We start from the raw sequence: 144,179 nt of genomic DNA, 5'->3' as shown, positions 1-144,179 counted from the left end.
CCAGGCAAGTCCCTTGTAGAGGATTCGTAGGACAGGAGCTCCTAGGTTGCTGGTGAGTGTGTCATGTGGTAGAAGTGTTCTGGAAACCCATTATTTGTATCCTCTAATTGAAAGTGTATATTCCGTTAACACTGTCATCTCAATCTCCGGAACATATATCATAGAAAACTGATTTATTTCCAAAAGTAGACATGTTAAAAAAAAGTTTTTATGAATAGATGTTTCACATTAGATTCTAAGATGAGCAATGAAGACAGAATATAAACACGTGTGCTGCATTTTTGCAAGGGAAGCTATATGAAAAAGGTGTATGAAACTGAGGTATGATTTTAAGTTTACAGATAAAATTTTGATAAAAATGCCAAAGTGTAGAATATATAAAAATATAAATATGTGTATAATAATATAATATTTTAAGTATCCTTTATGGTATTCTGGTCAATAAAAGATGTATTACTATTGTAAGTATAGGACCTGAATTTTTATAACATTTTATATTATAAATGTGTATAAGTATTATGTAGATGGCAGAATTATAAAGAAGCTTAAGGAAAAGAAACAACATTTGAAGCTGCTGAGGTAATAATATCATTGATTTTATGAAGTGTGAGAAAAAAACCTCTTAATCCAGAAAAGAGTAAAAATGACATATTTGTCTCAGTCTGTTTGGATAAATCTTGATAAATATCTATATCTGGAAACGCAATAATTGGAATGTTATGAACTGCCATTTTGACTTATTTGAACTCCTAAATAAGTGAACGCTAAGTAAGGTACAGTTGTTATAGTCAGATGGTCAATAAGGTCTTGACCCTGAAATGGTAGTTGTAGTCAGCTTGCCTTAAGGCCCATAGGCAGATGAAAAGAGACAAGCATTATGAATAAAGTTGAACTATTTCAGGAAGGGCCCAGTGATGCAATAGCCAAGACTGTAGCAGTCATAGCGGTGTGAAGAGAGTATAAGAGCCTGGGGGTGTAGCTGAATGGGACAGCACTTGCTTTGCATTTAAAGGGCTCTGGGTTTGATCCTGATGCCCAGCATTGAAAAAGAAACCAAGGATAAGCAAACAAAAGTGATAGAATATGGGTGTGAGAGGTGAAAAGACAGAGATAGGAAGTGTTAGCCTAGGTCCTTATGGAGCTGGCTTATGTGCTTTGATACACAGAGTGCTATGAGAAATTAGAATATGAAATACAGGAAGAACAGAGGTGTGAGTAGTTAAGTTCAATTTTGTACATGTTAAGTTTGCTGTATCAGTAAGACATCCATTTCAAAATGCAAACCTGAAACTGAAGAGAAACTTCAATTGGAGTCAGAGTTGGGCAGTCATTAATATAGAAATGAGCGCTTTTTCCTTGGAAGAAAAAAATATTTGACCAATAAGAGAAAATAGACTATTGTTAATTAGTGGATTTGGGAAACATGTAAAACTGAAAGAGAAAAATTAGGAAGAGAAGAAAGTAAGGACTAGAAATAATATAATATAATAAACTAAGGTAAAATGACATACAATTTTTATGGGAATAGACATAAAATTGTCATATCACTGAGATGTAAGGGGAAGTAAGTAATCTAAGAACAGGATGGACTTACTTAGTTTTCTGATGAAATAATTAATTTCAGAACTGAGCAGAAGACAAAGGTACTAGATAACCACGCATTTCAGATATCAAAGCTAAGTGTCTATAACTGTGGCTGTGCATAGAAACAGACAAAAGATAAAGGTTGACCATAGAACTGAAATCTGGGGAGAGAGGGTGAAAGACGTGGTAACTGATGGCATTATTGCTGTGAGTGTGGGCATGGTGAAGGACTAGTAAGAGTCCCCTAGGAGAAAGTGCCCCATTAATACAACCACATTGCACAGGAAGCAGAGGAAATCCAAAAACATACCTCTTCTATGTGACAGAAAGAATGGGTTCATCCTGTCTCCATCACATAGCGTGAAATCTCTCACTGCTTCCTGGGCCTTTTCTCTTTCCAACTCACCATTGTACCCCTTGTGAAAGAAAACTCCATGAAACATACAAGGGGACATGGTACTCTTTTGAAGAAGATGCAGTAGGGGAACTGCTGTGGATATCACTCTATATAAATAAAACACTGATGGCCAGTGACCAGACAGGAAGTATAGGCAGGACAAGGAGAGAGGAAAATTGGGGAAACAGGAAGAAGGGAGAGAGACACTGCAGCCACCACCAGGACAAGCAGCATGTAAAGACGCCGGTAAGCCACAAGCGACGTGGCAAGGTATAGATTTATAGAAATGAGTTAATTTAAGATATAAGAACAGTTAGCAAGAAGCCTGCCATGGCCATACAGTTTATAAGTAATATAAGCGTCTGAGTGATTATTTTATACGTGGATTGTGGGACTGCGGGGCTTGGTGGAACCTGGAGAGAAGCCCTCCAACAACAGGGAACCTAAGGAAAGCTAGAGTAGTAGATAAGTGAGTGGTAGACATTGTTGCAGAATATTAGTTGAAGATGTGTTACATTTGTTTATACTGTGGAACATTTGTTTAATGATGCAAAGATGTGTTGCCTTTTTTTATGTTGCATTTGTTTAACTCTGTGAAGCTGTTACTTTGCCTGTCTAAAACACCTGATTGGTCTCACAAAAGCTGAATAGCCAATAGATAGGCAGGAGAGAGAAATAGGTGGGGCTGGTGGGCAGAGAATAAATAGAAGAAGAAAAAGAAGGGGGATGAGAAATGGAGGAGAGAGGACACCAGGGGCCAGCCACCCAGCCACACAGCAAGCCATGAAGTAAGAAGTAAAAAAAAAAGTATATAGCAGCCGGACTTGGGAAGGAAGAGGCAGGTGGATCTCCATGAGTTCCAGGTGAGCCTGGTTTACAAATTGAGTTCCAGGACAGCCAGGGCTGTTATACAGAGAAACCCTATCTCAAAAAACCAAAAAAGGGGGGTATATAGCATAAAGAAGGAAAAAAGCCCAGAGGTAAAAGGTAAATGGGATAATTTTTAAAAAGCTGGGTAGAAACAAGCCAAGCTAAGTCTGGGCATTCATAAGTAATAATCAGACTCTGTATTTATTTGAGAGCTGGGTAACAGCCCCCAGAGAAAAGAACAACAACAACAACAACAACAAGATATAATCTGATTAGAACACACAGTAGGTTATAACTGCCTGGCTCTTTTCTAGATTATAAACTTTTGATGGAAGTCATGCATTCTTTACCACTTTTCTCATACTGTTTTTGATGTAATGCTCAAATGAATGAGTGAATATCTAGTGACTTTGTCTTAAATGCCACTGAAACCAAATATTGTGCTTTCAATTGAGTCTCGAATGTTAGCTTGTTGGAAATATATACAAAACATTCTGTTTTAGAGGACTTTCAATGAAGTTTTTTTTCTTTTGTGTGGACAAGCTTTCACTATGCAGCTCATGTTAGCTTCAAATTTATAACTGCTTTTGCCTCAGCTTCCTGAAGGCTAGGATTACAAGTGCGAGCCAACAAACCAGGACACAATTGAGACCATAATAGATTATTTGTGAAAACACTTCCCAACTTGTTTCTGCTTTGCTAACTGGAATGCATGTTATTGTAAAGAGTTCTGCAATGTTTGCCCAACTGTAGGGTACAGAACATCTCCTTAAAAGCTATGTTTATTTCCTAACTACTAGTAGCTGTGGAGGTCACCTTATTTAGAATCCTTGAAGATGCAATCAAGTGATATTGCATTAGGAGGAATCCTAAGTCAGTGACTTGGCATATGCTTTCAAGCAAAGAGAACTAACATTGGAGCTGGATAGACAGTGTTTCACCTAAAGGGAATCTAGACACCTAACCTTCAGAATCATCAAGGGGAGATGGAGGCAGAGGCTGGTGAGATGTTTCGAACCAAGCAATAAACACCCAGACTTACAGACAACCACCAGAAGCTAGGGAGAACAAAGGAAGGATTCTCTCTGGAAGATGCCAGTAGAGCCTTGCATTTTACTTTCAGTCACCAAAACTCTCGACAGAGTAAACTTACGTTAGTTGATGGTCTTTTGTTCCTGGAACTCAAGAAAACTGAAGCACAGTGTGAGTTTGTTTGCTTAGACAGATTTCAAGAATTGTATGAAACTTACAAGTAGATAGACATCAATTCTTTACAGCTTTTCAATTTTACTTATTCAGGAATGTCTGTTCTTATACAACCCTGCCCTGACTATACTTGTAATCCTTAGAACAAAAGCTCACTTATTCCGTGCATTCGATGTTTACTTTCAATTTCCTATATTTTTTTTTTAAATTTTTCTTCCTTGTCTCAATGTTGTCGTTTAATGAAGTAGAAAGATTCGAAATGACATTAATCTGATTAAATATGAACAACACTAGGAGACAATACCTACAGCGGTCTTAGGAAAGGGTTTGTGTCAGTTCAGGATTTCACATGAGAAACTTCACAAGGTGAAATCTCCTGGATAAAGCACTCCACGAGGATCGCAGGAAGCCTGGGTGCTGTAAAGTTCCCATTCAAAACCTGCTTTGGTGTTTTCAGCTGTACTTGGGCATTTATTTCTAAAACACAGAGAACCAGCTCATTTACTATTTGATGAATGTAGAGTTTATAAAGAGGAAATTAACTGCCTATAAAACATTTCATGACAACCTTAAAGTTGATCAAAATCCAGTCATTTTCCCAGTATTTAACATGTACAGTAAATAAAAAATAGACTTTACTATTTTGCAAATTGAGTGTTTTTTACTCAATTTATGCAGAATTATTTTTCAACAATGTTTATAAGTAGAAACTTTATGCCATGAACTGTAAAATTATGTTAGTATTTAATCAGTCATTAAATATAAACTGAGGCACTTGGGGGTGATACATTTGAAATCAGACATAGAATCTGTCATTAGCTTAATGTTAAACATTACAAGTCTCGAGACCTTTTCAAATGTGATAGAGTAACTATATCATGGGAAATTCCTCAACCTGTTTATTGTTGTTGCATTACTATTTTAATTCTTCTTTGTCTAAATAAGCCAAGGTCCAAGGATTTATCATGTTTGTTAAGGAAAAGAGAGTTTGTTGCCTTTATCTCAGAGATGAAGGAGATACAATAATCCCAAAGGCAAATTCCTGTGTCACATCAGGAGATTTTTCAGCCCCTCCCTCCTGTTCATTGTCCCTCACATAACACATGAGCCATTTCATTTATTGAGAAGCTTTGGGGAGGGCAGAAGAGGAAAGGGGTGGGTTATGACCTTACACTGGTACAGGTGAGACTGTTGGCCATTAGCCATCAGGAAAGGAAGTAGTTAGGAATGTTCTACCCATCACAAAGGCATTGTTCTTTGCTTGCAGGTGTACGTCTACAATGTGTTTGCTAGGCCCAGATACATATTGGCTTGTTGAATATGGTTCTTTTGTGACCATTGTCATTTTTAATTCACTGACACGACTTAAAGTATACACAGAAAGCCAAATAAAACTAAGGTTATACAAATTTTAAGGATATATATATATATATGTTTTTGGAGACAGGATTTCTCAGTATAGCTTTGGAGCCTGTCCTGGAACTCAGTCTGTAGCCCAGACTGGCCTTGAACTCACAGAGATCCAGCTGCCTCTGCCTCCCAGCGCTGGGATTGCACGCATGTGCCACCACCTCCCGGGAGCATATATATTTTTAGGAAGAATTTAATAAAATTTATATAAAATGTTGTATTCTTAGAATAAATGCATAGTTTTTCACATTGTAATGAAAATCCATTTTAGGAATGATCAGTATAGCCTTTAATGTATATGCTGGTAGACTGTGATTATATTTTCTTATATGCTCAAAGTTTAGGTTTTTTTTTGTTTTGTTTTGTTTTGTTTTTCAAGACAGGGTTTCTCTGTGTAGCTTTGCACCTTTCCTGGATCTCGCTCTGTACACCAGGCTGGCCTCGAACTCACAGAGATTCACCTGGCTCTGCCTCCCAAATGCTGGGATTAAAGGTGTGCACCACTACTGCATGGCCATGCTAAAAGTTTTTAATGCCCTCTTCAAATACTAACATTGTGTACTAATATTGATTATGATTCTTCCAATCTCACTAACAAGTCCATTTAAAATTTTTCTTTTCCTCTCATTTTGATAGATTTTTTTTATCCTAACATAGCCTGCATTTAGTAAAGAAAATATTATGTTGCTATGTTGGAAATAAATATGGTGTGTTATCACTCTACAGATAACTTTGATAGTCCCACTGGTACTACTGAAGATCCTACATGGAGACCTACTGCCATAAAGCAATACTTTTATCTCCACTGTATAAACATATTGTCTCATATACACAAAAGCTATCTGTTCTAGCTATTAATTTATAGGTATTATTTTTTTCTCAGAAACAATGTTTACTTAGTGATTAGATGTGATTTAAATCCTATTATACCACACCTGAAAATATTAGGGGTTTGATTGCAGACCACTAGGATAAAGAGAATATTATAATAACATTACATAATTTTTTTGATATTCTGGTTCACATAAAATTATACTTACATCAGGATGTAGCCTGTGAAGTGTGAAATAACACTGTGCTGTCATATAATTATTCTCCCAGATGAGACTCTGCATTAGTCAGTTTGAAACGGATATATTTTCCTAATACTTAGATTTTCCATTGCTTATTAACTCTTGATGTCAGAAATCATTGTTCATCCATTCAGATTAGTGGGTACTTTCTACGACTCACAAACACATACACTCACGTGTTTGTGTTCTTGGTATCATGATTCAAAATATGTTAGGTATAGGTATTTCATAAAAGATATTGTGCCTTGGGGAATATAATTTGGAACTAATCACCATTGTTTTGATGCTGTCAACATGTCCTATCCATTGACAGGAGTGATGTTTGAATTTTTACTTACTCACACATCAGACTGTTTCCTTATAAATCTAGACACAAGGGCTGGAGAGATGGCTCAGTGGTCAAGAGCATTGGCTGATCTTCCAGAGGTCCTGAGTTCAATTCCCAGCAACCACACGGTGGCTCACAACCATCTATAATGAGATCTGATGATCTCTTCTGACATGCAGGCATACATACAAGCAGAACACAGTATACATAATAAATAAATATCTTAAAAAAAAACAGCAGGGAGCTGGAGAGATGGCTCAGAGATTAAGAGCGCTGGCTGTTCTTTCAGAGGTCATGAGTTCAATTCCCAGCAACCACATGGTGGCTCACAACCATCTATAATGAGATCTAGTGCCCTCTTCTGGTGTTCAGGCATAACACTGTATATATAATAAATAAGTAAATACATCTTAAAAAAAACAAATTAAAAAAATTCTAGACACAAATTAGGTAATTTACAAACATTTTCTTACTTAATTGAGAAAGATGTCCATAAATAGGAAGAAAGTATTTGAGGCCAGTAAGATGGCTCAGTGAGTAAAGGCATTTGCCACCAAGCCTGATGACCTAAATTTGGTTCTCAGAACCCACCTGGTGGAAGGTGCTAACAAACTTGGGCCAGTGGTCCTCTAGTCTCCACCTGAATTCCACGATGAGCACACATCCACACACTCTCATGCTCACACATTAAAAAATAGGTGTAAAAAGCGATTTTAAAAGAAAAATGAAATGCCATTTGATATATTTACACTTTAAAATGTAAGTATACTTTTGTATTTTGTATTTGTAGTTTGATTCATTATAAACAATAGAATTTTCTCATTTAGAATTATCTTAACTGCTGAAATAATTCAATATGTAGACATAAAGTGAGTTCTCAGATATATTTGGATGTCCATAGAAACCAGATAGACTAGACCAACAGCAGGATATAGATTAAGTAAATTTGTCATAAAATTAGAGTTTTAGAAGTCTCATGATATGCCATCTTTGTTTCTGAAGAACCAGGGAGTCTAGGTCTCCATAACAAAACAAAAAACAAAACAAGTAACACAGTCACTAAAAGGGAAATTAGATAGTATGAATTTCACGTAGTATAACATGAAAATATTTCCAGGATAGTTAAAATGAAGATCACTGACAATGCTCACTTCCAAATTAGACAATAATAGGACTAAGACATCTCAGAGTGATATATTTAAAAGCCCTAGGTTACACAAGCAGAACACAATAAGCTTATAGGCAAATGATAAGAAGCAGATATTTATAGAACTGAAAAATAGAATATGATTTCATTTGAGTTTGAAATAAAAGAACAGAAGAAATCTTAATAATTTTGGACATTTGAGTATACAAAAAAAGAGCTTGCTCAGCCCTTAATATGCTTTCATTCACCTACCCAGATGTTCATGAGTGACTAATAAGCTTGTCTTTTAGGTAAGGCATTGTTCTAGGCATTGGGGAAACAGTCATAATGAAAACAGACAAACTTTCCAACTTCCAAGTAATTTATATATGTTCACATTGTCTTTTGCTTCTTTATAATTCTGTCACCCACAACATATGTCTACAGACACATGAGTAAATGTTGACATGTCAAATAATTATTGGTACCTCGAAATAAAATAACAGAAGGTAAAACCAAGGTTGATGCTGTTACAGTAGGTAAAGGAGCTCTCAATTCCTAAGGAAGAGTGGTGTAGTGTTCAGTAAGAGGAGAAAGTGCAAACATCCAATGTCAAGAGAGCCCTGAAGAACAGTCAGGGACTTTGAGCATCAGCACCCCAGCTTCCCTGACCTTTGGACTCCTCAGTGTTATGAGAAGAACCAAAGACATGGTGAGAAACAAAATCACTTAAGCATGTTAAGTGCTTCTCAAGGTTTTGATCTTTTACCCTAATGAATCGCAAAACCTGGAAGGTCACGGTTACACTTGTGTCTATGTTTTTTCTGCTGCTGTTTGATTGTTTTTGATTTTGAGACAGGGGCTCACTGGGTAGGTAACCTTGGCTTGCACCGAGTTTATTCTTTAGACCAGGCTGGCCTCAAACTCAAGTAGATCTGCCTGCCTATACCTTTCAAGTGCTGGGATTTAAAGGTATGCACCATGATGCTGAATGATTTGTTGTTGTTATTTCTAAAATCATCAATTCATTAATCTTGAGATTGGGCCTGATTATGGAGTTTAGGCTGGCCCAGAATTAACTAAGTAATCAAGATGGGCCTGGAATTCACTATACAATCCAGGTTGGTTTCAAAGTAATTGGTCAAAGTGCCAAGGAAAAGTGATAGTGGAGTGCATACCCCGAACTGGAGAGACCGTTAACAGCCCCTCCAAGACTCAAGGAACATCGTGGAGGAGGATGTGAGGAGAGAGAGATGTTGAAAAACAAAGTCTTGTAGACATGACATCACTGCACTGGCAAACTCATGGCAGCCATGGTTATTTGCACAAGACTCGCATAAAAGTGGGCCTATCGACATTTAATCATACACAAAGGAAGGACCCACAAGGCCCTGGTCTTCCCACAGGGTACATTGACAGTTAATGCTCTTCGGGGAGGAAGGGCACTTTCTTCACTGGCACAGCCGCTGGGAATTTGCCCCCATTTGAGTAATTTCCCACCCACGCTCAGGGAAGTTTTTCTAGTTAAACTCAGTGGGCCACACACAAAAGGACATGAAAGTAAGAGAGTGTCTTACTGGGAAGAAAGGCTCAAGTGGGAAAGGGCTGGGCAGGAACAGGAGCTGAGAACTGCTAAAATGATTATATAAATAAATGTAGGAAACTTTCAAATATCTAAAACATGGGAGGAAGTCAGGGTTATCCTGCCCCAGCCTGCTTAGTATTGGTGTGTGCCACCACAGCTGCTCAGTTACATCTTTTAGATCCTTTACTGTGGTAGAGCAAAGTAAAACAAGGGTGGTGAGTTCCATTTGGAGGTTTTAGAAATCAGGCTATATTTCAAAATGATTAATTTGAATGATAGCTGTGGAGTGAAAGCAATGGTCAGATCCTGAGCTAATTGACTCTAGTGGCAGAGATGACAGAATTAAGGATGGCTGAAAGGGAGTGACAGAAAGAAACAATACATAAAACTCTGGAAGCTTAGCTTTGAGCCGGGTGTGGTGGTACACACCTGCCTTTAATGACAGCACTTGGAGGCTGAGGCAGGCAGTTATCTGAGGTCAAGGCCACAGTCTACTACTTCCAAGACAGTCAGGGTTCCACAGAGAAACCTTGTCTGTATAAACCATACACAAATAAATAAAGAATAGTAAATGAATTTAGCCTTGGAAATTGAATAACGGAAATGTATCTGGGATGAGTAGAGGTTGAGAAAAGTTCAAAATGTTGCTCTGCTGGAGCATTGACATATGTCTATAATTCCTACTTGGTGGGGGTGAGGGGTAGAGTCTAGACTATTGCTACAAGTTCAAGGCTAGCCTACTTTATACATCAAGTACCAGGATATAGCCTGTCTGCAACATGGGACTATTTATTAAAAAAAAAATGTAGTTTAGGTTATGTTGTCTTTGAAAAACTGGCTGAACATCAAATGAATGTTTGTAAATAGCCAATTGTTATGAGTTTTTACGTCAAGGAAGCCTTCCAAGAAATTCATGAGTTTCTGAATAATAACTTAAAGACACAAGAATAAACATGAGAACAATGAATAGGGACAGAGGGGGAAAATTTTGAAGACCAAATGCTGGAATATTGAGAAGTTCAGAAGTTTAGAAAATAAAAAGAAACTGGAAAAGCCAATTCATGCATGTGGATTTCCCTATTGTACATGTGCACTGGAGTAGTACCTGGCCAACTCCACTGCTCAGGTTCACCTACTATAGCTCAAAGTGGTGCACATGCTGCTACAATGCTTGTCTCAGCTATAAATACACACGGTGGCAACAGGGGACCAATGTGTTGTACAAGGCTAGACCTAGGACATTCCCCTCTCCCACTGTAAATAAATCCTAAGTAAGCTTGTTATGCTCCAGCCTAGGATGTGTGTTGTCTATGCTTACAAACCTGGACCCTGCACTGGTGTTTCCCAGTGAAACAGAGACTAATAAGGAGCAAATAATAAGGTTGGAGTTAAACTCTAGATGGATTTTACAGTGGCACTGAGGAGAAGGATGAATCAGCAATGACATAATTACAAAGTAATTAGATATCTGATTCAGGTTCTGAATGAACTGAATTCCTGAAGGGAACAGGTCCATTTCAGAGATCAACTATTTAAGTAAAGTATTCCATTTAAGAGAAATCAACTAGTCTTAAGCACATCCTTGAGTGAGGCAACATCTTGACACATCCACAACTGGCCTTCCGCACTCAGATACGGTGGCCTCGCTGAGATTTACAGCCAAGTCTTCCTTCCATGTAAGGAGGCCATAAAATGCTTTCATAATTTTAATTTAAATATCCCTTATTTCATTGGATATACAACGAAGTTTGATTTTTTTTGATGCTGACTTTATATTTTTGACTTACACACTAGTTTCAGAAGTTTGTGGTTATTATTATAAATTGGTGCTTAATACATACATATATGACAATCATGTCATCTGTAAATATGCAAGAGTTTTTTTTACATATTTTTGACTTAATGCTTTAAAATGATTTTAGTTTTATAATTAGCATCAGCTTGAACTACAATATTAGACAAGAATTGTGAGAAAGCATTTTTTGCTCTATTCTCAGTTTAAGGAACCCTTTTTGTTTGTTTGTTTTAAGACAGGATTTCTCTGTGTAACTTTGGAGTCTGTCTTAGAATTCGCTTAGTAGACCAGGCTGGCCTTGAACTCATAGAGATCCATTTGCCTCTGCTTCCTAAGGGCTGGGATTAAAGGCGTGTGCTACTACTGCCCAGGTATAAAGTAGACATTTTTAAGATGCCATTTGTCTGACTAACACATAGATAGTTATATAATCATATTCATGGATTAGATAACTCAAAGTAGGTTGCACGCTATTTTAAGATTTCCTTTTCTTCTTCTTCTTCTTTTTTTTTTTTTTTTGAGCTGAGGACCGAACCCAGGGCCTTGCACTTGCTAGGCAAGTGTTCTACCACTGAGCTAAATCCCCAACCCTATTTTAAGATTTTCAAATCAATTTTGAAACTCATCAATGAACCATTTTTTTAAATGCTCATCATTAACAAGAAACACTAGGTCAAGATTATGCTCCGGGAAATATGATAACTAAAAATCATTCCAGAAAATAGACAGTAAACCTTCTCAGTCTATGGTAGCAACCACAGAACTGCAGGAGACAAGCTTTCTACACAAGGCAGAGAAGGGGAGATCACTGGGACAGGGCTGGCCCAGTGCAAAGCAAGCCTTGGAGACATGTTCAGTTTTTGAGATAAGGATGGATCATAAATTCCTGGTGATATAGTTTGATGGAGGAAATAACTTCTATACACAGGTGGCTTGCTAATTACATGTTCACTAGCTGCTTTGGGAGGCTATTCCCCAGAATAAAAGATGCTAGGTTTTCACAAGCTAAAGAAGCACAGAGTATAGAGAGCTACTGTGTTTGGAGAATGACATCCTTCAGCTCTGAGTTCATTGACAGAAAACATTAGGAAAAGGACTTTCAGAGCTCTTTTGGGTTGCACAAGACACATTCAGGAGATACTTGTGATGCTTGTGTGTGGTTTATGAAGACCAATGTTGTCCAGAGTGTTAGAAACAACATCAAGAGCAAACTGGAATAAGCCGCAGATGCAAGGGCAGGACCCACTTGAAAGATGATGCTGAAACTATGGGCAGTTTTAATTTAACATTTAATATCTCAATTCTGATGCTCAGTGTACCACCTCAAGTGTCTCCCCAGATTAGTATCTGTTTTACAGAAACCTGTCAGATGATGGCTGAGAAACAGGGATGGTATCCAGCCCTAGAAGGCTATAGGCTTTCCGTTCTAGAAATTACATAGTGGAAAAGATGGGGGGGGGTGTTGGGATTGACTATCAGGCTGTCTGGGAAGTTTTCATATATGTGCATCTATTCAAACCTGACTAGAGAAAGAAAAAAGAAGCCACAAGGGAGCCTCTTCCTTTGAATGAAGACTGGGGGCATGCAGAAGGGAGTAAATAGGCACTGAAATTTGAAAAATAACACAAACAAACTCAACTGCCTATTTTTAACTTGGATGCCTGATATATTACCAAATGCATTTTTCTAGAATAATTTTGAATGGGTTCCTTTCCCCCCATCCCAGACCTACAAACTCAGAAGCCAGTGTTTAGCTTACTGTAAAAATAAAATGTGCATAATATTTAAACTCATAGACAAGCTGAGTGATGCTTTAAAGTGTTCTTCAAGTAGCTTTAAATCTACTGATGAATGAAATTTGGGAGTTATCAGGAGACATGTGGTTCGTGTCTTTCTGTATTGAAAGAAGTAGTGGGCACTTTCTTAACATGATGGCTTGCCTTTCCTCATAACGGCAATTTGTCATAACTCAGTAGCATGACCTGCCCTAAAGGTGGTTAATAACTTTGAAATATTAATACCTTGTCAATAGTTGGTGATTCAAACCTGTACTATTGATTATTAAGCAGTATAGTTGTGCTTTCTGGTGCAAATATCTTGAAGATGGAAGTAATTTCTAAACACGCAGTCAGCTTGACAATAGCTATACATTTAGTATCCTAGCTGACCTCCTCTTGTCCTAATATTTGATAAAGGTCTTTAACATGTGTGTACGGACATTTTCACACAGAATTAAGACAGCTTCTGTTCCTCCCTCTTCAGGAGAAGTCTGGAGGGTCACCATCATTTTTCCTGAGCTTTTAGAAACCTGGCAATTAGAGAGCCACCTGTGTACAGATATTATTTCCTCCATCAGACTAGATCACTAGGAATTTATGATCCATTCTTATCTCAAAAACTGAATTTTTATTTCAGGGTGTGGTGGTGCACACCTTTATTTCCAGCATTTAGGCAGCTGAGGCAAGCAGCTCTCTGTGAGCCCAAGGCCAGCCTCTTTTTTTTGTTTGTTTGCTTTGTTTTGTTTTTTTGAGACAGGGTTTCTCTGTGTAGTTTTGGTGCCTGTCCTGGATCTCCCTCTGTAGCCCAGGCTGGCCTTGAACTCACAGAGATCGGCCTGGCTTTGCCTCCTGGGTGCTGGGATTAAAGGCGTGTGTCACCACCACCCCGGTTAAAATTATTTATAGATAATTTGTTTGTTTGTTTGTTTGTTTTGAGACAGGGTTCCTCTGTGTAGCCCTGGCTTTCTTGGAACTCACTCTAGACCAGGCTGGAGGCCAGCCTCTTCTAAGTATTGAGTTCCAGGATAGCCTCTTCTACATAGTGAACTGCAGGGTAGCACCAGGACCATGTCTCAGAAAAGAAAAGAAAAGTCAACAAGACAAGAAAAGTACAAACAAACAAACAAACAAAAATTATATTCTTAAAGTTTGACACCATCATTATAAGGGAGCTACTCTTTCTGAGTTGCCTACAATTGTGTATTTCCTAATTTAAATATTTCCTTCTTTCTTTTCGTTCTTTTGCAAAAAAAAAATTTAATGTAGTATAAGCCATCACACACATACAGACTATCCAGTGAGTCATGATAGCACTTAAGTGTAGTGTAGGAGCCTGGTCATTACCATCCTCCTGGTCAATCCCATTTTGAAATGGGATTTTGGGGTATATTCTGACTTAGTACTGGTGTTAAGATATACTATTACATGTATATTAGTTACTTCTCTGCTGCTATGATAAAAAAAAAATTGTGACTATAAGAAGTTTAACAAAGATTTAATTTGGCTTAAAGTTCCAGGGACCTAGAGTCCATATGGTAAGAATAATTGCATGGCACACTAGCGGGAGCAGAAAGCTGACTGATCACATTTCCTCAACACACAGGAAGCAGAGAGATAAAAGAAAATGATGTAAAGCTATAAATCCTTAACTCTCACTCCCAGTGACATACTTTCTCAAGTAAGGCCCCACTTTCTAAAGGTTCTATAACTTCTCCAAATAGTGCCAACAATGTCTAAAATACATGAGCCTATGTGCCATATTTCTCATTGGAGATACCACACTGTGGATCATCTCTTCCATATTTGTTTATTACCACACCCAACAACATTCTTCTTCCCCTTCCTCATAGCTTCCTTTACCATAGATGTACTATATAGGTAGGTCCACTTCATATTATATTAGAAATCTATAGAACTTTTTTGTACCTTTTATACTGTTTGAGACCTTATAACTCAAAATTTTCAGAAAGGCACTGAGTGAATTTAGTGTTATCAGAAAATTAATCTTAAAAGTCATGCCAGTCTACTTGAAGGTATTAAAACGCTCAAGTTAATAACGTAAAAAATCTCAATATAGTTACTGAAAGTCCCTTAATTATGGTCTGAAGACTCCAAATCAACTCCAAATAGTTGACCAAATAAATATGACTAGAAGATATGCAATCATCTATTGATGATTTTTAATACCCGAAGATAACCATGGTAACTTTAATCATAGATGTATGATTGCTGTTCATAAGTCATATTTATTTGACATAGACTGCCACTACAAACCCTGTCATAATTTGCTTCTGAAAACTATTCTGAAGATGAGCTTCTGTATGTATGACGACAGTACTCCTCCCCTCCTTGCTCCAGATTCTCTGGTTTGTCGCTTTGCTGGGAAATCCTTCATTAGTGACCTTTAGTGCGTCTTTGTTTCTCGGTGGTTGGTTCCAGAACAATCTCCTTGAGAAATGAATTGATCTATGCTCTAGTGCTGCTTTCAAACTTAGTAAGCATTTTAATTCTATACACATATCATTCTCTTACATAGTAAACCTTTAGTGTTTGCTTGCTAATCGTTATTTGTGTATATGTTGTATGTGTATGGGAGATGAAGTAGTGTGTCTCTCTGTGTGTGTGGGCGCAGAGGCCAGATATTAATCTCAAGTGTCTTCCTCAGTTGCTTTCCACATTCTTTTTTGGTTCCCACTGACTTGGCAACACAAGCTGGACAACAAGTTTGGTGCTCCTCCTGCCTCAGTCCCTCCGAGCCACCTTCCCACCCACTGCTAGTTCTAGTTTTGTAGGGTGTGTAGTTGTGTCTGGCTTCTTATGTGGAAGCCGAGGACCCATACTCAGGTCCTCATGCTTGTTCATCACACACTTTACACACTGACCCATCTCCCTAGCGCCAGATTTGTTATTTACTTAGTGCTTAAAATTAGATTTCATTGTTCGGAGCCCCCAATTGAATCAGTCCCTCTGGATAAATGAGACAGTCGACTGTTTGGGAGGCCCCCAGGCAATGGGACCAGGACCTGCCTTAGTGCATGAGCTGGCTTTTTGTAGCCTGGGGCCTATGCATGGACACTTTGCTCAGCCTGAGTAAAGGGAGGAGGGGACTGGATCTGCCTCAACTGAATCTACCAAGCTGAGCTGAATCCCTAGGGGAGTCCTTGTCCTGTAAGAGATGGAAATGGGGTGTGAATTGGGGGGACACAGGGTTGGAGTGGGAGAAGGGAGGACGGGGAATCCATGGCTGATGTGTAAAATTAAATTCAATCATAAAATTAAAATAACAATAAAAATATACAATTGTGTATCAAAAAAAAATTAGATTTCATATAGCCAGGTACAAATCATTGCAGAAAGCTTACTTCAATCAAGATGCAGTGTTATTTGTTAAGGAAAATTTTAAAGTAAACTGATTTCAAACTCAGAAAACAACAGCAACAGATCCACTGCTGTTGGTTGAATGTGAAAGGCTCTCTATAGGCTCCTGAGCTTGAGAAACTTGACTCCCAGATGGTCTTGCTGCTTTGGAAGGGTGTGGAATCTCAAGTGAGTGCAGCATCCTTGCTGTAGAAAATGGTCCAGAGGTAGGGGATGCTGGAGGTTTTGTATAGTCTGTCCCTACATTTTGTTTGTTCTGCCTTCTGGCTATGGGTACAATGTGACTGGCTCCTGTCACTGTGCCACTCTGCTCTCCTTGCTGCTAGGAACAGTATCACGTGAACTACAAGTCCAAAGAAAAATTTCCTCCATCAAGTTGTTTCTTTCTTTTATTTTTTTAATGTATTCTTTAATCTTTTTTTTTTTTAATTTTTATGTGGAAGGGTGTTCTGCCTGCATGTGTGTCTGTGTACCACAGTGCTCTTGGGGGCCAGAAATGGCTGTCGGATCTCCCATGACTGCAGTTATAGATGGCTGTGAGCTGCCATGTGGGTGCTGGGATTTGAACTCAGATCCTCTGGATGAGCAGTCAGTGCTCTTAACCAGTGAGCCATCTCTCCAGCCCTGAGTTGTTTCTTGTTAGATATTTGGTAATGTCAATGAGATATGTAGCTAATACATCAGTCAAATGTTGATGAGAGGAGGAAAAGGTGAACACTGCAAGATTACTCAAAAGGGCTGAGAGTTGCAAACGCCAAGAATGGCTTTGCATAGTAAATGGAATAGAACAGCTCTGAACTATAGCTGACTTTTCCTGGTTTGGTCTGACAGAATGATTGAATGCTTTTGTACAAAAATCAGAGCCTTAAAAACAAGGATTTGGTGAGATTGTAAAATGGTGTGCCACTTTGGCAAAACAGTTTGGTGGTTGGTCAAAATGCAAAACATTGTTACTCTGTTACTCAACAATTCTACCCTTAGGAATATATCCTCAAACTACTGAAAATGTGCACCTATGAAACATGTACATGAAGGTTTACAGCAGTGTGTTGCTAATAGTAAAAAAGTTAAAACTACTCAAATAGCTATCAAATACTGGAGAGAAATAAAATGTGGCTTATTCATACAATAGAATATTATTAAGACATAAAAATGAATGAGAAACTGACAGATTAAATGACTTTGGTGAACCTTCATAATTTCATTTGTAGATCTTTCCATTTCTAATTTATAAATACATTTGGGGTTATAAATTATAAATGTACTGCCTCCTGTCAACATTGTATACTTCTATTTGATGATTTCTGTGTCAAACATTATATGAAATGTTTCCAAGTATTTTCTGTATTAACTGTGAATGAATAGAACAAAATAAATTGAAAAAAATGTTGATGAGATGAATGTTAGTTCCTTTCATTTTTTTTCCAATTCTTCTAATTGTCATGCTGCAGGAGTAGTAATTTTTTAATATTATTCTGGAGCATACTAATTTTCTAGTAATTTGTTTGTTGTTTGTATTTATCTGTAAATCTTAAAATAATATCCTCTGTTGAGTTTTCTTTTATTAAAATTAAACTAATTCATTTCTGATTGTTCCTTCAAAATGATAATATAAAAGTAAGTTCATCCCAAAGACCTAACTAGATTAATGACAGCAGTATCTATTTTTTCAAACTTCAATACTAAGAGTTTTCACACATTGTGATATGACTTATTGACTTAAAAATAATAGCAACTATCAACATAATATCCAGAGTTTGATACATATATAAAAATCAGCATTGTATCCTATATACACAATATTTATCAAGTAAAATCAAGAGTAAGAATCAGAAAATGGCAATTGGTATGTATAAAACAAATTTAAACTATTTTATAAGCAATAAAAACAATTTCCAAATAAATGCATAATTTTATGTTTTGTATAAATTATTTTCTATTTCATCCCCCAAAATAGTTTATGATAGCTTATGACATACAAATACATTTTCATATAATACATACATTTGTAAGAGTATATTAATGTGAAAATACATTGAGGATAATAAGTAGTAATATTAAATCAGAAGTCCTACTAATTATGGGCTATAAATTTAGGATTATGATATAAATAAAAAACAAAATTGGAAGAGTTATGAAATGGGTAACTGACAGCACTAAAACCAGATAGAACTGTTGATAATGGCCATTTGTGATTAGAAACTGATCAAAGGCAGAGAAAAACTGAATCTTAACAAAGATGATGGAAGCCCATGGAAATCTATCCAAAGTTTGGTCCCATGCTCCTTCCCAGATCACTGTGTAGCACTCTGGATAGGCAGACTGAGAATGCTTTTATACATGAGAGCTATTATCTCTTCTGCAGTATGGGTAAAAACTGGTTGAAAAAGAGCATAGACCTATCTTTGCTCAGAGGCACTGACCACAGCAGTGGTGTGCATTATAGCAAAATAATAAGTTGAAGTAGTAGTTGGGACAGCAGCAAAAGCATGTACTTCAGAAAGTGAAAGGAGAAATATAGATAATTGTTGAAGCCTGGACTGTTCAACTGAGGCTTTCCATGAGGCCCTGATATATGGAGAAGGAATATAGCCTGTTCTCAAAACCAGAAACATGTTTGGCAGAACCAGCAATAGCCTGGGGCCAGGTACTCAGGAGTTTTCCCCTGAGAATCCGATGCATAGGGAAGGAACACAGCTCCTTCTCTAAAACCAGGAACATGCTTGGTATAAAACATAACTTGTGCAAGACCTCCAGTCTCAAACATTTTTACCTTCCATCTTTTATCCTTTTTATCTTTTGATTTCCTGGTCTCTGTCAGGGTCCTGCCACTGAAGAATGACCTGATGGTTCAGGTCAAAATAATTATGTAGCCCATAAGACAAGTGAAAATCAACATTAGTACTAAGAGGTGGAAATGGGATCTTCCTAATATCCCGCTTTTCCCTGGCTATCTGGAAAATTGTACTAATGTATAGGGCTCATTAGAGTTCTGGTAAGCAACTATTCTAGTCTTAACATAAGGCCTATTGAATACAAAAAATGAAATATAGCATATATATGAATTCCCTGAGCTTCAAACATACTCTGAAGTCATGCACAAATCTGTCCATGAAGCGCTCCTTCTGAGATCAGTACCTTCAAAGACCTACTTACTTCAAAGTCAGGACCTGCCCTTTAAAGATTCCATGTCACTTTTCTACCCAACAAAGGGAGGACAGTAGCTCTCAACACAATTTTCCCAAATCATACCAGAAATATACTGGAAATGTGATTAATACAAAAGCAGCCCTAGAAAGCTTATGAGGAACTTTGGTATGTTATTTAGCCAGTCAAAATATGAAATTAATTATAAATAAGAGACTGAATAATGGCAAAATAATCAAAGTTAGCTATCAGTGAAGGGTAGAAATGATCTATTGAAAAAGAACCAAGTGAGTTTCTGAAGTTGCAAAGCAGTATATCTGATTGGGAAAATTAACTTTAAGGTTGAACAAGTATTTGGGTTAACAGAAGACTGTGCTGATGGAGATGAGAGATGTTCACACATCATTAAATCTCAAGAACACACGGATGAAAGAGCAAATAGAAACCAACACAAGCACTAAGTAAGTGAAGGCAGGAGGGATGGTCAGCAGTTCCACACCATCCCCACCACATAGTGAGATAGTGAGATTCTGGTCAGCCTGAGCCAAATGAGGCTGTTGCCAAAAACAAACAAACAAACAAACAAACAAACAAACAAACAAAACAACAAAACAAAACAAAACAAAAAAAACTTGAAATAAGGGAATAAACAAATTTACACCTCTCTCTTTCTGTTTCTGTCTTTCTCTCTCTGTCTCTCTCTCTCTGTCTCCCCCCCTCTGTGCATGTGTGTGTGTGTGTGTGTTTGTGTGTGTTGTTGTTGTTGTTGTTTTGTTTTTTGAGTCAGGGTTTCTCTGTGTAGCCCTAGCTGTCCTGGAACATGCTCTGTAGACCAGGCTGGCCTCCAGCATACTCAGAGACCCACCTGCTTCTGCCTTCCAAGTGCTGGGATTAAAGGTGTGCACTACCACCTCCAGCCCCTTTGCCCTTTCTTTTAAACAGCACATTTTGCTTTATTTAATTCACTCTGGAATTCTTTGCTGTAGCACACATCAGGAATCCTGTCCGCACCTGAGTGGGAGCTGCAGCTCTGAGGAGGACTACTCGGACTACATAGCTGGCAGTGTTGAACTGTGCTCCCCTCTTTGAAAGACAATATGAGCATGCTGCCACAGGTTCTTGTTTAAAAGGCCTGGCCCCTTGCATGGTGATATGGGAAGAAACTTTGGAATCTTTAGGAGTGGTGTTTTTCTGGGGGGTCTTTAAGTAATTTAAGGCATTGCCCTCAGAAGGTATTGTTCTCCAAGAGTGAGTCCCTCAAGAGGTGACTGTCCTCAAAGCTCAGGTCCTGAATCTCATTCTTGCTCTGTTTCAAGATGTGATCTCTTCCTTTCACAGTCCTCATCTACATAAAGTTCTCTGACAGCTGAGCTTTTGGTGACATAATATCCCCGAACCCCCAGAGCTGTGACCATAAAAGCCTTCTTTTATAGGCTAAGGCCCTCTACTGCTTAGTCAGTAACTAAGAACATATTGAAACAACAGTATAAATATTGAAACAAGTTCTACCTCTCAGTGATCTAATTGGACCCTTAAAAGATGAAAGGGTCTTCTCTTTCCTATTTAACTTACATAATGATAATAACCGACTGAAACCCTGGATTTTACTTTAATTTGTGGGCAGATTTTTCTAGACTGCTCTAGTACCTGTGAGCTTTGCTCTCCTCCCTTCAACTCAGCATTTTCCAGGAATTGTTTTCTCCTAATACCACACAATGTTATACTCTACTTAGATTCTTACTCTTGGATTAGGAATTACATAGTCTCAAATACAGTTTTCTGAAGCGTGATCCTAATTAGTATTATTCAATAAAAACTTGGAGTCAGATATTAGGGTGAAAGCTGAAAGATCAGAAAAGCAGAGTAGCAGCCACTAGAAACTTCTTGCCACTGCGAATCCTGCACCACCACCATCACCACCTGGCTCTGTTTCATGTTGGATGCAGTCTCAGGAGTCATATGTAGGAGAACAAGATTGAATGCTGAGGTAATAGAAAAAAATATATTAGACATTCTGGTGCTGAAGACAGAGGGAGCTACAGTCAATGTACCAGCAGACCAACAACAGTCTTGAGATTCCCATCTTGGATTTTAGACCTCCAGTACTATATGAGCACTCATGTATGATTTGAAGCCATAATTCTGTGGGCATGTATCAAATGACCAATAAGAAACAAATACAAATATGTTAATTCTCAAAAACTTGCTGGTCACAGTGTTGCATATCTTTCATTCTAGCACTTCAGAGGGTGAAGCAGGCAGATGTCTGTAAATTGAATGCCAGCCTTATTTACATAGTGAGCATTAGGTCAACAAAGACTAGTGAGACCTGTCTTTAAAACAAAACCAACCAAACTAAACACATACACATACAACCCTAAAAATAACTTGGGCCAGAAAGATGGCTAGACAGGTAAAGATGCTTTCTGTCAAGGCTTAGAACCTGAGTTCCATCTGTGAGACCCACATGGTAGAAGAGAACCAAGCCCCCAAAATTGTTCTCTGACTTCCATGAGCATGTGCACACATGCACGAATACACACACACACACACACACACACACACACACACCACAGTAAATAACATAGAATTTTAACCATCCCCCCCAAAATGGAGCTGTAGAATTCCTGTAGACATAGTACTCATCCACTATTCTATATTCTACTCTTCTCTACTCACATTTTGTGGTCCTTATAAAGTTACTAATTCTGATTAATGAAGAGGTATGCCATCTTTCAGATTTACTTTCCTTGATCCCATGTCTATAATAGTTCAGGTGGCACAGTGCAGGATGATGGCCCTTCTGCTCATCCAGGCTTCTGAACGACTGTGCATTGTAGTAAACATTCTTTGTGCCATCAATGGATATGTAGCACAGCTGGGATTTTTTTTTTCTAAATTATACTAAGATGTCAGAGTTTAAAAAAAGAAAGTTGTTACTCTTTGACATCCAAAGATGCCACAGCATAGCTTAGCATAGGTATTTATAGCAACTCAAAAGTTCTTCTAACCCCTTTACAAGCCTTCCTTGTTGACATTCTCCTTTGAACACTTTGGAATACAAATTTGCATTTCTAACTTGTGTTTCTTCATTGATACCTGAAGTAAAACTGTGTATTTTATTCAGGAGTCATATTTTTCAGTAGACCAGCCATTTTCAGCCAGCACTAGATTAAAATGCAAATATACAAATAAAAAGGTTGGGTTATTTTTACCAAGAGGTAACCTCACTTCCTCCTGGCAGTCTCAGGGTAGCAAACACTCCAATCCCTGGAAGTTGGCCAATCTTCTCAATGAGTTTTGATATTCTCATCAGCTTAAACAAATACTTCTTTGACATTTTGTATTTACTTGCCAAAGAACATACAGTTGTGATTTTATCTGGGCCTAGAGGTTCTAAGAGGTAAATTGTTGTTCTTTGACCAGTGAATTTGTTTTTTGAAATTTTCACTTATCATTAGTGTGCAGAGTCTAGGGAGGCATATGTGAAATCAAATCAGAGAACAAGTTTGAGGAGTGAGTTCTCCCCTTCTACCTTTGTGTGGATTCCAGACATTGACGCAATGTGGTCGGTCAGTCTTGGCCAACAATGACTTCCTTGTTGAGATATCCTGCCAGCCCCTGGCCTGTGAACTGTATTGCTGTCATGTGAATTGTTATACAAATGAACAAAAGATGACCCCCCCACCCCAAATTCTTTCTTTCTTTTTCTCCTATATTTTCTTTTCCTTTGTTTCTCTTTCTGTCATTTTTTTATTATTTTTTTTTATTTTATTTTATTTTATTTTATTTTTTTTTGGTTTTTTCGAGACAGGGTTTCTCTGTGTAGCTTTGCGCCTTTCCTGGAGCTCACTTGGTAGCCCAGGCTGGCCTTGAACTCACAGAGATCCGCCTGGCTCTGCCTCCCGAGTGCTGGGATTAAAGGCGTGCGCCACCAACACCCGGCTTCTGTCATTTTTTTTTAAATTGTATTTGTTGCCGGATGGTGGTGATGATGATGCATGCCTTTAATCCCAGCACCTGGGAGACAGAACCAAGTGGATCTCTGAGAGTTCGAGGCCAAATTGTTCTACAGAGCAAGATCCAGGACAGGCACCAAAACTACATGGAGAAACCCTGTCTCTAAAACCTAATAAAATAATAATAATAATAATAATAATAATAATAATAATAATTTTATTTGTTTTTTTTTTCTTGAGACAAGATGTCATATAGCCCTAGCTGTCCTTGTCATACAACAGTGGTTCTCAAATTTTTACAGGGGTCACATGTCAGATTTCCTGAATATCAGATATTTACAGTTTATAACAGTAGCAAAATTACCTTTTATGAGGTAGCAACAAAAATAATTATATTATGGTTAGGGGTCACCACAACCTGAGGAACTGTACTAAAAGGCTGCAGCATTAGGAAAGTTAAGAACCGCTGTCCTACACTGTGCTGTGATTCCAGGAGGAAGTCGCCATGCCAGGTTTCATGTGGTATTGGGATCTTGGGCTTTTTGTGGGCTAGACAAGTAGTTTTTATCATTTTGTCTACATCTCCAGCCCTCAGTTGTTTCTCTCCAGGAGTCTGCAACTTGGGAGCTCAAGAGCCTACTGGTAATGGTAGAAAAAGTTTACATACCCAATTGTTTGCAACATTGCTTCAATAATCATATTTTGGCCTTTTACAGTCTTCATATTTTGCCTACCAGGGAAAATTGTATCCAGTAGAAGCTAGCCATAGATGAAGTGAATGCTACAGCTATAAGGATCCCCAAACTGCTTCTTCCTTTTGCAGCTATCTGATTCAGACATCTGGCTGTGCTGCTGAAGAACATCAAATAATACGTAGCATTCTTCTAGGACCCTTTCCACTTTGTACGCAGTGCCTCCCTCCCTTCTTGGGTGGCTCTTCTGTACCCCACTCATCCATCCCATTAAGAATTGTAGCTCTTGATAATGTTATGTGTGAAGGATTTCTATTACAACAAGCCTGTTAAGATGTTGTCCAAGCCGGATGGTAGTGGCACACACCTTTAATCCCAGCACTCGGGAGGCAGAGCCAGGCAGATCTCTGTGAATTCAAGGCCAGCCTGGGCTACCAAGTGAGTTCCAGGAAAGGCGCAAAGCTACAAAGAGAAACCCTGTCTCAGAAAAAAAAAAAAAGATGTTGTCCAAACAAAACCTGCTCTGTATCTTTTTCATTTATCAGTTCTTAAATCTCTCAAAATCACTCCAGAATCCAATAAACATTTTTTTATATCACTAGTTAAGCTGAATATCCATTCATAAAAGGACCCCCAGGTAACAGAAAAATTCCCAGTTAAATGAAATGACTTCATATTATCCACTGGGATTCGAGTATAAGTATTCCCCTCAACAACATCATTTTAGGAGCTAGAGAGATGGCTCAGTGTTAAGAGAGTTTGTTGGTCTTGCGGAGGACCAGAGTTCAGTTCTGATCACCCAAATTGGTCTATTTACAGCCACCTGTGACTGCAGCTTCAGAAGATCCAATCCACTCTTTTGCTCTTTGCAGGTATTCAAATGCCTGTGAACATATGCATATGCAGTCATACCCCAAAAGAAAAATAAAACAAATCTTTAAAAAAATACTTATTTTTATAGGGTTAGATGTAAGGAGTATGTTTTTCTTAAATTTATTTGTCAGTTAGTTTCAATGCTTTGTAAAAATTTATCTTAGTTTAAAACAGTTCTATTAGTAGACATATGACTACCACTGAGAACACATTATCATGCACTGACCAAGGCTTTGTCTCTATCACCAGAATTTAAATCTCAGCTTTATCATTTAAACATATAACATTGGGCAAATTATTTAACATGTTAAAATAACTTTTAAAAAAACAGCAGAAGTAATTATTTAGAACACTGTAGCATTACTTTGAAGGCTTTGGAATCATTAGGGGACAGAGGAGCCTGTGTAGGGGAAGAAAGCCTAAGGCCTGACCTTCAGAAGTTACATCCAGCCTGGTTCCAGACTATGTATTCTGCATCAGATCAGTGTCATAGCAGGACATGTACCTGTTGGCACTGAAGAACTGCCCTACCCTGTCTTTCTAGCTCCGATGCGCTGAAATCCTGGGGCAAAGTGTATCTTAACTCCCTCAAGTTGTTTCTGTCACATACTCTCATTAAAATATCTAAAAAAACACCTGACACATCATAAAGGTGGTTAATAATTTCTTATGATGAGTTAGACTACGTAGGTAAGACAAGATTCCCATATACCTTACACTGAATACCTTACATATACCCTCCTCAGAGTATCAGATCATCAGTGTCACTTAAATGATTTCCACAATGTTTCCCCACTACTGTTATTACTTTTTATTTTGTAATGAATGCATAGTTTGCCAATGAATAGTCTGAAAGTATGCAACATCCTTTTCCTCATCAACATTTTAGTTATTAATTTCAGGACCTTAATTATTTTTGTATTATTGATTGTCATTTTACCATAAGACCTTTGCCTTTCCTTTCTTCTATTGCTTGATTAGGTGAGTATAAATCAAAGGTGCTATTATTTTATTAAATAAGTTAGAAGTCATAATGTTTATATTGTTGCTCAAACGTTTTCATGTTTCAAAAGAATAACTCTGGTACAGCAAGATGGCTTTAGTGGGTCAAAGCACTTGCCAAACAAGCCTAATGACCTCAACTCAGTACTGGCATCCATGGTGGAAGGAGAGAGTTGACTCCTCAATACTGTCCTTGACTTCTATATGTACACTGTGGCATATTGCATACACACATACATGAATACACACACACACACAAACACACACACACACACACATTACAAATGCAATAAAATAAAATTTTAAAGAGTAATTTTGATTTCTATATCAAAAATAAATTGTAGATGTTTAGTGGAAGAAAGGAACATCATGGACAGCTGTGTTAGTCATTTCTCTGTCACTATGACAAAATAATAGAGATAATTCCATTACTGTAGGAAATCTTTGTTTTCAGTTTCAGAGATTCCAGTCCGCAGTTGGATGACCTCATTGCCTGTGAGCTTGTGCTGAGACAGAGGCTCACAGGGGAGAATGTAAAATAAGAAATCTTTACCTTGCAGTCAGGATGTGAGAATGAGAAACAGACATGGCGTCCTAATTAATTATGATCTCTATTAGTCCCTAAGTCTTAAAGCTTTTATTGTATCCCACTAGCAACAATTAGAGGACTGAGGTCTTTTGTTGTCGTTGTTGTCTAGTCATAATTTTGTTTGTTTGTTTTCAATACATCCCAGTTGCCATTTCCCCTCCCTATCTTCCCTCCCATTATCTGCCATTTCATCTCCCTTCTCCTCCAGATCCACTCCTCCTCAATTTCCCTTCAAAAAAGAACAAGCATCCCAGGAATAGCCACCAAACACACATGACAAGATACTATAAGACCAGGCACCACCCCTCATACCAAGGCTAGGTAAGGCCACTCAATTGGAGGAAATGGAGAGGACTGAGTTTTTAACACTTATACCTTTGTCAAACTCAGCTGTACCATAAACTTTAAAAATCACTTAGAGAGAGATTTGTGACTTTTTGTTCTGCCTTGGAAACAGAACAAAATATATGGATGTTGGATATATTTTGGAACCAGAACAAAGCATATTGGTTGATGAATTAATATGATGTATTAGTCTGCCGAAAGAGAGAACCAGACTGGTGTTGGGAGGGGAAGTGTGTATGTCAAATATGATCTAACAAATGACTGCCCTCACTAGAGAGGCTGGCAAGTCCCAAACTGTCATTGTGTGGCTGGCACAGAGCCAGGAAAGCTGGTATTCCATTTATATCTGAAGGCAGTCTCTAAGAGAACCCTCTTGCTCAGAGGAGGCCATGTTTTAATTCCATTCAAGCCTCCAGCTGACTGATTAATGTGCACCTACATTGGAAAGAACAATCTGCTTCACTCAGTCCACTGATTTAGATGTTACCATTGTGCAGAAACCCGGACACAGCAGAATCTTACTCATCCAGAGCTATCAGGGCACCCTACGGTGCAGTCAAATTGACTCATCAAATCAACTATCACCTATGAGATTGAAGAGATGGAGGTGAGTGCCACTCAAGGGGGCAGAAGCCTTCATCTTTTGAATAGTTGGTGAGAAAGAGATAACATTTTAGAAAACATGAAACCCTAGCGAATACTAACAATAGCTTCTTGGTTCTTTTGACCTTTGTTTACACACCCTGACTGTTCCACTATAATAGTTTAGTGCATGAGCCAATGTCATTTGCATATTCTCGCTCTCTCCCTCCGTCCTTCCCTCTCTCTCCTACCCCTCTTTGTGAGTGTGTGTGTGTGTGTGTGTGTGTGTGTGTGTGTGTGTGTGTTTTCCTTTCTGTCTCTAATTTTTTTTGTGGCAAGATCTTGTGCAACCCAACCTACGTCAAACTTGTCATGTATTGGAGGATGACTTGGAGTTCTTGCAGCCATCTGTCTGTCTCCGCCTTTCAAGTGCTGTGATGCATGCACCACCACCACAGCTGGCTGTAGATGTAACCGTCTTATTACATAAGAAATACAGAGCCAAATACAGAGTTAAAAGCCCAAGAGGTCAGAGCAGTAGCTGAGAGCTGAGACTTAACACTGCCTTTCTTACCCTTCCCTGCAGCTGTCCTCTCTTGCTATTAGCTCTGACCCCCAGGCAACTTTATTTATTAGCATACAAATAAAATCACATTTCAGTACAAATAAAATATCACCATAGTTGGCTTGTTTGGGTTTTCTCTACTTCAGACTCCTCTGCCAGGAGCATGCTGTTGACATTTAGGGAACAAGTAAGACAGCACAGTACCCCAAAGAAGCTCTTCCCCCTTGAGAAGCTCTGTGTTCTCTTATTCCCTCTGTAGTAATGATATTTTCAATGATACAAAGTTTCAGAGTGTATCTTAACTTTGAGGAAAATTATATAATACTGAGGAATGTCTTGATAGGTACAGATCTGTTCATCTCAAAAATTTCAAGTAAGTGCAAAGTTTTGTTTTGTTCTGCACTTATTGGTGGTTTGTTGCTATTTTTTTTTTTTCATTTGGTAGAAAGAGTCTAAATATCAAGTCTTGAGAGGCCTGAAATACTCTATACAGATCAGGTTGGTTTCATACTCACAGACAGCCACCTGTCTCTGAAAACCCAGTGCTGGATTAAAGCTGTGCATCTCTGTGTCTGCCAGGTGCAAGGTTTTATGTTACTATGTGACTATGGGTGTTTCCCAGAAGAAAAGCCAAAGCATCCTGAAGTAGCATCATCAGGGTGCCTCAACAATAAGAAACTGCGGACAAAAATTTCAACAGTGACAGGAACCCAGTACAGCTGTGGCTGCTGGAGTGAGCACAAACATGAAGCACATCCCTAAGTGTAGAGAAGTGCCACTCCTTGATATGGCAGAGAGATATCTCTCTCCTCACTAAAATAACTTGGACAAATGATATAATTTTCAAAAGCTGTGTTACTTAAAAGTCAATCTACCTTATCCTCTGAACACTAAGACACTATATCTCAGAGTAGAAATACGCATGCTGTAGCAGAGTTCTGACAGAGAGAAGCTGCATAGACAGAAAGGCTATCTTGGTCACATCACTGAGACAGTTTCTCTTCCCTTCTGAGCTGTCATCATTAATCGCTGACCTCCGGTACAACTTAGTCCTTTTTCCCTTAGTAATTATAGTCTACAATTAATGAACCTCCTGAATGAATAGGATTGAGACAATCATTTCTGATTTTTCTTAAGCCAGATGTAAATGGTATCTGGCTTTGGGATACAAGCAAATGGGATGTGTAATGTCCAGGAAGTGTCCTTCTCCATTTCTCTCTTGTTTGATTGAAGTTAGAGATAGCAAGAACTTCCGATGTTATTTTGGAAGAATTAATCTGGCATACAGGAATTGGAGGTAGCAGAACAATAGGATTGACAGAGCATGGATTGCTGCTACATTGGTCTCCACACCACCATGGATTACAAATACCTGTGTGGTAGTTTGATGTAATTGCCCCCCCCCCCCGTAGGCTTATAGGGAGTGAAATTATTAAGAGGTATAGCTTTGTTGGAGTAGGTGTGGTCTTGTTGGATGAAGTGTGTCACTGTGGAGGTGGGCTCTGAGGGCTCATATATGTTTAAGCCATGCCCACTGTCTCAGATCGCTTCCTGTTGCCTGCTGATCAAGGTGTAGTTCCTTCTCCACTCTCAGCTCCTTCTGCAGCACCATGTCTTCCTGCACGCCTCCATGTCTCACCATGATGATAATGGACTAAATCTGAAACTGTAAGCCAGCCCAATTAAATGTTTTCCTTGATAAGAGTTGCAGTACTCATGGTATCTCTTCACAGCAATAGAAACCTTAACTAAGTCAACTTGTTTCTGTTATTATTACCTTTTGTTTTTGTCTTGGTAACTAAATTCAGGGCAAATGCTTAAGAGGCCCTACCTTTGGTTTCCTGGGCCCAATGCTACATAGCAGACTTGTTTTGTTTAAAGCCAGAAATAAAGTTTTTTCTCCGTATAAAGGCCTCCAGTCTGGCTTAGTTTACAAACTCTTTCAAGATTGTGCATATGTGATTCCTTTGAGTTTTTCCCCATTACATTTCTATTTAAATATTTGTCTACCAGGAGGCTGTCTTTTATCATTTCCACTCAAGCAACCACCAACCTTATCTAGCTTGATCATCTTTCAAATTATCTCCTCCACACATTAGCTGCATATCTTATCATCTATACATATTATCTTCCATTATTTTTGCTTTTACTGTTGTTATATGTTTGTCCACTAACTGAAGTGCCAGCTACTCAAGGTCAATGACTTATCTGTTTTCTGTTGTATAAGCTGTTAGTAAAATATCTTCATATAGAGGATGCTTAATCTGTTTGTTATGAATGTTTGAATAGCAATAACTTCTTACTGTCTAACACTCTGCTGAGTCTATTACAGAATTAACTGAAATAACTGTCACGTCATAGTTTTATGGCATATGTGGCAGAGCTGTTATTGGTTCCACTGTACAAAATGTATCCCTTCCCTTTCTTCTTCGTGTTTGTACCCATTTCCACAATATAAGCAGGAAACATTTTAAACCTGTTGTTAAAGTATATGGCATCAACATTGTATCTTTTATTTCTATCTATCTATCTATCTATCTATCTATCTATCTATCTATCTATCATCTATCTGTCTATCTGTCTATCTATCTATCTATCTATCTATCTATCTATCTATCTATCTATCATCTATACATCTTTATCATCATTAAGATACACTATCATCTATGCAAATGTATATATGTATGTATGTATCTGCTTACCTACCTACATGCTATCACTTATCTATTATTTATCTTATCTTTGTGTCTTGTTTCTCTTTTTCTGTGTGTCTATTTGTCTCAGTTCCTCAGACACTAAGCAGACTCCAAATTACTTTCCTTCCAAACTGTTAGTCACAGAACCACTGCCTCTCTCAACTCTGTCTTTGAACATGTCCACTCATCTAAAGCACTGACTATATGTGTTTGAGATATAGAGATATTTAAATCTCTATATATCTTACATATATAGAAATTTAATAATTTTAAAATATATAGAAAATTTAATAAAAATATATAAAATACACAGAGAAATATATATATATATACACTAAAATTTGATGTATAGAGATACAGAAAAATGGGGACTGAGACATCTACATTGAATAAGAATATTTTCCTATATTTATTTAAAAAACAACAAAAAACCCATTCTGATCACTTAATGATACCACTTACTGTTGCCACAATATTTCCTTTAGTGTAAAATATAATAGTTTGTTCAACCAGATTCATGTGATGAGCTGCAGCAATTCTTTTTGTTTTAGTTTAGATACACTGTCCCTCTCTCTTTAGTCAATGGAGTCATTTTTAATATTTTTAGTTGCTCTGAATGGTGTAAAGTAGAGAAGAACCTTAATCTAACCCTGGTCAGAAGCCCAAGGCTGGGAGTTCATAGACCCTGGGGTAGAACCTGCTGTTGTTAAAGTCTGTTGCACTGCTAAACAAACGTGCTGTTGAATTGCCTCTTAAATATTTGTATTCATGCCCACGGATCTCATCTGTTCTCAACCTTGGTCAGAGCTTCCACAGTGGGCAGCAGTCAATAGAGGGGTTCATAACTGGACAAAGCGCTGAGAACAAGACACTGAATGCTTAGCCCTAAACGGGACACCAACATTAATTCCTCCCCACAGCCCTGCCTCTGCTGCATGGATCAGGAAATACCACAGACCAAGAGGCAGAAAGAATGGGAAGGAGTGCTGTGAAATATTCTTATGGGTGTAAGGTGGCTATCACCCTCATGAACTCACACCAGCTGACCTGCAAGACTTCCATCAGATCAGGCCAGGCAAGAGCTCAGTGTAATTTCTGAGTAGCAATTGGCAGTTGATGACTGCTGGGAGTGAGGAATCATTCATTTTTGAGGATGTGGTCATAGGTAGGTATCCCATGATGGGTAGCATTAATAGACTTAGTGGATTGGAGAAAAATAAATAAAAGACAGACTTGGAACAGGGATATTATGGAGGGAGAAGAGGGACTAGATATGATCATATTTCATTCTCTATGTATATGAAATTTTCAAAGCTAAAGAAAAATTTTAATTATTTATTTTTGAGATCATAATATAATTAACATCATTTTCCCTTCCCCTTTCCTCTCTTCAAACTCTCCCTTGCATCCCAGTTGGCTGTCCTTCAAATTCATGGCCTCTTTTTCTTCAGTTGTTTACATATATGCATATATACATATTTCAACAAGAAAACAATTTAAAAATTGCAGTTATATTCTTTGTAATAAACATATCTCTGTGTGATTGCAGTATTAAATCTACAAAGCAACTTCTGTACCTAAGGCCCAGGGAACATTATAGAAAGGGAGTTGGAGAGATTGAACAAACCAGAGGATCATGGAGTTCGCAGTGAGACTGTGTCTGCTAGTAATGTCAGAAGCTAGGCTTCTAATGTTTTGCCAACAATACTGTCTAAACATGAGCTGAACAAGGACAACAACAGACATGCCAAAGTGGATGGAGGAACACCCACAAGGTCTAATCCTACACAAAGAACTACAGGCGACTAAGGAATGCTGAGAGCAAGAGAAAGAGTCTTCCACAGCGAAGAATACACCAAATGTTTAGCCCTGAAAACAAGGAAACATTTTTAAAATGATCATTGTAATTCTTTTTTTCTATTACTGGAGGGAGATAAGACCCCTCTTCTCCCTCTCCCCCCTCTTATTTCTTTATTCCACATGCATTTATTACATAGTGTTTGACTCCCAGACACTACAAGAAGGGCTGGAAAATAAAGATTATTTGGGTATTTAGCTGTCTGGAGGAAGAAAGTTCACTGAGGATACAGACTCTAATATAGATAACAAGAGGTTAGCACAATACATGTCTTGGGAGAGAAGAGAACAGTGTATTATGAGAGGAGAGGGAGGAAATGAATTGTCTAGAGGTGGCAGGAGGTGAGCCTAGCTGTGAGTGACCAGAAGGAACTTGTCCTGTAGAGTAGGAAGGAAGTGGAGGTGCAAAGCACAGTTTTTTTTAAAGATTTATTTATTTATTATGTACACAGAAGAGGGTGCTAGATCTCATTACAGATGGTTATGAGCCACTATGTGGGTGCTGGGAATTGAACTCAGAACCACTGGAAGAGCAGTCGGTACTCTTAACGTCTGAGCCATCTCTCCAGCCCTGTAATTCTTTTTAATATAAACATATCTCTGTGCAATTACAGTATTAAAATACTGTAAATAAGCACTAATCTTTTTTCACTGTTTTCAATTATACATTGTATGAGATACTTGAATGGAAGAGATAAAAAGAAGGATACTGTGAGCACTTGGGCTGTTTCTTTGCTTTTATTTAGTTAGTATAAAATTCCATGGGGCTAGGAAAGTAGCACACGACTCGTTAATTCCAGAAACTCTGGAGGCCAAGGCAGGATGATCCCAAATTCAAAGCCAGCCTGGAAAATGTGGGGAGATGCTGTATGATACAAAAATCTTAAGATGCTAAACACATAGACACGGACGGACGGACATGCACGCACACACACACACACACACACACACACACACACACACACACAAACACAGGACTCTGTTGTAATAATTTGGGTGGAACAGCTGCAGAGAGGGCTCAGATGTTAAGATTGCTTGCTACTCTTGCAGAGGACCTGGGTTTGGTTCCCACTGTCCCTATATTAGCTCACGACTGTCCTTAACTCCGGGACCAGGAACTCTCACACCCTCTGGGGGTATCAGGAACAGGTGCAGTACACATGCATACAAACAGGCAAAACACTCACATATTGTCTTAGTTACTGTTCTTTCACTGTGAGGACAGGCCACGACCAAGACACCTTACAGGAGAAGGCACTTTTCATCTTTGTAGCACCCTTCAGTCCCCTTCCTTCCACTGTTGCAACACAAAGAATGTAACGAAACAGGGTTGGCCATGCTTTCAGAACCATCAGTGTGTGTTCAAGATGAAGAAGCAACACTTTTGCTAATCATTGTGCAAACGTCCACTGCTAGCACTGTGAGAGTGAAGATGCCTTAGTTGAAATCTAAATGTGTAACTGTGGCTGCTGCTCTGCTTGGAGTAGGGTACTTTGAATTTGTTCATCCAAACTTACAACAGAGCCACTGCTGTAGGTAACCAAATGTCATCAAATCCAGCTTTTCTGGGTAGGAAGATTACTTCATATTCCGTAGAAAGTATGATGATCTCTATTTATACTGATATCCACTTTAAATACAATTTATTTGGGCTGGGAGGATTACATAGTGTAGGTAATTATCCCAGAATCTGAGCACTCATAGCTTATTTTCAGAATCTCATATCAGAGAGGCAGGCACCAGGTTTTTGTTTGTTTTTGAGACAAGCTCTCTCTGTGCAGACCATGTTGTCCTTGAACTCACAAGACATCTGCCTGCCTCTGGATCCCAAGTACTAGGATTAAGGGTGTGTGCCACCACACCAGGCTAAGTGTTAGTTTTGATCTTTGAGAATGGCTATGTTATAATCTAACCATCACAAGTAGGCGGAGGTAACTAAAAGACAGATAATGTAAATAAAGTCCAAAGTGGGAGAACTGAGTCCAGCTTCCCTATGAGTATTGGGCCTGCTGTCAGCATGCTGCCTTGGGAGGGCTTTTGATTCTCCTGGGGGCACAGATTCTTCAGTGTGTGACACTTAACCCACCAGTAATTATACTCATTTAAGGACCCATAACAAAGAACACATCAGTCCTTATTTCTGCTCTGCCAGACCTAATGACAATCTGGACTTTTTTTTTTTTTTTTTTTTTTGAATGTTCGAGTGATATATCTCACATCTCAATACCTCAGCCCACTAAGTACAGCATGTACAATCAAAACTAAGATTTCACAAGAGCACATTTATCGTAGTATTATGTAGGGCTCTGTGTACATATTATTAGGGATTGCTTCCTACTGGAATGTGAGCCCCACAATGTTTGTGGTATTTGCCAGTTTGTCTTGGTGGATGAACTCCTACAGACTACAACAATCTTTAGCACACAGGAAATACATATTTCTGATGATCAACGAAATAATAAATAAACAGATTGGAATTACTGTCAATCATGCAACACTATTAATGTCTCCAATCAGTTTTCCTTTTGTTTCACATATTCAAATTATTTGCATGATGGTCATTTTCCACTTTAGGCTTGGGATATGCTGCCCAGAGCAAGCCATGTATATGAGTATTTAAAGTTTTATTATACTTTCACTTTGGAGAAACTAAAACCAAAAAGACGGTCATGACCTTGTGAACGTTGGTGGTAATAGGGAAGGATTTGTTTCTAGGAAGGCCGACAGACGAAAGTCTTATTAGTGTTCACGGAATTCAAACTATTATACCTGAGGGCGGCCTGATTCTTGGAGCACAGGATTCTTGCCTCAGTAAGTAACAAAGGCATAAGCAGCAGCGACAGGTTCTCCTGAAAGGTCTTCCTGACGCAACTGTGTTTGCAGCTTTCATATACATACCCAGGGGGAGCTCTGGCCCACAGACTCCCACAGTCTCTATTTGTTACCAGTCCCTGGGCTTGGGAAAAGAGCTCTGCACCGAGATTCACGTCGTGCCGCCCTCGCATCCACGACACTGCGATACTGCCGCCCCCTTCCCTCACCCGGTGGAGGTCGGGTCTCACGCCCACGCAGACCATTGAGGTTGTCACTTGCGGCGACAGGTGTGGCGGAGAACAGCGCTGGCACCTCGAGATGCGGAGGACCCAGCTCTCCAGGAGTGTCCTGGAAGCTGCGGTGGCCACGATGTGCCAGCAGGGGAGGGCCCGGAGGCGGAGACTGGTCCGGCACTAGGGCGCTGTCACCTGCCCAGAGGCGGAGCCAGGAAAGAAACCAGCCTTTGGCTGATCTCAGACACTGGAGTCCAGAGAACCCTTCTTGACCATGCAGAGCGCCAAAGGAATTGAGAACCCGGCTTTCGTCCCTTCCAGCCCGGACACCCCACGCCGTGCGTCTGCTTCTCCCTCCCAGGTGGAGGTCTCTGCTGTGACCTCCAGGAATCAGAATGGGGATTCTCAGCCTCGGGAATCTGAGGAGCCCCAGAAGTCGTCTGAGCCATCTCTGCCTTCTTCAACTCCTCCAGCTTCGGAGGAGCCGCCGGGGTCACAGCTATGCGAACTAGAGGAGGGACCTTGCGGGTGGAGGGACTTCCACCCCAGGTGTCTCCAGCTCTGCAACACTCCCCAAGGCTTTCTGCTTCACTACTGCCTCTTGGCCCTCACGCAAGGTAAAGTCCAGCGCCAGCTTCTGGGGACTTTGGCTGAGCTGGTGGTTGGGTGGGGTCGAGCCGGGGAAGAAGAGGAGGCTGGTATAGGGGAACCCCACAGATTGACCTGGTAGTTAATGCTGCACTAGGTAACCCCCACCCCCACACCTTGGGCTTGGAACTTGAAGAAGCTCTTGCCCGCGGGTGTCCACCCCTTTCAGCGGTCCTCTTCTAGCTTCCTCCTTAGATAGCATCATTTAAAACCTGGCATGCAAGTTTTTGCTATTTTGTGTTCTGCCTCAGTTTCGCGGAGTGGATTCCTCTGGGGAAGGTTATGAATGCGTTCCTTTGGGAAAACGATAAGCCTTAGGGTAGTCTGGTGTGCATTTTAAAACCTCACTGTCTACTGGGATCTAGGGGAGTCAGCTGTTTAATCTGTTTTGCACCTAGGAAGAATTAAAAGCTTTGCAAATAGGAGTGGACTGATTTTCTGAAAGGAGGGGAGCAGGTAGAAGTACTTAAATTATGTAGCATAGATTAAATGTGGGTAATTCTATTTTCTGTGTATTTGAGAATATGGGCACTGGTGCAACCCAGTGAGCAAAGGAGAAAAAGCTTCCAGCCCTGAAGAGGTGAACCTTTATTAGCTCTTTATCAAGTGTCTGTTTGTTCTAGGATCTCTTTTCAGTTCTCTTGGGACTAACAGATTAAGCCTAGATTTATCCCCCCAGGAGTTTGTGATCTAAACCGAGTTTCGCTGCTGAGTGCGAGGTGTGGCGGCTGCGGAGGGAGGTAGGCTTTTTGGAAAGAAAGGAAGCAGAAAGCAAGAAGTTGAAGGAAGCCGGTTTGCCCCCAAGGCAAGGAATAGAATAAACGGGAAGTTATTCGAACGAGATAAACCGGGGAGGGATGGGCAGAAGGTGGGACAGTTTGAAGGACAGATATGCTGAAAGTCAAGTTCGTTTTGGTATTATTTGGGCCATAACCTCAAACAATTTTGTAATAGTCAAGCATTGGTTGAAAGAAAGCAACCCAGGAGAGAGTGAAGGGTTGGTTACTGGAAATTGTTCTTTGCTAAATTAATTTAAAAAAACAAACAAACAAACAAACAAAACTAAATTGAAGTCTCTGTCTTCTGCTCTTGTTTTGTTTCTGTTTGAAGGAACTTGCCTCTTTCTTTGCACCTTTTGGGTGCTAAGTAAATATTTGTTAACCCTAAGTAGCTTTCAGCTCATTTCCTGAGGATTTGTGCTATAGCCATTTTCCTTTCCACCGTTTTTTGTTTGTTTCGAGAGACAGGGTTTCTCTGTGTAGCTTTGTGCCTGTCCTGAAACTCGCTTTGGAGACCAGGCTGGCCTTGAACTCACAGAGATCCGCCTGCCTCTGCCTCCCGAGTGCTAGGATTAAAGGCGTGCACCACCACTACCCGGCTCCACCTTTCTTATCCCTCCACTTTCCTTTCCAATTACCTGGTGGTTGTAGTTACCTGAAGCTAGTGACAGTGGAGTATCATTGCTATAGCTGTGTAGAATTAAAAAGTAAAATAGATCTTGTTTTACCTTACATTTCACTCTATGTCTATGTTACTCTAAGACACTTTATATTCATCATAAAGTATTGTTTTAAGTTATTATTGGATAGAATTGGTTCTCTGGAGGGGGTGTCTGGTTTAGTTTAAAGCATCATTTACTAGGCTTTAAGAAAAGTAGTCTGAGAAGAAAGTAACCCAGTATATTAATTTATGCTGAAGTTTAGGTTTCAGTGGCTGACAGTGTATTCCTGTGCGTCTCCCTACCCTGGGGAAGTCCATATCCCATTATATATTAATAGACATTTGATTAGGCAAGAAACAAATTGAGGAAGGAGTTGAAGAGGCATTTCTCAAAGGCCATGGGTATCTCAGCATTCAACCTCCCAGGGAGCCTCCTATCCTCACACATCAAATAGTCTGCATTCTTTCTGAACTGATTCAAATGCAGTGCTCTTGGAATGTGTACAGCATAGAATTGGGGAGTCACAGGGCTAAATGCTTATCTCCTTCTAGATATTTGCAAAATGAAGGTTTACTGTAAAAGCAATGATTTCTAGTACCTAATTTTTATTTTATTTTTTTGAAGACAGGGGTTTTCTGTGTAACCCTGGCTGTCCTGGAACTCTCTTTGTAGACCAGGCTGTCCTGGAACTCACAGAGATCCTCCTGCCTCTGCCTCCTGAGTGCTGCAATTAAAAGTCTGCACCATCACACCAAACAGAACTAATTTTAAATCATTGTCATAGGTATATTGGAAGGTTGATGTTTAGTTGGGAAATTTTTTGTGTTATCAGGTAACTGCTTTCTTATAAAAGTTGTTTCTAGGTGCTTTACACATGTCATTTGACAATCTCCAAATTACTAACTAGTTTACAGTTTAAAAAGAAGAAACACACACACACACACACACACACACACACACACACACACACACCCCACAATTTTAGGACATTGAAAGCTGTTATACCAATTTTGTTAATACATTTTCAGTTGCAGTCTTGATAAAACAAGACAAACTGTAGTTACTATGAAATGTTTATATTCAACCCAATTAATAATGAAAAATTTTCTTAGTAGCTCATAAATACCCTTAACTAAAACTTTCATCACTTTTAGTTTTTAGCTTATTGTCACATTTCTGTTCCTGCAGATTTAACCTGTATCTGGACAAGACCTCTTAAAATTGGTCAATATTGGACACTCAGTCTTCTTTACCTCCTAGTCCTTTACTAATTATTCTTATAACAGGCAGGTAGATTCTATGTAGCATTTTCTTCTATATTTTCTTTTGAATGTGATTTAGAATGTTAGTGGTCAAATGATGTTTATTTTTTTAATTTATTTTTTAATAGTGTACATTTTAAGTGATGTCTCTAAGATGGACTTGGTGTACATACCTATAATCCTAGTACTTGAGTAACCAAGGCAGATTCTAGATCAGCCAAGGGACTTTGAAGTACCATATCTCAAAGTGGGAAACAAAAGCTTCACTTAGTGTTTGTGAAGTGTTAGAAAAAAGAAATAGACTTGAGAGCTCAACTTCCTCTTCTTGAAACTAGCTCAGGCTGAACTGTAGTTACAGATAAGTGTGTCTGAGACTAAGCAGGTAATTGAACCTTGCTGTAACATCCGTCCTCTGCGGTCTCTTGTACTTGCTGTCCTCTTTCCAAAGAGTTTGTGGAGTGTGCTGAATTTAAGAACTCTCTAGAAAACTGGTTTTTCGGGACTTTACTAGTCTAACTTTTGTTCGTCAGTGAAAGAAAAGTGAATTCAGACAAATAACGATAATTTAACATGTAGTAAACACTGCTTTTGTAGAACACCTGAAAACATAAAATTTTACAATGTGAAAAGTGAAATGATTTTGGAGGAAATATGTTTGGACTGCCTAACTTTGAGACTTTCAGAATTGTTACACTTGAAAATAGCAAAACCTAGTGGTTTTCATTGCTAATTGTGCACACACTGAAACTAAAACAACGCATTTGCTCTTTTTTAGGTGTTGTTGTAAATGGCCTAGTAAACATTAGCATTTCCACCATCGAGAAGCGCTATGAAATGAAGAGCTCACTGACCGGTTTGATATCATCCAGTTACGATATCTCCTTCTGCGTTTTGTCTTTATTTGTATCGTTCTTCGGTGAGAGAGGACACAAACCTCGCTGGCTTGCGTTTGCATCTTTCATGATAGGGCTGGGAGCTCTGGTCTTTTCCTTGCCACACTTTTTCAGTGGAAAATATGAATTGGGATCCGTCTTTGAAGGTCAGTCTCTGTTATGTTTTTGTTTGCATGGAAACAGGTTCATTGACATGTGGACAGTAGAGTAAGGGCTGAAGTCTCCTCTGCTGCTTTGTGTGGATTGCATAACGTAGGAGATTGCAGAGACAGACTGTACATTATTTGTCACATCAGTGGTCCTCCAGGTTTGTGCTTCTCTGATGCTCACTCCCCATATGATGCACGGTCCCTTTCAAACAGAAACGAACTCTTTCAGGTGTTCAGCTTACTGGATTTCGAGACTCGTAGATTTTCTTTTGTACTGCTGTTACTTGCAGTGATTTCACCTCTGTGTGCTGGACGTGCACATTCCTGGTTTAAGACAGTGCAGGTGAATTGGCCTAGCAGGACATTTTCTCAGAACTGAAGCCTAGTTTTTCCTTTGGCTCTAGTTTGGACATGTAGCCTCAGAGTGACCTGCAGACCATGTTACCCTGAGTAAACAAAGTCATTATTCAAAGGCTTGGAAGGAAATTTGATGGACCTTTTTTTTCCCCCAATCATTTTTTAATGGTAAAACAATTACACTAGAGCTAGAGGAATGTGCTTGGGACTTGTGGAGTTCACCTTAGCAGCTTTATGTCCTTTCTGGGACTGGCAATAACAAATATTGAGAAGCCTTTAGAAATTAGGTTAAGTGTGGGAAAGGCCTGGAAAGATAAAAGAGAAATCGAGATGTTGCACTATAGGCATTCTTTTTTTGTTGTTGTTGTGTTTCAAAATTTTAAAAATGAATTGATTTTATTTTATGTGCATTGGTGTTTGCCTGGATGTGTTTTTGTTGGATCTCCCTAGAACTAGAGCTATAAACAGTTGTGAGCTGCCATGTTGTTGCTGGGAATTAAATCTGGGCCCTCTGGAAGACTGACTAGCCATTGCTTTTAACCCATGAGCCATTTCTGTATCCCCTAGGCATTCTTTGTTGAAAGTGAAGATTTTAATATTTTTTGTGCTAACATTAGAAATAATATCAAAGCAGGCTGGAGAGGTGTCTGTCATTAAGAGCAATTGCTGCTTTTGCAGAGGACTTGGATTTGCTTTCTAGCACCCATGTGGTGTCTGTCTCATAACCATCTGTAACTCCAATTTCAATGGATTTGGTGACCAGTTCTAGCCTCATACATTTATTTATTTATTACAAATATAATAAAAATAAACATCTTGAAAAATAATATTAGAATTGTAATGTTTCCCAAGACTGATTTCCCAATTGCAAGATAACAAGGAATAAAATGGCATTCTCGGTATTTTGCTTTGTATTATGCGCTCAGTTTTAGGAGTACATTTATTATATAAGAATACTTCATTTAGACATAAAAATAGGAAATGCAAGCATATGGATGAAGAGAGGATGCACTTAAAATATGAAAAATTTAGAATAAATAAGATAGGAGAAGATACTGTCCGCGGAAGGAGCACTTACTGTTAATTGTAGTGTATTATCTGGCATTGGGCAACATTGCATAAGGCCAACTGCATGATTTCACTGGGGGTAGTTTTAGGAACAAGGCACACATTGCAGCATAGGCTGTGCTGTTACACCTTGAAATCTAAACAGCACAGAACATTCAATCTAATCTGCCTCAGAAGAACAGACTCCCGATTCTGGGATGGGATGAGTGTGTTTGTGTTTGCAGTGGTTAGACCCTTACTGCTGCAGTCAACCAGTTGAGTTTCTTGGGTTTTTTTTGGGGGGGGGGGTTAACATATGTATATTTAAACTTTTTATTTTTGAGATTATAGTAGAATTATAGCATTTCTCCCTTCCTTTTCCTCCATCTAAAACCTCCCATAGACCCTTCTTGCTCTTTTCTAAATTCATGGCCTGTTTTTTGTCACATGTACATATGTCTATGAATATATATATGAACATATATATAATGTTACATTTAGGAATAAATATATATACACATAAATATTTTTTTCTTAAACATAACTGTCTCAGTCTGTATAATGCTACTTGTATGCACGTTTTCAAAGTAGACCATTTACTATTGCATAACCAATTGGTGTGCTCTTCCTGGAGAAGTCGATTTTCCTGCTCTTTACTTTCTTTAGTTTCTTGTGGTTCTCTGTGTAAGATTTTTCTTGTTCTTATTTATTTTTTTCTTTTTTAAAAGGACACCTGTCTTTTTTTTAAAAGATTTATTTATTTATTTATTTATTATGTATACAGCATATATGACTGCAGGCCAGAAGAGGGCATCATATCTCATTACAGATGGTTGTGAGCCACCATGTGGTTGCTGGGAATTGAACTCAGGACTTCTGGAAGAGCAGTCAGTGCTCTTAACCTCTGAGCCATCTCTCTAGCCTATATTCTTATTTACTTATTTGTTGGTTGGTAAGGTTTCTTTCTTTCCTTCCTTCCTTCCTTTTTTCTTCCTTCCTTCCTTCCTTCCTTCCTTCCTTCCTTCCTTCCTTCCTTCCTTCCTTCCTTCCTTCCTTCTTTCCTTCTTTCTTTCTTAAGATAGGGTTTCTCTGTGTAGCCCTGTCTGTCGTAGAGCTCGCTCTATAGACCAGGCTGGCCTTGAATTTAAGAGTGCCACCTGCCTCTGCCTCCAGAAGGTTGAGACAAAGAGTGTGTGCCTGCTAACCATGTCCTCCTAACTTCCTTGTTCTTAAAGGAGTTTTGTTGACAAGCCTCCAATGTTATAAAGCAAAACATAAGTACCTCATCTACAAAACCTTGACCTCTGTGTCAGTGATCTTCACAGTCTATCTCCCATGGCTGTGGCACACACCTGAAGTTATAGCCATTCTCAACTCTCCATATCCCAATGGGGAATACCTACAAATAAGAAAGGCATTTGCAGTGTGTGGGAAGAACTGGCTCAGAGCTGAACCTGAAGCAAGAGCAGAAACTTTTAGTAATTATTGTGTATTATGCAAGCTTCTTACTGCTCTTCTGGACAATTTTCAGTATTTTAGTAGATCACACTGAGTAGACCACTGACATGGGAAAATTCAACTTGCCTTTATGGTTCTGTGCCATGTCTGTAATAAATATTGTTTACGTGGAGTACACATAGTACTAAGATAACAGCAGTGAAGAAGCTGGACATGGGGACATATGTCTGTCATCCCAGGACTTGGAAAAACAATAGTAAACGTTTTATGTCATTTGCTGTTTGAGGAAGGATACATAATTAGCAAGCAAACAAGACAGTTGAAGGTTAAAAGTCTCTTAAGTGGGTTCCAAGAAAGACTACAGTGATGGTAGCTACATAATGAAGGAACAATCTTTAGAGATGTTCTTCAGGCTAGAGAAAAAACTCATGGGTTTCAGAAATGGTCAGTTGTGGTCAGCACAATCATAAGGGCAAAATGTGCTGTGAAGTGAACATGCAGAGTGGAAGCTAGCCAGACTGACCCTCTGTGTTCGCCTTGACCACCTGGGACTGTGTCCTAGAATGTGTAGGACTAGTGAGAACAGAGTCAGGAGTGGAAATCAAGAATTTTTAACTTCAGGATGAAATGCTTATTATATCCAGTGTTCAGTACATATACTTAAACATGCTAGCCTAAATGCACAAGCCCACAAGCTGGTCCTTGAAGTGCAAACACTTTACCAGAAAGGCTTCTTTACTCTAATGTTTGGTAAAGCCACTTTGACTTTTCGGGAGGGTTGTTAGTTACTCTTCACACTGTCAATATATGCAAACATGCTTAGCTACTGTTTTGAATTTTGTAAATTTTTTTTTCCTCAGCAAACATGCCATTATGGCTTGTGCACATAGAGGCAGAGAGCTAGAGAGAGAAAAGCTTTTCCTTAACATAGACTACAGGAGTAAAATTGCATTACATGTCTGAAAGAACGCATGCATTTGAACACAGAATTAATGTTGAACTCATAAATACCTTTTCTGTTATTGTCTAGAATTTTACAGCAAATGATCCAATAACTTCATACTGATTTCATTAATGGTAAACAACTACTAAAATTAATCCTGCCTTTAGTGCCCTGTTTGTTTTTAAGATTTTTATGTTTATTATTCATGATTTATTAGATATTGGGATGATTTAAATATTTTTTTTCTGAGCCTAAACAGTTTCTTCCTTCAAGACAGAGTATCATGTAACTCAGGCTGGCCTTGAACTGTGTGTAGGCAAGGATGACCTTGACATTCTGATTCACTTGCTCTCACCTGGAGTTATCGGACTACAGGCATATGCTACCGCTTGCGACTCTGTGGAGTGGAGAATAAGGGCCTCTTGCATGATTAGCTAGCTACCAATTGAGCTGTGTCCCCAGTCCTTCTTCCTTAGTACAAGAAGTCAAGTATCATATAAAACAACAACAACAACAGCAACAACAACACAATCTCTTTGTTCAAATAAGTTAATTCACTTTCACAACTGTGGAAACCTGGAAAAACGGAGGAATTATTTATCTAATTCTGAGAAATACAGAAAAAGAAAAAGGTTGGCATTACAAAAGGAAAACAAGTATGTTGAAAGTTAGAAGCCCCAAGACACACTTTGTTCATGAGTGATGTAATAATACCTAAGGCAGGGAGCTGGGATGGAGCTTTTCTAGCAATATAGCAGCCAGAATTTAGGTCCGAGCAGAGCACAGACTACAGTTTGAGCTCTGGGAGGCAGAGGTCAGAGGATTAGAAGTTCAAGTTCACCTTCAGGCTCCACAGCAATTCAGTTAGCAGCCTGGAATGCATGAGGCCCTGTTTCAAAGCAAAAATAAACACTACAAATCCTTAATGTAGCTGGGTGGTGGTGGCACAAGCCTTGAATCCCAGCACTCAGAGAAAAGCTGTCTTGAACACACTTAAAAAAAAAAAGAAAAGAAAAAAATAATAAAGGAAAAGAAAAAGAAGCAACAATGAAGCAAAAAGCCACAAACACAACAACAAAAATAAATAACATGAAAACTCATGTTATTAACCAAAATCACCCCTGCCCTATAGTTTCATTGGAAACGAACATTGAGGAAATAGTTGTGATAGTGTTAACTTGAGGGAAATCACTTTGGATGAGTTAATCTCTCTGAGGAGATTAAAGTAATGTAATATAGTCAGTGGGTAGATGAAAACAAAATATGAAATATGAGTAGCATGTAAAATGTCTACAGGTGTGAGAATGACACAGAGGACTGTGAGAGTCAGCGAAGGTAGAAAGGAGGAACTTGGACCAGCACGGTTTCCCACTGTTTTGTACAAAAACAAAGTAGATCCCAGAGAAAGATGGCTTTCCTCACCTGGAGATTTTATAGGGACATAAAAGTTGGAGGTGATTAACTTTGAATGGAGATGATGGAATATATCACAGGGGAGTTCTGGCTGTTGTTATTGGATACAAAAGAGAGAAAGTTTTAAAGAAATAAATACTCCTAGGGGTTAAGTTGAACTTACTGATTTGAAAACGGAAAAGTGTCATAAAAATTTCAAATAACTAATATATGACACTGCTTAAAACTTATCTTTTCACTTCTGGTATTGACATCCACTTTTTATGCTAGATTTTTTGACAAAGTCAAACCCAGGCTGGCTTTGAGCTCTATGTAGCTGAGGATGACCTTGAACTCTGGTCTTACCACCTTTCTAACTATAGGTGTGAATCACCACACACAGCTAGACACTCATTGTTGATGTAGCCTTGATTGTTGTGGAACTCTTTTGTAGATCAGGCTGGCCAGAGACTCTGCCCCTTGAACGCTGGGATTAAAGATGTGCACAACCATGCCTGGCCTTTTGTTCATTTGGTCTTTTTGTTTGAGACATAGTTTCTCTGTGTAGCCCTGGCTATCCTGGAACTCATTCTGTAGACCAGGCTGGCCTCAAATTCATAGAGATCTGCCTGCCTCTGCCTCCCAAGTGCTGGGATTAAAGGGTGGCTCTATCAATGCCCAGCCACAACTGGTCTTTTGATGTGTCTTACGGAAACTGTAATCTTAGCTAATGAATGATAAAGCTATTATTTAAAATGTAGCAAATCTTTATCATATAACACTTTGGTTTTATTCAATGTCATCTTTATTCCTTCTGGATAAGCAAATAATGTTGCTGAGTAAAATAATTTCTGCATCTCTCCAAGAGACTCTGGGAAGTCACTTTCAAACATGGAAAGTCATTACTGAACGCAACAAAGCTTTTTTTTTTAATCAATTGTCGTTCCTGTTACTATTTTCTGTCCCCTTTATCCCAAAGAAGGTAACCTTCAATGAGAAACAAATTCTATTTGCAGAGCATTAGATTTCTAACATTTTAGGATCTGTAGGTTAGGAAGGATTGGTGGCCCTGAGTAGCTCACTTGAAACAAATTGCTCTAAGAAAATGTGTATAATGAGAGTTAATTTCTAGTTTCTATCTTCTCCTTTATCTTATACTCTGGCAGAATTTTCTTGCTTGTGCACTTAAAATTTGGAATCTTTGTTCCTGTATATTAAAGAAGACGTGTCAAAGAATCCCAAGGTATTTTAAATGTTAACTCTATACAAGTGATTTTTGTTTTATCACGAGGATTCCTTCTTGGGTGATACTTTTAAAAATTGGACTCACTCTTATTTTTTTATATTTCAAGTGCACTGCTCTGCAACAAATAAGAGGAACAGGAGCGAGACTACACCATGATGTAATGAAATAAATGCTTTAGTGTAAATGTAGGTCATACAATAAAAGGAGTAGAGCTAACCTTCAGGGCTAGTAAATGCTTCACATGAAAATAAAATTCGGGGTATCTAGTAGTAATTACTCTGGGTGATTGTTTTTATTTAATGTTTCCTTTATTATTGCCTAGTACTTATCCATCATGGAGGGACACACCTTCTTTTTTGGGGGGGGGGGTTAAAGACAGGGTTTTTCTGTGTAGCTTTGGTGCCTTGAACTCACAGAGATCTGCCTGCCTCTGCCTCCCAAGTGCTGGGATTAAAGGCATGTGCTACCACATGCCTTCTTATAAGTCTCTATAGGAAGCATCTATTCACTGTGTATTTAATACTGCAGTGGTCATTTGTTCAGCAAATATTCTACTTCGCATGCTATTGATGCCATAAACATATACTCAGACCTATGACAGAATCACACCAATTTTCTCTACACTTGCTCGCTAAAATAGTAACCTGGAAGAGGAGCTGCAAAGAAGTGAAGTCAACAAAAAAGGGATGGGTATGAAGATGACGTCCCGTGGCCAATACTGATGTTGGGATTCTCAGATCATACTTGCCAAAGCCGGTGTGCATGTGTATGTGTGTGTGTTGAATTAAAATTTTCTTCATTCATATGAGCAAAACTTCTTATCCATCAATGGATGCCTTTATTAGTAACATTTTAGATCGGAAAGTTTGCAGTGTAAAAAAGGAAGCTAAAAAGAGAAGCAAATTCAGAATACTATGGAAATGCTTTGAAACCATTGTTGACTTTTGCCATAACTACTTAATAAAATACTGACTTCACTGAGGGGTGCTGGCATTTTTAAAGTGATGTCTGATGTGATATTCAAGTGAGGTGTAGCATAGTTGTATCTGAGTAGATAGAATTCGTGGGAGGTGAAAATTAAGTAATGGGTTTTTTTTGTAGCTTCCTCAGAAAGATTGGCAAAAATGTGGTTTGTGGCAAGATAAAAAAAAAATGAGGAAATTCTATTTTCATAGTCTTGTTCCTTAAAAGGGAACAAATTGGTCAATATCAGCCTTAATGTGTTCTTTTGTTTTATTTTTAATCCTATTGTACACTAGATGAAGTTGCTCAGATAAGAGTCGAGCAGAAGTTCTGTTTGTGCACTGTGTGACAGCTATGTGGCACCCCTTAGATTCCTTCAACCAGAAGTTTGGGTGACCATAATCTCACAGTTAAGACTGTGCCTGATGGGAGGTTCAGTGTTCTTTAAATAGGGGCAAAGGATTATGAGGCATGATAATTAAAACAGCTGTCAGGTTTTTGTTTGTTACTGGCAATGGTAGTTACAATACAATATAAATAAAAACTTTTCCGTAGATTGTACTTCCATTTCAGAGAAGCAACTTGGTCTTGATGCCTTGCCAATGTGACCAAACATTTTGAAACTACCACATTAGCAAGCTGCCCAAGGTTTCATGTTAGGACACAAGAGAAGAATTACCTAGTGTAGCTCAGATAATTGGATCCACCTATAAACACAGTTGAATATTGCCTTTTTAGTAGACAATCTTCATTCTCTGATTTTTAAACATAGTAATGGGATTTTCTAAGACTTTCAGAAAAAAGACAAACTAGTAAAAACAGAATTAAAAAGGAAGTATATCTTAAGATAGCATTACCTAGGTTACTCACTATTAATTTAACATTGTTCAGTCTTTTAAAATGTACATGTGTTCAGAAATAATCACAGAGTAGTGTATAGTCTTACTGCTACCCTTGCAATCTCATACACTCTTCCCTAACACCCAGGCATCATTATAAGACATCCATATACATATCTATGCATGTGTACTTAAAAGCCACTTTAATAAAACAAGTGGTAGAACCATGATTATAAACATGTTTTACTTTTAATATGTGTTGGGTATCTTTGCTATTAATAGAGGTGGGTCTATAGAATATTATTTTTATATCACTTAATTTTATAGGTAATTTATTGAATCAACTCTCCTTTATTATGTTCTTATTACATTTTATAGTTCTGGTTAAAATGATTCTAGCTAATGCTTATTTATTGCTGAATAAAACTCCCCTATGGGCTGGTGAGATGGTTCAGCAGGTAAAGGTGCTTGACCCCAAGAGTGATGATCTAGGCTCCACCCCTAAAAACTGCATGATCAATACAAAGAATTGACTTCACAGACTTCACAAGTTGTTCTTTGATTTGTGCTTATGCATCATACCATGCCTGTAGCCACCCACATATATGCAAACACAAGTAAGTGTAACAAAAATTAGACTATAAGTCTCCACTGTGCATGTATATCACATTTCTTTATCTATATGACAACCACTTGGGCTGATTCTATGACTTGGTTCTTAAAAACAGTACTGAAATATCCATGGATGGGTACATATCACTATGGTGTATTGCTCCAGAATACTTGGAGCGTATGTCCAGGAGTGTCATAGCTGGATTGCACTGTAGTACTACCTTTAGTTTGGTGAGGAACTCCATACTGACTTTAGTACTACTTTGCCCCAGCAGTATAGAAGAGTTCCCTCTCTCTTCACCCTTACCAGCGTTTGTTATATTTCTTATCTTGATGGTTAGACATTATGTTCAGGGAAAGACAGATTTTCAATGTGGCTTTAATTGGCATTTCTTGGCGAATAAGGTTGTTGAACAGGTTTTAAAGTGTGGTTTGTCTTGTGAGCAACAGCCATTTCATTAGTTCATTTATAGACTGGGTTGTTTGGAGTTTTGAATTTATTTTTCGAGTTCATTATATAGTCTAGAAGGTCATCATCTGACAGATGTGAAACTGACAAGGATTTTTCTCGCGCTCTGTAGGCTGTTTCCTGACTCTGTTAATTGGGTGTAGGTTTTTAATTTCCTGCATTCCCATGTGTCAATTCTTGGAGGTTTCTTCAGAAAGCCTATGTCTATACCTATACCTTAAAGTGCTTTCCCTGTTTTCTTCTGGCAGTTTCAAAGTTACAGTCTCCTTCCACCCATTTTGAATGCATCCCTTGTGCATGCCGAGAGATTCCTTGCACTTGGTTATCCAATTTTCCCAGCACATTTTGTTGAAAGGTATTGTCCATTGTATGTTTTTGGCAGTTTGGTTAAAAAATCAAGTGGCTGTGTAAGGATTTATTTTGGGGACCTTTGCTCCATTCATGTGTCCATTTTTTGTGCCAGTATATTACTGTTTTCGTTTTCATGATTCTATCTTGAAATCAATAACTATGATATCTCTGACTTTGTTATTTTGCTCAGTTTGATTTTGACTATCCAGAGTCTTTTGTGTTTCTATATGAATTTTGGAATTGATTTTTCTGTTTTGGTGGAAATGGTTATAGGAATTTTGAATAGATTTGACTGAATTTGTAGACTGGTTTTGGCAATACAGCCATTTTCACAATATTGATTCTGCTGATCTGTGAGCATGGGAGGATTTTCTATCTTCTAGTCTATTCCTTAGTTTCTTTATTGGTATTTAAAGTTTTCATTGTTGAAGTCTTATTATACCTCCTTAGTTAAGTTCATAGTAATTATTGTACATATATTTTACTCTGTTGTGAATCAGGGAGAGAGCATGTCAAGTGAAAATATGCCTGTTAGATAGACTTGTCTGTCAGCAAGTGGTCCTGGGAAGTATAAGGTGGCAGGCAGAACAAGCCAGGCAAAGCAAAGGTGGTCAACAGTATTCCTTTATGGCCTCTGCTTTAGCTCCAACCTCCAGGGTCTCGCCTTGAGTTCCTTCCCAGATTTCTGTTCACGGTAAACTGTAAAGAAGTGAAAGAATCCCCTTTTCTCCCTGAAGTTGTTTTTGGTTGTGGCTTCTTTTTCACTGTAATAGAGAGTAAACTAATTTTTAAAATTGTTTTCCATCAATGTCTTAACTTCAGCATGAACGAGATGCACTTGTTTTGATAGACTCATGCAGAAATATTTCTTTTGTCTTTGGAAGGGATTACTTAGGCAGCAGTCTACTTTACATTTATTGTCTGTGTTGGTTTCTAGTAAGCAGAAGCATAATAAATTTTATATTTTATCTTGTACCTTGTGAATTTATTGACCTTATTTTTTACTTATTGAACTTATTTTTTGGACTCTTTTGTGTTTCCTATGCAGATGACTGTGCCTTCTGCAAATATTGATTGACAGTTTTGTGTCTTTTTTAAAATAGTTCTTTGAAATTAACTCCCTTTTCCTGCTTGACTAAACTGGTTAGAATGTCCTGATTAATTTGAATAAGAGGAGAGAAAGTTGTAGCTGGGATAGTGGTTCATTTCCGTATTGTCAACCAAAACCAGGAGGCAGGAGGATTGCCTCAAGTTTGATGCATTGAGTATTAAGCTACCTAAGTCTATGTAGCAAGATCCTATATAAAATAAGTGGTGAGAATTAATATTCTCATTTTATTTATTTTATTTTTGAGTATTAAGCCAACCTTGCATCCCAGGGTAAATTCTGGTTGGTAATTATATGGAATTTGTACAGTGTACTTCTGAGTTCTAGTTAGTAATTTTGTTTTGTTTTGTTTTTGAGACAGGCTTTTCTCTGTGTAGTTTTGGTTGTCCTGGAACTTGCTTTGTAGATAAGGCTGGCTTTTAACTCAGAGATCTGCCTACCTCTGCCTCCTGAATGCTAGTATTAAAGCTGTGTGCCACTACTGCCTGGATCTATTTAGAAATATTTTGTCAAGAACTTTTCTATTTCTATTCATAAGAGATGCTATTTTCCTTTATTTTCTGTCTGTTTGGTTTTAATTTCAGAGGAGCATTGGGTTCATTTGAAAATGTCCTTCTATTTTTGGAAAAAAAATTATCTAGAATTGTTTTTTGTTTCAGGGGAATAGAAACAGGATCTCTATGTGTAGGCTGGGATGGCCCCAAATTCATGGTGATCCACCTGGCTCTGCCTCCTGATATTTAGAATTGATTTGAATTTTTAATATGTGTATTAGAATTCACTAAGTGATACCATCATACCATTCAGATTTTTGAGAATTTTTCAATTTTTTTTTAGTCCTCTCCTCCCAAATGTTCATTTCCCTAGCGGCTACAGGGATATTCAAATGTCCCCTCTGTCTTGTCCCTTTTGTGGGACCGATCCATTTCACCTACAATTTCAGATTTATGTATAATAACAAACACTTCTTTAATTCCCTATTCTTTGTTGTCTTTAGATTCTGTTATGAAATCCTTTGATTTTTGATATTGAAAGCCTCTCTCTCTCTCTCTCTCTCTCTCTCTCTCTCTCTCTCTCTCTCTCTCTCTCTCTCTCTCTCTCTGTGTGTGTGTGTGTGTGTGTGTGTGTGTGTGTGTGTGTGTGTGTGTTATGTGTGTGTGTTGGGGGTGAAGGTCTCTCTCTAGCCTTGGCTAGCCTACTCCTCCCTGGGTATATCTGGGTGTTCTCAGACTTGTGGAGATCATCTTGCACACCCATCTCTCAACTCTTGCTTGTTTACACTTCTTTCTGATTTATCTTCTGGCTTTTGCAAGACTCTGATGGGCTCAAGGTGGTGTAAGTGGTGCTCTATTATTATTAGCAGATGAAGAAGTCCAGGATCCCTATTGGCCTTTCTTAACACCTATGATGGAAAGAGGCTCCTTGTTGAGTGGATGCTCTGGATCTACTCTAGAACACTACTGATAACATGCTTTCTGAGAGATAGGAGTGATTTTACTGACACAGAGAGCATGTGCTGGCCTTGTTCTCACTGACTATGCAGAATGTCCTGAATTTGCTATGTAGGACTTCCTCTTTTGCTTCCATAGAAGCAAAGGAGATGGATGCAGCATTACTAGATAATGGACATCTCAACCACCTGTGGGGCATCAATCAGCCCTAGGGTTGGGACTCTTGACCTTGCTGGGAGCCAGTGCCCTTACTTTTCCTTTGTCCTCTGGGTTTTGTTCCAAAGTTGTGATAAAAGAAGCAAAAACAATATTCAGGAAACCACTGTCATGCAATTTCTTGGACAATCAATATCATTAGCCAGTTGGTCTTCAGCCTCAGAGTATTCTTATATTGGTCTTCAGCCTCAGAGTATTCTTATAATTGTTTTTTATTATTATTATTATTATTATTATTATTATTATTATTATTATTTATAGTAGTAGTAGTAGTAGTAGTAATGAGTCTTTCTCTGTCCCACAAGCCAGCTCCAAGTAATGACATGGAGACTTCTTATTAATTATGAAAGCATGGCCTTAGCTTAGGCTTGTCTCAACTAGATCTTATAATTTATATTAATCTACATTCTGTCACATGGCATTACCTCTCTTCCATCTTGTAGCTACTGTTTACTCTCTGTGTCTCACTGGTGATTCTGCCTTTCTTCTTCCCAGCATTCTTTCTCTGCCTGGAAGTCCCAGCTATACTCCCTGCCTAGCTATTGGCCATTCAAATTTTTATTACACCAGTCCCAGCAATACATCTTCACACAGTGTACAAATATTCCACAACACTCTCCCCTTTTCTCTAAATAAAAAGGAAAGGTTGTAGCTCTAGTACAGTAAAACTATATACAATAAGAACAATTATCAAGTAAGAATTACATTTACAATGTCCAGTACATATGTATTTTGCAAATTCAAAGAAAATACTCCATTATCTATCCTATCTTGGTAAGCCAATGTTTTGTGCCTGATTATTTTCTATCAAAACTAGAGAAAACCATAACTAAAGCTATCTAATCTTCAACCCCATCAGAGACCTGAAAAGGATATAATGTTACCTGATTAAACAGGAAGTACAGAGCAAATAACTTCCCAAACTAAGAAATGACAGAGACCTCTGGCTGCCTGGACAGTCACCTCAAGGTTCCTCTGCAACATTTAGGGCATCCATCTTTGGCCTACAGGCCTAGAATATATGACAAACTTTTCTGTGAAGCAGGAATTTTGAAGGACTCTCCTACCTTGTCTAGGTAAATTTCGGCTGTCACTTTCTTTTGTGTTCTGCATGTCCAATTTGATCAGCACACTGTCAGCAGTCAAGGCAAGGGCAGTTTCTTGTCCAATGGCTAACTTTGCCACAATGAAAGCAGCTCCACATGGAAGTTCTTTGATGCCCATCATCCTTTTTTGAAGTAAATTGATACTTCCAGGAAGAGACATGTCTCATTGCCATGAAAAGCCTTAGGTTATTAAAACATGTTAAATGCCATATTTTGTAGGTCTCTCAAGTATTTGAAGACCAGCTACCTATCTAAAATATATTTGTTTAACCTTGAAAACATACCTAACATGGTGACTACAAGTTTGACTTGTAGATTTTTTTAATCTATATTTAATCTATATTTCTTAATTATACATTACATTTTTAAATGAGCTGCATAGGTACAATACCTTAAACAAGGGTAGAAACATATATACAGTATAAAAAAATAAACTTAAATTTGTATCAATATACAAAAATATCTTAAACAAGAATAGAAACATACGTAGAGCATGTTCTGACAAAAATAATTTAAAAATTGTATCAATATACAAAAATCCATACTAATATAAAACATTTGAGATTAATAGTTGCTTTTTAGTTTAAAGTAGATTCAACAATCTACCATTTTATCCTATCATTTCTATATCTTCTTCCTTTTTTAGAAGGAAATATTTGAGTCTAACCTCCCTGGTTTAGTTTTTTTTTTTTTTATCATGACCATTAAGTTTCAAATAACCCCACTAAATGATGATTAACATCCACCAAATGACCAGAAACCACCAACCCCACATCTTGGGGATGTAGATGTCATGTTTCCTAGACTGCTTCTTGTTGTCTGTGGGTGGCAGCATCTTTAGGGGACCCCGAGAAAATTGGGATAATGCTCAAATCCTGGGAGAAAGCTGTATCATTTGTTGTCCAGTCTTTGTGTAATGAGAAAGTGTAGGGCTCATCTGAATTCCTTGTCAGAGTAGTCTGTGAGGCTGGGCCCTCTCAGCTGGCAACTTTGAAGTAGTTCTGGATGCAGAATTTTGAGGAAACTGAATCAGAGACATTCTGAGAAGCTGGATCACCTGAGCCACTTGTCTTCATTGGTATCTGGTCCTTTTGTTCTGATAACACACAAACTTTTAAAGTTAACATACTGCATTAGCACAAGTATGGAATGTGCGGTGTGTATAAGTTAGATAAAGATGATTTTCTCTCTTATGTTTGAGCAGGTAAAAGGCATCTGTAAACTTTATAAGTCCATTTGGACTGTATAACCAAACCTCGACCCATGCCATATGAAAGGATGGCATGTAATAATAAGTCATTTTGATTCTCTAGCCAATAAGATTTATCCTGTCTCATCCAGTCTCAGAGCTGTTCCCATGCAGAGGGATCAGCTTATGTATCACCTGTCCTGTAGTCCTTTCTCATAGCTGTAGCCAAGATCCTCAGGAGGTCTCCCCTGGTCAAATCTGATCTCTATTAACTTTGAAGGAATCCATAGCTTTTTGTTTCCTGAGGAAACAAAGGCATAACCTCTGCCCCAGTGCAGCATATTTCCTAGCTTCCATACTGAAGCCTAGACATCTCTAAAGTATATAGGCTGGATTAATTCAACAGTCCCTTCCACAGTTGAGTTTCTCTCAGCAGAAACTCTTTGCTCATCAGCATTAAAAGACTTTAAAGTCAACAAAGCACCGCACAAGATTTAGATGCCCTGTGTATTTCCCATACTTATGTGGTAATTATATATACACATATATATGTATATATACACACATATATGTATATTTATGTATATATGATTCTATTATATGTATATATCTATATATGATATATATATATATATATATATGATTCTATTCTCTTTTCAAGACTTTATTATTTTTAAACTATTTTTACTATGGCTGTCTATATCCATTTTTTACTGTATCTGTTTAAAGATTTTCTTGGTCTTGACCACTTTACTGTGAACCTGCAACCTTCTCTGACCACACGAGCCAAACCTTAACCCTGCCATGGAGCTCTGCACATAGTGCTGGCTGGCTCAAGCCTGCAGGCAGTGGCTGGGAGCCATGTCTCTGTACACTGCAGCTTGCCTGAGAGATGTTGGGACTAGGAAGCAGCATCTGGCCCTGTGTTGGTGTCCTTGGAACATTTTTTAAAGCTTTCTCGGGTCCTATGTGGAAATATGTTCCCCACGTTGAACACTCTGTAATGAGTCTTTCTCTGTCCCACCAGCCATCTACCAAATAATGACCTGGAGATTTCTTAGTAATTATGAAAGCTTGGCCTTTTCTTAGACTTGTATCAACTAGCTCTTATAACTTAAATTAAGCCATTTATATTAATCTACATTCTGTCATATGGCATTACCTCTCTTCCATCTTGTAGCTTCATGTCTCACTGGAAAATCTGCCTTTCTTCACAGCATTTTCTCTCTGCCCTGAAGTCCCACCTATATCTACTGCCTAGCTATGAAACCAATCACAACAGTACATCTTCACACAGTGTACAATTATCCCACAACAATTATTACTTTGGTTTTTTGAGACAGGGTTTCTTTATGTAGCCTTGGCTGTCCTAATTGTTTTTATTATATACATACAATGACTTTTATTGTATTTGAGGGGAAATAGGTGAAAGCATGTATATATTATCTTCACAGGAGAAATCCTCTGTCTGCTTTATCAGTGCATCCCTAGCATTTTGTAACATATTTGTAAAATGTAACTCTTTGAATGTATTTATGGTGTGACTGAATGAAGGACCTGTAACCTACAGACTGGATACATTGGCTTATGTATTAGCAACAACCCCAAGATGTCTCTAGTCATGCCTATTTCAAATTTACTCTGTGTGTTTTTCATTAGTGAGCAACAGCTAAAGTCTAGTCATCTTTATCTGAAGGTTGAGGTTGGTGAGGAACTTTATATACATTCTGTAAATTATAGAAAAAAGAAATGACCAGTCAGCCTTAGGCTCTCAATCCAATTGTCCTGAAGTGACATATCTCACCTCCACATTTTACTGTGTAAAGCAACTGAAATGCTAAATGCATTTGTGCCCCCCAAAAGTTACTCCATTCACCTAGAACCTCTCAAGCCTGGGCTGTTCCTTGTCAGTAAACAGGTGTCACCTCCAAAAAAAAAAGCCGGGCGGTGGTGGCGCATGCCTTTAATCCCAGCACTCGGGAGGCAGAGGCAGGCGGATCTCTGTGAGTTCGAGGCCAGCCTGGACTACCAAGCGAGTTCCAGGAAAGGCGCAAAGCTACACAGAGAAACCCTGTCTCGAAAAACCAAAAAAAAAAAAAAAAAAAAAAAAAGATAGCTGGGCGGTGGTGGCTCACGTCTTTAATCCCAGCACTCGGGAGGCAGAGCCAGGCGGATCTCTGTGAGTTCGAGGCCAGCCTGGGCTACCAAGTGAGTCCCAGGAAAGGCGCAAAGCTACACAGAGAAACCCTGTCTCGAAAAAAACCAAAAAAAAAAAAAATGCTAGTCCTAATGTCAATGGGGGAATGAAATTTGTTTTCCTAGGGAAGAGCAAATAATTTTTGGATAGTAAACAATACAGCCAACCACGTAATGGAATACTAACTTTGAGTAATGTGATGCTTTAGATTCTTTTTCAAAGTCAACACACAACAAGATTGGACTTGGACTGGTAATTGCTGAAGTTGATTTTTGCTCCACAAAGATTAATCTTTACTGCTGTCCATTGTGTTTTAATCTTTCTATAATCAAGAGCAAAACAGTTATTTTCATAATACACGCATTGCAGAAGTAGACAAAAAGACACAGTTCTTGAACAACCACATTGTAGTGTAAGAGGTCAGCAAATGTTTTCTATAAGCCTTAGGTCTATTCATTCTGTTACAATTGCTTAACATTGTTGTTGTCTCAAGAAAGTGGACCTAGCAACGCATTAAAAAAGTGGGCGTATTGTGTTTCAATCAACTCCTACTTATAAAAACAGTCCAGGGGCTGGAATGGGGTTATAGTTTGCATTCTCTGGCCTTTGTGATTGCTGGTGTTTGGACTTCAGCAGTGCTGAATTCCTTCTGGAGAAAAGCTCTGTAGTATTTCATCTGCTAAAGGCTAACCTGGCATTTGCTAGAAGATGAGTTCACTGGACCCAAGAACAGACTTTTTTTTTATTGGAATATTTGCCATGTATTGAAATAGTTTATAATTGCATTTTCATCTCTCTAAACATATTCTGACTTTCTTTGCGTTTATATCGATTTTTTAAATGTTGTTCTAATGTTTAGTTCATACAAATTTGTCAATTATTATGTTTGACGCTTATATCATTTCTGCTATTTCTGGATCAGTCTTTTAGCAGTGCAGGAGTCATAATGGCTTATGTTTCTCAGGGGTTAAAGTTTATATGGCTTTATAAATGTCTAAAAACAGAATGAACTCATAAGGCCTTTGCTATAAAGTCTCATTTTAAAATGTATTCTTAGAATAAGCATTGCTTTTCAAAAATAAATTCACAAAAGTTCTACTGAATGCTCATTGTGCTAAATGCTCATGGTCTGCCTACTCTGACCATAGATACAAAATGATGTCAACCTTCAGAAGCAAAGTTCCCACATAGGTTGCAAGGAGTGGAATAAATATCTAAGTAGAAAAATTGTAACTCTGATGACAAAAACAAATCTGAATCCTTTAGAGAGTAGATCCTTAATGTTTTATAACATTGGAAGCCTAAGCTCTTTCTTGGACCCAGAGTCCTTAACTATGGGGAAGGCAGATCTCTTTGAAGGACTAGAATCATAGGATGTGTTGAGTCTCCCAGATCTATCTCAAAACTTCTGAAACCTTTTCATTTTGAAGCTGCTAAGAAGGAATAGAAACATTCAGACTGTTTACATCCAGACTATATATCCTTGGGGGAATAAATAACTCAGTCACACCATCTAAGATCTGAAAGATGTAGGAATGATTCTGAAAATGTTATCTCTCTTTACCACATATTTGTGCAGTGCAAACTCAGAACAAAGTAATGGAGAACAACTGTCAATCACCGAGAGCGCAGGCAGGTGGTGGTACTTGTTGCAGATCCAGCTCCAGCAGCAGAGTTGGTATCTTTTCTGGAACTCTTAAGGCACCTGACAGTTATTGGTTTTACATGTTTTCTTTAACTTGTTATTTACAAAGACAGGGTGGTTTGCTTTTCTGTAGAGCAATACTGTAGCTGGAGTTTTCTCCAGTCCAGCCTGGCCCACAGTCAGGACAAATCTCTCTCACCCCCCAGTCCTGTAGCAGCTTAGACCCAACCGAGTAAACACACAGAGACTTATATTGCTTACAAACTGTATGGCCATGGCAGGCTTCTTGTTATCTAGTTCTTATATCTTAAATTAACCCATATCTATTAGTTTATAAGTTGCCATGTGGCTCGTGGCTTACCGGTACCTTACATCTCACTTTTCATGGTGGCGACTGGCAGCGTCTCTCTGACTCAGCCTTCCACTTTCCAGAATTCTCCTCACTTCTTATCCCGCCTATACTTCCTGCTTGGCTACTGGCCAATCAGTGTTTTATTTATTAACCAGTCAGAGCAACACACTTAACATACAGAACATCCCACAGCACAATACAATCACACTGTCATCACCCTTTAAAAAAAAGTCTTTTTGTTCTTTAAGTTTTTTTGTTATGTTTTATTTATTTATTTTGAATGTACAGGGCATTGCTTGCATGTGGAGGCCAGAGAACAGCTTGCTGCAGTCAGTCCTACTACATTGTTTCATGGGATTGAACTCAGGTCATCAGGCACTAGCTCACAAACATCATCTTACTCCAGTATTATTTAAATCATCCTGATTTTTTTTTGCCATAACATTCTGCTGCAGACAATTAGCCATGTCTGCAGATGTTTTTGATTGTAGCTATTAGAGCAGAAGATGCTTCTGCTGTCTCTAGAGGAGGAACAGTGACAGTTCTCAACATCATGCAATGTATGGGAGATCCCTCCACAGCTAACAATTATTTGGCCTCTAGTAACAATAGTTCCAACAATGTGATCATTTCATTAGCCCATAGAATGGCATACTGGCCTTCAGTATTGATGACGTTATGCTAATTGGATTTGATGTACTGAAAACAACTAGTAATGTGTATGCATGCCAGAAGATAAAGGACAAACCAGAAGTCATTTAAGTTCTATTACAGCAGTTAAATTTCTAGGACTTAGCATCCGGACCCCATGATAGTATCCACTATTTGCATTACACACTATGTTAGAAGCATACCACTTAGTATTGCTTGGCGTCTGAAAACACCCTCTAAATCTTTAGGCATTGATCAGACTTTGGTTATGCCTACCAGGTCTTAGTGGGATGGGAAATATCTCAAAGTTCTCTACTAGAAGATGGCTGAATTTTTTGTAGCACAGGTGGAAGTAGGCAGCTTCTGGAAGGTTTTCATGAGGAAATGAGTGAACGTAGTTTCGTCTATCAGTGCAATACCAACCTTTCATTTCCTTTTGCATTCAGGCTACACTGGCCTGTACTTTGGGGTCTTGTAATTAAAACAGAAAGGATGTACGTGTGCAGATCACTTCAATAATTTGAGATGGAGGTTCAAGACATTTCTACGAGATAAAATAACAAACTTTTTTTTTTTCCAATGCTGAAAGTTGAACCAAGGGCTTTGAGGGTGCTAGGCAAACATTCCACTATACTGTAGTCCCAGTTCTGATGATGAGTTTTGTATAATAACATCGCCTTGGACTAGCCATTGAAGAAAATTGATTAGAAAAGATTAAGCAAGGGATCTGGGCAGTGGGCTCAGCAAGGAAGAACACTTTCCACACAAGCATGAGGATCCGAGTCCAAATCCCATCACTTGTAAAAAGCAAGATGTGGTCATTCATTTGCCTTTTTACCCTAGTGCCATGGGAGTTGGAGACAGAATAATTGCTGGGACTTCCTGACTGTCAAATCTAATTCCAAGTTCAGTGAGAAATCCTGTTTCAAGGGAATAAGGTGTGAAGTGGTGGGCAGGTCACTTGATGTCCTCTCTGGCTTTCATATGCACTCCCACTTTCCATGCTTCCAAAGTGTGTAGATAATACACACACACACACACACACACACACACACACACACACACACACACACGCGCGCGCGCGCATAATAATAATAATAAAGATAAAAACAGCCTGGTGTCTTGAATTCAATGGGTTTTAAAACAATATATGCAGAAAATAATTTAAAGTATTAGATAATTCTGTATATACTCATGCCAAGAACTAAATACATCTATAGACAAGTGCTATTGAAATAAATTATCTTGGATTGTTTCTTTTACTTATAGTGTCATACTTCTCACTAATATTTCTTCCAAAGTTTGTCCCATAAGATGTTGAATATTAGTGGAGACTAAAAAATAATTGAGTACATGAAGATAATATATCATGAAACTTTATCAGATTATATTCTTAACTGACTGGTTACTTTATAAGAATGGAGGCACAAAATACCCAACAACCTTTTTCCACTGTTGTCTTCAGAAATTGCTTAGTTCTTATGACTCATGACATGCAGTGTGCAGGTATCCTGTGCAAAATTGCAGCAGTCCAAACGTGTGCATATTGAAATTAATCAGTGCTGGAGTTCAGCGATACATGTACCCTGAACACCAACTTAAAAAAGAAATGAAATCTATATATTTAAATTCCCATTTGTTAATTCAAATGTCATTTTCTTAAATTGTGTCTTTGGGTGTTTTGTCTTATTGTTTCAGGGCACCATCTACTTTGCTTACATACATTTCCTGTGTCTTTTTTTTCCTGCTTTTGTGATCTAGTTCCATTGGGATTCTCTTTTCAGCCACACGTCCCTTCCTGTTTGTGATGCTCCCTTTTGTGCCTCTTTCCAATGTGTCTTCATTTCTTTGGGATTTTAAATTTCTCTTTCCTGATCCTGCCAGCACAGGTAGCTTCCCGCTTCGCATTGCTTCTGATGTCTTTTTTCTGCTTTTCTGTCCTCCACATTCAATAATTGCTCCAACTGCTTCATTTCATGATGAAATGCTTTCATATGTTTCATCTTCTCCATGAATTGTGATGGCAACCCAGTGTTAATCTTAATAAAACTATTCTTTAGTTTTTTTTTTTCTGTTTTTTTTTTTTTTTTTTTTTTTTCTTTTTTTTTTTTAATAACATCTTTCTGTAGATGCAGTGGCATCTCTTTTTTAAATCCCTTCATGGTCCAGGTTAGGGTCATGTTAGGGTTAAGTTCTTTGGGGGAAATGCTGACAAGGCTGCCGTCCCAGGCAGGTGAGCTGTGCAGGCAAAGCCTCTTAGATTTCAATTCCCACAAAGGCAGACTGCTGAGGCATCTGTGGGATTTTTTGTGGACACTCTTCCCACTCTATCTTCCATATTTTAAGTGATGTAGTATAGGGATCCTCTGAGGGCACACTGCACCTCTTCTGTTACAGACAGTATAGGGATGCTCTGTGGGCAACCTGCATCTCTTCTGTTTCAGACAGAGCCTGTCCACTTGGACGTGGGAGGGTGGCTCCTCAGCTTCAGGAAGGGAGCATTGTTCCTGCATCTTTTCTAAAGCTTACTTCACGTTAGTGAAAAAGATCTTGGTCTCGAGCCAGGTACTTAGAGGGAACCACATGCCAAAGACCAGGGATTATTTTGTTTATCACATTTTATAAAAGTCTGAATTAGTAGTAACAGGATAAGTGCAAAGGTATTTCAAGAGAGGAACTAAAGAATGAACTAAGTTCCCCAGGCCAGAAGATCCTATGGTGACTTGGGGATGGTCAGATGTAAGCAAATATAGTAGTGTTTCTCCTTCCTTAGAGCTCTGGTTAGGAGGTAGAAAGCTGAGACATGGAAGAAAACACACACACACACACACACACACACACACACACACACACACACACACACACATATGTTCAAGCAAGCAGACAAAGTCAAAGAATGAGGAAGTAGGACTGCTTTGGTTTAAGTTAGTTATCTTGATACACCTGCTGCAGTAATTAAGGAGTCTGGTTTCTTTCTATATGGTCCTCTTCATGTTTCTCCAGAGCTTTCCTCCCCCAAATCCTCATAGGAAACTAGGACAGGGAGAGTAGAATCCCAGCTCATGCCCACTGGCCATCCTTTCCAGTCCTGCCTGTAGGGTGAGCCTCTGGGAACGCAGTGCCTAGCCTCCAGGTTGTTAGGACAAATACCTGGAATTATGGACCTGAGAAGGGGTGGGAGGGGGAACTTATGGGGTTTTCAGTAGTAAGGGTTGGCCTGAGCACACATATGTGAATTCTCTTGTGTCTTTATGCTGAGGACTTCACCAATATTAATAGGTAGAACTGGTCACTGGTTTTCTGAATTCATAAATGGTATAGAGGCTCCCTCTTGTGGTTATTGTTAAAGTGCATGTTGTTTTCTGTTGTAAATTTTTTTTTCCTGTAATGTAATGTCACACATTAATGGAATGTAGTTAAAATATGTGTGTACAATATGTGATAACCACAATCAGCATTTTCACCTTTTTAAGCATCTATCACTTATCTTTGCGTTACTTGGGGATCATGGGTCCTGTTTGCTGGTTCTTAGTCTTGTTGATACAAACCATTTGAAAATGGACTCAGGTGAAAACTCAAGGACCATCTATGAGACTATGAGAGAAAAGCAACCTGGGAGGCAAGCTGCCAGGAGGAAGAAGACAAAAGAGGCAAAGACCAAACCTTGGCTCTGGTAGAGGCCAGGAGAGCAGGCAGGTCCAGCTATGGAAGTTACTGCAGCTGAGTGGCAGGGTGGTCTTCAGGGAGAGTAAGAACTTGTAGGTGTCAAGTCTAGTGGGCTTCAGATTTGGGCCAGTGTCTGAAGAGAAGAATATCAAACATTATGCTTCCCCTGAGAGAACTCAGAGAAAAAAGTGGCGGGCTTAGCAGTGAGGTCTCTAAGTAACTGCACAGACCGAGGGCTTTGGGGTCTAAACACCCGAATAACACTAAAATAAGAAAATGTGTGAATTACATCATCTTTCATTGATTAAATTTTGTTATTTCTTTACTGCATTTATGCAATTGGGTAAAACAGCTACTCATCTTCACTCTTTTCTGCATAAGTGACGTTCTGTCTATTCACTTGTAAACCCATTAACTTTTTACAAGGGTCTTTCATGGTGGAAAGTCCTGCATTATATTCCCTGTGATGCTTGCCCTATGTCCTTGAAATTATAAACCTCTCTTCATTCAGTTTGGAATATGTATATATTTTCTTATTCTAATTGATGATGCATTTATTTGATTGCTTTTGTATGACTTTCCTATCTGTAACTTGCTGTCTCACCTTTTATGTCTTTTGGAAATTTCAAAAATTATTGTGTTATTTTTCTGTGCCTGAGTGTTTTGCCTGCCTGTATGTCTGTGCACCGCATGCATGTCTAGTACCTATGGAGGTTAAAAGGGACCCTTGTGAGCTGACATGTGGCAGTTGCACATTGAACCTGGGTCCTCTGCCCGAGTAACAAGTGCTGATTTATTACAGAGCCAACCCTCCAGCCCTCACCAAAGTCTTAGGGTTTCAAATTTTTCTTATTTATCCATATGTGTCAAGTGTATATTTCTTCCTTGAAAGTCCTCCAGCCTTTATTTCCCTTTGCCTGTTTTATTTTTAGTAGTTTTTTTTTTTTTTTAATATTTCTGTTTTGTGCTTTCTTTCACAATGTCTCCATGAGCCTATATCATGAGCTCTGGACTGAAGAGGTAACTGCATTTTTTTTTTTAACTTTTATTTTTATTTTCTGGCCCCATAACATCACTGACATACTTAAATTGGTCACCTGCAAACTTCTTAGCTTCAAATCCCAAGTAGTATTTCTTGATATTCTAAATTTTGGCATGAGAGTAATCCCTAAATTTTCTCAATTAACTTATCTCCCTTTTGGCTTGTTTGTCTTTATATGTACCTTTCTTCGTTTTAAATGCAATGAAATGCAGTGACTGAAAGAAATATCTTAGGCACATGTAATGTGTAAGTAGATAATTGAAGATTTTGGCTGAACTGAAAATTCACAATTTTTTTTCCCCTCTGCTGAAGATACTTGCTTAACAGCAAGGAATGACACCGGATGTGAGTCCTCCACCTCTTTGCTGTCTAACTACTTGTATGTCTTTGTCCTGGGACAACTGTTGCTTGGAACTGGAGGAACTCCACTCTACACCCTGGGAACAGCCTTTATTGATGACTCTGTGCCCACACACAAATCTTCTCTGTATATAGGTGAGTGAACTCTTCGTATCATTGTGATTTATCGTTTGTTCACTGTGTAGGGAGAGTTGGAAAAGAGGTGACAACATATGGTTTCCGTCCCTATCACTAAGGGAGAAAAAAAACCAAACAAACAAAACCAAGTTAATTGTAATGTCACGGGCATTTCATTTAGGTAAGTGTGATTGTATTTTGTTTAATTGTTTACTGTTCTACCAAGTCGGTTACTAGGATGCACGGTGGTTTTATTGCGGTCTGTCCAGAACAAGCTGACATTCATGAATAGGTGGAACCAGGTCAGCAGCTTCTGTCTCAGTTGGGGACTGTGCAAACCCTGAGGGATTTTACTCAGGGCATTGTGTGTGTGTGTGTGTGTGTGTGTGTGTGTGTGTGTGTGTGTGTGTGTGTGAATGCGTGTGACCATACAGTACATTTAGAAGGTGCCCATACAGTACATTTCATTCTGCAAATACTTTGTTATATATGGCAACAATATAAACATCTACTAGCCAGAAGTAAACTGTTTACCTCTACTGCTAGTAAAAGTGAGAGAACTCACTAGGAATCATGACTAAGGACGAATGGCTTGCCTTTAAAAAACAGACTTATCACCAGTCCCCAGCACTTGGGAGGCAGAAGCAGGTGGATCTCTGTGGGTTTGAGGCCAGCCTGGTCCACAGAGGGAGTTCCAAGACAGCCAAGGTTTACATGGGTAAACCTTATCTTGGAAAACAAAACAAAACAAAAAATAGATTTATCAGCATATCTAGGTGTTAAATTCTGCTGCGACACAGTAAAATAAAGAAGGGTTTCTAAGTGGATGCGGAACGGAGAGACTCCTTACTTCACCTTGTTTTCTTCCACAAGATTGTAAACAATAATCACTGCTAAAAGGAACACAGTACATGTATGATCCCCACCACCAGTTACACACATAAACAGATTCATAATTACTGGGTTTAACTGTTATTATTATAATCAAGTGGTTTTTATAGTGAGTCATTATTTTTAGATTCCTCAATATAACTGTTAACTAAATTATACCTTTCACGTGATGTATTTTTTTAAAATCTCTGTAATTTTGATGTTGGTCTAGTCATTAAGAATTTTCTTTAGTAACATATATTTCTTCACTGTTGTTAGAATGCTGAGCAAAGCTGTTTATATGACTATTCTTAATGTCCTTAATCTTTTCCTAGGAATTGGATACTCTATGTCAATCTTAGGTCCTGCCATTGGCTATGTGTTGGGTGGACAGCTGTTGACAATGTACATTGATGTTGAAATGGGACAAAGGTAAGGCAATATCTGTTTTTCTTTTAATTTTTTTCCTTCTATTTCAGTAAAGTGGATCTCATTTCTCATTCAGAATGTCATGGAGGGTTTCAAGAAATAAAACAAAGCACACTCTTTTTATATGAATACCTAATGTATCGGCATTGCTTTCTGGATCTCTTAGCATAATAATGCATTTATTACTAAATAAGGATGTCTAATAGAATCACTGGTGATTTTTAAAAATATGCTTTATATACCATTTGTGTCATTCAAGAATAATAATTCAACTAGGCGATAGTGCCACACGCCTTTTATCCCAGCACTTAGGAGGCAGAGCCAGGCGGATCTCTGTAAGTTTGAGACCAACCTGGTCTTCAGAGCAAGATCCAGGACAGGCACCAAAATTACACAGAGAAACCCTGTCTTGAAAAAAAAAAGAATTATAATTCAATTAAAATTATTTTATCTGTAGATTTAGTTGCAGATAGATAATATTAATTGCCTTATAAGTATCTGAATGAGAATAGGTTCTCTGATACCTCTGATAATGTTATAAAAAACAAAACAAAAAACACTCCATTGGTCTCATAACCAATGTCAAAATATTTAACATTATTTATTCAATACTTACATTCTACACAGCACATTTTGTGTTAGCTTATATTGCATGTTATCCTATTCAATTCCCCCAAATAATTCTATTCAGCAGTAGATACACATACAGGTTAGTAAGGGGGGAACACATGAATTGCAGTACATCTTTTGTGTTTGAACTCCCTGTTTACCTTGGATTGGCTTTTCTTCCTGAATAGTTTCTGCGCCAGGGTGAGGCTCTCTTTTCCCACTTCCCCATCAGAAGTTAACTGCACAGTGCTTCACATGACAGCAAGGAGTGAATGAACGACCTGGTGTGTCTGATTGGTTCTCTATGATGCTACTTCTGGGTTTCTCTTACAGACAGTATAAAATCTGTTCAGGACAGTCCCTGGGATAGGACTGTTAACTTTGAAAATCAGGTATTTGGACATCAGAGAAAGACTGACAGAGTAATGTGTCTGGGGGAAGGTCTTATTGATATTAATAAAGGAGAACTATTATAAATATTTTGATAAATAATTTCAGAACAACAATTTAAAGAATGTGTTCATTGGAAGCATACTATATGAAACTTTTAACATTGATCAGTGATTTACTGTGAGATGTAGTTTACTACAATAAATGAAAAAAAAACCTAAATAATGTATAGAAATTCTGTGTATGTTTTTAAATATTTGTCATGTTTATATTTGCTATTGAATACTTTAAACTTTTATTCCATATTTGCTGCTTTAAAAAAAGATTTATTTACTTTTATTTTATGTGCATGAATGTTCTGCCTGCGTAGTTGCCTGTCCACCATCTGTGTGTCCAGTATCAGCAGAGGCCAGAAGAGGGCATCAGATCCTAGGAACTTGAGTTAACAGGTGGCTGTGGGCCATCATATTGCTGCTGAGAATCGAGCCCAGGTTCTTTGTAAGAGCAATAAATGCTCTTGATCACTAAGGCATCTCTTTAGCCCTCATTTTATGATGCTTTCCAAAGCATTACTCTTTTCTTTTTTTAAATTAAGAAATGTTTTATTCATTTTACGTACCAACCACAGACCCCCTCTCATCTCTCCTCCCACTCACCCCAGCCTTGCCCCCCAACCCACCCCTCATCCTCTACTCTGAAAAGGTAAGGCCTCCTCCCATGGGGAGTCAGCAAAGCCCAGCACATTCCACTGAGGCAGGTCCAAGCCCCTCACCCTGCATCAAGGCTGTACAAGGTGTCCCACCATAGGCCCTCTGCATAAGTGAGACTGTTGTGTAGCTTTGTCTGTTTAAGGGACCTCTGGTGCATGAGCTGGCTTTTGGGAGCCCAAAGCATTATTCTTAAACCTCATGTATACCGGTGTGTCTCTTATCTATTATCCGACACATTGTGATGGCTTTATTACAATTTTAAAAATATCCTACCCTTTGCACCTGAATTAAAAGACATCGGATTGTTATGACTGATTTCTAATTAAGACTGAATGAATTTTGACTTTTTCTTTTGCTTATAGTTCTGATGTCACTGAGGATGATCCACGGTGGTTGGGTGCTTGGTGGATTGGATTTCTTTTAGCTTGGATCTTTGCTTGGTCTTTGATAATACCTTTCTCCTGCTTTCCAAAACATTTACCAGGTAAATGCATCTCTCTTAAGTTCAAAAAGTTTTATTGTAATTTAGGTTGTTTTCAAGATGATTAACAAGAACTATAGAATATCCTGTTTGTTTTATAGCCCTTCTTTGTCTGCCAATGCATACTTTTAAAATCTAACTTCTTAGTAAATATTCATAGTGACATTAATATTTATGGTTTATTTTACCCCATTTATATTTAGTGAGCACTAAGTCCTTTTTAATAAAATTGTCCTTGTGTTTTATCTTAATTCTTGCCTATGTACATGCAAGATACAATTGAGATATTATCTCATATTGAGTTAATCATTCATTTCAAGGATCAATCTGTGTTAAATCATTCAAACTAATTATTGATAGTTGTACAAGTACTTTTTTCAATTCTCCTCAAACTCATTCTGTCATATATTAATTAATAAACCATATTTTAATACTAGATAATCTTTGAAAGACATCTTAGTAGAAATGAGTGTCCATTCTTTTATGGGTTCTTGCCTCTGAAGCATTTTTCTCAACTTGAAGGCATTTATTTATTTCCATTTTCATTTGCAACAAAACTTTTGGAGGTGTATGGAAGTGTGTAGAGATGTATGGAGGTCTGTGGAGGTGTGTGGAAGTGTGGGGAAGTGGATGAAAGTGTGTGGAGGTGTGTGGAAGTGTATCAAAGTGCGTGGAGGTGTGTGGAAGTGGGTGGAGGTCTGTGGAAGTGGGTGGAGGTGTGTGGAGGTGTGTGGAAGTGTGTGGACATGTGTGGAAGTGTGGAGGTGTGTGGAAGTGCGTGGAGGTGAGTGGAAGTGTGTGGAGTTGTGTGGAAGTGTATGGAGTTGTGCAGAAGTGTGCAGGTGGGGGAAAGTGTGGAGATCTGTGGACGTGTGTGGAAGTGTGGAGGTGAGAGGAAGTGTGTGGAGGTGTATCAAACTGTGTGGAGGTGGGTGGAAGTGAAGGGATGTGTGGAGGTGAATGGAGGTGGATGAGGTGAGTGGAAGTGTGTGGAGGTGGGGGGAAGTGTGTCTAGGTGGATGGAGACGTGGAGGTGTGTGGAAGTGTGTGGAGCTGTGTATAAGGGTGTGGAGGTGGGTGGAAGTGTGTAGAGGTCTGTGGAAGTGTATGGAGGTGTATCAAAGTGTGTGGGGGTGAGTGGAGGTGGATGGAAGTTGCAGGGAGGTGAGTGTGGAGGTGTAGAAGTGTGTTTGTGGAGGTGTGGGGGGTGGGTAGAGGTGATTATGAAGGTTGGTGGAGGTGGGCATGGAGGTTTGGGAAGGTGGGTAGATGGGGTGGAGGTTTGGGGAGGTGGGCAAAAGAACACTTGATACACAGGAAGCAGGTGAACTCATTGGTGTCTTTACCATCCTGGGCCATTCCATTATAATATCACATGATGATGCTTTCTCAGATTTATTGACAGAACTGTGGTTGAAACAAAAGGCCACAATGAAAGACAACAAATATAACTTCACCTTACAAACATGTGTCTATGTTTTCCTTTAGTGAACGAAGAAAAACAGCCACACATGTATTTTAATCTATAAAGACTGCCTTCCCCCCAAAAAAACCATTTCAAATGAACAAAGATTGTTATCAGATTTCAAATGAAGAATAATATATGTTGGGAACAAAACTGTGTCATTAAATTAAAATTCTTTGACTAAACATTAATGTTTACACAGATTGGAACTCCATTTGTTAGTTGGTATTTTTGTTTTTTGTTGTTATTGTTGTTGTTTGGTTTTTTAAACTTTTAGACAAGGTCTCACATTACAGCCCAGGCTGACAGTCTGGCCACAGACTCATGCCAGTCCTTTTGGCATAACCTCTTGTATGCTGAGAATATAGATCTCAGCCATTACACCTGGCTGCTCTTCATGAACGTAAATTCATTTTACCCTTTAGCACAGCCCAATGACAGACATAGATATTCACACAACTTCCGATAACAGAAGAAAACTGAACTCTAATGGAATTTGCATACTCATAGAGTCCATCAATTAAAGAGTAAGCATATTTAAAAATGATTAGTGAAATGATAAATGGTAAAACAAGCATGTTTGTTCCACCCCTACCCCCAACCCCCACCCCCCAGGAACAGCAAAAATTCAAGCTGGCAAAATTTCCCAGACTCATCAGCATAGTAGTACTTCCTTCCAACATACAGATGAAAATTTTGGAAAAAGTATTAAAGATTTTCCAACTGCTGTGAAGGTAAAATAGAACCTCTCTCTCTCTCTCTCTCTCTCTCTCTCTCTCTCTCTCTCTCTCTCTCTCTCTCTCTCTCTGTGTGTGTGTGTGTGTGTGTGAGTTTCCCCCACAGTCTCATAGTAACACAGTACTTACACATGTATGCATATTACATACACATATAAGTAAACACACTTGTACCCTCACATTTTATAATTTAATTTCTTATCTACTACTATTGAAGCTTTTATATGTAACTTTTCAGATTGAATGCCATTCCCCTTTGTGCTCCACAATAGAATAATTGAAAAAGCATGGTTTATTTCACTGAGAATATATTCAGCGGTTCCTTGTCTGTAGTTGGTCACTCCATGCCATTTCCTTTATGCCATGCATTGATCAATTGTCACTGAACTCAGCTGTCTTTAAGCCTCTTTCCTTTTGGATCATGCACCCTTATTTTCAATTGTCTCTGATTATTATTTCCTCCTTTCTATCGAAAGTTGAAAAGTCCTGTTAGTACTCCTCCCTTGCGTAGGGATGTGAATGTTTTCATCTATTCTTACCAGACAGCTATGCTCACAGCTACACCACCAATGTTCTCATCTGTCCTTCATACCTGGAAACTTGGTATGTTAGGCCAATAACTCATATTATGAGAGAATTGGCAGTATAGATAGATCCCTATGGACTTACTTAACTTTATACCTATCTAAGGTTCTTAGTTACTGAGTGCTATAATTAAGAAACAATATTCATCCATGCTCAGTTTTAAGTTCCCCATTTAGTGGATGCAGGAATTTAAAACTATTTTAAGTAACTTAATAAGAGGTGAATTTATAGTTATAGATATTTACTCTAATCCTAGGAAAGGGAACCTTCCCAAATGGGTTTTTGCCTCCTCTGCAGGCCTCTTGAGGTCAATAAAGGCATAATGACCCAAGTAGTGAGTTATCTGCCAATTTCTTAGGTGCTCCACATACAAATGTCCTCATCTCTCTCTCTCTCTCTGTCTCTCTCTGTCTCTCTCTGTCTCTCTGTCTCTCTCTCTCTCTCTGTGTGTGTGTGTGTGTGTGTGTGTGTACATACATCTATCAATTAACTGAAATTATATCTTCTTCCAGAAGGAACCCTGAGTTTAAATGTTTGCATTTTCTTATGCTTCGGTGTTAATGCCACACTTTGTGCTGTAATCAATTATTTACTTGAACTGTATTTGTTTTTCCTTAGAATTTGTTGAGGAATACTGTGTTTATATGTTTAGTTCTATCCACTACTTCTGAAGCACTAATTACTACAGGATTTGCAACGTTTTTACCCAAATTTATAGAAAATCAGTTTGGAATGACATCCAGCTTTGCAGCTATCCTTGGAGGTAAAAGCCTTTCTTTGTGATCATGTGGTGTATACTGATTCTAATTAAGCACGTTGTTTTTATTAGGCAAGTGCATCCTTTTTGATAGTTCACACCTTGAAGTTTTGGGTAGAAGTTTCTGATTCTCTGAAATCAGTGTTCTGTGTCAACGCAAGACAGACAAAACTGGGCTAAGAATACGTTACTTCTGTTAATACTTAATTTTATTGACCTTCCACTGCCTGTACCTATGATATTTTTTTGTACATGTGTTCTTATGTTAGGTAATTGCTTTTGTCTGTGGAATCGATGGTGGTGTTGGTTTTGATATTTCCTGGTTGTCTGTATGAGTAACTGAGCATAATTGTGTGTTTTTCGTTATCTTACTTCTCATTAGGAGCTGTTTTAATCCCTGGAGCTGCTCTTGGTCAAATCTTAGGTGGTGTTCTTGTTTCAAAGTTCAAAATGAAGTGTAAAAATACGATGAAGTTTGCGTTGTTTACATCTGGAGTAGCACTTGTGCTGAGTTTTGTATTTATTTATGCAAAATGTGAAAATGAGCCATTTGCTGGTGTTTCTGAATCATATAATGGGTAAATATATTTCAATACTTTTTACATTAATGTCAGATATTACCTGTGCATTTGCAAGTGTTTCCTTTCTCAAAGCAGATGGTTAGGGCTTACCTTTTTAAAAAATGTAGACCACTTTTGTTTGTTCGTTTCAGTGTAAGATTTTGTAGGATTTTGTTTTTTTTGTTGCTTTGTTTTCATTTGAATATCTAGTGCCCTCTTGAAAGTTGTAGGTGTTAATTAAGTTAGCAGTTTAAGAGCAAGGTGTTTGGCTCAGGGATTCAAAGAAGAAAGAATACACAGAGGGCTTGTCTTGTAGGGATTCATATATGATAGGGAGGAAGCACAGAAGCTTGCTGGTCTTCTCCATCCTGTCCTGTGACATCCTATCATCAGAGGTCCAATCAGATCCTGCTTCCTTTTGCTGATCCTCCCATCCTCTAGCACTCTTCCCTATCCTCAAGCAAACCTATTGTCTTTGTAAGTTGTTTTGCTTTGGATATTTTGTTATAGCTACAAAAAGCAGACTATGGCAACATCCTAGAGAGAATTTAACATCCTAATTCCCTATTAACTTAAATATTTTAAAATAGAAGCTATCCTTTTGTTTTTCAAGACAGGGTTTCTCTGTGTAGCCCTGCCTGGCCTAGAACTTGCTCTGTAGACCAGGCAGGCTTCAAACTCAGGGATCCACCTGCCTTTGCCTCCTGAGTGCTAGGATTATAGGTGTGTACCACCACTGCCCAGCAGAAGTTATTTTTTTATGATAAAATTCCCTTATTTGGGTTGAAGATATACTAATATATATATATTAAAATAAGACTAAATGGGCATAATACTTACCATTCTATTTACTATGAAATTTGTATTTATTTTAGAAAAAAAAAATGACTTCTTGTTCTGTCTTGCAGACAAGTTTCTCCCACTAGCGAGTTTTCTTGGCTAGGTTTGTTTTGCTATGAAATCCTAGGCCACCAGCACTAGATCAGATGAAAGGTCATAGCTGGGAGCCACATTGTACTGTTTTAATTACTTCATTACATGTGTATGTGGCTTTTGAGGGAGGTGTCACTCTAGGTATGGGATTTCAAAATTTTGTGTACAACTGCATTCATATGACATTAAATTCATTTAGGAAAGTTTGCCAATGACAATCATCTTGATTTCTAGTTATGTTCACATGTCTGTCATTCCTTCAAGTTAATGTGATGCCGAGTGCTCTAAATTCATGTTTGGTTAAGCTCCATTACACTTAGTCAACATTTCTTTGTGCTTCCTCTTACAGAGGCAGTAAATTCTTACTCTAAAATGGAGATTGGAAAACAAAATTCTGGGAGCTCTAGAAAGTTCTGTAGCATTCTCAAAAAGAGATCTTTTCAAATTTATTTGACTATCCTTAGTAAAGGCTTCATGACTTAAAAGCAAAATGAGGTTTAAAGGTTTTAAGAAGTTGAGAAAAAGGAAAGAAAGAAAGAATGTGCATTTGCCAAGGTTGTAAATGTTATTGAAAATAAAGGCTACTTTCAGCCATCAATTTGTGTGGAATTTGGGTTACAAATGTGGAAATAGCTATATATGTGTGTATATATATATATATATATATATATATATATATATATATATATATATATAAAATACACTTCACAAGCCAAGTGTAGTGGCATACACATTTAATCTCAGCACTTGGAAGGCAGAGGCAGGTGGATCTCTGTGAGTCTGTGGTCAGCCTGATCTGTACATCAAGTCCCAGGACAGTCAGGACTACAGAAAGAGTCCTTTTCTCAGAAAAAAAAGGAATGTAAAAAAGAGGAAAAAAATATACTCCAAAACTAGCATTTACTAGTTTTCTATTAATAATTTCCTTTTCATCACTTGTCATAAAATTGACTGAAGCTTGATAATAAGCAGTACATTTTCTTTCATTATTTCTGCTATGCTTTTCATAATGCCATCTTACACTTTGTGTATTTTTGGTATGTGTTTATAAATAATATGACAAGTATTAGAAATTCTGGGAAATGGAAATGAATTAACAAATGCAAAAAGGTTGTAAGCCATCTTTCCTTCTGACTGGAGTACCTTCTTATGCAACTATACCCTACCAAATGCTGCCACATGTGTCTTTATCAATCTAACACTTGATTTCCATTTCCCAGAAACTCATTTTCTCCCTTCCACATTGATCCTCCTCCTTCACAAACTTCTCTGCCTACTACTTACATACCAACATTTTCCAGTTCGATAGATTGTTTTGTTTTTGTTTTTTGGTATTTTTTTCCCCTGAGATAGGTTTTCTCCATGTAGCTTTGTGCTTTTCCTGGAACTCACTCTGCAGACCAGGCTGGCTTGGAACTCACAGAGATCTGTCTGGCTCTGCCTCCCGAGTGCTAGGATCAAAGGCATGCAACACCACCACCTAGCTCGGTAGATTGTTTTTAAACACTTTGATGTTTTATTGGTTTTTGTCTTTTGCTTACAGTGCAAGAATGATGCTTTCTCTCTTATCTGTGGCTCTTGTTCCCTCTTTCAGTTGTTTCTACTATTCCGCATAAGATAGCACATCTTGGATTCACTGTGTGAACGTGAAGTAAGCAGACCTCCCCCAACCTCTGCTTATCTCCTTAGATTTTGTGAATTTTTGAGAATGAACACTGTAGATTATAACACGTGCCACAGTGCAGAAAATTAGATATGTCTACCACTCTGTATGGCAGATCTTATCACTAGCATAATTTTTGTTAAATATGCATGCAAATGGGTATTAAGATTTCTAATCTTGTGTCAGTTGTCTGACAAATTGAAACTCTTAGTCTTGATATATGTAAAATCATAGTGGTGATCCCTTCCTCAGAACTGGGTTCTCCTTCTCTGCTAAATAGTAGGAGTGCTTTTGAATTCCTTGAAATGGTGCTTTGTCATCTACCAATTGCTAAATCCTACTGATTATATGTTTAAAAGTTTTCTCCAATCTTTCTTATAATCGAGTTATGTTTTGGTTTCTCTTTATATTTTGATCACTTGTTTAGGATGTTATAACTTGTCTCCTTCCCTCAAATTTCTACTCTGTGCAATTTTAGAGGACAAATGCTTGCTGGGCAAGTGTGAGAACTGAGTATGGATACCCAGAATCCATGTAAATGTTGGATGGACTTGGCAGCCTATTTCTAATCCCATCACTTGAAAGACAGACTGTGGATCCTCAGAGCAAGCTGGCTAGCTAGACCTGCCTGTATCAGAGATCTTTGGGGTTAGTGAGAGATTCTGTGTCAATTAAGAAAGTAAGCAAGGGAGCTGCTCAACATTAACCTCAGGCACATGTACATGTGTTCCCCTACACAGATACAAACCTGTATACATACATATATCCATATATACTGTACACATATCAAAACATTTTTGGTGAACTTTTGACAATATCACTGTTGAGTATAAGCATATATACTTAAAATAATTAACAATCATTGATTTTTAACAAGGCCTTTGAGGCAACCATTAATTTAGACCCTGACATCTTACAGGAACATTCCTTTTCATCTTCTGTTTCAGATACCATTTCCATTTCTTCTCAGTTCCATCACTTCTCTTTCAGTTGCCCACTGTGTGGCTAAATTTGCTCATCTATAAGACTCACTGAGGATGGAGAGGTTCTCAGGCCTCCTTTCTCCAAACTTTTTCTCATGTTAGGTGTCCTGCCTTGGAGCTTCAAAAATGCGTCTTTAGGTGGCAGTAAACCACAGTCAGCAGATTAGCATACAATTAACCTACACTGAAATCTTTGAGGAATGATGCGATCTGATTCACCTTTGTACTCTCATTACTCAGCACAAGGCCTACTTATCACCTGCTTCAGACACATTGCTGAATGAATGAATGAATAGGTGAGGTCCTGGGGAAGTATCTTTGATTAGAGTAAGCCTTTATATTGGGATTTCTGTGATGCTGTATATTAGGACTTCTGTGTGTATTCGGAGGTTTTTCTGTGTCACGCCGGTCTGTAGCCGCTCAGATCCAAATAAACACACACAGGCTTATATTGATTACGGACTGTATGGCTATTAGCTCAGGCTTATTATTGACTAGCTCTTACACTTAATTTAACCCATAATTCTTATCTGTGTTGAGCTATGTGGCTTGGTACCTTTTCTCAGTTCTGTCTTCACATCTTGCTTCCTCTGTGTCTGGGTGGTGACTGCTGACCCAGCCTTCCTCTTCCCAGAATTCTTCTTGTCTGTTTATCCCACCTATACTTCCTGCCTGGCTACTGACTGGTAAATCAGCATTTTATTTATCAACCAATCATAGCAACACATTTTCACAGCATACAGAACATCCCACGGCATCTGTGCCCCTGCATATCAGGACTTCTGTGCTCCTGTGTATTGGGACTTTTGTCCCCTGTATATCTGAACTTCTGTGACTTCTTACAGACAGGAAAAGAGTGTATAAACACATCACAGAGTCTGAGATCAGGAAATTTAGTTTTTGTAAAGACAGATTCAGTGGTGATATAAAAGTATTAAACGACATGATTTTTTTCTTTTTGTTTGTTGTTTGTTTGTTTAAAAATGTTGCTCACTTTCTGGAGATGTTTGTAAATGTCTAACAACTCTTTCCATGCCATAATTAAGGAGAAAGCCCTTTGCAATTGGTGGGTAGCAGTGGGGAATACTTACTAACCATTTTACAGATGATCCACAGAACCAATAACTGTCACCTGGGAACCTGGCATTTACTGAGACATTCACTCCATTTTATTTTACATTGTGTGTGTGTGTGTGTGTGTGTGTGTGTGTGTGTGTGTGTGTGTGACATAGTGACTTTTACCTGATAGCTTTCCCCCCTTAAGGTTTACTCTAATCAAAGATGCTTCCCCAGGGCCTCACCTATTCATTCATTCAGCAACGCGTCTTAAGGAGGTGATAAGTAGGCTTTGTGTTGGGTAACGAGAGCACAGAAGTTGAATAAGATAGCATCATTGCTCAAAGATTTCAGCCTAGATGTAGAGGTAGGTTAATTGTGTGCTACATCTCATGGAAAAGCAGAAATTCCATTTTATTCATTTGGTACTTATGTGGTGAGTGACTGACTAAATGACACTGTGGCAAGATACCACTGCTTCTGAATTGTCCCTTAGGAGTTGCATCACACACACACACAGAAAAAAATCTACCTTCTCTGTCTTTTCTTATTTACAGAACAGGAGAACTGGGGAATTTGATTGCTCCCTGTAATGCCAATTGCAGCTGCTTGCGGTCCTACTATTACCCCCTCTGCGGAAGTGATGGGATCCAGTACTTTTCTCCCTGCTTTGCAGGCTGTTTAACCTCGGTTCCAAACAGGAAACCAAAGGTAGCCATGTTTCCTACCTTGCCTTAGGGAAGCCATGTGTCTTGTGATCGTCATCTTGCCCCTCTTAGTGTGCTGTTCAATTTTTGTTCTGCTTACTCCACCTTCCCAGTTAAGCAACCCTGGCCTCTTCCTCTGCTTTCTTCATGTCTCAGGCAATTGCTGCTGAACTCAGCCTAGCAGTTATATATTACAATTTTATATTGTTTTGTTTTTTTTTCCTCAATTATAAGATCCTCGAGCATGATTACTAATCAGTAATATAATGAAACTCATTAATTATTTTTAAATTTCACACATGACAGATGCATTGTAAATCATCCAAATCATTAGTTCAGCCTCAAATATATTTAATTAATATTTTAGCGATTTACCCAGACATTGTTTCTTCTTGATATAATTGAATAATCTCAGACAATCCAAGCAGCTATCTTAGTGGGCTGTGTGCTTGTCTTTCATGTGTAAGACTCTAGACTCTGTCTCTGTACTGCATGTGTTGGCATCAGTTTGTTTATTTCCCAGCACTTGGGAGGCAGAGGCAGGTAGACCTCTGTGAGTTTGAAGCCAGCCTATTTGACACAGTAAGGCCCTGTCTAAAAAGGAAAAGGAAAAAAAAAAAAAAACCAATGCAGGAGAGCTTAAGCTTTTAGCCTGCAAATGGAGGGCTGCTCATGTTAAACTGAAAGGCAGCATTGCTTTAGTGTCAAGCACTTTGGCAAAATATAGTTTTTTTTTTTTTAATCAATTGTCAGGAATCAAAAATCCCACAAGGGAGCTTCGCAGCAATATAGAGCCAGAACTACCTGCAAGGTGGATGAATAACTACTATTTTCCTGTAGTTAGTCTACCATATGTATGCCTACTACCTAAGGAAGTCAGAAAAGGATGTTAGATGCCCTGAAACTGGACTTAGAGAAGGTTGTAAGCCACCATGTAGGTCTAAAAAAAAATCAAACTCAGCTCCTCTGCAAAAGCAATCAGGTGCTTTTAGCTACCAAGCCATCTCTCCAGCCCAAAACACGCTTTTCTTATGAACTATTTCATACTGACAAAAGTTAGACATCTAATAAAACAATACACATGTGGGCATTTTTTTGAGCACTATTAATATTTTTCTGTCAGTGACCCAAATACAAACGTGACTTTGGCTGAGAGTTCCGTCACATCCTTTACTGAGTTATACAATCAGAGTGGGACAGAAAATCCTGTGGTGTTTCACTCTTTAAGATGTTTGGGTTGGGCCCCCCAACATGGCTCAGTGAGTACAGGTGCTTGCTGTTAAGCAGGGAAAGCTGAGTTTGAATCCCAGAGCCCACATGGTGGGGGTACAGGCTCCCACCACTTGTCACCTTAACCTTCATGCGTGTTCTGTGACACACACTCACCCACCCACAATGAATAAATAAATGTCCTAGAAATTTTAAAATGTTAAGGCTGAACAAGCTCATTTTTATATGTACATCTGATTGATGCCTATATAATAACACATATTGGATGGTTGTTTGTATAATTTCTCTTCCCAAATCAACATCACTGGCCCTAGAATTGCTTGATCACAGAGAAAACATCTATCTTTTGGAACCATGAAAAGACTACTTTCTTTGGCTTCCCCATTTCACTATAATTTTGTTCTTTTAAATGTGCAGAAAGTTTACATTAAAGATAATATTGAGATATACAATGCCCTCAGGATTCAATAAAGTTTCTAAATAACTGATCTTTTCTCTACAAAGACAAAACATGGGTTTTTTGTTGTTACCTTTCATAATGTCATGTTATTACAGGCATATATCTATGCCTATATGTAATTATATGAGAAATAACTAATAAGTTATTTATATGTAAAGTTGCTTTCACAGTAAAGATGTAGTAACTTCTATTTTTGTTATCATGAATGTTATAAAAATGATATAAAGTTGTAGTGTATACAGGATAATTTTACTGTGACACTTATAAAAATCATAGTGTTTGTTCTTTCAAACTAGAACACATAATGAGATTGTCAGCATGGATGCCTTTGTGCCCTCTATAATGGGAAAGAAGAGTTAGTAGGAAAACATTATCTGGGCAGTTATGTTCTACTGAAAGAAAGTGTGTGACTGTTATGTTCTTGTCAAGTTGTGTTATGTCATGAGCCAATAATAGGCTACAAGTTGGAGTAACAGCCACAAATCCAAACACAGGTGATTGGATTTCATTCACATGGCTTGTTACTATTTGCTTAACCTCTTAGGGTTACTTGCTCTCAACACTATTGGCTGTCTATAGATTAGGACAGTGACAAAATGATATAAATATATTTTCAAAGTAAACAAAGGCTTTGACCTCTTTTGTGTTTAAATTTCAGGTATATTACAATTGTTCCTGTATTGAAAGGAAAGTAGAGATCACATCTACTGCAGAAAGCACCGATTTTGAAGCTAAAGCTGGAAAATGCGAAACTCGGTGCACAAACTTGCCCGTATTTCTTAGTATTTTCTTCATTATTGTTGTCTTTACCTTTATGGCAGGTACTCCGATAACTGTGTCTATATTAAGGTAAGCATTGCACTCTGAAACTTGCATATCCTAAAGAAGCATGTTGTGGACTCAGAGGTTCAATGGGGCTTTTATTGATTCAAGCAGTACCGCCCTGATGCATCAAGAATTCTGGGACTCGGTAGAAGCCCACATGTCTGAGGTTTAAAGAAGCTAATGTGTGAAAGTGTCTTACTGTTGCCTGTGTGACATCTGTTTAGCATTCGTCTCTTTGAAGGTTCACATATGACCAGTGTGTGAGATGGAGATTTGCTCAGGTGTGTGCAAGTATTCTGGCATAATCAGAACAATCTTCATTCTAAATTAAATACCGGGTGCTGGTAATCAAGTCCCTATAAACTGCTAAGAAGGTAGCTGAATCTGGGCATTGTAGGTGTTTTTCGTTTTTGTTTTATTTTTCCTTCTTTAATGCTGTTTTCTGAGAGTCTCTGCCTCCTAACAGCAGGTTTTCTGCTTCTTGCCTAACAGACACCAGGCTTTTTCTTTCTTAGCACTTTGATTTTTACTATTCACCCACTATCGTTCATATTTTCTAATGAGTTAGGAGTGTATGGATCCTAAATTACATTAAACAGTTAACATTACCTGAGAATGAGGTATTTTAGTAAAAAGAAAAATAATTTAGAAATATAATTGAAATGTTATAAAACACATTTTGACTGCTTGCTTGTTTGTGCATGTAGTTTGGGTTTGTATTTTTAGACCGCATTTCACTATTGAGCCCAGGCTGGGCTCCAACCTGCACTAATTCTTCTGTCTTAGGCCCCTAAATGCTGGAGTGACAGGACTCTGTGACTCTGCCTGGCTTATTTACTTGTCTAGAAAAAGTCATGTTTTTGTCTCTCACATGACTCCCTTACGTGCTGATATCTCACATTAATGCCATTGAATAATCATTAAAGAAAGAACTACTAATATTATTCAGTCCAGAAACTATTTTTTATTGCTTCAGTTTATATAGTTATCTTATATGTGTGATTTTAGTAGCAACTTTAAAAGAAGTCAGAGTATTTGAAGCTTAGGTAATAGTGAAACTCAAAAATAATAACAATAATAATAACAATGTTTTTAATGTGAATGTAGTGGTACCTACTTGTAATCTCTGCCAAGAAAGGCTTTTTTTTTTTTTTTTTTTTTTTTTGGTACAGATGCTAGCTCATTTTAATTGCTTTCCAGACTCATTGCAATGACTAGTCAATTAAATCTATATGTACTACTGTTAAGTACACTGAAATATACATATGGTATGAAATTATAACCACCTGCTAATATCCATAGCCATTATTTTACACAGTAACCATTTTGTGCATATGCGCACATATTGTAGAAAGAATAATTAGCACTTACTCTTATTAAATTTCAAATATATAATACAAGTTTCTGAGGGAAGGACCAGGGCCTAATGCAGGGTCTCATACAGCACAGGCTGGCCTTGAACTTGTATATAGTTAAGCTTGTTCTGCCTTTAATGTACAATACAGCCAAAGAACTATGCGTTTCCATCTTCAGAATTTAACCTGCATAATCAACACTTTGCAGCTTTTGATAGAGCTGGACTATTTCCTTGACCTTGGCCCTCTGGTAATCACCACTTAACTCTCTACTTCTTAAATAGTATTTTAAATTTTTTTATTTATTTGTATGCACCCATATGTGCACACATATACCACGGCATTTGCGTGGTCACATGACAGCTTTAGCTTTCAAGAATCACTTTTCTCCTTCTATGGTGTTGTTCCTGGGGACTGGGCTCAGGTCACCACTCATGGCAACAAGCAGCTTGACCACTTGAGCCATCTTAACAGCCTGCCCATACTTCTAATGCAGCCGATGCTTCAGTGTACAAATAGGAATGAGAGCACGCAATCACACTGTATTTTGAATTTCGTCTGGGCCTTCTTCTCAGCACAGTGTACTCTAAGGTCATCCATGCTGGACAGATGGAAAGACATCCCTTTCCTAGTGTGGTTTCATTATTTTATACACCACACTTTCTTTATCCATTCATTTGATGATTGAGTTATTAGGTAGCTTAACTATTGCCAGTAAGTCTGCCGTGAATGCAGAAGTGCAGCGATCTCCTTGACATTCTGCTGAGCTACTCACTACTTATGATTTTAACTTTTTTTTTTAGAAACTGCTGTCTGTCTGTTGTACCAACTCACTTTCCTTCTGGTAGTTTACACTGGCTTCCTTTTCCATTTCCTCTAGCTCATTTTGTTTCACTTTATCACAATTAAACTAGGAAGAGCAAGACATCTTCTCCTTGTTGTAGCTAGAGTTTTCCTGCCTTGCCCACAGTCAGAACAAATCTCCGTCACCCGCCAGTCCCACAGCTGCTCAGACCCAACCAAGTCAACACAGAGACTCATATTGCTTACAAACTGTATGGTCGTGGCAGGCTTCTTGCTGACTGTTCTTACATCTTAAATTAATCCATTTCCACAACTCTATACCTTGCCACCTGGCTCGTGGCTTACCGGCGTCTTCACATGCGGCTTGTCATGGCAGTGGCTGGCAGTGTCTCCTTCCGCCTTCCTGTTCTTTCCTTTCTTCTCTCTGTTAGTCCCGCCTATATTTTCTGCCTAGCCACTGGCCAATCAGTGTTTTATTTATTGACCAATCAGAGCAACACATTTGCCATACAGAACATCCCACAGCACCTCATGGTCTCGATGCACATTTGTTCATGACCACTGGTTTTCAGCACTGTTTCCCACATTGTTCCTGCCCTTTGCTGTGTCTTACTCAGAGAAGTGCCCAGTCAGATCTTTTGCCTATTTTTAGAACTTTTTCTTGTTATTGTTTTGCTTGAGTTTATGATTTATTTTATGTATAAAGTGCTTCCCAGGTGCCTCATTGGATGATTCTTTCCTGTACTCTGGCTCTCGACTTTGCTTCATTTGATGTGCAGAAGCATTGTGAGACACAGCCCCATTTGCCTCTGTTTGCTTTGGTTCTTATATTATGGTCTGATAGCCAAAAGTGTCATTGCCCAAATGAATGTGAAAAACTTTCTGTTTTTGCCTTTGGAAGGATAGGACTCAAGTTTTATATTTAGTCCTTAGTCAATTTGAATGTGTTTTGTCTATAGTTTAAGAGAAGGGTCAAATTTCATTGTTTTGCATGTAAATATAGAATATACAATTTTCTGAACATCATTTATTAAATAAAATCTTCTTCCCCCATATATGTTTTAATGTCTTTGTCAAATATCCATTGCATGTACATATGTGTTTGTGTAGGTGTGTATCTATGTGTGTGTTGTTCCACTATCTCTGTGTACATTTTTATGACAGACCCAGATTTTTTATTATTATAGCTTTGTTATTGTCATTTGAAATCTGGTAATATTATGCCTCCAATTTTGTTCTTATTGACCAAAATTGGTATAGCTATTCTGGGTCTTTTCCATATGAATCTTAGGATTGTGTTATCTATTTTTTGTGAACAATTTCATTAGCATTTTGATGGGGATTTTATGCTAATTGCCTTGGAGAGTATGGGCATGTAGACAACATTATTTTGATTTGTGAATATTAAGATGTCTCTTTTTACGTGTGTCGTTTCCTAGCATCTTTTTAGATTGTTTTGATGTCTAAGACTTTTTCCCCATTTTTTAAATCCCAGGTATTAATTACTTTTGGATTCTTTTGTAAGTGAGATTTTTTCTTAGTTTCTTTTATGAATATTTCAGTGTGTAGAAGTGTAACTGATTGGTAATGTTGATTTGGTGTTCTCAAATTTATTAACTCCATTTGTTCATGTGAATATTTCTTTTTGTGGCGGTTTTACTCCAACTTAAAACAGAGGCAGTTTCTTCCTTTCCAATTTGTAGGTCTTTCCTTTGGGTTTTTTCTTTTCTTTTCTTTTCTTTTTGTTACCTCCTTCATCTGGACAGAATTGGAACACTATGAGAGTGGGCATCCTTTCCTACTTCTAATCTCAGAGTGTTGGGTGTGTTACCTGTGCTGTTCATTTGTGATTTTTATTTTGCTGAAGTACATCCCCCCATGCCTAATTTGTTTAGTGGTTTCATGAAAGATAAATATTGAAATTGAATGCTTTTTTTTCTTTGATTTTTGAGACAGGGTTTCTCTGTGTAGCTCTGGGTGTCCTGAAACTCACTCTGTAGACCAGGCTGGCCTTGAACTCAGATGTCTGCCTACCTCTGTCTCCCAAGTGTGGGGATTAAAGGCATGCAGCATTACTTCCTGGCAAATTGGATTCTTTTTCCCTTTGACCTTGTTGAAACTCTCAGAGGCTAATAACTTTTTGGTGTTATTTGTAATGTTTTATTACTGATAGTATTTTTATTTTGTAATCTCAGAATAATTCCCATGTAAGATTTTATAAATATTTTCATCTGAACAACATTTACTTGAGTAGAGATGCTAAACTGATGTCCATGTGAAAGAGTGACTATAATTAATATGTGCCGTGATGTTTTTTCTCATTTGTTTTGAATATGTTTGCAGGTGTGTCAATCACAGACAGCGGTCTCTAGCATTAGGGGTACAGTTCATGGTACTGCGATTGTTAGGTATGTTATTTAAAAACATTAGTATATGCTGTTTTGGTTTATTAGTGTCATTGACCTATTCAGATAAGTTATACACTAAGAAAATGTCTAAAGGTAAAGAATGCATAGTTGTCATTGATGAAATCTGTGTTCCAACATTTATGACGTAGCACTGCTTACATGAAATGGAAATACAGTGGCTTTACATCTCACTTGTGTTACTTGTTATCTGTTGTTTCCAATCCCACCATGGATATAACCTCAAGGGAATATCCAAGCCATTTGAAATATCAAATATGGATCTCAGCATACAAGTTTCTTTTCTTGCCATAATAATTCATATATAACATAAATTCATACATATTCGGTATGAATTATTATGCTAATACTTTCAGTCTTCATTTGTTTGTATTCACTCACATGTAATATGTAGAGGTAGAGAGGATTACTTATGTGGAAGTTCATTGCTTCTTGGTATGTGTAAGTGTATATGTTTATATGTGGACATGTTCACTCATACATACATTCATGTTACATTATACATACATGCCTACATTGGTGTGTATATAAATAGGCACAAATTGTACAGGCAATACATATAGTACTTTATCAGCTTCTTGTGTACCAAAAGTTTTTATTCTTATTTTCTAAATCTATCATAGCCAAATTGAGAGATGGATTCAATTGTTACCTAATGAAAGTGGTAAACTAAAATATTTACTAAATTAACATTTTAAAAAGCTAGGGAAATGGGTTTTTGAAAGCTTTTGCTGCAAATAATAAGTAGTTTGTGGATGTAACTGTATTTGCCTGAATTTAAAGATTCTCAAACATTACATGATACCTTATTACTACTTATAGTTTTTGTATCAGATAAAATCAATATCAAAATTTTTTTCTAAGTGCTAACCCAGTATAAGAGTAAAATTGTCTTTAGTTTTTTTTTGTTTTGTTTTGTTTTTTAACATTTATTTAGTGCATGTTTGTGAGATTGCCAGACCGGGAAGCAAGTGCTCTTCCCCACTGAGCCTCTCACGGGCCATAGTGCTAATGTTTTCTATTAAAGTACTTTTGTGAATTGGTTAGAAATATATAATTCTTTAAAATATGTTGACAAATTTTTTATCACTTTGACTTATGAATGAATTGGCTAATGTGCAGGTGGATAGAGTAAAGCCTATTTGCATTATGTAAATATATGTATAGCTATACATATTAAAACCTATGATTATAAGCTATAATCTTCACTTATTTTCATTTTGTTGTTAATTCTTCTAGGCACAATACCTGGACCAATTATATTTGGTGTCACAATAGACAGCACATGTGTTCTGTGGGATGTCAATGAATGTGGAATAAAAGGAGCTTGTTGGATTTATGATAACATCAGGATGGCCCATATGCTGGTAGCCATAAGTAAGTTGACATCTTGGTAACTTTAGAGTAGACTAATGTGAATCATGTGGTTAGCGATTTACGGTCTAGTTTTGGTATGATGTTCAGGATATTCTGTGGGGCAATCCTGCAATGCTGAGGCTGAAAGCAGTTAAGCAGCATAATATCAGAAGTTGTGAATGGCCTCTGCAATTTTCATTCAGTCTTCTTAGGTATAAAATAAAATTTTCACTTTCTGTATATTACATATCATGTGCTTTTTTTTTTTAGAACAATTTCTCTTAAATGTTTGGGAAAATAAACACAAAAGATAAAAAAGTATTTGGAAAACCCTGAGGAATGATTTTACTCTTAAGTGTCTGGGTTCTGAAAACTATCTAAAGCCTTAGTAGGGGAGTGTCCTGCAGCTGCAAGAAGTGTTTTACCATGATCCTTAATTCATTTTGTTGATGGTAGTCTATATCTTCTTGGTTAAATGATAAATTAGAGATAAGATTAAGAAAATATAGTATACATCGTGTATGTTACATTTTGACAGTTAAACATTTCATAGCAATGTAAGAAATTGCAATATTTAAATATAGAGAACTCTTAGATGGACATGATTGTACACAGCTGTGATCCAAGTACACGGGGACCTGAGCCCGGATGATAGGTATGAATTGAGCTTAACCTAGGCTGCACAGTGAGTTTCAGGTCAACTTGGGCTGAAAATGAGACACTGCTCTCTCTTTCTCTCAAGCACACATATGTATGTATATGTGTGTGTGTATATATATATATATATATGTCACATATGTGTCACTTGATTTTCATTGCTATCATTTTAACACATGTCAAAACACATTTTTTACTCTATATGTAGACCAGAGTGTACCATCTGAATTCATAATTACAGAAACACAATATCTACTAAATAAATAAATAATAAATATGTAAACTCACAATGAGAGCAAACATTAGCTGGTCTGGATAAAATTAATCTCATCAGTTTTGCCTATTACTCCAAATTATTTTTATTCTTCTTATTCATAACGTTTCCTTGATGAGGGGTGAACACTACACTTAACTGTGGGCATAAGGATAAATGTTTAGCTTATGGCTAGGTCTCAAGCCTACATGAAGAACTACAGGCAACTGAGCAGTATTAAGAGCAGGGTAATCTTTCCCAGGGAAGAGCCCCCAACTGGTTATCCAATACCAAATGGTCAGCCTTGAAAACATGCATACAGGTAACGTTATACAGGCCAGGAAGGTTGTAATTAGGAATATTTATGCATATGTTCATACACATTTAATAACAATTAATAAAAAAAGCCATGAATTTAAAAGATGCTAAGAAGGGTTGTATGGGAGGGTTTAGAGGGAATAAAGGGGAGGGAGAAATATTGCAATTGTATTAAAATATTTAGAGATTAATTTAGAGAAAAAAAAAGATTTATAACTTTACATTTCAAGCATAAATCAACAACCAAGCATTGTGGTAGTTGAATATGTCAGTGATCTTTTGATAAATTATAAGGCTTAGATAGATCAAGGAGAATTCCTAATTTTCAGATGTTTTCTTGTAGATAGGCATGATTAACAATGGGAATTCCACTATTAGAATAACTATACTGTGAGATCATTTTCCATACTGACACTTAGTAATGCTGATACTATGGTGAAAACTAATTTATCTTTATGTAGTTGTGACAAATGAAGAATTATTTGAAATCACATCAGAATTTATGTGATAAATCTGAATAGATCACATTTTAGGTGATACGATAGAACAAATTTGAGTATTAAATATGGATGCATTCATATCCAGGCCATCTCCTAGGAACTCTACAGCCTTCTTATTTTTAATATTATTTTCCATTTTTGACATGAAAGTTCTTCACTTTATTCAAATCCAAGGAAGGTGAGATATTTTATTTCATTTATTCTTGATTCTTGATTACTTTTTCCCCCTTAAATATAGTATATGTTCACAAACTCAGAAATGGAGCACAGAGCCTGGGTGTGGTGGTGGTGCACGTATATATTTCCAGGTCCCATGAAGCTGAGATCACATGATCATGGGTTTGATGCTAGTCTGGGCCACATAGCAAAATAGCTTCTCAAAAAGAAAAACAAATATGGGCAAAGAAATGTAAGTTAAGGATTTACTGTCTCTTACATAATACACAGCATTAATTTTATAATTATACTCAAGAAAATAATAATTGTTATATCGTATATTTTATTTATATACATTTACATATTTTAATAAAATAATTCTAAATTATTGTTATTATTAATTTGAGATGGAGTCTTGCTCTGTTTTAAGGTGCCCAGAAATTCCTTGTGAAACCCTGGTTGGCCTCAAATGTGAAACTCTTGCTTCTGCTATCCACATGTTGTGATTACAGGTGTATGCTACCATACTCAGTCTCTCTTGTGGATTAAAATTTGAAAATATAGAATTTTTATTCCTTATAATTATTCACTATTGGAAGTTTCTATCTGTGAAGAATCACTCAGTGGAAACAGTCTTTCCTAACGGTCCAATTGCATGACTGTCTTTTTATTTTGTATCTAGGTGTTACTTGTAAAATCATCACCATGTTCTTCAATGGACTTGCAGTTGTCCTCTATAAACCACCACCGCCAGGCACAGAGGTGTCGTTTCAGAGTCAGAATGTAGTTGTGTCTACTATTTCGATAGAAGAGGACTTCAACAAAGCAGAAAATGAAGAATGAAAAAGGAAAAGAGGTTGTAAGAACACACCATGCCAAGGCACCATTGTCTAGTCTGTGTAGACCACCACTTAAAAACCCATGTTCTACAATTGCGGGTGTTTGTTTCCTAGGTACAGATTCCTATTTTTGTTATAATGCAGACAAACAAAACAAAACAAACAAAAAACCCAGGCCTGTGCCTTTCAAGCTCACCAAAAGCCACAATCCACACCGAAAAAATTCTTATTTGCTCCCATTTTCTAGCTGTGAAGTCATCAAGGAGTAACAAGAATATTGACCAGCAACCAGTAATTGAAAGTTTACACTAAAAAAATATATGTGCACAAACTCAAAACATCAGTTTTTGTTTGTTTTGGTTTTTGTAAGACAGGGCCTCACATATCCCCAGATGCCCAGGAACTCAGGTAGCCAAAGATGACCTTTGATCCCTGATCCTCTTGGCAATACATCTCAAGTATTGGGGTCATAAGTGTATGTCACCACTACTGGCTCACACTGATATGTTTTTAAATTCTTTCTATAAGTAGTTACATTTTAATGTTCACTATCAGTAGTTTGAATTTGAGAATTTTACAACAACAACAACAAAAAAATTAAGCTAATCAAATTTATTTGATTTTTGGAGCTGGTTATTTAAAACTCATGAAATTCAAGGCAGCTTTACAATGTAATTTGTTTTTACATCTCCTTTTCTGCCATCTATTTCCATAGTAAGTTACCGAACTGGTAGAATGTAGGATAGTTATCTTGTTTGTGTTCCAGCACCCTGCCACCTCAGAAATATCAGCATTGACTACATATATTTTCAATTCAGAATAAGATTTCTAGGAGGTGAGTCATTAATATTGTTGAATTTTAACACTAAAACTTATGATTCTGTGATAGTATTATTTAATTACATATTTTCAGAGGAACAAAACAGGTCCAGTAATAAAAAACTACCACCTAGACATGGCAAAGTCATGTCACAATGCCTTATGTATCATAAAATGCTTATGTATTGCATGCTTCAAATTTTAGTTTTCAAATTAATCACTTAGCACATTACTTATAGTAACCAAAATAGAGTTTCATTTAACAGGCATTAGATGTTGTTATTTAAGTAAAAGTTTAAATTCAATAATGCATTTACTGGAAGCACAAGTATTTTATATGCTTGACGTCATAGGAACAAAATCCCATCTGTGTGGGTTCCTGACAAATTTACATAAAGTACTGAGGTGATCAGTCATTTAGCATCAGGAAAAATAACTTATTCTTGTGAATACTATTTCTAATTAAGAAAAGTATTGAAGGGCTAAGGATGTAGCTGAGTGCAAGGTCTGAATTTGATACTTGGTGCTAAAAAGATCCACTCAAAACTAAGGGTGATAATATTTGAATTGTTTTTGCAAATTCAAGCTGCTGTTTAATAAGGTTTGTTATCAGGTTCCCAATCAGCCAGCCACTCCCTACCCCCCTTTAGTTCTTCATAAACTCCGTGTATCAGGTTCCCCATCAGGACAACGCAAGTCCAAAGAAAAGACCAGGAAGAAAGTCAGAGTCAGAAGCACTAGAAATCGCAGAATTTATGTTGCTGTGTCTAGTGTAATCTGTGTGGTCAAGGACTTCAGAACCTAATATCGCTTACAAGCTTAAATTCAAGAAGGAGGGATGAGGTAGGAGTTAAACTTGGAAGCACCTTGAATATGAAATAAAAGGTGCAGTCTCAGGAAACAGAGGTCTAGACCTACTTAACTCAGGAACATTTACGAACCAAAAATCCACTTAAAAAATACAGCCCAAATTCAGGAATTTGGGAAGCAGACAATTTCTGTCCACTCAAGGGACAACACAAGAAAGACAGGGAAATACACATGATACCTCAGGTGAGCATATTCATCCCCATCTACCAGGCACATTTTAAATACCGCCTCCACTGTGGCCAAGGGCAATAGACTTTCTTCAGCCCGTGTGTGGAAGCATGGAATCCAGTGGGAAGCCATAACATAATGGCATACTTGAGAAGTGCAGTGGTAGAAACATGAAACAAGAACAAGGAAGAAAGCAAACTATCCATACATACAGATGAGTGTCCTGCCACTTAGAGAGAAGGAAAAAAAAAATCCTAAACATAGAAATAGTCTGACAAACAGGTCAATAGACAGTTGGCAACCATAATGAAGTGTTCATCAAACTGATGTTGTCTTCAGCATACTCAGTTTTGAAGTATTCCTTTTATATTTTTTTTAATAAACTTGCAAATGAAAATGTTTAAAGGGAACCAATAATTTTGGTACTTGCACATACAATTTAGAAAGGATACCTCCATTCGTAAGAGGGTAAATACACTACTGTAATCTTCATTGTTTCTACTTGTAAATTCATGCAGATTATATGTGTCAGAATGCTGCTTTTAGAATACATTTCCATAATATATATTTGCCACAGCTTATAATTATTTTAAAATAACTTGCAGGTGGATCTGCTGTAATTTTGTACATATCTGAACATGTCTTAAAATTTGTAACATTTTAATTTTCTTAACTGCATAAAATAGAAATATAAAATTCATACACATGAGAAAATTGTATATATTTGACTTTGCTATGTAAATTGAAGGAAGATATAAATAAAATATAGACCTATTTTCTTCGTCACAAACAACTCTGTGAATAATTACTACATGTAACTTTTATTAAATCACACTATTTGTATTACATTGTTTTAAGTGTTTGATTATCTTGGGTTTTTCATTGCTGAGACAAAAAGTCAGACAACTAAAGCAAGTAAAGGGAGAAAAGATGTACTTTGGCTCCCAGTGTGCGATTATAGTCTATCATGGCACAGAAGACCCAGCAGCAGGGCCATGAAGCTGCTGGTCACGTGACATCATGTCAGGAAGCAAAGAGGTGCTTGTGCTCAGTATGCTTTCTCTTTTTTATTCAGTCTAGGACCCCAGCCCCTGAAATGGTACTGCCCAGATTTAAGGTAGAGCCTCCCACCTCCATTAACCTGATCTGGATTATTCCTTACAGACATGACTGGATATTTGTTCCCATGGTGATTCTAAATGCCATCAGAATGACAATCAAGGATGACGATCATGCACAATATCTTAGAAAAAATAACTTCAAAGAAAAGACATATTTGACTTACAGTCTTAAAGGTTTAGTCCATGGCCATTTGGCTGCATTGTTGCTGAGGTTATGGTGAGTCAGAGCATAATGGTTGGGGGCCAAATTGCTTTCCTCATAATGGCTAGAAGGCAGAAAAAGAGAGTAGAACAGGTGGTATACAAGTACACCCTTCAAGGGCATGCCCACAATGACTGACTTCCTCTAATTTCTTAGTTTCAACCACCTTCCAGGAATGGCCCCCAACTTGCAATCAAATACTTCAAGGACATTCCAAATCCAAACTATAACATGAGCCAGATAGTCTTTGAAAGACAACTTATCTTTATTTATGAACCTAAACACGTTTTGTGAATGGTAAAAGGAAATCAATGTGCTTTTGAACTTGGTGAATACAATCCAGTGACTTTGTATCTTAGTAAGTATATATAATTCAATAAAAATTGCATTCATTACCATACTAGGAGAATTATCTTACACCATAATTTACATGTTTGAAAAATTCAAGAATAATACATAAGGTTTTGTGCATACTTTTGTAGATGTGAATTTTCTGCTAATTGCAAAAGTAACATTTCATCTTGGTTTATCAAAATGCCCAGTACAGTTCTTGGAAAGAAATCATGTTAGACATTAATGGTCTTTATGTTCTCTAAATCCTATCTATGATTAATTGTTTATTTGTCCTGGATCATTACTCCTTTCCAATCAAGAAGAGTTTTTAATTCTTCCCTTTTATTCCACTCCTGCTTGTCTATTGATGAGTCTTTAATTTCAAATTTTGTTACCTTGAAACAAATGTGAATTGTTGTAAGTTTCTATATGTTGGGGACCTAGGATCAGTTTTGCTGGCTGGTTCTAGTCTGAAGCCAACTGTTAAGAGGTTCTGATAAAGATGTTGACTTGGAATTTAATCATCTGAAGTCTTGCTGGAGATTGGATGAGCTGCTTGTAAGAAGATATGTTCATTTGGTTGTTATGACAAAAACTCTGTTCCTTAGCATGTGGGACTCTGCATAGGGCTTGGTGACGTGGCATGGTGACTGCTACAATGGACCATGAAAGAGGGACCAAACTCAAGCTGTAATGTTTTTATGAAGTAATTATGAAAGTGGCTATACAAACCTGGTCATCTTAATTGTACCCTCAAAGGTTTATACCTGGTTTGCTAAAGCAGGTGAGGAAAGAGATTCTTAGAATTCCTCCAACTGTGCCTGATGCTATGAGCAGGAAACCTCAACAGCATGTGCACAGCCTGGGCAGGCTCACTGGAGTAAGTAATCTTGAAGACTGGCTGTGGCACAGGACCTTGATGTTTGGGAAAGGGCAGGCCAACTGTTTTATTTATAAAAACATCTTTCAACTTTGGTTTCTCTGATACATTCTGTGATTTATAAGGATATCTTTCATCTTTGGAAAAATTAACATAGAAATGGTGTCATGTTCTTCCAGGAGTACCGTATACACAAGTACATGTCTGTATGTGATAGTCCTTGGATGAGTTGGTTAAGATATATTTCTGACAGCAATGACTACTGTAGGGTTTTTTGTCCCTTTTTGTTGTTGTTGTTGTTAAGAAACATCTCTTAGAAAGATATATGAAGATTACTACCTTAACTCCTAGTAAACCTTCACCCAACCTATTTTGGCCTCCATTTTAAATCTTTTCCCTCATTGACATTTCTACTAATATTTATCTCTTATTTCTATCACTTCTTTTAAGTATATTATGGAGTAAAGAATTTTACTTTATAAAAGAGCTACCAATTATCCTGCTTATAAAGTTATCTAATTATTTTGTAAACATACATTGGGAATTATTAATGTTTATGTTGTTTTATAGATGTAGGCATTATCAGGTTGGTACCTGTGGTTTGTTCTGATTTTTCATATCTGTATAACTTTATCATTTCCTGAAAGCTACTAAATGTTCCTGATTATTCTTGTACTTTTCCTTCTGTAACGTTTCCTGTTTCCTACTTTTGAAAGATGATACTTAAGAACCAAGCATTTCATACCAATGCATGCCCCCCATCTCTTTCCACTGATGCGTGTGGGTGTGTGAATATGGATACTTCCAATGACAGCATAGTGCCATAGAATTCACTCTGATCTTCCTTTGCCTTATTTATAGAACCTTTCTCTATAAGAAATCTTGGCTCTCATTATTCATATCACATTATTTTTTTCTATATTTGAGTATTAGTTTTTCTTTTGCTGATATAACAAACTTAGTGTCGTGTCACACTACCATCGATTTATATCTTACAGTTGTGTGGGTGAGAAGTCCAGATAGGAATAAGATCTATGCTTACTGTGCACTTGTTGGTTACTGTTATGACAAAGAGAAAAGATATTGGCAGGTGGAAAGAGAAACTAAGACCTTTTGCTTGAATATTTTTGTTTTCTGATTTTGTGGGGGTATGTGTGTGTTTCTGTTTCTTTTTTAATCATTTGTTTTGGTTTTTTTTTTAAACTGAGAGAAAGAAAGAGTGGAGTTGGGGGGGTAGGGATGTGGAGAGGATCTGGGGAGAAGTTGAGGGGGGGGAAGTATGATCAGAATGTATTGTATGAAAAAATTCTGTTAAAATAAAAGGCAGATGTGACAAACTTATTCAATAGCTTGTTTCAGAAGTATTCAGAAAAGAAAAAGAACAGGAAAAAGGAAAAGAAAGCTAAGACCAATTTCCCTTCAGAATGAGCTTTATTATGAAAGAGAAAATATTGACCATAGGTAATCAGCCTTGAGATGGAAGAGCATTAGGTGGGACCCATCATACTAGGGACAATATGATAGAGCCCTGTTGTTCAAAATCTTAGGCGGTCTTTTAATAAAAAAAACTCAGAGCCAGATATCAAGGTGAAAGGTGATCAGAGAAGCAGAGTTTCCAGCCACTAATTCTTATTCTATGAAATCGCAGTCTAAAGAGAGTGAGTTTCTTTTTCCTCATGCCTTATATACCTTTCTCTGCCCTGCCATATTACTTCCTGGGATTAAAGACGTGTGCTTCTCAAGCAAAGGCACAAGATCTCAAGGGCTGGGATTAAAGGTATGTGCCACTACTGCCTAGCTCTTTTTCTCTCCTAGACTGAATCAATCTCATATAGCCCGGTGTGACCTTGAACTCACAGAGATCCAAATGGGTCTCTGCCTCCTGAGTGATAGGATTAAAGGTGTGTGCCACCATTGCCTGGCGGCTATATCTAATCTAGTGGCTGGCTCTGTCCTCTGATCCTCAGGCAGGTTTATTAGGGTATGCAATATGTCATTACAGAGCCCCAAAGGGAGAGAAACCTTATTAAGAGAAATTAAAGGAGAAAGAAAGACAGCCAGAGGAAGAACCCTGGGAGAACCAAAAGGAGAGAAGCAAAGAGAGAGCCTACAGAAAAGTCACCTGATCAAAGGCAATATTTGACTTTAATATGTTTGGGGGACTTGAGTAAATTTCCATACAATGTGACTTAATTGGATATAGCCTATCTTAACTAGGATTACTATTGCTGTGATAAAACACCATAGTGTTTTGACCAGACCAAAGCAACATGAGTGTGGTGGTTTGAAAAAAAAAAAAATAAGGCCCCCAAAGAGAGTGGCACTATTAGCAGGTGTGGTCTTGTTGGAGAAGGTGTGGTCCTGTTGGAGAAGGTGTGGTCTTGTTGGAGAAGGTGTGGTCTTGTTGGAGAAAATGTGTCATTGTAGAGGCAGGCTTGGAGGTTTCATATATACTCAAGTCTCATGCCTGCAAGTCAACATGTGGGACTCTCTGTCTACAGCACCATGTCTGCCTGCATGCCACCACATTTCCCACCATGATAACAATGGACAAACTCTCTAAAATTGAAAACCACCGAATTAAATGTTATTCTTTAAGAGAGTTACTGTGGTCATGGTGTCTCTTCATGGCAATAGAAACACTAACTAAGACAGGGAAAAGGTTTATTCAGCTTATGCTTCCACATCATAGTTTGTCAAAGAAGGAAGTCAGGCAGAACAAGAACCTCGAGCCAGGAGCTGATGCAGAGGCCATGGAAGAGTGCTGCCTACTGGGGTGCTCTCCTTGGCTTGCTCAGCTTGCTATCTTATAAAACCCAGGATATCTAGCCAAGGGATGCAACCACCCATAACGGACTGAGCTCTATCCCATCAATCACTAATTGTGGAAATGGTCTACACCCAAATTTATGGAGGCATTTTTCTCAGTTGAGGTTCCCTTTCAGATAATGTCAATTTGACATAAACTATCTAGCACATAGCCCACTGTTCCAAGGAAAAAGGGAGCTACATTTTTCTCTTGCAGCTATGTAGGGAAAGTCTAGGCTTGGCCCCTCCCCACTTCCATAGAGATCTATGTGTTCTAGCCTTCAGAGTAGGGGTAGCTAGGGAATGGACTACAGGTAGCAAGGACTGATTTCTAACAAGCAAAAGGCTGTTAAAGGGTCTTTACTCTAAGGGCTGTTGTTGGAAGCTAGCATGCTTGTGTCCTACAGACTGTCGATATTTCTTGATTTATGCACCTCCCTCTTGTTCGTTTTTGAAACCAACAATGGAATGATTGCACTTAGTCCTGCTTCAGTTCTGTGAATGCTGAGATTACAGGTCTGGGCATCCATGCCAGTGCTTCAGATTTGATTATCCCCTTGTGACTATTCTGGAAGTAATGAAAACATTCTAAAGAAATTAGATATACCAATGCTCCTCTTCTTGGTAATTAGACTGATTAAGAAATGGACACCAAGAAATTGCTACTTCCCCACCAGACACCTGCTTATCTTGGAGAAGGATTTTGATCACAGACCTTGTTGACTGTGTTAGGGCCCTAGAGAAGTTCTATAAAAGTCCACCATCCATGTATGCAAGCAACAAGAGTGTTTATTATCTTGAGAAAGATTCAAGTATACTGGGGCCAAACATTCTAAATAAAGACAAAATGGTGACAACCCTAAGAGGAGCTCGTAGGCTTTTTTTAAGCACAGCCAAGGAAGGTTGTAGAGCAGTTAGGTCATTTTAGATATTATGTAGCCAAAAGTTTTCTCCCATCCCACAGAATCTCTCCTACCCGCCATCCTGCAGCTGCTTAGTCTCAAATAAACACACAGGCTTATATTATTTTTAAACTATGGCCATGGCAGACCTCTCACCAGCTAGCTCTTCTATCCTAAATCAGCCCATAACTATCAATCTATATATCGACGTATGTTCTGTGGCTTTACTTGCATCCCATTACATGTTGCTCCTTGGGCAGCTCACTGGTATTTTCTCTCCCTCTCCTTTCCTCCTGTCTCTCCATTTGTATTTTCTGCCTGCCTCTAAGCTGCCTTGCCATAGACCAAATGGCTTTATTTATCAACCAATCAGAGCAACATATATTCACAGCATACAGAAAGACATCCACAGCAAGTTAGGTCATTTTAGATATGATTGGCTTAAGCAGGTAACAAACATATTAGTATGTTCTAATTGGCTAGTCAGGGGTTGGTCAAGGCTACAGTTTTTCATTTTAGAGCAGGCCTGGACAAGTTCCAGGCTTTGTCCTTATTTGGTTATTTACTGATTGTGGCTCAGGCCTGCCCTGGCCTAGTACTGTACTTACCAGGCCTCCTTGTCCTTGCTGTCAGTGTGTTGGAGATTGATTGTCCTTTGTTTGCAGCTCTTTCAGAAACTGCTTGTTCAGTCTCAGGAAATTGAAATTGAGGCTTGATCTCTGAGAGAAGACAGCAACCTGTTATGGCATCTGTTTGGTCCTCTCAACTGGAGCTCAGACAATTGTGACAGGTCGGGCAGTACCCACCTTCACTGGGACTGTTCAGTTATTCATAACTCGAAGTTCTCTGTTTAAACAGAAAGTCACCTGGAGGTCATTGAGCCTGTTTGCTCTTCTTTTCCATGTAGCCATATAGAATAAATCTCCTCTTTCTACTTTCTACAATTACTTGTTTATTTAACTGACTTATTGACAAAATTGTGGTTATGCCACAAAGTTGGGCAAAATGATAAGAGCAAATATATCTACACCCTGTAAACCAAACAAAGCTATACAACAAGGTCAGAAGCATATTCATTCTCTCTCTCTCTCTCTCTCTCTCTCTCTCTCTCTCTCTCTCTCTCTCTCTCTCATGTTTGAACAGAAAAAAATTTGAATCACTTTGTGTTCTGCCCTTCTTTTATCATAATAGTCCTATGAAAGTGGGTAGAGAGTGAACATCAGCAGTTTGGGTGGTGGGAAATCTGACTTGATTTAGAGTAGATGAGTTACAGCCAGAGACCCTGGGCATTCCAGTTACTGGGAATCTCAATGACCAATCTTTCAGCTAGCCAGAGATTGCAATACTGGTAGAAACATAATACCAACAGCCTAGTAAAAAACTTAGCATGGAAATCTGGACTCCATCAGGGGAAAAATCAATTCAAGCGCCTCCACAATATATTCATGTTAACAAAATATCTACATCAACAAGAGCTGCACAAAATCATTACCCACTTGCACTCGGAAAGGAATCAATAGAAACTATTGTAGAGGAGCCTTGGTATTCAACATAGCTCACATAAATGTGCTCAAGTAACTGAAAAATACTGTTTTTAAGAATTAGATGGCCGGGCGGTGGTGGCGCACGCCTTTAATCCCAGCACTCGGGAGGCAGAGCCAGGTGGATCTCTGTGAGTTCGAGGCCAGCCTGGGCTACCAAGTGAGTTCCAGGAAAGGCGCAAAGCTACACAGGGAAACCCTGTCTCGAAAAACAAAAAAAAAAAAAAAAAAAAAAAAAAAAAAACAAGAATTAGATGATAGTATACGTGCAAAATTTTTATAAAATTCACTAGTGAGGAAACACCATTGAATTACAGAATTTTAAAATGAATAAAAGGAAATTTTGGTATTGAAAAATGTACGGTAAGTAGGAAGGAAAGTTAGTCAAAGAAACAAGCACCAAATGACTCAAAGGCTACATTCTGGAAAAACCTGTGGACGGGAGGTGCTTGTTGTAAAGGACCAAAGCCTGTAGCCTGATTTTAGGCTGGTGTCATCATAGGACAGAAAGAGGAAGGGAACTACATTTTTACCATTTTGCTTCCTGGTTGGTTATTGCTAGCAGTAGCTGAGGACATTGAGTGGTAGATCAGAGAACATTAGATGATCAATAAGCCACTCATTCATGGCCATCCTTCACAGGAGACTTGGTAAGGTGGGGGAGAGGAAGAGTCTAGACAAGTTAAATTCTAAAATTGTCATTGTTAAATCTGTATGAATGGGCATTAAACATGGCATGGTGATGGTTGACCAAAAAACATCGTTGTAGCTTAAATGAGCTACAATACTAGCATCATATGAAAAGCAGTAGAAGATGTAAGTAATCAACAAGGTTGAAGTACTCTGAATGAAAATATCCTATTTGAAGACTACAAAATGAAAAGTAATAAAAATAAAAAGCCTCAGGAAACGTGTGATGCTTTTGAGCACACCAATATATAAGGCAATAACTGTCACAGAGGGAAAAGGGCAGTAAAATAGCTAAAAAAAAACATTAGGGGCTTGAGTAGTTGACATAAGGCTTGTCTTGCATGGATGTGGATCTGAGTTCACTTCTCAGTATTGCATAACCTGGGCATTGTGGTACATACATGAAATCCCAGTGCTACGGTGCAGGAGGCAGGAGGATCAGAGGTTTAAAGATACACCCACAATGTTCTTGTTTTAGGTTAGCTTGAAATAAATGGAACCATGGATCAAATCAAAACATAAATAAATGACGATAATAGCAAACCAAGAAAACTGGCTGAAAATCTCCCCTGATGTGTTAGATAGTTTAGACTATACAAGGAAGAAGACTGTCAAACTCCTGATGAAAAAAAAGAAATTCTTAACCAGACACACCCCTATTCAAGTTATTGAAAGATAAAGATAAAAATTTAAAGTCAGTAAATGGAAATTCACTCATCACACACAGAAGGACAACAGTACAATTAATATCTGAATTTTCATAATACAAAAATGGCTGAGGACAGAAGACAGGGAGGAAACACACTGAGGGAAAAAAAGCTCATTGCATCTACGTTCTGCAAAAATGTGAACCAAATGTTTTGGCGGGATAACAGATAAGGAACAACGAAAAGAATTTATCTTTTCTGTTAGAAGAAAAAGGAAAGACAAAGAAAATGGACACAATTTTAACTAATGCACAAAAGACAATACAAAGAGTTAGGGAACGTTATTCACATGGTATATGGCCTGGCTTCCTTCCTTATTTTTCTGGTAAAACACCTGAGGAAAGCAACTTAAGAAATAAGTGGTAAGGATAAGATAGAAGCAGGTCAGACAGAAAAGGGAAAAAAATTAAAAAGTGCTGTGGGATGTTCTGTACGGCAAATGTGTTGCTCTGATTGGTCAATAAATTTAACACTGATTGGCCAGTGGCTAGGCAGCAAGTATAGGTGGAACTAACAGAGAGGAGAAAAGAAAGAACAAGAAGGCTGAGTCAGGGACACTGCCAGCCGCCACCATGACAAGCTGCATGTGAAGATGCCGGTAAGCCATGAGCCACATGGCAAGGTATAGATTTATAGAAATGGGTTAATTTAAGATATAAGAACGGATAGCAAGAAGCCTGCTACGGCCATACATTTTGTAAGCAATATAAGTCTCTGTGTTTACTTGGTTGGGTCTGAGCAGCTGTGGGACTAGTGGGTGAGAGAGATTTGTCCTGATTGTGGGCAAAGCAGGAAAACTCTAGCTACATAAAAGACTCCTAGTGGGTCTGATTTTTGCCTTTGGCCAGGAATACCAGAAAGTTTCTGGCCAGAGGTAATGATTCATACCCTGGTTTCTGTTCTGCCATAGACCGAGGCCAGACATGCCAGAAATGTTCTTTTAAAGGCTTAGGTGTGTACTACAATCCCAGTTGTAGCCACTAGTAAGGAAAGATTCAAAGACACCTTATTGATGGGCCAACTGGACTGATGAGGTTATTCTGTACCGCAATCTAGTTTCTTCTGTAAATCCTAAGAAAAGTGCCACACTAGCAGCTTGTTTGTACCCACCCCTGACATCTGCTCCTGCTACACAGCACTCTGTCTTTATCTCCGTGTCCCACCTATGAACCTGTAATGAATTCCTTTCCAAAAGCTCACCCTTCCCTTGGGCTGTGAAATTCATTCTTTGAATTCATGAGACAAGAACTCCTAGCTGCACAGGGAAAATTTTATGTGATCATGAACTCCTGGCATCCTAACTCCTGAGTTAAGCATCTCTGATGTGAGAAAGCCTCCATCGCACTCAAGGACCCTTCTCTACCCCTGGTTTTAGATGGTTTTGTATTGTCATATGGCTGGAGGAGATGACAGCAACATCTCAGAGATGGATTCATCAGGTGGCTGGTCCCATTGCCAGCTAAGAATCAGGAGATGGATGCTGATACCAAGTTCAGTTTTTTTCTTTTTATTCAGCCTGGGCCCAACTAAACAGAATGCCGTTGTCCACTTTCAGGGTGGCTCTTTATTAAAACCTGTCAGTGAACAACTTGAGGGGTGTAATCCAAGGTGTGTCCCCTGGTGATACCTAATCCAGTTTAGTCCACAATGTGAATTTGCTACCACACAAAGAAGAATCTGACTGTATTTTCTAAATTTATTTTCACATGGACAACTGATAATTTTCCATACACAAAACAAAGAAGTTGGACCAATACTTCCTGCCACATGTATTGTATTTTCTGCATATTGTATGTCAGAGCAAATATGTTTTTAAAGCATTAGAAGGTAATAAAAAAGTAAACCTAAGCTGGTTGTTGGTGGTGTGTACCTTTAATCCCAGCACTCGGTAGGCAGATCTCTGTGAATTTGAGGCCAGCCTGGGCTACAGAGTGAGTTCGAGGACAGGCTCCAAAGCTACACACAGAGGAACCCTGTCTCAAAAAAAAAAAAAAAAAAAAAAAAAAAAAAAAAAAAAAAAAGAGTCAACCATATTTTGGGAATAGACAATGGTTTCTTAACTGTAACACCAAAAGCTCAGTGACTGAATATATATGCATATGTGTGTGTGCATATATGTGTATATACTTTGTATATATTTAAGTCATTTTAACATTATAATATTATAATCTAGAAAATGAAGAAGCCTCCTAAAGGGTAGGCAAGAGTATTTGCCAGTCTTGTGTCTATTCAGAGAATTGTATCCAGGATACATGAAGATCTTCTAGGATTCAGAGGTGAAGAGACAAATATTCAAATGAAAAGGTGAGCAAAGATTATGATTAGCCCTTTGTACTGGCAAGTTTTCTCCAGTCCTGCCCAGCCCTGCAGTCCTGCAACCACTTATAAAATAATTACTCAGAGGCGTATATTAATTATAACGGCTCAGCCATTAGCTCAGGCTTATTACTGACTACCTCTTACACTTAATTTAATTCATAATTCTTATCCATGTTTAGTACCTTTTCTCAGTGCTGCCTTGTCATCTTGTTTCTTCTGTGTCTGGTTGGCAACTCCTGACTCTGCCCTTCCTCTTCACAGAATTCTCCTTGTCTGCTTACGCTGCCTATACTTCCTGCCTGGCTACTGGCCAGTCAGCATTTTATTAAAGTGCACAATAGCATTATCCCACAGCAGCCCTTTTTCCAGAGAAGATACAAGAAACTGGCCATGATTGCTCACACCCATATCACCTCATAGTGCTCAAGATGTAGAGGCAGGAGGTATTCTTGGTTCCACAACAAGTTTTAGGCTGTATAAGTACTTTTCTCAAAACAAACAAACAAAAAACAAAAGAAAAGATACTCTGTTCACTGAATGAGAAAAATCTTAAGGTTGGAAGAAGGTTTTCTTTCCTCAGCCAGAGCTTAGCCAGAGAAATATCCTATGCTATATTATATCATGTCTAATCCACAGTCTTTAGTCTACATGTGGCTCACACTAGTTATGATTGTGGACGAACATAAAATCTGGTTTCTGTTAAATTTCTCTCTCTCTCTCTCTCTCTCTCTCTCTCTCTCTCTCTCTCTCCTTCCCTCTCTCTCTCTCTCTCTCTCTCTCTCTCTCTCTCTCTCTCTCTCTCTCTCTCTGTGTGTGTGTGTTTACAGAGACCAGAAGTTGGGGTAATGATTTATATTTATTTGTCAGCAAATTAAACATGATTTTTTACTTCTAACTTTTAAATTTGAGAGAACAAAAACATGATTTAGAAAGCAAAATAGAAGAAATATTGGAGCAATTTCTGAGGTTTGTGTCTTTAATGGGGTTTCATTTGAAAATATAGATGCTCTTTGGGGGTGACCTGAGTGAGATGGGAGGAGGGGTGTCAGGAAGGTGGAATATAAATGCAGGAAAATGGATCATTGTCAAATGTCACCCAATTCTTCTTTCAGAAGTAATAAAACCATTAGAAGATGCCACTTGGTAAATTACTTTCATTTTCTGCCTTTAATAAGCCACTTCAGTCATGATACGGTTATAACACCACAGGATGTTTCACGGAGAGCTATGGGAATGGTGGAGCTGAGCATATGGAATCATATGTTGACGATAATGTGAGAAATTCTAAAATGGAAATGGGAGAGATTTGGCATGATCATGCTGTGGATGCTGAAGACACTGGCCATCCTAATGCATCTGCCACATGGTCTGCAACTCCGTTTCTGCTCTGTTCATGCGATACAGAAAAAATGACTGTTCTGGCTGTCGGCTGGTAAACTTCTCTGGCTGCTCTCTTCACAGCATCCAATTGTCTGAATATGCTTTCCCTTCCTTCTTTTCCTCCTCTCAGATTTATCTTGTTTTTGTCCTGATTGTATTAGTTCTTGGCTTTCCTCTTACAGAAGTAAGTGACATGCTAATAATTACTCTGTCTTTTTTTATGGGAGGGAGTTTGAGACAGGATTTCTCTGTGTAGCTTTGGTGCCTGTCCTGGAACTTGCTTTGTGGACCAGGCTGGCCTTGAACTCAGGGAGATCCGCCTGCCTCTACCTCCCAAAGGCGTGTGCCACCACTGCCCAGCAATTGCTCTGTCTTTGATAAGTGATTTGTGGATCTGAGAATTACAAGCCTTTTGGATAATACTGCCCACAACAACATTTTCAACAAAATTTAGCTGAGAACAGCTAACATTCTGGGGAAAATAAGGTAGTTGTTATCGGTGGCTGTGGGCCCAGCTCCACGTAAAACAGTTTCACCCATGGCAGCATGAAGAGTTCTTCGCCATGGCCTCCACTCAGATTAATGCTGGATTCGTGGTTTGTGAATCAGAAAAGAATTTCAGGATGAGCCAGTATGAAGCCGGCTTGAAGTTTATCACTAGGGATTTTAATATAGACTCTAAGCAAGGGTTAAAAGAGAGCGAGTCACTGGCAGACAAAGAAAGAAACACCCCAAAGTAAGGGTATGGGCTGAGGAATCAAACTCCAAGGCCAGCAGTGGCGGCACACGACTTTGCAATTCCCTGAGAGGCAGGTGGATCTCTGAGTTCGAGGCCAACTTGGTCTACAGATAGAATCCCGGAACAGCCAGGGCTACACAGAGAAACCCTGTCTTCAATAACGAAACAACACAAAAACAAAACAACAAAAACAACAAACAACAAAAAGAGTCATATATAGGATTTTCATGGTTTTTGAAATTTTCTTTCATAGGGTTGGTATAATTTTATTCAAATATTTATTTCAAATAATAGTTAATAAGACCTCAGGGTAGTTCCTGGGTGTGCCGGGTATGATTACAATTGGCAAGGCAACATTCTGTTTCATAGGGATCTAGGAAGATCACCACAGTATAACCCAGAAAATATCTGGGAGGGGAATCATACACATTCAAGCCTAAAGCCTGGCTCATTGCTATTTTACTATAAAACACCTGTATTTGAAACTTACCTCGAGTTGGCAACCTTCACAGCAAATTGTAGTTTTCCTGGATCCTTGCCTCTCAGCTAATGTAATACATCAACCAGATTCAAGGTAAGTGAACCCCCACATTTTTATTTAATATTTTTTATTTACTTTTAATATTTCCTGTCTTTCTATTCTGCCTTAATTATCAGTTATTGCTTGTCTACCAAATATTAAGGAATATGATAGATGTATTACATATTCGATAAGACAATGACAGCCCATGGAAATTATATTATCAGGGACCCAAAGCTGGAACTTGAATCCAGGCCCCAAATCTGGGCTTTTTCACTATTATATGCTAACATTAATTTTTTTTAAAGTACTAAACCAAAACCAGAACCATGTTTTAGCTATAGGTATTACTCAATATCTTTTTACATCTCAGAAATCATATTTTATTAGGCAAATTTGAGGCCCTCATTATGAAAAATATGATCATTTCTAAAGCAGAAAATGTTGAATTCTTTCGGTTTTCAAGTTTGCAATTTCTTTTTTGACCAGCAGGTGGCGGGATTGTTCCTATTACTGTGGTAAAAGGTACTTTATTTCTATACCTGTTTCTGTCCTTTGTGCTTGGCTGTTTGGGGACAGGATCCTCCTGTGTACCTCAGGGCTGACCTTGAACTTATGATCCCGTTGCTTCATTTTTAGTGCTAAGACTACAGCTGTGCACTACCAAATCTAGCATCTGCTTTGGTTCATAATGGAATAATTCTGTCCCTTTTATAAAACTTTTACTTTCATTTTTCTCACAACCATTATTGTCATTCTTTACCTAACTTGAGTAGAATTATTTCCTCCTTGCAAATCAATGGAAAGATTGCCAGTTCAAAGAGAAGACAGTTACTTAGAATTGTTTATTCTGCAGATTCAGCTTCTATTATTATGACTTCTCTTTTATTTTGAAAATAGAATACATTTTTTCTTATTTTACAGTTTTTGTCTGTAGAATCCCCCAACAGTGGATTTTAGATACTGTAGATTAAACAGTCTTATTAAATAAGAAACACAGAGCCAAGTGCAGAGTTAAAAGCCCAAGAGGCCAGAGCAGCAGCTAAGAGCTGAGACTAAAAACCCTTTTTTACCCTTCCTGCCGCTACCATCCTTCCCCTCAGAAAGAGACCTACTTCCTGTGTATCTGTCTTTTTATTGGCTTTCTGTTCTGCCTTCTCATTGGTTGTAAACTCAACCACATGACCTCCTCGTCACTGCCTGTCTATACAGATCTCTAGGTCTCTATGGTTGGTATTGAGATTAAAGGCATGTGTCTCCATGCTGGTGGTATCCTTGAACACACAGAGATCTGCCTGTTGTCATGTGATCAGGATTAAAGGTGTGTGCCACCACTGCCCGGCTTCTACTATGGCTTGCTATTAGCTCTGACCTCCAGGCAACTTTATTTATTAACATACAAATAAAATCACATTTCAGTACAAATAAAATATCACCTTAAGTTACTATTCTATAATTTATTTTTAAATGATAAATCTAGTCCTCAAAAACACAGAAAATTCTGAAAAAATTCAGTAAATAATCTTGACAATTAAAATGTATTTTTTGCATATTAATTTTTTTCTTTTTCTTTTTTTTCTGAGATAGGTTTCTATTCAGTAGCTCAAGCTGGCTTCAATTATATATCAATATTCCTGCTTTAATATGCTAAGAGTGGGAATTGTAGGTGTGAGGTGCCACATCTGGCTAAAAATACTGTTACCTTTTTCCTTTTTCTTGCCCCCCCTTCAATATACATAAACAGGCTTTATTTGCAATGGAGCAGGAATTTAATTAAACAACATGAATCCCATGTCATCACCTGACCCTGCTGCGGGGAGGGGGGGGGCAGGACAGACAGCTGAAGGAGCCCCAGCCCCGCCAGGAAGCACATTGGCGAGCTTGCCAGCACCTTGGGAGTGGACATCCTCAATGTATTTCCGTTCAGCTCACTGATGACCTTGCTCAGACAGTTGTTCTCTGTTTGATATTCACTCTAGCTATCTGGGATCTTTATGATGTCTTTGGCACTGGGAGAGGAGTTCCCCTCCCCCCCCAGGGCAGACAGCAAATAAAAGTGACTTAGCTCACTTAGGTTGTGACAGACAGGCAGACAGGCAACCACTAGGGCTTAGGACAGTGGAAGGCTACTTTCCCTTCTTAACACAGAGGCCAGGGCTCACACCCAGGACTTTATAGACAGTTCTTACTATTAATGCTATCATTTTTTTCCCCAATGGATAGCTTATAAGCCTGCTTTGAAATAAAATTTGAAAAAAACAAAACTGAATTTGGGAATGTTGTTGGGAATCTCTGCTTAGGCTCCATTCCTTGAGTTCCAAACCCTGCCCTCAGTGCTTGAAGCTGGAGGGTATTCAAGGCCGCCTCCTTGGGAACAACCTGGTAGTTTCTCCTCCTGGTTTTTCTTTTTCCCCTGTGACCACTGAGGAATGCTTTGCTCAGATTAAAACCTATATTTTAATTGGGTTTGATTTGGTCTGATCTGAATTATTTCATGGGTAGAGAATCCCAGTATTGGGGTATGGAAACTTTTCAAACTTAATGCTTTTCAACTGCTTATGTGTTTGATGTTAAAAGTTATCAATTGTGTTTATAATTATTGTGTCCAGCTACAGAATACATACTATAATGTGGTTTTCTTTAAAACTGCCTCTTCTGAAGTTTTCATAAGTTTATTTTGTCATTACATAAGTACTGTTTCAAAACAATTTTCTGTTCAAAAGTTTGAAATAAAATTGTGAAAGGAAGTATTAGTATTTGGAAAGTAAAAAAGTAAACCATTGAAAAGTTAATCTTAGGGGCGTATAGTTTAGGAGGAAAGTGCTTGCCGAACATGCCTGAGTTCCTCCTGGATGTCGTATTTAGTACTTCAAAAGCAAACACACAAAACCGAGAGTAAACAAAAGCGTTAAAGAAAAATATGTTCAGCTTCTACAAACATTTATTGACCTTTGCTGCAAAAGGGTGTGTGTGAGAGACAGTGAGAAGGGAGGGAGAGGGAGGGGAGCGGAGTGGAGGGGAGGAATGAACAGAGAAGAGAGGAAAGAAAAGAGAGGGAGAAGTGGACTGTGCTCATGTTTATTCTCCACACGTTTAAGGAGTTTTGTAAAGAGTAGTATAAACAATCAATAATATTGAATTACAATTCAATTATTCTCCAGTCATGGGGGAGTTTGCAACTCACCCCAGCAACAGTACTGGTACTGTTCATTAGAATCCATCATCTTAGTTTTTCTATGCTCAAAAGAAATTGGGTAATGGAAACTGATTAAGAAAAATGGATTCAGCTGGGGGTTGAGGGGAGGGATGGATGACATACACCTTTAATCCCAGCACTTGGGAGGCAGAGGAAGGTGAATCTTTGAGTTCTAGGCCAGCCTGGTCTCTGTGGAGGGACTCCAAACAGCTTGATCATACAGCTGCCATGACAGGCTTATGGGCCTAGACACAGCTCCCATGTCAGGCTTACTGGCAGGCAGCACACAGATCTAGGAAAAGTCTTAAGCTGACACCACCCAAGGATCCAACCAGGGATGAGGAAGTACCTAACATCCCAAATATTCCAACCATTAGATAAGGTGGCCAGATGTCCCAGAGTCCAGCACACACCTGTTCTTTGTTTTATAGATACCCCTAGACAATTGACAGACAATCAGGGTCCTGAACCTTGGAAATGCCCTCATCCCAACCTCAGCCAGGAATAAAAACTCTGCCCCACCCAATCTCAAGGCTCTCTGCTCACTGCTGTGTTGGACAGACAGAGGGACAAAGCCCCCAAGATTGAAATAAAGGCTTTTTGTTTTTACATAAGGGATTTGGTTTCCGTGGTGGTCTTTTGGGGGTCCCCGTGATATTGGTATAACAGTCTTTAGGACAGCCAGAGCTACTTAGAGAAAACTTGTCTGGAAAAACAAAACAAAAAACAACCAAAAACAAAAACAAATAAACAACCCCCCCACCAAGAAAGAAAGAAAGAAAGAAAGAAAGGAAGGAAGGAAGGAAGGAAGGAAGGAAGGAAGGAAGGAAGAAAGACAGGTGGATGTATTTGTAGCTTCACTGAATCAGGGGGAACAAATAATACAAGATGAGCAGAAACACAGTTTCTGTGAGACTACATAACCAGTTGGTCCTGTCTTTGGGTCGGGGAGCCCTGGAGGGAGGCAGGAAGACTATGCTTCAGGTTGGCTTCATTGGCATTTTAGAATCTAGAATATTTCCTTTGTCCTACCAGGCCTTCAGTGTAAGGATGCTGTCCTTAATTACATCATCAGCCTGCGATGGCGTCCCAGCCTAAAAAGTGGGTGGGCCCTCTGTGCGTCCCTCTCTTTCCTTTCCTCCCTTCTGTCTTCTTCTCTCCCTCTCTCTCTCCCCACTTCCCTTTCTTCTCTCCTCTCTCTCTCTCTCTCTCTCTCTCTCTCTCTCTCTCTCTCTCTCTCTCTCTCTCCCTCAATAAAGCTCTAAAAAGGTAACCATGGCTGTGATTCCTCCTCCAGCACTCTCCTCCATTGGCATGGTCACTGCAGGCGGTGGCCAGCCAGGAGCAGCACACCGTTTAACCAACATCCAGCCCTGCCTTTTTCATCTTGGAATCATAGCTACAAGAGTCCTGGCAGAGACCAAGACAGTCTAAAAGATATGCATGGCCCTCTCTCTTGCTATGAGACTATTGAGACAATAGACCCCAAGGACTCTGAATTTCCCCAGGAATCTCATGCCTGGGCAAAGGGAGAGAATGGCAGAATGAAGCAAGGAGCTAAGCAGAAGAGGAACTTGATTTTGACAACTGGTTAGGACACTTTGCAGGGCAGTTCACTCGGAGACAATGATGGGTAAGTGATTGGGGGCACCATACCTTTGGCCAGGTTTGCATAGTTAAATATCCCCCTTGCCTTCGGTTTAAATCTCACCCCACGTCCGTATCTCGAAGATAAACTTGGGGTGGGGGTCACTGCATTGCTTTGTTTCTTTCTTTGCTTGATGTGGCATCACAGAATAACTCTAATTTGTTTCCTCCTTACTAGTGTGTGTTTAGCCTATTGAGCATCGTGAGTAGGGCCTACCTTGTTATGATACCAGGACCCAGGCTTGTGCATGAGAGACCAGTTACAGTACTATAGACGTATTGAAATCCAGAGCGCACATCCCTTCCCTTAGCCGGTGCTCAGGAAGACATGCAATTCAGACTTCTAACCGTTACCAGAGCACACATGGGGGAAGACCATGCTGATGACATAGCGAGCAATGGGTTAGCATGATGCTACAAAGCAAAGTCATAGAGGAACTGCACAGCCCTGTCCCCTGAACTGCCTTAATGGGAGCTATGTCCACTAGCAGAAAACATGAATCCCTCTTCTTGTCAGCCTTTTCCATCTGAAGAGTTCAAGGTTCTGACTTCAAATGAAAACTCTTCTCCTTGCCCTCACTTCTGCTTTCCATTTGAGTGCAGATTCCTTCTGTTTCTCTTTCATAGATTCTAGTCCTCATGGCCACTGGATTACATTTTCAGCAGTTGGCCAGAGCAAAACTCATCACCAATCCCTGTGCCTGCCAAGGCAGTCGGCGTTTCTCACTTTCTCCATTTTCATCAGTGACAGGACCCAGGCGACCCCAGCTTCCTACCTTTGCATTCTAAGCTTATTTACAACCCATTATTTGGTTGGTTGATTGATTGATTGATTTAGCATTTTGTGTGTGTGTGTGTGTGTGTGTGTGTGTGTGTGTGTGTATGCACAACATTTAGGAGTTGGTTCTTTCTCTCCACCCTGTGGTTTCTGGGGACAAAACTCAGGTCATCAGGCTTGGTGGAAAATGCCTTTACCTACTGGATCCATCTTTACAATCTATTCTGAATCCATCCACAATCACTACATAAGCAATGGACTATAAATCACCAACAAATATAACATCTAATGGCTACAATTTAAAGAAAAGGATAATAGATGAACTAGATTTTTAAGTTATTTCATTGGATATGGATTGGATTGTACAATGTCACAGTAGAACAAACTGAGTGGTGTATGTCTAGATGTATAGTAAATCCCCTCATTTTACATGTATTGTTAAGAAATAATTTAAGAAAAATCATTAGGAATAATAGGGCATTCAATTTCCTTTTTTTTTTTTTTTTTTTTGCTAAAGCAGATATAACACATTCCAATGACTTAACCATTTAATGAAGTTTTTATAGTTATGGAACTAAAGAAAGTCATAAATCAAGGCATTTTAAAATATATTGGTGGGAACATCAAGTAGGTAGATTACAGGAAAGTGGAGGAACCTCTGCTGCAGATTGCAAGTGGAACCTGGCAAGGCTAGCCTTTGGGTGGGAGGAAGCTAGTGGTCTATTAAGTAGGTGCATTCCAAAGAGGCTTACCTGATAGTCACAAGGATGTTAGGTCAGAACAGAGATGAGTAGTGAAGGGCTTTGAAGAGGGTGCTGAAGATAGCCCAAGACAAGTTGGCTCTGGGTGTGTATATTCTCACTCTCCACCATCATCTTAATAGATTCCATCTTAGTGTTTTTTCAGGTGGTTTTGATAAAACACCATAATCAAGGCAGCTTACAGAAGGAAAGGTCTATTTGGGCTCAAGGTTCTAAAGACATAATGGTCCATTACCCTCACTTTGGGGGAACATGGCAGCAGGCAGGCCTGGTGGCTCGAGTAGCAAGGAAAGAGCTCACATCTTAGGCTGCAAGCAAGAAGCAAAAGGTGTAATGGGAATGGTACAAGGCCTTTGAAACCTCAGATCTCACTCCCAGTGATATCCTGCAAACAGCTCCACTAACTGAGGCCTAAGTAGTCAGACACCTGAGCCAGCAGGAAACATTCTCATTCAAACCATCATAGAAGCTTTGACAATGTGCGGCTTTTTCCTGGGGACTTCTGTTCTTCCTTCGCATGATTTTTATTTTCAAACATTATTTACTTTATGGGTATATGATAATTTAATAAGTATAAAAACTAAGCACTTGGTGATGCAAACTGGAACTAAAAGTGTTTATTTTATTTTATTTTTTTGAATTCTTATTTTCCGGCTACACCACACCCTGCTGATACCCAGAGCCAGTCTTGAGGAAAGCTATGATGCAAAACTGATGGTTTTCAATATGCTTCATAATTTTACCAGCCAGTGGGGCACCACTAAATAGGAAATGAAAACTGTTTTCAACACCATTGCAATAGGGAAGGGTGACCAGAAGAACCTGAACTCAACTCTGATGAAACAAAGTGGGGACTATTTTCAGAAAGCAGGTTTACATCTTAGAACGTTTGTATTTGCCCGAGTTTGACAAAACGAAAAGTAAATCTTCACACTTTTAGGACAGAAGGTACATGTTGGAGTGGGAGGTGCTGAAGACTTGTCTCTGATTTCTGATGGGAACTACAGAGAGAGATGAGATCTCTTGTCAGTTTCACAGTTAGCTAGCAAGGGAGGCCTGAGAAGGGCATCCCTTCTCAATCTACATTCAATCTACAGTCCCAAAGATCAGAGTCAATGTGTAATGACAAGCTTTCTGAAACCAATGCTGTATGGGAGGACGAATGACGAGGATCAGAAAGAAGCCATTCTACTCTACTGTGCTCTGAGGGAACTATCAAGGCTCTGTGGCTCACAGGCACGCAAATTCTTTGACTTGATTTAATTGGTCTGGAAAATTTTCTAAGCATGTTTTATTCAGTATAGCCTGTGATCACTTGGTATTTGAGTCTGGATTCAGGGACTCGGTGACACAAGAGCCCTTCTTAAATTTTAGTCTGACTTATTGTATTATATTTTTAATTAAACAGCCCATCTGTCAGTGGATTTGTGGCTTTAATCAGGCAAACAAAGCAGAGCAATTAGTTACTAGTGGCTGAGAAAATAAGCCACAGTGTTCCCAACAGACATTGATCCTGTTTTTACGCTTTTAAATTCTGATACACGGAATAGTAGTCATAAAAGACCCGCTGTGAATGGAGAAGACTGCGATAACAAGGCTCAGGCACACTGAAGCTAATTACCTGCAGTAAATGGTTTGAATGTGGGCCAATAAGAGATGGGGGAGTAAGCATTTAAAGGCACTATAATAGAAGACATGAAATGAGACAAAAGAAATGAGGGATGGAAATGTAATGTGTAGAAGAAAATCATATGGGAGATTAAGAAAATTACATTGCTATTGTGTTTTATGCCAGTGCCATGAATGACCTTGCTGACAATGGTTCATGAATTAAGTCAGAATGGCACACCGGTTCACTACTTTTTGTTTCCCTTGTTCCTTTCCTTATCTTTCTCCCTTTATGACTTGGATAATTAGCTACATTGCAGATACACAATCCATATACACGAAACCTTAAAGAATGGGGATGGAGTAGACTCTGATTATCTAGCTGAGACAGGAATTTTCCAGCAACGTATCCTCTTTGTCAGCCACATCACAGGTAGATTTATGTGTTAATAACTATTTAGTGGATGAATGTATGTGTTGCTGGATTGTTCTCTGTTGGGTGGATTTTTTTTTCTAATTAACCCATCCTCATGTACATGTGTGAATAATAGGCTTCTTTGTTTTTATGATAATACAGCACTGGACACAGGAGTTCATATGGGAAAATGAAAAGTAAATTGGCACTGCTTTGAATTTGTGTTCCTTTTTCCTAGAAAAGAGTGATTGTATTAGACTTGTCCACATTTCAATGACTAGTCAGTTAACTCTGAGAAGCAGAGAGGGAGCAAATGTCTTTTTATTCAAGAAGTTATGAAGAAAAAATGCACAAATTAGATGACCTAGCTGCAATCCTGGACAGCAGAACATCTTTGCAGAGGTTAGGTTCTGGCCATGGAGCTGCCAAATCTAGTGCTCAGCTCACCTAGGCATATAAAAAGGGTCGATACTTCCATTTATTAACTAAATTAGTCCAAAATAAGTATTTATTCCCTAGAGTTTAACAGTTATTTTTAAAGGCAGTATACGAAGATCCCATTGGTGTTAGATGTTTCCATATAGTATCTGTCCTAATGTATACTGATGAGCCATTTATACTGAATTATCTATAGTTTGTTTATACCTGGAAAAAAAGCAGTATACATCAATTCAAAACAAAATAAATTTTTTTATTGTTAAATGATCACAGCTAATAATATTTGCTCATAGTGGATCCTCTACAGCTTCCCAAGCATTGGAATCATACTTGATGAGTGCATTCTTTTTCCTTTGTCCAGATGATTTTTCAGAGCTAATTGCCATTACTTATTATTTTAGTTTATTTATGAGACAGTTTTGCTAGAGTTTTTACAGCCCTGGCAGTTAAGTTCAGCCATCCACCCTTGATGGGCCAATTAAACAAATGTAATAATAGTGAAAACCAGAAAAAAGAGATGATTCAATGTGGTCATGTTGGGAAGAGGAATTAAGAGATCCAGTGACCCCAGCCTGCACATGAAGTTCAGGTTTACAGAGGACCAGAGCTATCTATCCATCTTTCTTACTTACATCCTTAGTAAGCCCATCTTTGCTCTGCTAACTTTTTATCCTTATTTCCTTATTCTTGGCATTAAACAACCAACTTGGAAGCCACTGGCTTGAGGTGCCTTTGGTGCCTGTTAATTGTCTGGTGCCATAACTTCATAAGTTAAGCTCAAGAAGAACTAAGCAAGTTTCTGTTGATCTCAAAAAACCAATGTCAATAGAATGAGGATCATGGGGATGGGGATCATCCAGACTTTTTGGGTTCATTACTTCAATTGTCTAGTCATGAAGAGGAGGGACACAGATATTTCTTTGGAATGTCTTCATTCCTCCTGGGATGGTGGGAACACTGCCTTACTATGTAGCACACACAGGCTTTCAGTTTTCTGTGAAGCTCAGGCTGGTTGCTACCTTAGCTTCTTGAGTGTTGAAACTACAGGTATGTAGTACCAAACCTAGCTCAAAGAATTGCTTTAAAAAAATAAAAGAGATTGCTAAGTACCCAACTCTATAGAATGATATCACCTAAAGGAAGAGAGCAATGAAATGGTAAGAAAGAATTCCTTAAGCTAGCAGTTTATATTGCTTGGTAGATCTCAGAGTTCTGTTTTCCTAAAAAATTTCTATTTCTTGGAGGCCGCTGTGAATTTTTAAGTGCATACTATGGTGTAATAGGACAAACAAAAATTTGAAACTGCAAACTTTTCCTGTTGAAAACTATGAAAAAATGATATCTTTTCTTTTAGAAAATTTGTAATTTTCTTTTCCAAAGATATGTATTTTTGAAAGAGCTACATAAGGAAATCCAGGGATCTCCTTTCTCCTCAAAGACATGGGAACTATCTCTTTGATGTAAGATTATTAGGATAGAGTGAGCCATTGTCTTGGTCATTGTACTATTGCCGTGAAGAGCCACCATGACCACAGCAACTCTTAAAAAGGAAAATATTTCATTGAGGCTGGCTTATAGATTCAGAAATTTAGTTAATTTTAACCATGGACCAATGGATGAATCATGGAGGGAAGTATGGCAGTATTCAGACAGACATGGTGCTGGAGAGGAAGCTGAGAGTTATACATCCATGTACATAGATGGCAGCAAGAGAGACACTGGGCCTGACTTGAGCATTTGAAACCCCAAAACCCACCCCAAGACGCACACTTTCTCCAACAAGGCCATACCCCCTAATCATGGTCAAGTAGCGCCACTCTCTAATGACCAAGTATTCAAATATATAACCCCATGTGCTGTGATATTATGTTCCCCAAAATATTGTGCACCCTAATAAACTTATCTGGGGTCAGAGAACAGAACAGCCACTAGATATAGAGGCCAGAAAATGGTGGCACACATGCCTTTAATCCTAGCATTCAAGAGGCAGAGATCCATCTGAGCAGCATTTCAGCTGAGATCCATTTGGATGAGGGCTCAGAGGCTTCCAGTCTGAGGAAACAGGATCAGCTGAGGAACTGGCAAGGTGAGGTGGCTGAGGCTGGTTCTGCTTCTCTGATCTTCCAGCATTTACCCCAATACCTGGCTCCAGGTTTGTTCTTATTTAATAAGACCTGCTAAGATTTGTGCTACACCCATGGGATGCCATTCCTATTCAAACCTACAGTCATTATACTAGTTCTTATGAGAAGCCTCAATTGGGTAGAAGCCTGACTCCCATAGTACTTCCCTTTGTAAAGATAAGAGTGTATTGGATTTTCCTACTTAACTGACACAGATGATCTTTTTGGTTTAGGAATAAAAATTTTAATCATTTACATGATGCTGCTCCCCTGAGATGTAATTATTTTTATCCTGAAACCACAAAAGCAGTGGGTGCTATTTGCTTGGCCACATAAAAGACTTGGGATTCTTCATGTTGCTATACTGTTTTTAGGGGTTTGGCTTTGATGCACATCACATTCTATTTTTAGTGGTTATTTAATATAAAATTATTCTCTTTCTCTTCTCTTTTTCTTGAGAGATTTTCTTGGTTGGGAAGAGATACTGGTTTTAAGAACATTTCCCCAACAGATGTTTTTGTGTTTACCTTGAGGAAAAAACAGTTCAAGGTTAAAGCAACCCAACAGAAAAACATGTAAATAAAGCAGTCCATAAAAACTATTACCAGCAAGGTTGACAGATAAAGAAACATAATTGTATTTCTTGGCTTTGCAACAGTTGAAAATATAAATCATAAGTAGAAGAAGACTGAGAAAAAATGTTTAGTATATGGGTGAGTACAGAGCAGACATTATAAGAGAATTAATACTTCCATTCACCCAAATGAGGATAAATTGAAGAGATAATAGCTAGAACTCATAAATAAAGATGTCAAAAAGATTCGTTAATTAGTGTGAGAAAATTAATTAGGGAACAGACAATGGACATGAGTGTGTGACTTCTGTAGGATAAATGATTGGTGAATATTAATGCATGAAGAAGAGATAGGTGTTGGTGGATATGGTTGTCTTTATAAATAAGGATATTTGTTTCAAAGTCCTTGAATATTTTATTTAGATCAATGAAAGGTTTAAAAGTCTCTTGATTCATAGAGGAAAACTATTTATGATTAAAGCCTTGACTTACAATTTTTTTCCTGGTGGAATGTCTCAAACATTCTTTCAAATTTTCATGGACTTGCTGCATCCTCCTTTGCATCTCTCTCATTTTACTTCTCCCAACAACTCATGAAAAGGATGGCCAGAAATTTATGAGTCGCAAATTGAAGCATTCAGTTTAAAGACGTAGGCCGAAGTGTCAATTTGTGAGATTTACAACTTTCTGAATTTGGAAGAGATACTAACACCATGTCTGTGCTCTGCATGGTGCTAAACTAATCAGCTCTGATGGGACAGATCCAGTCAGGTGGTTTCTGGAGTTATTGCCAAGCTGTCATGTTCTTTTCTCTGTCTTGCATACTCACTTCCAATGCCTTCTAGCACTAATACAAAAGGCTTTGAAATTAAATTGAGTCTGGACCAGTTACATGTCACAATTCAACATTGGCACACACATATACACCCCACTCCCATATACATATATTTTCTCACAGACTTCAGAGATTAAAAACCTTTTCTTAACTACAGTCATAGGAATAGGTAGAATCACTATAATTCATTTTTATTCTCAGAAGCACAAACCTAAGTTTGAAGACAAACTAAATAGTGGCAGTCATGTCATGGGAATAATCAGGAGTTATCATCAACAGCAACAAAAAGACAGGCCCTATTCTTTAGTAGTGTGAGCTAAATTTTGGCTCAGTGCATGACTAAAGAGTTATTTGCTTCATTTGACTATGCTATTCAAAAACCAGTTGGTAAGTTGCAGTAAAGCACTCTGAAGAAAATAATATAATCATTCTTTCTCCATTGGTAAATAACCTTGCTAAAAAGATTAAAAAAAAAAAAAAGAAAATTAATCTACTCAAATCATCAGTTAATTTGTCATCTAGATATCAGAAGCTTTGACATTAAACTAATAAAAAGAAAGCGAGTTCATTAAGTTCTATGATCAGAGATAACAAACCTCAAGATTCAGGACCCAGAGTCCTTTGGCCATTCGTCCTGTGACCACACTGCTGTGTGCTTTTGTTCCCTCATCTTCTGTCCGGTCACAGAGTCATTGAGCACAGAGATCTGAGAACAGCACCAATTGGTGAGGACACATGCAATCCCAGCAGCGGTTCCTGCTGTCATCTCAGCTTTCCTCTGAGTTAGGGTTTATATATATGTGTGTGTGTGTGTGTATGTATGTATATATATTTATGTAAGTATATGCCCCAAAGGAATATATATATATATATATGAATACATGATTTTATATATATATATATATATATATATATTCTCAAAAATCATTTGGATTCAAGGACTAGATGACTGTGGGATATATATTAATGAGCATAATAACAAAGACAGCCTTCAAAAGAATACCTTGTCTTTTAATGTATTAAGTTTTACTACCCATCCATTCTTTTTATATGTGTGTTGTAACAACATAAGGTCTATTGTCTCAGGAAATTCCATGTATACACAAAGTATTGTCAACTATTATTCCATGGCTGTACATGAGGTCTCCAGAATTAACTGGCCTTTCAGAAATGGTACTGTAGACCCTATCATCATCTTCCCACTTCTCCCTTCCACCAGTACCTTCCAAATGCCATTGCTCTTTTTGTTTCTGAGTTTGTTAAAAATTTCACACATGACAGAGGTCATTATTTCACCTTTCCCTGTTCAGCTTGTTGTTTATCACAGTGTCCTATTGATTCTTCCATATTGTCACAAATGTCAGAATTTCTCTCCTTTTTAAGAACAAATAAGATGCTAGAATGTGCGTATGTGTGTATTTGCATGTGTTTGCATCACCATTGCTGTATTCATTCATGTGTCAATGGGCATTTAAGTTAATGCCATGTCTTGGTGATCATGATCATCATCACTAATGTAGGGATGAGAGTAGAGACACTCTTCCATGTTTCTATCTATAAAAGCCAGAGGAGTTCCTCGTTAGAGACCTTGATGCATGCAAACCTGGATTCTTGGTTTTGCTAGGAAAAGAATTTCAAGATGAGCTAAGTAAGCTGAAATTGAGTTTGTGTATTAAATTTTTTTTACATTGTGTGTGTGTGTGTGTGTGTGTGTGTGTGTGTGTGCCAATGGAACCATAAGGTGGTCAGAAGGCAATTAGCAGGAGTCTTTTTTCCCCTTTCATCATATGAATCTTGGGTATCAAAATCAGCTCATGAATTTGTAGGGCAAGTGTATTTAACCACTGAGCAATTTGGGTAGCCTGGTGGAGTCTATAAAAGGATTACCTTTGACAGAGATCTTAAGTATGGAGGCTAATACAAGGAAAGAAAGAATAAGACATAATATGTGCAGGTATTTACTTCTCAAGGGAGAATTGTGTATATTGTCTTTGCAATTGTTCTATATACGATCCTTGGATTTTTAAGTTTCATTGTTTGAAGAATATAATTTGTGATGTTTTAAAGATTAAGCATACACAGATGATTTAAAAGCTGAACTCTTTCTGATGGAAAATGTAGTGGAGAAAACAGAAATTCTGAGTAAGAAAAAAAAGGAACAAGAAAAAATGAATGATTAAGCAAAGCTTAAAATTAAGCAAATTTAAAAATCATAGCTGGGCGTGGTGGCGCACGCCTTTAATCCCAGCACTTGGGAGGCAGAGGCAGGCGGATCTCTGTGAGTTCGAGGCCAGCCTGGACTACCAAGTGAGCTCCAGGAAAGGCGCAAAGCTACACAGAGAAACCCTGTCTCGAAAAAACCAAAAAAAAAAAAAAAAAAAAAAAAAAAAAAAAAAAAAAAATCAAGTAAAATACATAGGCTGGTGTGCTCATTATTCTATCTTTTAGAAGCTCCTTTTGTAAATGAAATCATAGGGTAGTATTATGAGGCATGTTGTTTAGATTTAGAGATGAGATGTATTAATAATATAGTAAAATTCTTTTGTTGTTGTTTTGGTTGTTTTGTTTTTTGAGACAGAATTTCTATGTGGAGCCCTGGCTGTCCTGGGACTTGCTTTGTAGTCCAGGTCTTGAACTCAGAGATCTACTTGCCTCTGCCTCATGAATGCTGGGATTAAAGGTGGGTGCCACCACCACCTTGCTAGTGCTGAGGATTTTTAACTCCCTCTGCAGAAGGGCAAATTAGATTCTAAGGTGATGGATTTCTTTCCCATCTTTTAGCTCCTCAATTTGCTTTCTATTCTGCCTCAGATATCATCACTATGAACCAAGGGATACAAATATTTCTCTCTGGCATACTGAGATTATTGGATCATATAGCGATTCTTTTTTTTTTTTTAATTTTTAAATAATCTCCATACTATTTTCCACCACAGTTGTAACAATTCTTATTCCTACTGGTTTTGTGCATTAGTGTGATCAAAGTGTTTTCTTTCTTTAATATTGTCGCCAACATTTGTTATCTTTCTTTTTGGTAGTGACCTGTAGTCCTTGCTGTTGTTCCCTTTGGGGGTGGGGGGTGGGGCAAGTAGGCGCAGAGTCAAACCACACAGACTGTGGGAGAATGTCAAAACAACAAGCTCAGTTTATTCAGGAAGAAGCAAGACCTCCTCCCTTGGGGGAGGTCTGATGAATATGCATCTGCTGGTGTGACATGGCTGCCTCTCATTGGCCCAGGTCATCTCCAGATCATGTTTCAGCTGCTGTTGCTAAGACCATCAGGCAGACCCAGGCTGGCTCTCAGAAAGTATCTTTTTTACTTGTTTGGGCCTTCTAGTCCTAAAGCATGTTAGGGATGAGTCATCCCACAGTGAACATTCTAAAAGATGTGAGATCATATCTCCTTGTGACTTTTTATGGACATTCCCAGATGACCAGCAACTCTGATCACCTTTTCATAAACATCTTGGCCACCTGTTTAGAGTCTTTAGGAAAGTGTGTATTTCTATAAGCTTCTCAATTTTCAAATCAGATTATTGGTTCTTCTGTTATTGAGTTGTACATATTCTTGATCTATATTTTGATCGGATTGCTTGCATGCCAGTTTTCTCTCCTTCAATTAGAGTGAAACTACCAGAAAAACAAGGATTTATATAATAAAACTTGAGACCAATTATTAAATGTAATTATTAGTCTGTTTTAAATACTTGACTCTGCTGTTTTTATATACCATAGTTACATGGGACCATGGGATCAAACTGAGAATGATGGGAAACAGGAGGGAGGAATGAAGGAAGACACCAGCCAATCACCCAGGAAGCAAGATGTGCTTGAGGACAGGCAAAGCCATGAGCCATGTGACAATCCATAGATTAATAGAAATGGATTAATTTAAATGTAAGAGTTAGCTAATGACAAGCCTAAACTATTGGCTGAGCATTTATAATTAATATAAGCCTCTGTGTGGTAATTTGGTAAACAGTTGCTGGGTAGTTAGGAACAGGCAGTGGGGACAGGAAACTCCATCTACATTCCCTCTTTCCCTCTGACTCTAGATTTTGTCAAGTTGGCAAGAATCTATCCAGAACACTACCCATGGTGGGAAAGCTTCACACAAATCATGTTTTTTGACTGGCCCTTCCTAGTATTCTCAAGCTTTCATTTTATCACTTCAAATTTACAAGTAGAAAAACTAGCATTAAGAGAAAAGAAGTGGATACCTATATTTATAAATTAAAAAAAAATTAAATAGAATTTTCTTTTTGAGTAACATTACATTATTTGTTCAGTTTTCTCATAACTTTGGAGAACAATATAAGACTTACCAAACTTAGCGTCAGTATTAATCTTTGGTCTAAAGTAAGAAATTGCCTTGGGAAGGTTTTTCATCTTAGATCTAGTGAGGGTACAGAACAGTGAGGCTAGGCATTGGTCTAATACCTTTTCTTCATGATGTACCTTTTTTTTTTTTCTGGGAGTGAAAAGTGCCTTATGCAAAATCATATGTATATTTATTTTTAGTATGTATCTTTGAAAGCCAAGTTTTCCTTTCTTCCTGTAATTTATCTCATCTTTCTTTTAATGCCTTGAATATGTGGGATAGAACAGAATCCCCACTCTCCCACATTTAGTCTAGTATGTTAATTAACAATTCAATAATCTCATTCAAATCCAAAAGTTTAAGACACTTAGGTAGGGACTCAATAACTAGTCTCTTGGCAAGAGTCACTGTTTCAGGAGTGTTTTTCTTGGGCATTAGCTCTTTGGCAAAACGACTGCTGGAGATGTAAAGTAAGGCTCGTGTGGCCTCAAGGTGCTATCAGGACAAAGATGGCGGAATCAGTGTGCTGTAGAGTGACTAGTTCTGCCTGTTCACCTAGCACTGATCAGCAGATGTTTAGAGACTATGCTGACACTGACTATTCTGTACCTGGTTTCAGCCTCTTGTCTATTGTACAATTGCTACACACAGCCTTCTTTATAATATAAAGTTTATATCCAAGTCACTTTTGTTTCTTATATTCTACAGGATTGTACTTACAAGAATTTTGTTGATTCCCTTCCACAGTCTCTACAATTGAAGAAGAGAAATAAAAGGTCACCAGGAAGACAAGACATGGAAGGAATTCTAGACTAGGCTCAAAAAAGAAGCTAATGGAAGACAGAAGGTAGTTTGCAAGGTAATAGCATTTTTAAGAACTTAAACTAATTCTGATGAAGGAGTAAATTTGGAATTGGAACAAAAGTAGTATAAAGTCTTGGAGGAGATAGCACTGTTTATTACATTTGTTAACTTCTGATGTTATAACCTGACAATTCAAGATGGAAACTGTTTGACTTGAACAACATGAAATTTCAATCTTTATATTATAGTGAAATATAATATCAAAAGACAGCTAGGATCTAAGACAAAAACTTCCATGCACTGAGGAATTTCAGGCTTTTAAGTGATTCAATTTACAGCATAGTGTTAAGAGGAAGACAGAATACTACATTTTACATAACATTTAGGGAGAAAGGCTCCTGGGCTTTACCACACCAAAAAAGATGTGATGGTGGAGTAAAACTGTAAAAGTCATGTGATTTACACACAATCCACATGTTTAATAACTATATTTTATTAGAGTTGGATTTTTATTCCATACATTAAATAGTTATTAAACGATCAATGGCTTTAATTTATTAAATTAATAAAATTAATATGTTTATACCTTTTCGGGAAACCTTTCAGAAAAAACACTGTATACTCAGTGTACTACTTCACACCATGAAAAATTCTGATATACTGTGACTCTTTCCAACAGTTTGACAACAGTTAAGTAGTTCAAATCCCTTCTCTTTACATGCTCACACCCTCATCCACTCCAATTTACCCCTGCCCTCTCTCCTTAGATGCAATTCAAGGTGGCAAGAGGCACAGCATCCCATCCCTCCCACCTTGATGAGATTTTCTGTTGCTGAGGTGAATTGTTTTGAAGCTGGGCCTCCAGCAGTGCTGGAGAAATCAATGTGGGAGAGATTTTGAAATGCAAGCTCTGCTCTTTGCTCCTCTAAGGCAAATGCCTGGCAGAAGAACACTGTTCTAGGATCTGGCTCTCCTTCCGAACTTTCTTACCTCCTATAATCTTTAATAATGTATCTCATTTAAACTACTTTGCTTCTTATATGCTTGTTTATGACCTCCTAAAACCAAAGAGTAAGATACAATAAGCAGCTGTGAAAGAAGCAAAATGGGGAAGCAAACTATGTAATACAAAGGACCTTTCAGGAGGTCAGGGAGATGGCTCATTTGGTAAAGAGCTTGCCACAGAAGGGTGAGAACTAGACTTCAGATTCCCAGAACCCATATAAAAGCTGGTGGCTTGTATATAATTTCAGGGTGTAGGAGGAGACAGGAGGATCAAACTGGCTTGTCAGAGTAGCCCAGAACATGAGCTCCTGGTTCAGAGACAACTTCCTCATGTATAAGGTAGTGAGTTGACCAGAGAAGACACTGATGTCTTTTTGGGCTTCCACATGTGAACATATCTGCACTGCCCCGCTCCGTACTTGTACCCACACATATATAAAACAAACCAACAAACAAAAATCCCTAAATTTTGTGTAACATTGTGTATTTGTCTCTCTAACATTGTGTGAAATTGTGTACATGCATTCTGTGTATAATGAAATAGTATACACGGTTTCCAGTAAATACTGGATGTTTTACACCATCCAACACACAAGAAAATCTTTCTAATAAAATAACAGATAATTCTTTTTTTCAATATGAAGATGTCTTAAAAATATAATAAGCTGGTTGGTAAATCCTGATTTTATTATCTAGAGTTTAGCAAAGTGCAGAGCCATGAAAGGGCATCAGTCTTTATATTATGCAGATAATAAATGAGCAGTGATTTTTCTTCTTCAGTGGCCCTTTTCTTTGCTTACATAAGCACTTATCTGCATAGTCTTTGAAATAGCTAACATTAGGTGCCAAAGCTTGATACATAGTTGAGTGGTCAAACAGGATTCTGTCCATCACTTTTCAGTTATGATTACGATGTTCCTTCAGTAGAGTGTGAATGAAGCCGACCATCTCTGCCGTTTGATTCATTCGATCTCCTCAAGGCTTTGAGAGCAATGGCTGATGGTTTTCAAAGAGACACAAATTTGGCCTCAAGTCTGCTACATAGAAGCCACTGGATTCTCTACCTGCTGTTCCTACAGAATTCGGAGTCCCAGGACATCACATCCCAAGGCTCCGATCCCCTTATGTGAATCTCTCTCTGCGTATGTCCTACTGGTCTACTTCCCTGAAGGGCCTTGACAAATGCGGTTCTCAAAAGAAAAAAAAAAAAATCCCTTAAGACAAGAAAATAAATTTGCAAAGGTGGTTTTTAAATTGTCATTTAAAAATGACATTTGAAAAGGCAGTATTTGTTTGCACTGGAAGGTATGCAACATCAGTGGGAGTCAGGCTGGTCCCATTGCACCACAGTTAGGAAGCACAGAATATGAACACAAAGTGCGGCTGTAGACCCCACCAAACCCCTTGCCAAAGGTTCCACAATCTTCCCAAGCAGCACCATCAGCCTGGGACCTTGTATCCAAAGACATGAGCCTCTTCAAGCCACAACACAGCCTCTCCAAAGTGCTCACTGGGATAAATCCTTTCCAGAACTGTGACTGTGAAGATCCGATGCCTATTCCTGGGAGAAGGGTTGGAAGCACATCTAAAAAAAAAAAAAAGTTCTCTCAGTCTCTCAGTCTCTCAGACTCTCTCTCTCTATCCCTCCCTCCCTCCCTCCCTCCCTCTCCCTCCTAAAGGAGCTGTTTGTTTTTCCATTAGTGTCCTTTCCCTCTCCTGTTCCCAAACTGACAAGACATTCAAGCTCGAAATTCTAATGATCACCCCCAAGTCACGTTTTATGTAACTTATCTAAACAGATGACAAAAAGTCTGTCATTTATCTTATGAATCTCACCTTTTTTTTTTTCATTTTAATTTGTGGCCCTCTATGAAACATATACTAAGCAGGCAGAGAAGCAATTTCTCACTCATCAGAGTTGCACTATTTACTTCCTGTGTGCATATGTTGAGCCAGAATAGGTGTCTGGGAAGTACTCACAAAGGCTCTAAGTTACTAACTGAACATATTTTCCATGACTTTTTTTTTAAAAAGTAAAGATTTATTATATTTAAAAAATTAATAATGCATGAGGTATATAGCCCCCCCCAAAATCTATACCATCAAACAGCTTTCAATCATGCTTTGTCTCTAAAACATCTAATTTCTCCTTAGAGAAATAATCACTCTTCCCTGTAACTTCAGAAGCATTTTTCATCTATAAAGTCAAATGTGAATATTCCTAAATATTTATACACATTTAATCTTCCAGACACCATATAGCTCTGAAGGTAGAATAAGCATCAGTGGTGGTCGTTATTCTGTTTGTTCTTGCAGTTCTTGGTTTTGCTTTATTTATTTTTCAAGATTTTTAAGTTATATTTATTTATTGTGTGTGTGTGAGAGACAGAGACAAAGAGGGAGAGAGAGATGCCTTTCTGTTCTGCCATCTCATTTCCTCTCTCCGCCCAGCTATATCACTTTCTCTTCCTGCCCAGCTCTGTCATTTCCTGTCTGTACAGACCTCCAGACCTTTATGGTTAGTGCTGGGATTAAAGGGATGTACCACCATGCCTGGCTCTTCCCCAGTGTGGCCTTGAACTCACAGAAAATCCAGATAGATCTCTGCCTCCTGAATGCTAGGATTAAAAGTGTGTGCTACCATTGCCTGACCTCTATGTTTAATATAGTGGCTGGCTTTTTCCTCTGATCCTAAGATAAACTTTATCAGGGTACATAGATAAAATATCACCACTTTCTAGTAGCTTTGCTTTATCTTTGGTGATATGATTAGATTATTTAACTGAAAAATAATACAGTAGACATATTAGTTAAGAATCATATTTCAAAGAAGATATTTCTTCTTGGAAAACATTCTACTGATGTATTTTGGAATATAGAAAAGGCAGTACTAACATTTGTTGAATATTTGGAAGGAAAATCCCAGAGATAAACATACAAGGAAGGGTTTGGGGAGGTGGCTCAGCCAGTAGAGGCCCATGTGCAGGCCTGATAAGCATATTTTGACCCTTAAACGCCACAAGGTGGCAGGAGAGAACCAATCCCAGACTTGCCTTCTGACTTCTACATAATGACTGTGGCATGCACATCTGTGAGAGCATGCATGGGCAGACACACACCCACACACCTGCATATCACATAACCCTGTTTCATGTTCTAGGAAAAGAAGACTTTGTGTAAAGAAAATTTAGGAATAAGTCATTTTACTGCCTACATGTGGTAAGAGACAATTACACGAATAAAAGTATTTGTTGAAGGACGAGGGAGATGGGTCAGCGGGTAAAGAGTTTGCTGCACAAAAGTGAAGCCTTCAGAACTCAGGCACAATAAATAAACCCCTCAGATGGGCCTGGTGGCCAGTGTGCAATCTCAGCTATAGAGGCTGGGACAGATAATCCTCCAAGCAAGCTGGCTAGCCAGATTAACAGAAACAGCACACCCAGGTTCAAGAAGAGATCCTGACTCCCAACTGAATAAGTAGTAGAAGAAAGCACTAGATATTAACTTTGGGGCTGCACACTCATGTATATACTGGCCCTCTTCCACATGTTAACATGCATGTATGTATATACCCACAATAAATACATTTATGTTTGCAAATTATATATATATATTAAAAGTACATTTTTTGGAGTCTGCTCCATATTTTTCAAGTAAATATTTTTGTTTTATTGCTTTTCAATATTTCAGGGTGCTTATTAGAGTTCAATCAGTTTTGAAAACTCTACATTTTGAAAACAAAAATAAAAAGTGTATTTTATAAAAGTATAAATGTATATATATATTAGAAGTACAAACTAGAAAATTTAAATTATAAGGGCACTGTATCATTGACCGTGGTTGTTTCTCAGTGAGTCACAAATGGTGCTCTCACCAATGCTTTAGCTATAGTGTCTGTGTGACTGTGGATATAGGATTGCATAGATTTTTTTCACAAGACAAATGGTGACTTCACATACATTATTAAATAATTTTGTTTTTGAAATATCTAGGTTTTTTTTTTTTAATTTTTTTCTGGATGAGGTTTCTCTGTGTAGCTTTGGAGCCTGTCCTAGAGCTCACTCTGTAGACCAGGCTGGCCTTGAATTCATAAAGATCTACCTGTCTCTGCCTCCCAAGTGCTGGGATTAAAATCATGTGCCACCACTGCCCAGCAATGTTTTTTATTTTTAAACAAAATTTTATATATATATATATATATATATATATATATATATATATATATATTCAATGATGTCCTTTTATATCTTTACCATAAATTATTGGAAGTTTGCTAACTGACTAATTAGGTATATTTTATATTCTGATAACTATTAGTAAATAATTTTTCATAATTGAATTGCCCAATGACACCTCTACAAGAAATGTATACTTCTTCATAACCCAGCAACCTAAAAAAGAATTTTGAATATCAGAACACTTTGCCAAGAAATGGAATTGACAAAAATATTAATTAGGACTTAATTGCAAGTAATTGAAAAACCGATTGGACTCCAATAAGCACACAAAAATATTGAAAAACAATAAAAAAATATTTACTTGAAAAATATGGAGCAGACTCCAAAAAAAGGATGTAGACTACAGAAGGTTTTCCACTATCTTCTTAGACCTCAGTCAGAGTTTACACAGCAAGAGTCCTCCCAGCAGCTGCACACATTTCTCTAGCATTCTCTTCATTTCTTCAGGTTTCTTCCTGAGTAAAGCCCACTGCTTTGACTTTTCAGATGGCTTCTTCCTTTACAGTGCATCCTGAGACATGGATTTTTCATCAATACTAATAGACAGTTCAACAGGGATGAACATTGCCTGGCCTGGCTACTTTATATTAAACATGGCAAATGCATGTGGATTGAAATGTGAAGTACTATTATTGGTCCAGCTTTGGTCATCTGTTCACAATAGATGACCTGGATGACAGGAATTGTTGCCACTGATGGGGGCTACTGCCTGTTTTCAGTATTTTCCACTTACTCTTCAAAGTGTAGTAGATATAAAAAGCATGTAAACTCTGTATGTATGAAGAAAAAAGAGAATGGATGTGCAGGCAGAAGAACAAGAAGAGAGAACAGGAAGATGGGGTAGGAAAAACGGTAAATTCGTAGTAATAAACAGGGTGCCATAGTGTTGTTTTTAACAAAATCCCAATTTTCAATTTTTCCAATAAAGACTTGGAAGTCAGATGCTGGGGTGAAAGCCTGCTAGCTCAGAGAAGTAGAGAAAGCACCCAGCCAACATTCCTCCTCAGACAATGTCCTAGAAGCCTTCTTCTCCTATGCCATCTTAAAAAAAACTCCTCTAACTGCATGCCCCTCCCTTCTACTTCCTAGGTATCTCTCTGTCTGTCGTCCTGACTCCTTCTTACTCTCTATGTTTTTTTCTTGTTCGTTTTCTGTCAACGGGTTGCATGCCCCACCTCTTGTCCTATTGTTGACTTTATTAATATTCAAGCAGAAAGCTCTTGAATTAAAGGTGTGTGCCTGGGCTGAGGCACACCACAACTGGAAACAGGCTTTTCCAGGAAATAACACAGTCTCAGGGTTCCTAGTGTGATCAAATAGCCTGCAGCATTTCCCCCTTTGTGTCTAAATAAAAAGGAAAGGTTTTTAGAGAGTCAAATGAAAACCAAAAGATTATGAGATTAGTGGCAATAGAATAATCACTTAATTTTTGTTTTCCTCTGTCCCATATCAGGTGGCTCTTCTTGTATGACACAGAGATTTTGGATTTTCCTTTAGCAAGCCTGAATGGGTTTAGAGAAGGAGAGAGCCAACCTCCAACCAACTCCAAAGCCAGCTTTAACTTTTAATTGAATTGGGACCACATAAAGACCATTTGCCACTTATGTCTGTAGAGAACAGTAAAGACAAGTATTTGGGAATCAGCGATGGGTGAGCTGGTCTCGTGGTAGGGAAGACAGAAGGGAGTCTTGCCTGGACTGTCCTTCCCCGGGCCCACATGGAGTGGTTGTCAGGTAGGAAGGGGCAGCCTCTCAGACAAGATGGTGGCATGGGATTTCAGGCCAGTCAGGTGGAGCATTATGCCCAGATCATGGGGACGCCTAAAAGACCACCACAGAGACCGAATCCCACTTGTAAAAGCAAAGAGCCTTTATTATCTTTAAGCTCTGAGCTTGGTCTCTTTGTCTGTCTGAGAGCAGAGAGCCCAGAGCCCAGGCAGGTGAAGCTTTTATCATAACAGAGGTTGGAGTGAGGGGACTTCCAGGGTTCAGGACCCTGACTGGCTGACATTGGTCTAGGTATAGGGAATGATTGGAATGTCAGGCATTTCCTCTTAGATGCAGGCCTCCCTGGGTAGGGTCTGCCAGAAGCTGTGTGGGGGCCTCATAGCCTGTCATGGCAGCTGTGTGGTTAAACTGTTTTGGGGCCCTTCAACAGAAGGAGGTGGGCAATATCACTTGTCCAATTTACTCCTTTTCTTGGGTTATTTTCTTCAGATGTTTCACTTGTCCACTGGTCTCCAGATTCCTTAGCTGGATGTTTTTATTCTCTTGGAAAGGTAAAAGAAAAACCTTGCCTGAGCCCCAACTCTGCAGGATTCCTTTCTTGGCAGGTTATATCTTTCCTTGGGCAAATTGGTTTTTTGGCAACAGAAAAAGTATTATCTTTCCATTAAAAAAATTCTTTTGAAAATTTGAAACTAAATATACCTTAGTATGTGTGGATAAATATACCTATATTCCTTTTTCTCTTTATATATATAAATTCAAGGTTTAAGTGTATTTATTTTTAGATCACAAAGGACATTTACTTTGAATTTCAGCTGCCTTTTGCAAGCAGCTTTTAAATTTAAACACTGTAATTCTTATGCACCTGCCTCTGTCTCCAAATTGCTCCAATTAAAAGTGTGACCACAGTCTGGCTACAGATTCCTTACAATGGTTATTCTCATAGGGCTATTCTGGTTTAATTTGGTTCTTCATTTTCCCGTGTTGGGGTAAACGCTCAAGTTTTTTTTTTTTTTAGTATGTAATCTATCATTCTTGATGACTTATTCTGAATTTGTTCCCCGGCAAATTTTAATATTCTAGTCTTAATTAAACATGATGCCAATTTGTCCACTATTTCATTATTTTCAGACGTTTTGTCTGTCTTGCCTGTATGAGCTACATAAAATTTGATGTCTTTGTTAAGTTTTGCTAGGTTTTGCCATTTCTATTCATGCATCCCATGACCAGGTATCTTTGCCATTTATCTGCCAGTTAGTGGTTTTCCATTTTGATGACCACATAGCTGTACCATTGCACATGCACCACGAATTGGAGAAGATATTTTCCTTTTGCTTTCCTAGTTATTTGTCTTATAGCCAATAGTGCTGTGCTGATTTTGTGGCTCTTTCCTCAGTACTGGCTATTCCATCCCCTGGTCTATAGACTGCTGCTTTCCTTTAACTTTGGTTCCATCATTGATTAATGAACCATCTGTAAACTATGTGTTAGCCAAATGTTGTGACCATTATGTTGATCCCCAAAGTAGAATAGGTGCATCTTTGCGGGGGTGGGTCAGAGATTTAGGGATGGGGATTATTGGCAACTGAGCTATTTCCTCTGTGCAGGAAGACACAGACTCCTTTGCTTACCACCCTGGTCATGGAGGAATTCAGATATGTACCAGTTCCATAGTAATACCTGTGAAGGACTCTGCCTTTGAACAGACCCAATCCATTATTGTAAGGGGAGCTTTTATGACCATAGGGTAGTTGGCAATGACTGAGTATAAGATTCTCCATGCCTCATAAAATGTCCAGATTTGTTTCTCAAAAGAGAGACTGTTTATTCTCCAGGTATAGAAAACTTTTGCAATAGAATTCAACAGGCAAATGTTGGTGGACTCTTTTTTGATTTATGAAGAATCTCCAGTTGATAATTCACCAATAATATATACATATTTAGGGTGTCATCTGATTCAGTAGTGGTCAGGGTTGCATGCATAGAAAGAGCTTACCAGCAGCCCCAAAAGCTACTCTTTGTTCCTGTCCCCATTAGAAATTAGCTGCCTTTTTTTTCTTTTTTTTAAGTTCTTTTTTATTTATTAAAAAAAATTCATTTTAAGTACCAATTGCAGTTTCCGTTCCCATCGCTCCTCCCACTCCCCTTCTCCCCCCCAACCCATCCCCCATTCCCTCTTCCAAAAGGGTAAGGCCTACCTTGAGGAGTCAACAAAACCTGGTACATTTAGTTGAGGCAGGACCAAGGCCTTCCCTACTGCAAGGCCGAGCAAGGAATCCCCCTTCCCCCAACCACCACACCATAGGGAATAGACTCCAAAAAGTCACATTATGCACCAGGGATAGATCCTGATCCCATTGCCAGGGGCCCCTCAAACAGACCAAGCTGCACAACTGTCTCACACATGCAGAGGGCCTAGTTCTGTCCCGCATGGGCTCCACAGCTGTTGGTCTAGAGCTTGTGAGTTCTCATGAGCTTGATTCAGTTGTCTTTGTAGATTTTCCCATCATGATCTTGACTGGCTGCCACCCCTGCTCATATAATCCCTCCTCCTTCTCTTTGACTGGACTCCTGGAGCTCAGCCTAGTGCTTGGTTGTGAATTCTGCATCTGCTTCCATTAGTTAAAGGATGAAGGCTCTATGATCACAGGGTATTTACCAATCTGATTATAGGGGAAGGCCAGTTCAGGCACCCTCTCCACTATTGCTAGTAATCTTAGCTGGGGTCATCTTTGGGCTATGAAATTCCCGGATGGGAATCATTCCACAAGGATGACCCCAGTTGCTTTTCTAGTAACCCTGTAGAGAGTTTTGATAATCTGTAAATGTGGTATGTGATTTTTTCCTGTGTAAACATACAAATTAGGAGCTGTATCTGAGTTTTGTCTCTGGGTGGTGAGATCAAAAACATGTGCCACTGTAGTGGGTAGCCATTCCAGCTTGGATCTGGAAGTTCCAACCCCCATTGAGACTCTGGCAACTGTCACGCCTACAAGGCGGGGCCAGGGGAGATGCCTGGAGACCCAAGAGCTGGATGGGCCAGCGCTCTCTCTGTGTGCTCTCTCTGTGCCAGGATGCTGAATGGTGAAGGTAGACTGTGCAGAGCTCCGGAGAACACCGCTGGACTGCGATACACCTTCCCAAGACCCTGCGACCTACCTTTCACTTATTTTGTGAGTTACGCCATTAAATAAATATCCTTTTAACTATGTGGAGTGGCCAAAATAATTTTTCCAATATCTGGCGCCCAACGTGGGGCCCGAACCCATGACCCTGAGATTAAGAGTCTCATGCTCTACAGACTGAGCTAGCCGGGCTACAGTTGCCAGAGTCTCAATGGGGGTTGGAACTTCCAGATCCAAGCTGGAATGGCTACCTACTACATGCCACCATCACATTGTTCACTATAACTCCAAAATTTAGAAAACAACTAATTTACAGAGAACCACCTGCTGGGATGTAAGGCATGAGCTGCCACCTCCCTGCTAAAATCTTTTTTTTTTTCTTTTTGGTTTTTCGAGACAGGGTTTCTCTGTGTAGCTTTGCGCCTTTCCTGGAACTCACTTGGTGGCCCAGGCTGGCCTCGAACTCACAGAGATCTGCCTGCCTCTGCCTCCCAAGTGCTGGGATTAAAGGCGTGAGACACCACCGCCCGGCAAAATCTTTTATGTTAGCTCCAAATTACTTCAACTCTTAGAGATTTAGAAAACAAGTTTGAACTGCAGTAACCCTTTGAGTTTACTTAAAACATTTAAAATATTGTAATTGTGTTTTTAATATCAAACAACAAAAAAATCCTTTTTATTTAGGAAGAAACTCAAAAGCTGGTGTCGAAGATGGCATGGGCCATGTGGCAATCTACAGTCTTAACATTCTAACATGAAATTGAGACACTTGGTGTAAGGAGACCCATTTTTCAATTCATACCAGTAAGGCAATTTCCTCTGGGAAATTATCATTCAAAAATATTATTTTTTATTTTTATTTTTTTAAGCCTGATCAAATGAAAAGCATTTGTTAGTCTTTATAAGCTAGTTTGAACTGAACAACCAAACTGTCTGGTGAATTATCACCTCTCCTTATTCAGGTGGTCTCTCCTTTTTGAATCTAATCTTTATCAATCTTGATGGTATCCACAGCTTTTCTTCTCTTGTAGAAACACAGGCAAACCTCTTCTTCAATGTAACACATTTCCTGGTTTCCATTCTGAGGTCAACACATCTTTAAAATAAATGGGCTGATTAAATTCAGCCTTTTTTTCTACCATCCATTGTCTTTTTGCAGCTATTGTTCCTTTCTCATTAGCATTTAAATATTTAAAGTTAATCAAGCACAGTGTAATCTGTCTCTGGGGGTCTTTATTTCCCCTTTCTGTTTATTAAGTATATCTTTTAAAGTGCAATTAGATCTTTCTATAACTGTTTGTCTTGTAGGGTTGTGTGGAATACCTGGAATATGCTTTGTGTTGAAATATGCAAAAAGGTTTCATTTTGTTAGAGACATATGCTGGAGCATTTTCTGTTTTAATTTGTACAGGTATCCCCATAATAGTCATAGCTTCTAATAAATGTGTAATTGCAGAATCAGTCTTTTCAGAATTTAAAGCAGTTGCCCATTGAAATCCTGAATATTTATCTATGGTATGGTGCATATTCTTTAATTTTCCAAGTTCTACAAAATAAAACACATCCATTTGCCAAATTTCTTTTCTGTGGGCACATTTTGGGTTAGTTCCTGCAGGTACTGGAGTTTGGTTATAAAAAAAAAAACAAGTAGGAATAGTTCCTTATAATTTCTTTGGCTTGTTGTCAAGTGGTAAAAAAGTCTTTCTTCAAACCTTTGCTGTTAACATGGTATTTTTCATGAAATTCTGAGGATTCTAACATTTCTATTAATAGTTGATCAATTTCATAATTACCTTGTGTTAGAGGGCATGGTAGACCTTTATGGGATCTAGTACATGTTATATACAATGGATGATTTCTATTTTTGATTGCTTGTTGTAGTTGAATAAATAGTGAAGTTAATTCAGAATGATCTGGAGTAAGTTCAGTGGTTTCTTTTTTATTTTATTTTTATTTATTATTATTTATTATTTTTTAAAATTTTATTCATTTATAGTTTATGTATGAGTGTTCTGCATATATGTCTGGCACCAGAAGAGGGCATCAGATCCTATTACAGATTGTTGTGAGCCACCATGTGGGTGGTGGGAATTGAACTCAGGTCCTCTGGAAGAACAGCCATTAACCACTGAGCCATCTCTCCAGCCCCTCAGTGGTTTCAATATGGAAAACAATTCCTTCTGCATTTGAGAGTCAGTAGCTATATTAAGAGATTCAGAAAAATCTAATAACACCATAAGAATGGCATACAGCTGTGATTTTTGAACTGAATCATAAGGGCTTCAAGCCATATTACTTCTTTTTCCTGACTTATAACCTAGCTTTCCCAATTTATTTGCATTAGTAGAGAATGTAGGGGCTCTGGAAATTGGTGTCTCTTTTACTAAGTGAGAGAATTAATTAGTTCTTTTTATAAGCTGAAGTCTCCTATTTTTGTTGTTAATCTTTGCTAATGTTCATTTTCTGCCTATAATGAGGCAATTTCAGCATTAGGTACTACAATTTCTGCTGGGTCTATTCCTGCTAATTGATGAAGTCTCATCTTTCCTTTCAGAATCAATTCAGAAACCTTTTCTACATAGGTGTTTAATTTTTAACTCTGTTTGTATGCTAAAAATATCCATTCTAAGACATTATCCTCTTTCTTAATAAAATTTCTGTGGGAGAATGAGAAGAAGGCAAAATAACCAAAATACAATCAGGAATTGGATTCAAGTGATCCACATGTGCATCTTGTAACTTCTTTTTCATCAAAGCAAATTGTCTCTCAGCCTCAGCTGATAATTTCCTTGGACTGTTTAAGGATGTATCATCTTGTAAGGTTTGAAATAAATTACTTAGTTCTTGTGTAGTTAATCCAATTATGGGCTATAGCTGCTCCCTTTCTCCTGAATGGTGCTTTCTGTTTCTGTATTTTTTTTCAGGAGCAATTTGTAACCTCCAGCAAGGCAAAATTTTCCTTACTTCATCAAACATATGTTTTCTAAGGTATCTGCATCTGAATGAGCCAGTAAGATATCATCTGTATAATGATGCATTTTAAATTGAGGAAACTCTTTATGAATTATTTCTAATGGCTTCTGTACAAAATATTGACATAAGGTGGGGCTGTTGAACATTCCTTGTGGAAGAATTTTCCACTGATACCTTTTAACAGGTTGAGCATTATTCTAAATAAACAGTGTGAAGGTAAATTTTTCTCTATCCTGTTCTTGTAAAGTTATAGTAAAAAAACAGTCTTTTAAATCAATCACTATAATAAACCATCCTTTAGGTAATAAAGAAGGCAAGGGAATTCCATTCTGTAAGAAGTCCATGTCCTGAATCACCTTATTTATTGCTCTGAAATCTGGTAACATTCTCCACTTTCCAGATTTCTTTTTAATAATAACTAGAAGAGAATTCTGAGGACTGGTCAATTTTTCAATATGTTGACCATTTAGCTGGTCCTATGCCAGCTGTCTTAGTGCATGTACTTTTTTTCTGGTGTCTCTCTAGCTGTCCTCCTACTTCCTCTTATTCTCTATGGGTTTTTTTCTTGTTCACTTCCTGTCAACTGGTTACGTGATCCACTTCCTGACCTATATAACTGACTTTATTTAATCCTGTTTACAATACTCAAGCAGAAAGCTCTTGGATTAAGGGTTTGTGCCAGGGCTGAGCCACACCATAACCAGAAACAAGTTTTCCCAGCAAATAATGTAATCTCAGGATTCACAGTGTGATCAAATGTCCTGCAATGCCATTGTTAGTGTTAGGTGTCAACCTGACACACCTGGGAAGAGGGACCTTCAGTGGAAGAATTGCCTCCATCAAATTGGCCTATGGGCATGTCTAGGGACATTTTCCTAATTGCTAGTTCATGTGGAATGGCTCATCCCACTCTGGGGCAATGCTAACGCTGGGCAGGTTATCCTGAGTTATATATAATGAGGCTGACTATGTAGGATTTGGGGAGCAAGTTAGTAAGCAGTATTTCTCTGCTGCTAGAATTCCTGCCTCCAAGTTTCTGCTTTGGTTTCCCTCAGTGATAGACTAGAAACTGTAAGTCAAATGAACCCTTTCCTTGCAAGTTGCTTTTGTTTAGTATTTTATTAAAGCAATAGCAAAGCAAAAAAGGACAGGGTTACATTATTTTTTCTTTGCTGTTTTTAGTATGTGAGTGGTATATTAGTGTATGTGTGGTGGTGGTGGTGGTGGTGGTGGTGGTGGTGTGTGTGTGTGTGTGTGTGTGTGTATGTTGTAGTATATATATATGTCTAGTGGTGTGGTGTGCTTGAGTGTCTGATGGTATGTTATGATGTCCTGTGTGTGTATATGTGTGTACTCATGTGTGTGTGTTTATATGTGTCTGCTCACACACTAGATGGATACACGTCTGTTTGTATGTGTTTGGAGGCCAAGGTTGATGACATCAGGTGTTTCCCTTTAGTTCTATCTTTCTTATTTCAAAGGCAGAGTCTCCCTTGAACTGAAGCTTGCGATTTTGGCTAGCCTGTCTCTATCTACCCCAAGCACTGGGGTTACTGACAGGTACTGCTCTGCTTTGCTTCTTTTGGATGGGAAGTCCAACTGTTTTGTTTTAAAATTCTATTTTTTTATAGTAGTTCATGTGAGGATACTGTTCTAACACTACATTGATCTTTCTTTCCAATTCCTCTCATGTTTTCCCCAGACCCCCTTTCAAATTCATGTCTCTATAATATGTAATGTATATAATATTCAATATGCATATATAATATGCAATCACTTCTGCTTTTTTTACATTGGCACCATGGGCATGCTTACATAGCAAGTACTTGTCCCACTGAGCTAGCTCCCGGCCTGGGTCACATGTTTTTAATTTTGCTTATTGAATTATTCTTTTAGGTATCAGACATTTTACTCTCACACATATTAGCTCTCTAAGTAGTTATTACTGAAAGTAACGCATACAATCCTATTTTATTAAAATCTGCTCAAATCAGTATGCTTATCCATTTATTTAATAGTATATGGGTTTAAAAGATACAATGTTTTGATATTGACATTTATGTTAACTGTAGATAAGTAATTCATATTGTACTGTCTTCCATAGTTATCTCCTTTATGTGTGTGTGGTAAGTGTACTACTCTTAGTACATATAAATGGAAATTATTTTTTACTCTGTCCTCTGCTGTGCCTTAGAGCTGTCGATTTATTCTTCCTTCATAACTTCAAGTTTCTACTATTTGGCATATTTCTCACTTTCCTCCTTCTCTTCAATAGGCTATTTGTTACCGAAGTTTTGACATCAAGTGAGGTACAACAGAACCTGTAACCACTGGGACCTTACTCTTTGTATTATTAAATATATTATCCCTTATATTGGCTGCTGTTAAGGATTCTAAGTCATCATGTATGGTTTAGTAAACTCATGAATAGAAGAATAGGTTATTGTGTAGCCTACATTTATGCTTTTTCTATTGGTATTTGTTTCTTTTGCTCTATTTTTAAACATCCATTTTGCATTTATGACTTGTCTTAGCCTTTATTTAAAGGGATATCTAGTGAGCAATTCTCTTTACTTTTTCTTTGCTTGAAAATGTCTTTACTTCTCCTTTATTCTCTCTGTCTCTGTCGTTCTCTGTCTCTCTGTCTCTGTCTCTCTGTCTCTCTGTCTCTGTCTCTGTCTCTCTCTCTCTCTCTCTCTCTGTGTGTGTGTGTGTGTGTGTATGTTGAAACCAGGGTCTTGTTCATCTTGGTAAGCATTTAGCATTGTGCCACAACCAACACTAAGCATAAAATCCCTTTACTCTTGAAGGATAGTTTCATAACAACTCAATTTTCACTCTTTTCTTTCTTCCATAATTACACTAATTAGCACGCAGTGTGTAGCAAGCTATCCACAAACTGTCAATTCAAAGCAGCAAATTTTTACCTATAATTCTGCTCATTTTCACTTTAGGCTGACCATTGGTGAGAAGCTTGAGTCAGCTAGGAATCCCCAGTCATCCAAAGTTAGTTATGCATTCACCAGGAGGTCTGCTTCTGAAGCTAACTAGCTATAAGCCTGTAGACCTTTAACTATCAACATTTCATCTTATTAGACACATATACCATGTTCACATGGCAGTGATAGTGATCCACTGTCATGAGAAAGCTGAGAGTTTCCAAGTCACCTGAGTCACAAATCTAGCTTATAATTAAGAATTGTGGGGAAACAATACTAAGTTCAGATTGAAAGACTCACAAAGTTATATTCATTCCACAGGCAGTGGGTACGAGCTAGGTAATCATGATAAAGTCTAGTCAGCACTTGAAAAGACTGCCACAATCTACAGGTTACCTGGGCTACACAATAAGTGTTGGGCCTGCAAAAGCTACATATCACAACACTATCTGAAACAAAAGGAAGCAGTTGCAAAAGGGAGAAGTTGGAAATCGGAGACATTTGTAGAAGAGTCTTTCCCTTTAGGCTTTTCCTTTGTATTTGATTCTCTTGATATCCTCAAGATCTTATAAATACTTAGTTAATCTTTTAAAGATTTTTTCTCATTATTAAGGTGTTTTGAATACTAGCAAATCCTCTAAGGTGAAGGTGGAAATCCTAAGATGATATTTTTAAAACATAAATTTTAGAAGAGTAGAAAGATTTGCACTTTGTAAAAAGGTAGGCATTTGAACTGCAAGACTAAATATTCATAAGCTGCTTGCAAAAAAGGTTCAGAGCACTCTTGATTTCCTTTGTGTATGATGAATATGAGAATTAAGATAATTTCGCAACAGCTGCCTAATCGAGATAGAAGTAGAGCAGTAAAAGGAACACGGCACTCATTGTTATGAGTGAGAAATAGAATATAAATGGGATGAAGATGAAGCAACAGATCCATATCCAGACTAAGGAGATGAACTTGCAGGTCAGAGACACAGTAAGCACAAGGGAGGGCAGGGCAGAGCACTTCACAGTGTAGTGTTCCTGCTTGCTGCTATGAAAATGCAGTTACTTTCTAAGGGTAAAGTCAGCAATAAGGTACACTGCACATCTGTTAAAGTAACCACTCTTCAGGGTTGGCCCTATGCCCAGCAGTAGATGGTCAACACAACACAAAACAAACTTAATTGTATTTTGGTAGACTTTTTTTTTTTTGTCTAATATCACTTTAGGCATTTTTAGAAACTTTATTGTAGATTTTTTTGCTTGTGTATTGTGGTTTCTCATTTTATGTTTTTATGGGTTTTGTGTGTGTGTATTTTTTCAAGTGAAGAATATTCTGGCTGGTTTGATTTTGTTGTTTGACCTTTGTTTTATATAGAGAGAAAGAAAGAGAGAAAGCAAGAAAAAAGGTATGAATTTGGATAGGTGGATAGGAGCCTTTGTGGGTAGGATCTGGGAGGAATTGGGGGAAGGGAAACCATGATCTAAATATATCCTATGAGAAACATTTGTTTGTAATAAAAATACAAAATAAAAAGATATATTGCAGTCTCAAACTTTATTTTGAATTCAGCATGGTATGCCTTAGGACATTCTGCAGAAATAACTTGATAAGGCCACTCACTCTTTATAGTTAACTTTAGTAATGAAAAAGTAATATTTTTACTTATTAGATGATCACAATAACTAAGGATATCAGTAACTTATATTACAATATAATTGCCACTTGCAAGCTGAAGTTTTATGGCTTCAAGAATGTTGAATGTCAGTAATGTGCCTCAAATGGAGGAAGAACCCCAATTAGATTCAGCATAACATGAATTCTTCTGCCCATTATTGTCTAGGTAGCTGTAGACATATGTATTCTCCTTATTTTAAGGTGTATCTGTTTTTTTATCTTTTTATTTTGATAAATAGCAGTTGAAAATAAAAAAGAAATATGAGATTGTACTGAAATTAATTGAAAAAAAAGCCCATGAAAGTAATCAGAAAAATGAATGCTATCCTAGTGTTCTGTATTCATTAGCCAATTATGATTTTTCATATCAATTGCAGTGTCAGATGAAATGAATAATTTTTTGGCGTCTGCACTTTGAGCTCAACTGATTATGACAAAATTAAGCGGCATGCTTTCAAATGAATACACATTGCCAACAAGGAAAACCTTGAAGTCTGAATGAAATTTGCTATTAGGCTGATGCTTGAGGGAGATTGGAATACAAAAGCCTAGCTCTGTTTTGCAATCCTGACTCTTTTCTTCTAGAGCAGGTAAGTGACACGTATTGATATTGCTCTCCACATTTATGAGGCAATGCAACTTTTTAAAAGGGGAAAATTTCAAGCCAGAGAAAAGCCCTTATTAGCTTCAAGATTAGCTCATAGATGTGTCTGTAAGGTAGAACCTTGATTTGATCTTTGGAATGAAGCAGTGCCTTCTGCAAACCACAGGACCACTGCATCCATGAGTTGACAGCAATCGTGGTTTTCTCCATATAAGACCCACAGAAGATCAAACCATGAAGTAGGATATAAGGGAGTCTTGAGTGCCCCCCTCCGCAACTGAGGAGTGATGGGCAATTACTTATGGGAAAAAGAGTCAGTTTTCTTTAGGGGTGTAGCCCCAGGGGGTCAACCATGCTCCAGTTAAGGCTACTCCCATGAATATATGGTCAGTAAAAATTGGAACAGATAGATTTTTTGTTCCTTCTTTAAAAACAGGACATGGAGTTGGGGGTTGGCAGAGAGGTGGGGTGAATTTGAGAGGAGTTAGGGGAAGGATACAGGTGAATATATTCAAAATGTATTGCATGAAGTTCTCAAGGAATTAATAAAAATATTTTGATTAAAGACAGAAGCCTTGGTGTTCATTATACAGTCGTATCACTCCCTAAGGAGAGAGGACTGAGGAGCTAGGAGAAACATGCTGGTCAATCTGCAGTTACCTTTTAAACATCTGCCATATTCTTCCTTCAGTAGGAGCCCTTTTCCAGGATGGTTCTTGGCTGTTAAAGTCATGGATATGTGTCTGTAACCACTCTCGCTGTTCACCAGAGACAGTGCTACCATTGTGTCAGACTCAGGAGTCTAGTCACTAAGTTGTACTTCAGAACAGGGAGTACCAGGAGAATGTTGATTTCTGACACAAGCTTATATTTTCCGATGCAAGGGCTAGAGCAAAGTCTGCCATGTTATCAATACATTTAATCATGTTTGCTTGCAGTGAAGTCCAGCACCAGCTCAGCCTCCTTTGTGAGAATGAACAAAGACTTCACACATCAGCTGATTACCGGTCCACAAACTGATGTTCATCTCTCCTAGCAGACATCAGACAAGTCAGAGGAACTTTGATTCTTAGCCGGAACAGAGGACAAGCAGGAACCTGGGTGGAGGACACACAGTGACAGAAACATGCACACCTGCATCTTCATGTTTGACTTAAACTGGTATTTTGTCAATTTGTAATACAAATGTTGCAGGGCCTGGTGTTCTCACTTTCTAGAATTTGTTCCTTTTACAAACTATACTACCCAGTGAAGATGCCAATTAGAAAGATGCCAATTCAGAATGTTGTCTCTTTATAGGTTGCTTTCCATACCCGAAATTCCTGTAATGAGACTTGGCTTTGTTAAGAACCATCTAAACTTAAGTTCTTTAGAGGAGTCATAGTTGAGATAAGTGGAATTTCTACTTCTAGTAAAATTATTTCTTTTAATCATCACTTCTGTTTCAGAGCAGGTCAGTTTTATAAACATTTCTCATGATTTGTTGACCAGCATCAAGCATGTGCCCTAACCATCAAACTGGAGGCCATTTTCTGGACTCAGTGATGGAGGATGACTGACATAAGTGGGTTGCTATGTGTACAAGTCCAGTGAGAATCTCTGAAGTACAGTTCTATTTCTTTCTTAACAGGAAGTAATAAATACAGAAAGTAGAAATCATTTCCTCTAACAAAGATATGTATATATTTTCTGTTTTTTATAAAAAAAGCTCATATATGCAGAATCGTTAGAAGACCATATCCAAGAAAACATCATCTTAAAGTTTAATGGAAAGTTAGAGGTTTAAAAGAAACAGAAATGATACTTTAATACTAGCACACAGTCTCAACTTTTCCTACAGCTTGATGGATAGCCAGGGCAAGTTTAAATGTAGCAAGAGTTTTTCTTGCTTGAAGTTATTGGTCAGTAGAGTGCTTCCATGATGAATATGGTTCTGGAAAGAAATATAGTGTGTCTTGAAGAACTCTTATGCAGAGGTGAGCAACCACATAAGGTGTAAAACCTTGACCCTGTTCAGCTTCATGGTGGTTCCGTTCCTTAGGAACTGACTCTTGCTCTATTACTTTCTTTGCTCAGTCAGATACTGACAGGGCAGAGACTGCAAACAATCTCCAGCTAAGTAAGGAGATGCAGTCTTTATGATTCTGTAACCTTGATATAATGGCCTTTTGCTCCCACTTGGTTCCTTTTAGACCTCCTGCATCCTTGTCTGCCTCCCTCTCTCTTTAGCCAACCCCATGGGAGCGACTTTGTTACTCAGTGACATCGTTTTTCACTTGAAAATTATCTGGCTCTGGAATATTCTTCAAAGACTAACTTACTTTCACTTGACACAAATCGTTCTTAGGTCATAACTCCATCGCCGATGAATTTCCTTGAATTAATGATTTTGTAGGGAGATATGATTATTATGTCTAGCTATTCTGGAACATGTGCTTATGTTTCTAATAGAGATTTCTGTAGAATTTAAGGCACCAAAGTATATTTGAAAATTGTGTTTTTCTCTGGGAAGGTCTCTCTGGAGTCCCTGAATCAGCCAGGCAGGGGGAGTATGCTTTATTTAGACTGGCCTCTGCTTTTAACCCTGATCTGTAGCTGGCTGGGCTGTATATCTGCAAAGCTATTATGCCATTAGGAGCATGTGTTCTGTGAATGTCAAAGTTAAGAAAATAGTAAAAGTGCTGAGGCAGATTTTGACATTGTGGTCCTTTTGTGGAGCATATGTAGTGCTTGATAGGAAGACAATTCTGGCTTTCAACTTAGCTTCTTCTTACTCTATGCTTAATTCAGAACGTGACATTTTTTAGCAAGCAACCACAAACTTCCTGCGTTATATGGAAGCTTACTTCCTGCATCATACCCCTTAACTTCTTAGAGCAACAGAGTCCATGTAGCCTCAGCTAGGCAGTCTGGATGACATCATGTAGGGAGAGAAGCTTCTGGGCATCTCAGACCCTGTTAGTTTCCTGTTCTATCAACTGCAGCCACAAGATGTCAGTGTGACAATTTGAATAAAATCAGATATTAGAACACTTTGTTTTGTTAGCATTTTAAACAAGTGGAAACCACATTAAGCAAATACTTTACCCGAACTGGGAATTGCATCCCACAGTGTATTAATGTTAATGCTGTGGTTGAGGAGATGAGTGACCCCCAGTTAGAGAGATTCAGGCTGGACAAAATAGAACCACACATCTAGGCTTCTCTCTTCTCAAGTGCTCTATCCAGAGGAATGGTT

General features: G+C 38.3%; 1 protein-coding gene and 1 non-coding gene across 2 annotated transcripts; both read left to right on the top strand.

Annotated features, from left to right (window-relative positions):
- Positions 1-36,004: 36,004 nt before the first annotated feature.
- Positions 36,005-93,110, top strand: Slco4c1 (solute carrier organic anion transporter family member 4C1). The gene is made up of 13 exons (XM_028879085.2): positions 36,005-36,501; positions 40,011-40,274; positions 64,890-65,072; positions 66,260-66,356; positions 68,425-68,546; positions 70,624-70,742; positions 71,949-72,093; positions 72,470-72,665; positions 77,840-77,993; positions 80,338-80,528; positions 85,007-85,071; positions 86,329-86,466; positions 89,012-93,110. Exons 1-13 carry the CDS (start codon positions 36,159-36,161, stop codon positions 89,170-89,172), a joined length of 2,178 nt encoding a protein of 725 aa, XP_028734918.1. The 5' UTR covers positions 36,005-36,158; the 3' UTR covers positions 89,173-93,110.
- A 26,506-nt stretch (positions 93,111-119,616) lies between these two features.
- LOC114699816 lies at positions 119,617-119,689 on the top strand. Its single transcript, XR_003735585.1, has one exon. It is a non-coding gene; the product is annotated as a small nucleolar RNA SNORD26 (small nucleolar RNA).
- Positions 119,690-144,179: the final 24,490 nt, after the last annotated feature.

The sequence above is a fragment of the Peromyscus leucopus genome, chromosome 13 (genome assembly GCF_004664715.2).
Source record: "Peromyscus leucopus breed LL Stock chromosome 13, UCI_PerLeu_2.1, whole genome shotgun sequence".
In the NCBI taxonomy this organism is placed as follows: Eukaryota; Metazoa; Chordata; class Mammalia; order Rodentia; family Cricetidae; genus Peromyscus; species Peromyscus leucopus.
The sequence above is the reverse complement of the archived record's forward strand: the minus strand, read 5'-3'. Positions and strand labels throughout refer to the sequence as shown.

Excerpts from the sequence above, each read along its gene's own strand:
- Slco4c1 (XM_028879085.2), top strand. The coding sequence starts at position 36,159 with ATGCAGAGCGCCAAAGGAATTGAGAACCCGGCTTTCGTCCCTTCCAGC. Across the intron at positions 68,547-70,623 it reads CTTTCCAAAACATTTACCAG|GAACAGCAAAAATTCAAGCT; the intron begins GTAAATGCATCT and ends CCCACCCCCCAG. Across the intron at positions 85,072-86,328 it reads CATGGTACTGCGATTGTTAG|GCACAATACCTGGACCAATT; the intron begins GTATGTTATTTA and ends TAATTCTTCTAG.